Source organism: Xyrauchen texanus, chromosome 3, assembly GCF_025860055.1.
Source record: "Xyrauchen texanus isolate HMW12.3.18 chromosome 3, RBS_HiC_50CHRs, whole genome shotgun sequence".
In the NCBI taxonomy this organism is placed as follows: Eukaryota; Metazoa; Chordata; class Actinopteri; order Cypriniformes; family Catostomidae; genus Xyrauchen; species Xyrauchen texanus.
The window spans coordinates 31934478-32078656 of record NC_068278.1 but is presented as its reverse complement, the minus strand read 5'-3'; the positions used below and the strand labels follow the sequence as shown (position 1 = coordinate 32078656).

General features: G+C 40.1%; 1 protein-coding gene across 1 annotated transcript; it reads right to left on the bottom strand.

Moving 5' to 3' along the window:
- Positions 1-33125: 33125 nt before the first annotated feature.
- On the bottom strand, positions 33126-108778 carry efnb1 (ephrin-B1). The gene is made up of 5 exons (XM_052109425.1): positions 107686-108778; positions 76032-76309; positions 40610-40702; positions 39781-39936; positions 33126-37149 (listed from the first exon to the last, which is right to left on the bottom strand). Exons 1-5 carry the CDS (start codon positions 107802-107804, stop codon positions 36764-36766), a joined length of 1032 nt encoding a protein of 343 aa, XP_051965385.1. The 5' UTR covers positions 107805-108778; the 3' UTR covers positions 33126-36763.
- Between the last annotated feature and the right edge of the window lie 35401 nt (positions 108779-144179).

The window sequence follows — 144179 nt, the reverse complement described above, 5'->3', positions numbered from 1 at the left end:
GTTCTGGTAAAGTCATCACAACTGATATATGATATCACTTAATCTCAGCCATATGTGTGTGTGTGTGTGTGTGTGTGTGTGTGTGTTACCCTCCATAAACTCGAGTGTAATGTGTGTACGTGTGTGTGTATGTGTGTGTTTGAATGTACCACAGAGATTTATTAAAGTGTTCTTCCTTCTGTCTGGGCCTTAGATGCTCCTCTTTCTGCAGTTTTGGCTTTAGATTCCCCCGCAAAGAGGAACTATCTCTAATGAGGGTGCTTGTGCCAGAGGGAGGCAAATATGGGATGGATCTATGGAACACATACCCCACTAAGCAAGGTTGTGACTGTATGGAAATATTTTTTATATTCTGAACAGCAGAGAAAAAGCTTTGTGTGTGTGTGTGTGTGGGGGGGTCATGTTTATGGTGTTTACGGGGACAATTTAGGTTACAAACTGGTAATTACATGGGTAAATTACACAATGTTTTATTGAAAATGTAAAAATGCAGAAAGTTTTTTGTGAGGTTAGATTTAGGGGTTGTGTTAGGTTTAGGGGTCGTGTTAGGTTTAGTGGATTGAATATATAGTTTGTACAGTATAAAAATCATTATGTCTATGAAAGTCCTCATAATGATAGGTATACCAACGTGTGTGTGTGTGTGTGTGTGTGTGTGTGTGTGTGGGATTACACAGCTATACATAAACCACATCAATAAAATAATAAATAAATAAATAAAAAATAAAAAACCCATCTCTTGGTTGCTTTTTAATCCTTTCAGATCTCTGAGTTGTCGGCACCTCTGAAAAGCAAAGCCAATGATGATTCGGACTCTGTCGCTTTCCCTTTTTGCTTGTATAATCTGCTCTGTTCGGGGTTTCTTTGTTTTTTATATCCGGTGATTCCCCTGAGGTTTGCCATTTTGAATGATCCATGGTCAATTTTTCTCATCCGTTGTGACAACAAACTTTCAGGTTCACACTACTCCCACACCATACACACGCTACAGAAGCCGGAGCTTATTTTCTCTGTGTACGGATATGATGTGACATGCACGGGCGAATGACTTATGTGTGCAATTTTCAGTGAAATCCATGCTGACAGATCTAAAATATAAATCATTATTATAGTTTTATCAAAGTGTATTTGTGTAAAGTAAAGGCATGGTTTAGAAGATGTATTTTTTGTTGCACTCTCTCATTAATCAAATTTTGTTAGCATAGTGTAGCTTTAATGTTAGTTAATAAAAATACAATTGTTTATTGTTAGTTCGTTTTAGTTCATAATGCATATGAACATATAAATATACAACTTTTGATTTGAAAAATGTATTAGTATATGTTGAAATTAAGATGCTATAAATGTATTGTTCATTGTTAGTTCATGTTAACTTATGTTGTTAACAAATGGAACCTTATTGTACCTTATTATTTTTTTTACTGTTAGGGTGTGGGTTGTGGTTAGTTTAGTCATTATAATTAGCTTATTACTATATAAAACAAAAATAGTATCTCATAGATGGTCTAAATGTTCTTACATCTAGTGTCATGAATAGCGGTAGGACAACGAGGGAGACAAAGGTTGAGGATCCACAAGCAGTAACTTTATTAAATAAACAAACACAAAGGAAAACCCACAATGGGGAAATAAACATAAACAAGGAACTCGGGGAGTGAACACAGAGCAGGCTCTAAACAAACAACGATCGACAGTGACTGAACAAACAGGCAGGGTATAAATACAAGAAAGGACCAATGAACAAACAGAACTCAAAATAACATGATAAGGTGATGAACAGAAACCAATGGGAAACTTAACGAGGACAGGTGAAAACAATGAACAATGAACACGAGGGCTAACAAGACTGTGGAGTTACAGACGGGTCAAAAGTGAAGACTATGGAGTAACAAAAGTGACACAAATGGAAAACAAAAGGGGAAACAGTAAAACAAGACAAGGTCATATGTTACATCTAGATGGTGTAAATGTGTGAATATATTGTATTGTCCCTGTATTGTAGGGACGAAATATCCTTACAAAGATAATAGAAACTGAAATCATGTGCAATGGTCTCCACTAGAAAAAAACTGCTTTACACTAAATAAAGTATTTAAAAAATTTAAAAATGCTGAAAGGTTTGTGTGAGGGTTTGGTTTAGATAGGTTTTTTAGATTTGGTTAGATTTAGGTTTGGATAGGGGACATGCTCCGGTCTAAGGGGGCTAGTGAGGGCATTGCCCTCCTAGATGTTCCTTGTGTTCCTAGATGTTAAGTTGGTTCTAAACAAGGAGTTTGACCATAGTTATAAAACGATGAAGATGTGGAAGAAGAAATAAGAGGAAAAAATGAAATGGTTAAGCTATAAATCGAAGTGTGCATTTCACAGTCTCCCTTTGTCTCTCTGTGTGCCTTTCCATTCACAAACTTCTTAGTTCTCTAATAAAGCCTATGAAGTCTGGAGATCATCCATGCACCCATTCGCTCTTACTGCCTACACATGTTCCCTTTTGATTCTGATCTCTTGTGTGTGTGTGTGTGTGTGTGTGTGTGTGTGTGTGTGTGTGTGTGTGTGTGTGTGTGTGTGGGTGTGTGTGTGTGTGTGCGTGTGTGAGCGTATTTATCACTTTGTGGGGACCAAATGTCCCCATAAGTATAGTAAAACCTGAAATTTTTGACCTTGTGGGGACATTTTGTCGGTCCCCATGAGGAAAACAGCTTATAAATCATACTAAATTATGTTTTTTGAAAATGTAAAAATGCAGAATGTTTTCTGTGAGGGTTAGGTTTAGGGGTAGGGTTAGGTTTAGGGGATAGAATATAAAGTTTGTACAGTATAAAAACCATTATGTCTATGGAAAGTCCCCATAAAACATGGAAACACAACATGTGTGTGTGTGTGTGTGTGTGTGTGTGTGTGTGTGTGTGTGTGTGTGTGTGTGTGTGTGTGTGTGTGTGTGTGTGTGTGTGTGTGCATGTGTTTGTAATTCATAAGGTCAGAGGGTAACCCATAAATTCACAGTGTGACTTTGAAAGTGGATTAAGGCAGACTAGTTAAAACACTGTGAACTTAAAAACAGGATAACTGATTCATTTTAAAATTCCACACATTGAACTTCAGCAAATAAATTGTAATGTCATAATGACAGAAACATTGTACACATTGTAAACTGTTAAACGAATCCTTTCATGGCCTCCGCTTATACCATTTTTATTTTATTTGTATTATTATGGATGTTTATCATATTAACAAGGGTCCTTTCTCACCACTAAACCATATTGACATCAAATGACCGAAATGAGCCACAGGGATACTTTGGCTTAAAACCCCTAAATACATGTATACACAAAACTGTATATGTGTATACATGTATATATATTTTCCTTTTTTTGTAATGACTAAAATTACGTTTGCTGTAAAGTGACCTTGAGCAGGGGAAAGGAGCTATATAAATAAAACTACTTTATGTTTACTGGGAAAGTTTGGTGGAAGTTCTGAGGAAGTTTTAGTGAAAGTGAATAGAAGACAGATAAAAGTAAGGGGGGATTTTTTTGTATTATTACTAATCATGCCTTCAAAGGTTTAAGAATTTGACCAGCTTGTTCTGATTTGAAAATGTTTCCCTTTTGTATTTCTGTTGTTTGTAAATGTGTATAGCATCAGTACTCACACTTATTCAGTTTAGTAGCCAAGTTGACAAACTTCTTTACTTTAAAAAAGCCACATTTTTTAAATTACCTCTGAACATGAGTGTTGAGTGCTTGGTTTCATTGTGTTTCTTTGAATTTGATCTTTAAAATTGTGACTTCACACCATCAAAGAGCAGGTACATATGTTTTGCCCTCACTGTTAAACGTGGGGGGGGGGACAAGTTCCCATTCCATAAGTGTTCTGTATTCACCCTCATATCTCTGCATTATTTTCTCACCTGCGTGTTAACAACAGATTGCCTAAGGTTAGATAAGGGTAAAGTTTGTGATTTCTACACCACTACCATCACTAAACAGAACTGTTACTATAATAATCACTACTTTCAAACAAGTAGGTTCTCCGGCCCCAAAATCCGCCCAGTCGGGCCACTCATAGACTACAATTGAAATTCCATTTTTGTGCTGATTGTGGTGCAGAAATGACACAATTTAAATGTACACCTTTAAGGCAATTATTTGGTATGCCATAGAGATATGAACATGTTAAAGAACAGTTAGAGGAAGAGACCCATAAAGTTGTCATAAAGAGCTGGATGAAGTTCACAAGACACAGGTTGAGTACCAAGTATGTAGTAGGACTGTTGATTTAACGCATTAATTCAGTGTGATTACTCAGAGCACATTGAAAAATGTATGCAATTAATCATGTCCCCAGAGCGTAATAAGAAATATTTCTACCATCAGAGCAATTCAAGCTGGAAGTACCACCTCAAGGTGGTATATATACATATATATATATATACATGTGTATTTATTTAATTTAAACAACTTTTTATTATTAAATTAATTAAACAGCTTGCATGTAATTAATTACATTTTTTTTTAAATCAATTGACAGCCTTAATGTATATAATGTTGTATAGTATTAAAATTTTTGATAAATTCATGTTGCCATACATCTACACAAAAATACTTCAATTATTAAAATCAAACCAATTCATAACTGAGAGATAATGTCAAATCTCAGGAAGAGTATCTACATGCAACAGTTCTTAATCAGTTACAGAAAATAATTTTCTTTTGAGTTATACCGGCTTAGATGTTGCATGCAAAGGCAAAAAGATAAAATGTGTAGGCAAAACACACATGCAGCAGCGGTTTACTCTCCCATGGCGTTCGTGGACAGTATAATTAAAGATGTCATTGTGATAAAAGTCTCTGATGTCACATTTTCATGGCTGTTTGTCAACTAAATGTTTATGCCTCTCTGCTCTCAGCAGGACTGAAGTCCCTCAAAGGTTGTCTCTCCTTCAGACTAATTTTTATTTTTTTTTTAAATGTACCATCATTTCCAGATTATATTTTGTGAGTGAAATAAATAGAACTGAGTCAGACCAGTCAGACATTTATTTATATGAGATGTAGTTTAGAGTCAGTGATTTTAGAACATGTAAAAACCTTGACTGTCTCAGCGACACAGAAAATAAATCCTGCACTTTAGACAACAGATGCCCATAGGAAAGGACAGATGGAGGAAAAATAGAAGGTGTTTGTGATTGACGCAAAAGGATGAGACACAAGCGACCTTTGTCATAGCCATTCGTGTGTGTGTGTGTGTGTGGGGTGGGGGGGCGGGGGGGTGAGTAAGGGTTAATATAGATAAAAAATAGACATAGGTGCATAAATGACAAACCCTGGTATAAAGTCTCACCATTTTTTTCTCTGTCTTTTAACTCTCTGTCTGTTTTAGGGGCAATTTGTCCTTTGTTGAGGCTATTTGCTTCTCATCAACAGCTTTAGCAGTAGCAGAACTGACAACCCCAAATTTAACACCTTATACACAAGCAGATTGTATGTTTGTGTGTGAGTTTCTGCAACATATTAATTGGGACTCAACCTTACACGTGTATTTTTCTCAGACACTTTTCAAGTCTAAATAGCTGCACAATTTACATAATTTCAGTAGTACACACAAATGACAAAAGTCATATCATACTGTTCACTTGTTAAACTTGCTATAGTTTAATTCCATATTGTTTCTTCATCATATAGCAATGTTAAATGTAAATAAATTCAACCCCTGAAAAAACAGCACCACCTCAAGGTAAGAAATAGCATGTTTAATATTTATGTGCCCAATATATTGTTAATGTATGTGTATGGGATACAGATATTTCACCCTTGTTGCACAGAAAATCAGCATTATATATTATTATTGATTTGTATGAATATAGTACTCAATTATCCTGTAATAAAAAAATAAATAGAAACAATGTGATAATAAACATATATACTGTAAAAAAATAATCATAAAAAATATTAAATTTATGGAAGTGCAAAAAATAAAGACACATAAAGAACCCTGACACTATTAAATACCTAGGGTCTCTAATGATCCTATGCACTTTTGTTACTTAAATCATTCTAAAATAATGTTATATTATTAATATTTTTTAAAATTTGTTTTTTACACTATTTATAAGATATATTTTGAGGAGTGAGCACAACTCCAAAAATGATATGAGGTACAGAGGACGAATTGAGGCCCCGGGTCTTTAAAGACCAAAGGTATGCGTTTAGGGGTTAAAGAAAAGGAGGGGCAAATCAAAATACATTTTTGTGGTAATCAATATTATTCCACAAATGCTGTAGATTGGGCTTAACTTCTATTGAATATTAATAACAGAGTAGAAAACAAACCTGCTTTATCAGAGGAGAAGTTTTTCTGTGACCGTTAGTAGCCAACCGTGTAAAATCCCAAGGACAATATCTCCTATTTACATTATCAAAATAACAGAGTCTTCTCTCTGACAAACTCAAAGGGCGACACCTCAGTCCAAACATCATTATTAGGCCATAAAGACAGAAAAAGGCCTTATTATGAACCAGCATCAATTCAGCACCTGGAAACAGCCACAATCTTTCCATTTTTATTAAACCGAGAGAAAATGAATAACTATGCCCTGATTGTTATTATATTTTAATTATTATTATTATTATTATTATTATTATTTTATTTTAAGTTTTAGTTCTTGCATTAAAATTTGTAATTTACTTGGCTACAATAGTTTGGTTGGGGGGGGGGGATTACCCTTAATAGCATAATTCACCCCAAAATAAAAATGTTATCATCATTTATGACACCCTCATGTTGTTCTAAACTTGTGTGACGTTTTTCCTTCCATGGAACTTGGAAAAGAAAATGTAAGGCTGAATGATGCCATTTATTATAATTTAAATTGTGACTGAGACTAACTTTCTGTTTAACATCTCCTTTTGTTTTCCACTTGAGAAAGAATGTAATTTGGGTTTGGAAAAACATAATGGTGATTAAATAAAAACAGAATTTTCATTTTTGGATTGGAAATTTTAACGCTACATTGCTCAGCCCTTGTAGGAAGGGAAGGTAATATCAGGAGCTAGTACCCTCTTAAACAGTTTATTTCTGAAACGCAGATAATGCCACACCTTAAATCAAAACATATATGACTTACATGCTCTCTCTCTCTCTCTAGCTCTCTCACTCTCTCTCTCTCTCGCTCTCTCTCTCTCTCTCTCTCTCTCTCTCTCTCGAAGCACATCTTGCTGCCCAATATGTATCAGCATGCCACAACCTGAGGGACAGTGAAAGATCTAGACAAACACACACACACACACACACACACAATGTGATGTGGTCAAATAAATAATAATAATTATTATTATTTAAATTCCGGGAACCAGCACCTTATCGTGGTGGAGAGGTTTGTGTGCCCTTATGATCCTGAGGGCTGTGTTGTCTGGAGCCATGTGCTCCTGGTAGGGTCTCCCAAGGCAAAGTGGTCTCAGGTGAGGGGCCAGACTAAGAATGGTTCACAATGACTCTATGGAAAAAATGGAAAGAGGAGGAGTTACCCTGCCCGGAGGAAGCCCGGGGCCCCCGTCTGGAGCCAGGCCCAGATGGAGGGCTCATCGGCGAGCGCCTGGTGGCCGGGCTTGTCACGGAGCCCAGCCGGGCACAGCCCGAAGAAGCGACGTGAAACCCCCCTCTACATCCCTTGGGCCCACCACCCATTGGAGAAACCGCAGGAGTCGGGTGCGCTGCCATATGGGCAGCAGTGAAGGCCGTGGGCCTCGACGGACCAGACCTGGGCAGCAAAGGCTTGCTCTGGGGACGTGGAATATCACCTCACTGGGGGGGAAGGAGCCGGAACTGGTGAGGGAGGTGGAGCGTTACCAGTTGGATCTGGTGGGGCTTACATTGACGCACAGTTTTGGCTCTGGATCCGTACCTCTGGATAGGGGATGGACTCTATTCTTCTCTGGAGTTTCCCAGGGTGTGAGGCGACGGGCGGGTGTGGGGATACTCACGAGTCCCCGGCTGAGCGCCACTTCGTTGGAGTTTACCCCGGTGGACGAGAGGGTCGCCTCCCCATGCCTACGGGTTTTGGGGGGGGGAAACTCTGACTGTTGTTTGTGCATATGCACCGAACAGCAGTTCAGAGTATTCGGCCTTCTTGGAGACCCTGAATGGAGTCCTGAATAGGGCCCCAGTAGGGGACTCCATAGTGATGCTGGGTGACTTCAACGCACATGTGGGAAATGACAGGGACACCTGGAAAGGCGTGATTGGGAGGAACGGCCTCCCTGATCTGAACTCAAGTGGATGTTTGTTATTAGACTTCTGTGCTAGTTATGGATTATCTATAACAAACACCATGTTCGATTTTGTAATCGTGTCGTCGGATCTGAGGCCATATGTTTTGGACACTCAGGTGAAGAGGGGGGCAGAGCTGTCAACCGATCACCATCTGGTGGTGAGTTGGGTCAGGGAGTGGGGAAAGACTCTGGACAGACCTGGGAAGCCCAAGCGAGTAGTGCGGGTGAACTGGGAACATTTGGAGGAGGTCCCTGTCCGCGAGATCTTCAACTCACTCCTCCGGCGGAGCTTTTCACGCATCCCTGCGGGGGTTGGTGACATTGAACCGGAGTGGGCAATGTTCAAAGCTTCCATTGCCGAAGCCACGGTGGAGCGCTGCGGCCTCAAGGTTTTAGGTGCCGCAAGGGGTGGTAACCCTCGAACACCGTGGTGGACACTGGTGGTCAGGGAATCCGTCCGACTGAAGAAAGAGGCCTTCCGGGATTTGTTGTCCTGGAGGTCTCCGGAGGCAGTTGCAAGGTACCGACAGACCCGAAGGGCTGTGGCCTCAGCCGTGAGGGAGGCAAAGCAGTGGGTGTGGGAAAAAAAGGGGAACCATCCAAGCTGTATACAGCAAAGATGGGACGCTGTTGACCTCAACTGAGGAGGTTATTGGGCGGTGGAAGGAACACTTTGAAGAACTCCTAAATCCCAACACGCCCTCTATGGTAGAGGCAGAGCCGGAGGCTGATGGGGGATCAGATTCTATTTCCCTGGGGGAGGTCACTGAGGTAGTAAACAACTCCGCAGTGGCAAAGCCCCGGGGATAGATGAGATCCGACTATAAATGCTGAAAGCTTTGGATGTGGAGAGGGTGTCATGGATGACATGCCTCTTCAACATTGCATGGAAATCTGGGACAGTGCCTAAGGAGTGGCAGAACGGGGTGGTGGTTCCCCTCTTCAAAAAGGGGGATCGGAAAGTGTGTGCCAACTACAGGGGTATCACACTTCTCAGCCTCCCTGGTAAAGTTTACTCCAAGGTGCTGGAGAGGAGGGTTCGGCTGATTGTCGAACCTCGGATTGAAGAGGAACAATGCAGTTTTCGTCCTGGCCGTGGAACGACGGACCAGATCTTTACTCTCGCAAGGATCCTGGAGGAGGCCTGGGAGTATGCCCATCCGGTCTACATGTGTTTTGTGGATCTGGAGAAGGCGTATTACCGGGTCCCCCCGGGAGAGACTGTGGGAGGTGCTGCGGGAGTATGGTGTGGGGGGGTCCCTTCTTAGGGCGATCCAATTCCGTACGTCCAAAGCGAGAGCTGTGTCCGGGTCCTCGGCACGAAGTCGAGTTCATTCCATGTGTGGGTTGGTCTCCGCCAAGGCTGCGCTTTGTCACCAATCCTGTTTGTGATATTCATGGACAGGATATCGAGGTGTAGTCGGGTGGGGCAGGTGTGCGGTTCGGTGGGCTGGGGATCTCATCGCTGCTTTTTGCATATGATGTTGTCTTCATGTCATCATCGGTCCATGACCTTCAGCTCTCACTGGATCGCTTGGCAGTCGAGTGTGAAGCAGCTGGGATGAGGATTAGCACCTCTAAATCTGAGGCCATGGTTCTCAGCAGGAAACCGATGGAGTGCGTACTCCAGGTAGGGAATGAGGTTTTGCCCCAAGTGAAGGAGTTCAAGTACCTCGGGGTCTTGTTCACGAGTGAGGGGACAAGGGAGCGGGAGGTTGGCCGGAGAATCGGGGCAGCGGGGGCAGTATTGCATTCGCTCTATCGCACCATTGTCATGAAAAGAGAGCTGAGCCGAAGGCAAAGCTCTCGACCTACCGGTCAATTTTTGTTCCTACCCTCACCTATGGTCATGAAGGTTGGGTCATGACCGAAAGAACTAGGTCGCGAGTACAAGCGGCCGAAATGGGCTTCCTCAGAAGGGTGGCGGGCTTCTCCCTTAGAGATAGGGTGAGGAGCTCAGTCATCCGTGAGGAGCTTGGAGTAGAGCCGCTGCTCATTTGCGTCGAAAGGAGTCAGTTGAGGTGGTTTGGGCATCTGGTAAGGATGCCCCCTGGCCGCCTCCCTAGGGAGGTGTTTCAGGCACGTCCAGCTGGGAGGAGGCCTCGGGAAGACCCAGGACTAGGTGGAGAGATTACATCTCCACACTGGCCTGGGAATGCCTCGGGGTCCCCCAGTCAGAGCTGGTTAATGTGGCTCGGGATAGGGAAGTTTGGGGCCCCCTGCTGGAGCAGCTGCCCCCGCGACCCGACTTCGGATAAGCGGTTGAAGATGGATGGATGGATGGATGGATTATTATTTATATATTGCTAATATTTATATATTACTAATAATTATATTATATATATATATAAAAAAAAACATAAAACATTAAATATTCAAAACCAACTGACCCTCAAAAACCACACATAAGATATCTTTAAAACACCAAATATCACAAAAAACTCTTCATTTTTCACCAGTTTGTAGTACGCAAATTCAATCTTGATTCTTCCACCCACTAGTTTTCTAAACATAATTTCCACATCAGTAGTCCCAAGTTGTGTTCCTTTATTTTTTCTTGTTTTCCAGATTGCTAATTTTGCTGTTCCCAACAAATAATTTAATAAACATGTCATCCTTCTCATAGAATACCTGTACTTAACACCTCCAATAAATATTTGATCTGAAAATTCTTCATCAAAATCTTTAAACAAGTCTTTAAGAAAATTAAAAAGATCTTGTAATCTAAAATAAATGCTCTAAATCTTCTTGGTTTCCACAAAATCTACATTCCCCACCCACTCCTGGATTCAAGTGTGCCACATATCTTTCAGTAGCTATCGCCCCGTGAATAAGCCTCCACTGTAGATCCGCAGTACGCTTCTCTATAGGAGGCTTATACAGGGCTCTCCACCTGTCCCTCACGAGGAAGTCTGGTCCTAACAAACTTGGCCACTTTGAAGCTTTTATTCTATTGAGAAAAACTTGATGTGTGATTGCTTTCTTTGACGTAGATTTAAAACAGTCCAGCTGTGGTGTATCAAAAGACAAAATTGAGTCCATATTTACCTCCACTGTATCCTCAAGTATGGCTGGAGACACTCTGATTTTTGGAAATTCTTCTTCTATATCTCTTAAGTCCACTGAGCGTCCGCTTTCAATGTACTCTCTATGCCCACTTGGTAATACATTCCAAATCTCCTCTGTCAGTTTTGAGGCAAGACGTTCAGATTTCAATCCTGTCACTTCTTTAAGAATTCCAACCGGCTTCCACCCATCATCGTCCAAGAGGTGTCTGATTTTTACAACCCCATTACGCTTCAAAACTGCAGATACGCTTTCTGAAGACAACAGCCTTGTTTGGATCAATGGATTGAAAAATAATGGTTCTTCCAGAATCCAATGCCCTGTGTCATCACTACTCCGGTCCACTTTAAAAACTGTTTTCTAGGACTGAAACATTGACTTATAGAAGGGAGTAATCTCTGACAGACTCACCTTCCCCAAATCCATTATAAACAAATGTTTATCCAACCCAAGCCCACCTGCGTTCTTCAAAATTAATCTTGCAGTATGGGCCCAAGTCAAGTCCTTGTGATATAAAAGTCTTTGTACTGATTGTATCCTGTACGCACTCAACCGACTTCTCACATCCACGAGCCCTTGACCTCCTTCATGGACAGGTAAATAAAGTGCTGCAACATGGATCCAGTGTGCCCCACTCCAAAAAAAGTTCACAATTGTCCTTTGTATTTTTCTAACCAACTCCACTGGAGGCTCCATAACAGTCATTTTATGCCACAATGTCGAGGCCGCCAAGTTGTTAATGACCAAGACTTGCCCTCTGTACGACAATTGTGGTAATAGCCAGATCCACTTAGATAATTGGGCTATCACTTTCTCCAGTAATCCCTCCCAGTTTTTCATCTGAAAGTTTTCATTTCCTAAAAATATACCTAATGTTTTTATCCCCTCTCTACCCCAAATTAAACCACCTGGTAGTTTTGGAGGTCCTACTACCTCCCACTTACCAATAATAAATCCCTCACTTTTCAGACAAGGCTGTCCAGAAAGTGGACAGCCTTGTCTGATACCCCTGGACATCATGATAGGTGCACTCAATCCACCTCCAGCTTTAACCATAACAAATGCATTAGAATATAACAATTTTATATAAGATATAAAATTATCACCAAACCCAAATTCTTTTAATACATTAAAAAGATATTTATGATCAACTTGGTCAAAAGCTTTTTCTTGGTCAAGCGAAAGAATCCCCAAATTAAGACTATTACTTTGACTAAAATCAATCACATCACACAATAAAAATAAATTATCCATGATTGATCTATCTGGTATACAATAGGACTGGTCTCTATGAACTAAAACATATAAATATTTTTTAAGTCTGTTTGCTAGTACCTTTGAGGATATTTTGTAGTCTAAACATAGCAACGACACTGGTCTCCAGTTTTTTAAAGGGGTCATGACATGGGTTTTTTTATTGTATTATTATGTTCCCTTAGGTGCAATTATAGTATTAATATATTTTTTTTAAGAAAAACTTTTAAAATCTAGTGATTTATGACCTTTTCCCACCCTGTTTCTCATCCTCTGATTCAAACAGTCTGTTTTGGGGGCGTTTTCCATTTAAGACTTCAGTGTTAACGCCCACTGTTATGATTGGCTAACGTCAGTGCCTATGTATCAATTATTGACGCTCCCAGCCAGAACAATATGCAAGTAAACTAAGTAAAAACACTGTGATTATTCATAATGAATGAAATTGCGCTTTAAAAAGTAGTTTAAAGTTTAAAATAGATTACTTACAGTTTGCGTCGTCGTTGTTCCCAGAATAGTCGGCACGGACTTATCTTTGAGCAACAGTTTTCTGGCAAAGCCAGCATCATATTGAGATTTGTTCTCAAAACAGTCATCCTTAAAATGTACAGAACAAACGCTTAAGTTAACACTGCCGTGACTGGGACATCCGCAAAAAATAAACTGCATCCATTTTTCCCTGACGTCTGGATCTTTCGGCAGCTTATTCAGAGGTTTTGTTTGACCACAGCCAGGAACAGCACATCTGTGTGGCATCGTAATTTTCCTGTGCACAAGTAGTCTCTGTCAGAGCTCGCTGTCCATCGACTGAACACTTGTGAGGCGCATGGCGATACTGAAATGAGCGTAGTTGTCTTGCGCTTAAAGCGTAGTTATCTTGTGCTGGAGGCGGTCATATGCAAACGCTGGTACGTCACTTCTAACCGTCACGTCACTTCTAACCATGAATCCAGAACGAGCTGTATTTTGAGCTTGATTAAATAAATGATTCGTTTAGAATGGGGAGGACGTCTTAAAATATTAAACTTGCAGGACGTTTTAATGATACAAAGACCTCTTATATACCAAAAGATCAAGGCAAATTTGGTTTCTCATGTCATGACCCCTTTAATAGTCCCAAATCTCCTTTTTTAGGAATTAAAGATAGAACAGATCTTCAACAACTTGTGGGTAATGTCTTTCTTTCGATGCAATCTATCAGCAGTTCATTTAAATCTTGTCCAAGTAATGCCCAAAAAGCTTGATAGAACTGCACAGGTATACCGTCCACTCCTGGAGATCTTCCTGGAGATAATTGTCTCATTGCATCAGTGAGCTCTTGCAAAGTTATTTGTTCATCCAGTGATTTTCTTTGTTCATCTCTCAACTGAGGCAGATCACAGAGCAAATCATCCACACTTCCAGAGTCACAACTCTGAGCATTATATAATTTAGAATAAAAGTCTATTGTCATTTCTCTCATTTCCAGAGGGTCAGAAGTTATAGTTCCATTCGGACATCTTATATGACACAACTGTTTTTGTAAAAAACTTTTCTTTTCCAAATTAAAAAAATATGCACTAGGAGCATCCATATCTTTGATGGAGAAATTCTTGATCTTATAAGTGCTCCTTTTACCTTTTCTTGTAAAAAAGACCCAAGTTCTTCTTTTTTCTTATTAAACCTTTCATTATTAACAGTTCCCATATTATGTAACATGTCTTTTTCCAGAGATGCAATTTCTCTTTGTAAACTTTTCACTGTTGTTTCCATCACTGCAGTAGTATGTGAAGTATAGTTTTGGCAAAAAATTCTGATGTTAGCTTTACCTACAGAAACTAATATCCTGTAATAATTTGACATTAAAATGCCAAAAATAACAAGGTTTAACCACTTTCTTTAAATTAAAATCAAAAGTAATCATATGGTGATCTGAAAAACCATTAGGCAAGATGGATACATTCATTACCTTATTATTCCAAATCTTCCCCAAGTAAAATCTATCCGAGCACCACTAACTTGATTATTTGATGCCTTTAACCATGTATATTGTCTAACTCCTAAGTTCCTACTTCTCCACAAGTCTATTAAATCAAACTCATTTATTATTTTTAACAATTGAATGCTTGACTGATTATGTGGCTCTTCTCCATTCCTATCAATTATAAAATTAGTAGTGCAATTCCAATCACCCCCAATTATCATGCACACAGTATCATCAATTTTCTGAATAGCTGTTCTCAATTCCATAAAAAAACCCCACACCCAACATCCAACCCACATGTCCATTATTAGTGTTACGATGCAGGAGGAGGCAGACAAGGAGTTGGATCCAAATGCAGTAACTTTATTTAACAATGGTGAAAACTAACGGACAAAACACAAACAAAGGAAATACCCGCGATGGGGAAACAAAACGCAAACACGGAAAACATGAAAGGCAGAACCGGCAGGATGAACATGAGGAAGAGCACGAAGACAGGCGTCCACAAACATCAACGATAGACAAGGGAATGGAGAACAAACAGGGTATATATATATATACACTGGATACAAGATGATGACAAACTACAATCAGGTGAGCACAATGACACACGGCTGGCAGTGATGAATACTGGGGATCATGGGAAATGTAGTTTTAACACGAAGACAGTGAAACACGGGGCGGACAACAAGGAAAACGTGACATGGAATGTGAACAGAGACGGGAGAAACAGAAAACACAGGACAGACAACAAGGGATCATAACATAGGCCCCCCTCAAAAGGACCGGATTCCAGACGGTCCTAGAGGGGAAAAGACCCACAAGAAAAACAACAAGAAAAAATGACCAAGGAGTGAGGGGGTAGACCCAGGGGGAAAACAGACAGATGAAGGGGGGCACAAGGGACACAGAGACAGACCAAGGAGATACAAGGGACAATTAGACAGACCAAAGGGAGGCAAGACAGGCAATCCCAGGGGGCAACGTGGGGCAGATAGACAGTCCGGGGGGCAACGAGGGGCAGGCAGGAAGTCCAAGGGGGCACAGAGGGCAGGCAGGAAGTCCAGTGGGGTACAAAGGGCAGGTAGGAAGTCCAAGGGGGCACAGAGGGCAGGCAGGAGGTCCAGGGGGCCACAGAGGGCAGGCAGGAGGTCCTGAGGGGCACAAAGGGCAAGGACAGGTTCAGGTGATCTGGGAGCTGTCCACCGGGCAAGGACAGGTTTGGGGGCCTGGGAGGAGGCCACCGGACAGGGACTGGGTCAGGGGGCCTGGGAAGAGGCCACAGGACTGGGACTGGGTCAGGAGGTCTGGGGGGAGGCCACAGGGCGAGAACAGGGTCAGGAGGCCTGGGAGGAGGCCACAGGACAGGGACTGGGTCAGGGGGCCTGGGAGGAGGCCACAGGACTGGGACTGGGTCAGGAGGTCTGGGAAGAGGCCACAGGACAGGGACTGGGTCAGGAGGTCTGGGAAGAGGCCACAGGACGGGAACAGGGTCAAGAGGCCCGGGAGGAGGCCACAGGACAGGGACTGGGTCAGGAGGCCTGGGAGGAGGCCACAGGACAGGGACTAGGTCAGGGGTCCGGGGAGAAGGCCACACTAAGGGGACAGGTTTGGGTGGCCCGGGAGGCAGCCTCAGGACAGGGCCAGGTCCCGGAGGCAGAGCTGAGAGGGGCTCTGGAGGCGAAGCTGTGGGAGGTTCTGGAGGCCCAGGAGGCAGAGCCGAGGGAGGCTCTGGAGGCGGAGCTGAGGGAGGCTCAGGAGGCAGAGCTGAGGGAGGCTCTGGAGGCTCAGGAGGCGAAGCCGTAGGAGGCTCAGGAGATGGAGCTGAGGAAGGCCCAGGAGACGTAGCCGAGGATGGCTCAGGAGGTGGAGCTGAGGGCGGTGGCACCACAGGAGGCTCCAGAGGAGAAGCTCTGGGAGGGTCGGGGAGAAGAGCCGTAGGAGGCTCTGAAGGCAGATCCCTAGAAGGCTCTGGAGTCTCTGGGAGCAGAGCCGTAGGAGGCTCTGGAGGCGGAGCCGTAGGAGGCTCGGGAGGCGGAGCCATAGGAGGCTCGGGAGGCTCTGAGGGCAGAGCCGTCGAAGGCTTGGGTGGCTTGAGAGGCGGAGCAGCAGGAGGCCTGGGAGGCGGAGCCATAGGAGGCTCGGGAGGCTCTGAGGGCAGAGCCGTCGAAGGCTTGGGTGGCTGAGCCGTAGGAGGCTTGAGTGACTTGAGGGGCGGAGCCCTGGAAGACTCAGGAAGCTTGAGGGGCGGAGCCCTAGAAAGTTCTGGAGTCTCTGGGAGCAGAGCCATAGGAGGCTCTGGAGGCGGAGCCCTGGAAGACTCGAGAGGAGGAGCCCTGAGTGGCTCGAGAGGCGGAGCCCAGGAAGACTCAAGAGGTTTGAGGGGCGGAGCCCTGGAAGGCTCGAGAGGCTTGAGAGGCGGAGCCCTGGAAGACTCGAGTGACTTGAGGGGCAGAGCCCTGGAAGACTCGAGTGACTTGAGTGGCGGAGCCCTGGAAGACTCGAGTGACTTGAGTGGCGGAGCCCTGGAAGACTCGAGTGACTTGAGTGGCGGAGCCCTGGAAGACTCGAGTGACTTGAGTGGCGGAGCCCTGGAACGCTCGGGAGGCTCTGAAGGCGGAGCTCTGGAAAGCTCGGGAGGCTCGGAAGGCGGAGCTCTGGAAAGCTCGGGAGGCTCGGAAGGCGGAGCTCTGGAAAGCTCGGGAGGCTCGGAAGGCGGAGCTCTGGAAAGCTCGGGAGGCTCGGAAGGCGGAGCTCTAGACAGCTCGGGAGGCGGAGCTCTGGAAAGCTCGGGAGGCGGAGCTCTGAAAAGCTTGGGAAGTGTTGGGTCTTGGACGGTAGAAGCCACAGGCGCTGGCTCTGGGACGGTAGAGGCTACAGGCGCTGGCCCGCTGACCGTGGCAGGCGTGGGCTCTGGCTCACTGACCGTGGCAGGCGTGGGCTCTGGCTCGCTGACCGTGGCAGGCGTGGGCTCTGGCTCGCTGACCGTGGCAGGCGTGGGCTCTGGCTCGCTGACCGTGGCAGGCGTGGGTTGGGAGGCGGAAGCCCTCCTTCTCTTCCTCCTTCGGGCGGACGAAGTTGGCAGCGCTGGCACGTTGGTCCGGGTAGGTAGGGGCTCAGGTTCGACAGCCGGAATCACAAGGGGTGGTTCTTCGGGCGCGAATTTCCTCAGCACGAGACTCACGTACTCCCTCCACGGGTGGTCTCCGGGTTTCGGCGCCTCTCTCCGCCGGGATGACGGTAACCCGACCCAGTAGATGGTCCTCAGGGCGTCGTCGTCGAACCCGGTGTGGATGGCGACCGTGGAGAAGAGTCGTGAGTACTCGCGGAGGGGAAGATTTGCCTGGGCCAGTTCAAGGAAAACCGCTGCTAGATCCATAGGTGGTCTATCGTTCTGTTACGATGCAGGAGGAGGCAGACAAGGAGTTGGATCCAAATGCAGTGACTTTATTTAACAACGGTGAAAACTAACGGACAAAACACAAACAAAGTAAATACCCACGATGGGGAAACAAAACGCAAACACAGAAAACATGAAAGGCAGAACCGGCAGGATGAACATGAGGAAGAGCACGAAGACAGGCGTCCACAAACATCAACGATAGACAAGGGAATGGAGAACAAACAGGGTATATATACACTGGATACAAGATGATGACAAACTACAATCAGGTGAGCACAATGACACACGGCTGGCAATGATGAGTGCTGGGGATCATGGGAAATGTAGTTTTAACACGAAGACAGTGAAACACGGGGCGGACAACAAGGAAAACGTGACATGGAATGTGAACAGAGACGGGAGAAACAGAAAACACGGGACAGACAACAAGGGATCATAACAATTAGGGGCATATACATTAATTAAAACAAATATAGTTCCTTCATACTCTACTCTAGTTAAAAGTGCTCTTCCTTTTACAATTTCCTCTGTTGATAGAATATTTACATTTAGATTTTTGGAAAAAAGAATAGCTACCCCAGCACTTATGTTTGTTCCATGGCTAAGAGTATATTTCCCTTCCCACCACATACACCACTGAGTCTCATTATCATTACTTGTATGTGTTTCCTGCAAAAAGACTACATCAACTCCTTTAACAAACTCTGAAATCATGGCTAATTTACTCCGATCTCTACCCCCATTTATATTTAAGGAACCAAATTTAAAAAATTCCATAGAAAGATGAAAGTAGAGAAAAACAAATGTGAATAGATACAGAAAATAAAGTATGAAATTCACCCTGTGCATTTGAGCATTCTATTTTTGCAAAGCTCTTTTTTTCTTTCCGTAATTTAGCTAGAATCTTCTTCAGCCTAAACCTCTTCTTCTTGTATATAGCTTCATAACCAACAACTTTCAGCATTGTCACTACTGACCATATGAATTTATCTATATCCGGGAAAAAATCCTTCACCTCAACAGTTTTTCCAAACGTCAAGTCCAAAAAATCATTAATCTCCTGCACCGAATAAGTTCCATCTATATTCTGAATCCCAAACTCAGAAACATCCGATACCTCAGACAATGTATCATCCTCCCTCATTCCATAATCCTCACCTTTTTCAACATCATTTAAGCTTTCAGTATTTTCAATACTGATCACTTCACAACCAGCACTTTCACTTTCTCTACCCCTGTGTCTGTACTGTGTTCCAAGACCTCATGCTCTTGTGCCACATTCTCCACTTTTTCTCTTTCATTCTGAATTTTGTCTACACTTACGCTTGATTCATCATTCTGAGCGATACTCTCTTCAGGCTGGGGCTGCGTAACGTTAGTATTGTTTACATTAGCTGCAATTACGCCACTTGGCCCAGCGGCCTCCTCATTAGCCTGCGCACTACATAGTGGGCATGTCAACTTTTTGTGCCCAAGTTCACCACACTCAAAACACTTCAAGCTACCGGTATTGACATAAAGCATATACGATTTTCCTTCATGCACATCTCTGAAAGACACGTCTAACTCGACACATTCAAAAACATAAACACTTGCCTCCTAAAAGACATCACATGTTTTAATGCTTCATTTTTACATCCTAATGGGATCGTTTTAATCGCACTAGCACATTTACCGTACTGAACTAATGCACGCTCAATATCCTCATTACCAATAAACGGGGGGACATTCGAGATATAGACTTTTGTCATTGGTGTAACAAGCGGTGAAACAATAACAAAATCGCCACCTACCACAATACCGTTGGTTATCAGGCGGTTCACTAGTTTCTCCTCTTTAACAAAAACCACCACCGCTTTAGTCATCCTGGAGGCCGAAGAAATGTTGTCATATCCAATTTCCTCTCCGACCGCCAGCAACACATCCTCCACCGACACACCCTGCGCAGGTACACATCTGACTCCGTGCCGCCGCGAAGCAGGTGTTTCTCCGCCCGCCAGAAACGACGCCATACCGGCGCCTCAGCGAACACCACTAATTCGTGATTTTAATTGTCCAAATCCAGCTCTACAAAAATATTATGTCTCAAATCCCCTTTTTACATTTAATTTAAAGAGAAAAGAAAATATAAAAAACTTTCAAAAGCCTCTCCGTAAAACACCCACCACCACTCCAAACGCTCCCAGCACGCACCGAGAGAGAGAGAGAGAGAGAGAGAGAGAGAACTCTCTGTTTCTCTTTCACTCTTTTGCTTATGTTTTCTCCAAATGGCAGTCCAAACATCAGCTAAAGCTCTCTGTAGTACTTATATAAAGAACCATTGGAAAATGTTCTTTTAGGATTGAATTATGTAATATAAGTGTCTGTTGTGATTAAAATAATAATAAGTATGTTATGATAATATTAAGAAAATGATGATTTGTGTGTAATGAGTATTGTGAGCTGAGTTAAAATGCCATGTGCTGCCCATAGCATCACTGTAGGACTGAACAGAGCAGAACCACAGCATGAGTACTCTGTTCTGTTTGAGGGCATGGTAAAGATTAAATGTAAATGTTCAGATCAAAGTGGGAGAGCTGTGGTGGAGCATGTACAGAGTCTAAATGACATGAAACAAAAGGATAAAAGGATCAGTGGATGATTTCTAAAGAGATGCTTGTAACATGTGAGCAGCATTAAGAGGCTGACAGCATCCTCATCTTTCTCATAAGCAGTGCTTGTTTTAAATTCTAGCGGTTTGGAGCTCATGCATGAGAGATGTCATGTCTCCTCACAACAGAGGGGAGGCACAGTCAACAATTACAATCCCACTGTGAAAAAACTCACAATTTGAATAATGCAAAGCTGCCTTGGCAGACTGAATTCCCATTCCCACACATCCAAAACCTGTCTACAACATTGAATGAGTGAAGTGAAAGATTAAAACTAACTTAAAACATTTCTGAGTAGAGGAACTTTTACTTACAGTATGCATTTGATGTGATGGTACTTAAAATAATTTAGGAACATTTAAATGATAATTACAGTATATGTAAATGTTGAATAATTGTACATGATAGACTTTCCTTAAAGACACATTTTGAACAGCCCAATGATGTGGAGAGCTGAGTAGATGTTGTCTTATCTGTGAGCAGGGTATAAAATTAGCACCACACGTGCCAACTGCAGGTACTTTTTGTGCAGTGGTGGGTAATTTTGGTCATCTGCTCAGAAGGTGCTCTGAGTTTATTTAGCTTGGGGCAGCTGTGGCTCAGGTGGTTGAGCGGGTCGGCCACTAATCACAGGGTTGGCGGTTCAATTCCCGGCCCACATGACTCCACATGCCAAAGTGTCCTTGGGCAAGACACTGAACCCCAAGTTTCTCCCAATGTCAGGCCAGTACCTTGCATGACATCTCTGCTGTCATTGTTGTGTGTGAATGAGTCACAGTGTAAAGTGCAGACCATTTACCATTTTACCATAGCTTTATTTCTATGGAGCAGTTCGTATTTTACATGCATTGTGAGTGCTATTCACTCTGTTTTGACATTATAATTCCTACTATTTGGTGCTGTATATGTTACCGTACAAAGCAAAGGACATGCATTGGGACTTCAGGTGAAGTTTCATGTGTCGTCATAATAATTCAGTACAGCCTCAGAAATGGCAATTGAACAAGAAGTTTCTCTTCTGTGCACTTCTGCGTTTTAGCCTCTGTGTGTTTCAAATGTACCATTATGATAATATATACAGTATGCTCTACATAAGCTCATTTATACTATATATAGTAAATATAGTAGAAAAAACAATCTATACAGGATATGAAAAACAACTGCCACTGTGTCCGGTGGGCAACTGTGTCTCTGAGACAACGTAACCTCAGGAAGGTTTACGAAATCAAATACACAGGCCGAGAAGAGTCTGACTGTATTCCCTATTCGATCTGAACACTTGGAACACGAAACAGTCCAAAAAAACTTTTTAAAGACTTTACCAATCAAGATAAAAAACATGACAACAATAGCAACAGTGTATAAAACAGTGAAACTATAAATATTTCAACTATTAATACTATTTTGAACACCAGCATCGTAAAGCTAAGTACATTGGACTTAATTTTATACTTTATTGAAATTTACTTTCAAAGTTTTTCTAGATCCATATTTGAGGACTCATTGTAAATTGATATTTTCAATGGATTGATATTACTCAATCCTGAGTAATATTTACTGATAAGTAGAATTTAGAATTTGCTTATTTCGTATTAAATGTGGAAAATATATATTTTTTTCTACTGTTTTTTTAAAATGATCAGAATTCCCATCTTTTCACTAAAATATAACAAATATTTGACATATTATTAACATCTTGGAATGGAACAATGGAAGTAAAATAATAGTGTGATAACATGATATAAGAATATATTACAGTATTACGATAACAATAGTGGTATAAGTAAGCAAATAATAATAAAATAGCTAACCATTTCCTCTTACTCCATTGCTTCTAGAGCTATCATTTTATTGATTTATTGTTTCCTTGTCCTCAGGGACGAACAATATCTTCAGCTCAACCACCTTATTGATTGCCAGATTCAGACCCATGACCCAAAAGCTAATATTTTATTGTTTGGTACATTTTTTAGACATTCAAACAAGAACATTTAAATATAAAAATTGGATCATTGAACGTTTTGAGACTCTATGTGAAGGAATACATAGGGATGGGTGGTTCTACAAATTTGTGCCAAAAACTTGGACTTGGTGTAAATAGTCTTTCACTCATCATAGTTTACAGTGGAGCAACAGAATGTTGCTCTGTATTGCTCTGTACTGTATTTTAACAGCTGGCAATATGAGGAACACAACATGTAACTCCTCACTCAATGTGGCCTTTTGGCGATACCTAAAATGTAATGGCTAAAAAGCCTTTAGAGTTACTGTCCTCACACCTTGACTTCTTTTTACTGTTTTAAAGTTTATTAGCAGCCATTGCACTGCCACATCTTCTTAAAAGTTCCCATAACATTTATGGGTGTTCAGGATAGAGCTCCAACATCATCTGCAGGACAGATGATTTGTACCTGAATCAGACACAACAGCATTGGTTTTCAATTTGTTGTTATCACACCAACCCTTTTCAACTTTTGAAACACTCCCCATCATCCCCTCACAACCATATTCAGAACATTGACCAGTAATGATGCTGTAGTATTGATTTATGTTGATGCTTAATAATGTTTAAAAATGAAATAAAAAAACATTTCTTAAAAGCAACTTAAAAAAACATAAAGAAGCCAACCATTTTAGTTTTTTTATATTGCATTCCATTGTATTTCTTTCGGTTTGATGTAATTTTTTTCTGTTGAATAACCAAGCAGCTTTATAACACGGAGATGAAGCAAATGCTCAAAAACTCGTCAGTGCAACAGATGATTGCGAGGAAGTGCATGATAATTGAGATTGGAGAGGCATCCCACAATTTGAAAAATTCTTACCAGCTGCTAAACACCTTACCACCATTGGTCCACTTCATTGGCAGGTGTGACCTGAAGCTCCACATACATTGAAGCTGACACCTAATTTTGTTTACATTGTTCAGTCAGTCAAGATCAGTCAACATGAACACACCAGCATCCAGAGTTATTAGCAAGCTGGTACAAATGTACCTACATCTGTACGATCATACTCTTAGAGACATTTTCCTTACTCTTAGAGACATTTTTTCTTACATGTCATGCAATTTTTTTGTTTGTTTGTTTAATTAGTCTATAAATGAATCAAATCTACTCAAATACTCTCAAGTGCCCATTCACTCATGTGGCATCTGGAGCAAAAGCATTCACACATCTGCCCAAAGTAAGCCTATCATCATTGTTTTGTCTTTATTCTGCACATTAAAACATTTATACACTCATCTTTGCAATAGTATCAGTGTCATCATAAAAGCCTTTCTGGATATAAATATTTTCCTACATCTCGCACCACTTTTAAAAGATGAAGTCATGTTAAACTTTAAAAAAGATCCCCATTATGTTTCCTCCAGCTGTGCTGTCTTGCTGTTGTGCTGTTTTGAAGGCATCATGGACCGTTTTTTTGCACCCATCTGTACTATTTTTAAGTGTTGATCTTTTGTAATCATGGATGTCTGATCGTTTTGATGCATTTCCGACTATGTGCACCGAATTTTAAGAGCGGTACAAGCGCAATTATTAAAAGCACGTCTCATTCTGCTGCTGCCACCGACTGAGAGAAACACATGCAGTCCTGTGTGTAAACAAACACTAAAGATGTGAGACCAGTGCCTCTACTTTGGCCTGTTGAAACACCCGACATCACTGTGTATTGTATTACCGTTGGTATTCAGAACATTTTATCATGGATTCTTGCTTGTGAAACAGTCACAATATGATTCAAGCTTTGCAAAGGAACTGTTATTGAAAGATGGTGCAGAAAAAACAAAAAAAACATCAGTTACCAATTTCATTCATGAAAATTTCATGTCATGACTGTTTTATTGTTCATAGTGCTGCTTGTGTGAACAGTTGGATACATTCATATGAAATGTGTTGGAGTTATAGTTTTATAATGTTGTTTGAAGATTGCATTTCTTGTATGGCTGTATTGGAAGGGCTGCACGATGTTAGCCAATCACAACAGTGGTCATTTACATTGAAGTCTTAAAGGGCCAGACAGAGACAGGCGTTTCAGACAGAGGGACAGCGACAGGTTGGAAAATTATTATATATGATTAAATTATGACTGTTTGGTGCAAAAAAAAATAAAAATAAATAAAAATAAATAACTTTACTAATATTATAAGTGGACCTCAGTTAAGATAATAAAATTATATAAAAAAAAGTGTATGTCATGACCCTTTAAGGTTTTACATGTTGAGTCCTTGTATTAAGTGTACTTCTAAATGCCTCATACAGTGGTGTGGTGGAATGTTCGCGAACAGTATACCATTTCTCAGCTGTTTGAAACTTCTTTGAACCCCTGAATGAAGAATGAAAAAGAACTTCTACTTAAGTATATCGGGGCCTTTATATATATGCAAATTAACTGACAACATCTCTTACAAGTACAGATAGGGGAACAGTATGCTACAGATAATTCTAGAAACATGGTGTTCTGTTCAATTGCGTTAACGTATTCATTCCAAGATTATATTTTTTAGACACTAAATTGGTCTGGAAATATGGGTTAGAAATGAGTCATAGATTGACAGGGCTCTTTTCATTTTAGATACCCTCTGACTTAGTCAACTGACTCTCAGAACTCCAAACAATACCTGTGATGACATCATTAGACATACAAATCAGAGGGACATATTTCCTTTTATATTTTCTTAGTTACGTATGTTAAAAATGCATTTGTGTCTGTAAATGCATGTGGAACATTAGTGACCTAAAACTTAAACACAATAATAAATCTGTTGAATAATTTGACCAATAATCAATTAATTAATTACAACTGACAAGGGTCAGACCCTCAGTCACCTCTCAGAGGTAAAATACAAAAATGGCCTGTAACATCCATGATTATAACATAACCTGAAGAAATGCACGATTAGGAAGACGGTGATTACCTTTTGGTGATAACGATTGCTAGTGAATGTATTCAACTCATCAATAGACCGAAGAGACAGGGACAAACCCGCCCCTTTAGCCTTATCCTGTGACACAACTTTAATATGCTTGGCACATTCTAATGCCATTTATCTCCGCAGATAGGGCTAGAACACATGCACTATTCATCATCTTAATTATGATTAATATTAAAATATTCTGGAGTGCTAAATGAGCTCTTTGGTGCAGAGTTTCCTCTTTAAATAAATTTCACTAGTTTGCCAATTAATATAATGCACAGGAGGAGAATAGGGTTAGAGGAAATGAGTGTGGTTTATAGTCTGCAAGAAACTAAAGCCAGATCCTGGTTTTTTATTGCAAAGTGGGTGATTTTTGATATTAAGTGCCTGTGCTGTACATATCATGTACAGCAAACACTACCAAAGGCGAGAAGCTTTGGCAAAGGTATTCTATAATGCTTATTTAAGTACTTTTTTGTGTGTATAGCTTCAGGCATATAAACAGGTTTGTGATGGTTTAAACATGTTAGCAGGTGACGTGTTGTGTGCAAATGTGAGTGTGAACAATGTTCTCTTGTTCATGTATTGTATACAGGGAAAATCATATCAACAGTGGTTGTTTGGCAGGGTCTAAAACAAATTTAATTTCATGTATCATAATCATATGCATACATCATGGCAGATGCTTTTAAGAAAGGCTAAATGTTGTATTTTGATGATTTCATCAGACAGTAGAAACAGAAAAATTAAAAATTAAACCATGATAGGAACCAGATGATCTTTGTGCTAAGTGTCAGATTTTGCTTTGCTTTGTCAACTCAATTGTCTGTTGTTGACCAAGAAATCTGTTATTTCATCACTCGAGTGACTTGTGTGCCTACAGATGAACAGGAAAAGTTAGAGACTTTTATTTGCATTGTTTTTCAAAGAAAATCAATTATGGCTTAATCGATGTAATTTCATATTAGTATAGGCTAATTAGATGATTAAAGTAATATTTCGGGTTAATTATTTTGGTAAAAAAGAAATCTAGGTTACAGTGTGGCACTTTCAATGGAAGTGAATGAAGGCCAGTTCATAAACATTAAAATACTCACTGTTTTAAAAGTTGAGCTACAAGACATAAACATTATACATGTCATACATTATGAATGTTATGTAATAATAATTGCTTACTAATCTTTTCTGTGTAAATTTATTTCCAATATAACAGCTTATAACAATATAACAACTTGTCTTGTGGCTAAACTGTACTCTGTGTATTTTAAGGACCAGCCCTATTCACTTCCATTGTAGGTGTCTTGCTGTAACTGCAATCTTTGCTTTTTTTCATTTTAAATAAACGAGGGACGAGTCAAAATCATTTTTTGGTAATCAACAATATGCCGCAAATACTGTTGCTTGAGCTTACCTAGAGCATTAATTTAAGCCTAAGTGTCCTATACTTACCCTATGGTCAGAAGGGCTATTTTTTGATTTCACCTACAAAGGAATGGTGTAATTGATTATACATTTTTTATTTAAGCTACTGAATAAATATTCGTTTTATTAGGTTATGTGTTGTGTTATCATTGCCATGACAACACTTTGTTGTTTTCTGCTTCATGTTATCTATTGATGGGTGCCATGAGAGAGAGAGAGAGAGAGAGAGAGAGAGAGAGAGAGAGAGAGAGAGAGAGAGAGAGAGAGAGAGAATACAGCAGTTTAGTCACAGCAGATTTGTGTGACAGTTTTAAACTATTCCAGGAAAACCAAGAAATATGATCATGTACACACACACACACACATACTCAAATGCACAAAAATCAGGGAATGGCACATGACACATATTTTAAGAGTATAATATCAGGTTTTTATAAACATGATCATCCATTGTCCAAATAAAGTCCAAATAAAGTCCCCAGTCTGCTAAAACAGTGGTTCCACAGTGCTGTGTTCAATTTGACACGCCTGGTTTGGCAGTCTGTCTTGGTGTCCACAGAGAATGTGTGTGTGTGTGTGTGTGTGTGTGTGTGTGACACATGAACATAACTGTGGGTTGGTTTATACAGCCATATAAATGATCTTATCTAACTTCATACACACACCTCATCAAAACTCTAAACACACACAGTCTCCCAAGATGACCTTATAAGCTATACCATGATGAGCTTATAAGTCTGTCTGTCAGCAGTGCCGTCGGGTCTCCAGAAACCCTGGCTCCACAAGTGGTTTCAACGTAGCAGCATTAACATAAATTGGCTGATGATTGGTGAATTTCAGGGTGTGTTTTGCTAAGAATTTGGGCCTTTGTTGCAGCTTTGTCAAAAGGTTTTCCCAGAAAACAGGATGCTTTCACAGTTCATGAACTCATCTGTTTAAGGTCACTATTTCAGAAATGAAATAGAAATGACATCAGTTCATTGGCTTTTACAAATTTGAAGAAGTTCACTTTACAACATGGCAATCACAATAAAAATCTGACCCTTAAAGCACTTCTCTGGGAGAGAGAGAGTGAAGCAAAAAAATATTGATATGGGTCGAGATTCATTTGGAACAGGATTTGGTTGCATTTTACTTTCTGAAGGTTTGGCAGTTGCTCTGGTTTTCCCAATAAGTTGCACAAATCTTGTTGATTTATAAGAATTTTTCATTATTTCAAACCCATATGACTTTCTTTCTTATGTTTATTGTGTTGTTTTTAGAACTAAACCTTTTTTTGCGTAAACATGTGGGCCACTGTGAACAAATTTCTCTCAAAGCTTTCATGAACATTACAGTTTTTTTCTTGAAAAATGTATTACACTTTGGGGGATTTTGGCATCCTCCATCCTTTTGCATGCTTTCTAAAGACTTGGAATATGATGCATGAGTTGCATGGACTTCTTTTAGCTCCTTTTTTTTTTTTACTTTTAATGTGAGTCTTTAATGACAGAACAGAATATTTAATTAAAAAAAAAATATATATATATATATATTGTGTTTTCCACATAAAAAAGAAGGTCATGCAGGTTGGAACGACATGAGGGTAAGTAAATTATGACAGAATTGTAATTTTTGGATTGAACTGTTTCTTTAAGGCCTCCTACACCATCAGAGCAAACTTTTTTAACAGGTCAACAGTTGTGTCTTTGAGTAACTGAATCTTTAGTCCAAATAAGGGCCAAAATTATATTTTTAATGTGATGTAAAATCCTGATTTAGCGCATTTAGTGGGTCATTCCTGAATTACAGTTTCAGGTTTGTTTTCCGCCATTATAAAATGCAGTCAGCAGACCGTCAATGCCAAGGCCTTAGCCAGCCAGACTCCAAGTAAATTATAAGTCATGCCATTTCTGTCTTTTATTTTTGGATTAGAAATGACAATATTGATGTGTATGTGCATTTAAAGTTGATAGCAAGCATAAATACTCAGATTATCAGGCCAGAAAGAATCTGCAGGCACACCTTTTTTTTCAATTTCACGAAAAAACCTTTTGCAAGATACACAAGAAATGCAAATGATTAATGTATATAAACATTACAACTTCAACGCTATCAATTTGAGGAACCCCGCAACAAATAAATACACAAACAGACACAAACCCGCTCATCAGAGAGATGTACAGAATGTGTTTGCCGAGGGAAGAGCAGGCAATTCGTACACACTGTGGGACTGTGTGTGTGTGTGTGTGTGTGTGTGTGTGTGTGTGTGTGTGTGTGTGTGTGTGTGACTGTGTGAGCATGTGGTGTGGTATTTAGGTCACATTTCCAGCAAGCTGGTTTTCCAACGTCAGACAGAATTTAAGAGCATGGTTCTGCGAGTTCTAGATGAGCATTTCAGTCTTAAGCAGGTCTTTGCTATCACATCCACGTGGCTTCATCATAAATAAATAAACATTTAAAGGGCAGAAGAACTGGCAGAATAAATGGCTACAGCCCCACTTTTCTAAAACTCGTGAGAATATTGTTCACACAAACGTACACAGAGTCACAAAAATTAGAAAAATCGTTCTTACATTTTCAAAAAAACATAGTTTAGCATGTTTTTAAGCGATCTGAATTATGGTGACACTAGAAATGTCCTCATGAACCATATTTTTTAGCATAAAACCCTTGTAATTACAACACACAAACACACACACATTTGCAATTTGGGAATTCAATTTGGCAAGATATCAATAAAAAAATCTATGAGAGACACAGTTATGCACTTTTGTTTATGCGAGAAAGTGAGAGGACAATAAAAAAAAAAAAAAGATATTCTGTTATTCTTTAAGATAGGTTTTTTCTGTAGCTTTGTAATAAAGTGGAAAATATGCCACATTTTACATCACACATAAATGTTCCAAAATTCCACAACTCTTTTTTAGTTTTTCTAAATCATTCCTGCATCTGTAAACTTACACACAACATACAGAGCAAACCCTGTCAAAAAGAGTAACTGAATATTTTCTGCTCATTCTCATTTAATCTCATTTCAAGCTTATTTTCACACAAGTAAAATACTAACTTTATTCAAATTATAAATTATACCTAGAATACAGATTTGATCATGCAGTAGAGCTACAAGTGCCGTCCACAAAAAAGGTTAAAAGGTTTCAGGTAAAAAGGAAAAAAAAAAGAAATTTTATATATATATATATAGTGACAGCCAGTGAGAGATGCTGCTCTACTGACATAGACAAATGAGAGGACATGAATGAAGCCATCCAGAAACTCCCCCCTACATATCACAGGGAATTAGAGTGAGTTAAGGGGCAGAAAGAGCAGAGAGACGGAGAGAAAGAGAGTTCTCCAGCTGGGTTCAGTGTTGAAACTGTCCTACACAGAGAAAGAAGAGAGACTGAAGGAAACAGTGATTTAGAGGGGGAAAGAGTTGTTTCCACAGAACCAATTAAAATATAATTAACAATTAAACAGAAAAAAGAGCAAAAGCAAATAAAGGAAGAGAATGGAATAACTTGTGTAATCCGTGAACCTCCATCTTTGTCTCTCTCTCACTCTCTGTGCATCCGTCTCGCCTTCTTTCCTTTACAAGGTAGCAAATGTTATAGTTTCATATTTATGAAGTGTTATTCCCCAACTGCAGCACTCTTAGCTCTTACACTGACACATATGAACCTTTTTCTGGGTCCTGGATCTACACAAATTCACTGAGAGTCACCAACACCAGGCAGAAACTGATTTAACTGTGGGCAGCTGACGTGTAATGTGTCCATGGCCTTTTTTTTATTATTATTTTAGGTTCAATTTGATATGTAATGTATAAAGGAAAGTGATGATCACCATTTCTTTAAAGATTTTCAACCTTTTTAAAAACCATTTTGTATTCACTAGTTCATTAATAGTCATGAAGTGTGACAGATTAATCTTTAAAGGTTCAAATATGACATGTATCCTTATTAATATTTCATAAAAAGCTGCATGCCTAGTAAATAAAGAATTAGTCAAATTGTTTTTTACATTTGTAATTTGTATATCTATCTATCTATCTATCTATCTATCTATCTATCTATCTATCTATCTATCTATCTATCTATCTATCTATTACTATATTTACATATAAAGAATTAGTCAAATTGTGATTTTATCTCTTTTTTTTTTTTTTTTTTTTTGCTAATTCTTTATATGTAGATATAGTAAATATAAGCTAATATAAAGAATTAGCCAAATAGATTTTTTTACATTTGTGTGTGTGTGTATATATATATATATATATATATATATATATATATATATATATATATATATATACATATATATATATATATATATATATATATATATTGATTGATAATTTATTTTATCATTAAAAATTATTTAAATAGTTTTTTTTCTTTTGGAATTTTCCTAAACACTTCTTGACCCCACCCGTTGGTCAATAGCCATATGGACCATTTTGTATTGCAGTTATTAGCTCAGAGTAGCATAATTACATATTGCACATACCCGTCTGCGCATTTAAACTCTTTTTAAACATATTCAACCAACCAAAGAAACCTTTTTAGAAAAGTCGTTGAACATTTTAACCCTATACTGCATGTGTTGGTCACAAATGACCCAGCAACTTGTTTTTAGATGTAATTGTCACAAGACTTTTTACACATTTAGTTGAATATGTTTCTATATAATAAGAGAGTTTTTATCAGTACCTGTTTAATGTGTTTAATATGGTATTCAATGTATTTAACACTGGTAGTAGACTTAAAATGCATAGGTTGTAAATATATGTCACATACCATGTTCATATTTATGTATTGTATACAAGTATACAAAGTTGTTATTCAGACAATTCCTTTATCCAAAGTGCACAACATTATTCCTACTACACGGACAGTCCTCATGAAGCAACATGAGGTAAGATGTTTAGTTCATGGCAAGGGCAAAGTGGTTTTAGCACCTGGACCACTTAGAGTAAAAAAGCAATATAGAATAACCTTTATAGGTTTTTTTTATAAAATATCATGTTTTTTGTAAAAACAAAAATAATAATAATAATAATAAATAAACCTTAAACAAGGTTTAAACAAAAAAATATGTATCTAGCCATTAAAATATATAAAGTGCTTTTAAGGGTCTAGCCATTTATATAAAATATTATAAGTTAATTAAAGTCGTTTTATAAAGAATAAGCATCTAGATTTCACCTGGGTGTTTTTTGACCGAAATATACAGTCTAGGGTTAAAATGTGAAAATATAAGTATACAGAATTTTCCATTTGTGGAAATAGCGGGACACCATTTCTCGTGATATTAATCAAGTGTGATCTGATGGCAGCTGCTGGGAGCAGTTCAGTATTTGAGTCTGATTGGATTAGTGATGAGAGGAGATGAGGAGAGATTTCAGTGCCCTCAGTTGGATCTTTCCAACTAACACTGAATCATCAAATACACACTAACGTAAAATCAATCTTTCACACATTTGCGTATCTTCATTTTTCTTTCTTTCTCTGTTTTCAATGATTTCAACTTATCTCTAACTTTACCCGTTTAACTCCCTCCTCTGGTTCTCTCTGTAGATTCTCTTGGTCTCCCTCTGGGCTCTGTAATAGTAGCAGATAGAAGCTTGCAGAGCCCACGGCATTTACCCAGAATGCACTAGGGGTGAGTGGGCAGTAAATCTAATATCAGTCGTGTGCAGATTGATCACCCGTCACATGACTTGCTTAATACTCTCCAAGTCTGTCCTATTCTTTCTCTCTCTCACACACACACACACGTTTACGCATTCTTAAGTAATAGTGAATATAGTAAATTGTGTGTCATTCCTAAATACAATTATACCTCTGTTGTTGACCCAATTTGTCATAATCATCATTATATCTGTAAGACTTGAACACTACTCAACCGCACCCCAATAGTAAAAATATTTGTATGGAGCATTTGTATTGCTGTCATTAGTATATGGCTTACATTTTTAATTATATCATAAACTTAAAAATACATCGGACTGCTATTTTCCAATACATTACGGACTAAATAATAAAAATAAAACTCTAACAAATATTATTTTTATTTTGAATTTATCAGCTTGTAAATCTCAAGAATGCAAAAGAAACCGGCTTTACCAAAAAATGACCAACTCACACACTGATCCTTGCACAGCCTCTAAAATGTTTGAATCCCCCAGGAGAACATTTTTATTTTTTGGGTCAGCATACTATACACATCAGAAATATGGTTAAACATATTTTACACAGCATAATGCTGGTCACAACAAGATTGCAGTAAAAGAAGACATATCTTCCACATACTTCATAGAAGTATGGATTTTTTCTTCTCCGCATTCCAGCCACCGACTGCAGACTCACTAAAACTTTAATGTGCGGACATAAACAGTGTGTTTGTGTGTGAGTGTTGAATGGCCAGGGACAAATACCCTGCGGCATTATGAAATATTTTTGACAGAGAGAGTCACTTGCCGAGACAGCTTGTTGTGTTTGAAATGTGTGTGCTGTGTATTTGTGTGTATTATGACATCGGACAGAAACCAACTGCTGCAATCATCTGTCTACACACACACATCTTAAGTTCTCATTCTCTCACACAGACAGCAGGCAGGAATGAAAGAGAACGGAAGCTTCCATAGGAAAAACTTTATTTATCCTTTTAAAATGCTTTCTGAGGGCTGAGACTTGGCTTTAGTGTCATATATCAGGGAAATCTGAGGACACTAAATTCTACAAAAAAACACTGTTGCCAGGGGCGGCGGCATCAGTACTGCCAACACATACATCAAAAATGAACTCAATTATACTGAAATCAGCAACAGAATTTTAGTAAAAGAAAATTATAACAATAATAATGTAATTGCACTGAATAATGATAATAATTAAAAAACAAAAAAGCAACGGCAAGAGGAAACGATGTGCTGTAAAAGTTTTTTCTGTGAAAAAATTTGTGGAAGTTGCGGTTGCCCTTAGGCCTCCGCTCCACCGACCCCCTCTACGAACAAGTACATTTAGCAAAAGAGTGGATAAACTGTATGTGATGTGGATGGATCTAGGCCAGGGAAAGGTTTTCTCATTAGATTGGTCTCTCTCATAATATTGTGATAATCCTTAAAGGGTCAGAAGTCGCCACCAATCTGCCATTATGCCTGAGGGGGAGAGAATGAGTGTGTTTGTGTGAAAGCTTGAGTTTTAAATACATTCTCCTCAAATATGTCAACCTTAGTGAAGCTCACCAGGGAAAATGTAATTAACAGATGTCAAAAAGCTCCATTTCCTCAGTTCTGCTGTCAAATGGCTGCAAGAACTGTGCACACAACATCACAGGTGTTTAAACACAGAATTAGACTGGAATAGAGAGGACTTACTACCTCACAGCTGTTAAGTGTGCGACAAAGCACTGCTGCCTCCAACTTGAGTTAGTTCCGGAATAAGATCACACTACTGCAGCGCCGTGCCATAAAACTACAGGAACAGCAATTCACAGATGATGCTGTTAATTAGGTTGTAAAGAAAACTTCTGTTAATGTCAGAACTGGGGTAAACATTGTTGCTATATTGTAATTTGGTTACATAATACTCCAAACGGTACATCAACGGATGAGGGCTAATTTGTGAGGCCATTCCTGCTTTGCATTTCTATGGGTAAAAACAAAGGCATGAATTTCTGCTAAGTGCTCCTTCAATTTAATTCAATAAAGAGCTGATCTACTGTGAGAACCTGCTCAGGCGAACACACAACATGAAATATTCAGTTTAGATACACTAGCTGCTGCTGGTTTAGTTATGTTCATGTAGGCTGGTGCTTGTATTGTATATGATTATGTTTATTGTGTAGGTATGTTGTGTGGCTGCTCAGTCTGTGTGCGTGTGTGTGTGTGTGTTTGTTCAGGCATCTCTTGAGTAATAACTCTTCTCTTTACCTACTCCATGAACCATGGCATAAAATAGTTGACCTGGTTGACCTCAATTGCAGCATTTGTAAAAATAAATCAAAACAAAAAGACCAGAATCTCGTTGTGTAATTGTGAGGATAAAGTGTGTGTCTGTATGTGTGTGTATGTCAAGGGAGTTGAATACTCTTTTTGCTGCTTTAGGCTGACCTTTTGAAACCCGTTCTACAGGGACTTCTGTCTCCTTAATCAAAAACCAACGAAAGAGGGAAAAAGGGAGAAAAGCATGAAACAGGAAACATTTTACATACAAAATGTCTTTTTCCAAAAGACTCCTATTTACAAAAGTTTTTGCATTTTCAAAAATCCTAATTATATTTTCATAAACTGGGTCTCTAATAAAATGGAACTTTATATTCAAAAAAAATTCCCAACATACATTATATATACAGAATCTCGGGGCTTAGAAACTAAAATAAGAAAGGAAACAAAAACAACAGCACCAAACCCTAAACAAAAGAATATATTTTTTAAATCTGTTACACCAGAAAGAATCATTGGCTTTCTCTGAATGGCTGCGCTGGAGGCCAGATGCAAATGCTGCTAATTTTAGATTAGCAAAGGCGTAAACACACCTGCCACCACTGTTTACTGTTTCACGTGCCGTCCATATAAAAATAGATTTAGCACTAGATTTTCTATGACGATATGGTGGACTAGTTTTCACTAGCTGATTCATGGAATTATAATTTTTTACATAAGTGTGTTCATATGCTAATAGGGATAACGTATGTGCATATCTGAGAGCAACAGGAAGGAGAGGTGAAGGAATATGAGAATTGTTTGTATGTTTATGGCTTTTGTGTGGTACTCTACATACACACAATCATACAGTCCATGTCTACATGCTGACCGTGAGGCATGAATTATATAAAAAAAAAATATCCAAAAATGTTAGTGGACTAAAATATGCAAAGATATGCATTAAAATGTTTTGTGACTGAAAAGAGGTCATAGGCTTGTGGTGTAGAGGCAAATAAAAAATAAAAAAATGACATATACAAAACACTGGGAAATTGACAAAAAAAGGAAAAAATAATGACAAAATACAAATATCATTCCGTATTTCACACGCATCACTGATTATGGACAGCAAATATCTACTTGTATTCTGCTGCTAGAATTGCAACTGAAATAATTCTTAAATGAACAAAATCCATCTAGTAAAGCTGAACCTATGTCGGAAAGTCTCATGTATATTTGTCACTGTTTTAGGTTTTAAATTCTCCATTTCAATCACTCTTTTTTCCACTGAGAGGCTGCTCGTACTGACCCGTGAACACCGATGTGTGCGCGCGCGTATGTGTTTTGTTCAATTGCTTCTGCGGTTGTGTAAAATGGATGGGTATCTGGAGAGACTTAAGGAAACGAGATGAGAGGATATGTTGAGTGCGTGAAGAGAAGAGCGGAGGTTATAATAGTGTTTAAGACATAATTGTTTTGAGAGAGACACTGTGTGAAAGCTGCTAGGATTGGGTTGATACAGAAGAACACAGTGAACAAGAGACAAAAAATAAGCATTATTAGGTAGAAAACAACACACAAATGAGACAAATGAGAGCATCCTGCATTGTGATGTCAATCTAGCGTCCCTCTGTGATTGGTTAAAGGCTGTTCTTCTGCAGTGAAGTCCGTGCCTGAGTGCAACACACACTGTGGGGGGTTTTCTTTGCCATTTCACACAAACAGAGAGAGAGAGCAGCACAGACACATACACACAGTGTAGTGTTCGGAAAGGGACAGAGGGAAGGAAGTCTTTTTCCATTCAACTTTTCTTTCTCCATCCTTTTTCTAACATGGGGTTAGGTAGTGAAATAAAAGATTTAGGATACCTTACAAAAACATGTTCTTATTGCGGTTGCTTCTCTCTCTTTCTCTCAGACTTTGTAGTAGATATTGGCAGGGCTCTGGGGGGGCATTTCTTGCACTATATAGACGGGATGTCCGTAGTCTCCGCTCACTTTTTCATAGTGTGGACAGTAGTTATTCTCTGTTGTCCTCAGGGGGATGATGATGTCACTCGGTTCGGAACCAGCCTGGGAGGCTCCCTTGGGCGTGGCCAGAGTGCTGAGAGACAGGGCAGGCCCACCCCTGGGCTGGGAGTGCTTGCGGGTTCTTTTGCGAAGCTTGAGGAGTAAGACGATGAGGATGATAATGATGAGTAGGAAGATGACGCAGCCTGCTCCGATGGCAGCAAAGAGAGCAGGTTTAGAGCCAAAAATCCCTTCCACTGAACCTGCATTGTTCTCCTGGTTCCTCGTGTCTGTGAGAGAGAGAATGAAAAAAGGCATATTGTGAAAATCGTAATTCCAAATCCCATCCCTTGTCTCATATCAGAAAGAACAAAATGTTAGTGAAACACATATAGGAATAGTTCACCCAAAAATGAAAATTCTGTCGCCATTTGCTCTCTCTCATGTTGTTCTAAACCCGCATGACTTTCTTTTCCCCGTGTTAGACAAAAGGAGACATAACAGTCAACATTTACTTTCATTGTAAGGAAAAAAAGTAGAGAAAAAAATTTACTCATCTTCTGTTCCATGGGAGAAAGAAAGACATAGGCTTGGAACGACATGAGGGTGAATAAAAGATTATATAATATTATTAGTTAAGAGTCACTCTCTGTTGCTTGAGGCAAAGATAACTGACAATCGCCATCTGGATAGGAACAAACCTCTGTTTGTTACCATTGGCACTGAGCTACTTTTGAAGTAAATAAAACTGCTACTATTGGTAAAATAAGTTTATTGTTGCGCTGCCAGCTGAAATGGCTACTGAAGATTCTGTTTTAGTCCAGCAGTTAAATACACATTAAAAAATAGACAGGAACATTTGTCCTTGACAATAAAATCCATGTTGTCAAAGTATATTTAAAAGTATATTTAACAGTGGTATGATGCTAAACAACATACACCCACATTGGATTTATCCTGCCAAACTTTAGTCTGGCAATGAACGCTCCTTTATGGAGAACTTTAGCATGCTCTGCGCTACTGGCATTACACACTAGCCAAACGAGTAACCAACAGTAAAACACAAAAAACATGTTAGTTTAAAGGAATAGTTTACTCTAAATTAAAAGTTTTGTGATAATTTACTCAACCTTACTTGGGTACACAAAAAGTTTTTTAATGCTCCTCTTTTTCATAAAACAAAATTACATAGTGAAAACATCTGTCAATCTTAAAAAAAAGACAACAAAATGCGATAAAAGTAGTCCATGTGACTCGTGTGCTATATTCCAAGTCTTCTGAAGCCAAATGATAACTCTGTGAGGAACAAGTCATTATTCCCTGATAATCTTCCCCTCCAGTGATCTGTTCACTCAACTGAATCATTGAATCAGTGAGTTGAACTTGACATTTTTTTAGACTGTTCACCAAATCGAACTTAACAATTGGCTCACAAAACCGACTTCTCTCTCTTTTTTTTTTTTTTGCGCTTGAGAGACATGGTCACTATGAACTGTCATTTTAAGGAAAAGAGAAACGTTCTGATTCTTTAAAATACCTAATTTTGGGGCAGATTCCCTAAACAGTTGCGCCACTTTTGCACCTGGTATTATAGCACAAAAAAATTAATCTTATTCACCAACCATCTGCAATCTTTTTTGCAGCTGCAATCAGCACTGAAATTGTGCTTCGTCTTGAGTATTTAAATAAAGTCATTGTCATTTCACGTAAATTAGGCTCTCTGTAGATTGCGATTCATTCACAAACAACTTCTGTGCAATTTACATCGTGCAGTTACCTCCAAGTGATACCAGGCTGTAAAGCAAATTTCGTTTAAAAGAGATTTTTGTGTACATTTTCTATCGATCGTATAAGCAGTAATTAATCAAATAATGATCAAATGATGGAGAAGAACTTTATAATCTGTCATATATCCAGATGCACAATGTAGTCAAACATACTTTCTGCATGTTAAAGAGATGATTCAGGTGTTTGGATCAGTAGTACAAGTGTGTAATGCTGTACAGTCCCAGCAAGGTGTGTCAGATAACGGTGGTCTGTGGCATCCTTCACTAAATAGCACTTAGAATCGGTCTACAAGATCAAAATTGCACATGCAAATTGCGTTCAGCAGCGATTTTGTGGCCGCATTTGCTCCATTACCTGATCTGCATAATTCCTTACGCAATTCCTTGAGGTGAGCTATTCCTTCAATGGTAGTCAATGGCTGGGTCTATTGTTTCCTCTCAGAGCAGAACTATCTGACCTCCAGTACTAGAGTGATCATCGGCGAGACGCAGCGTGTCTCTGTTTTCCCTAATGATTGGCGAAAGCATCTCTTTTTTGGTTTCTCTCTCTTATTCTATTCCCTAATGAAGTTTAGACCTCCCGTAGGTTAATGGCTGCTAGGACGTGATAAAGATATGCTACATTAACTCCTGTCTCTCTTTCTCTTTCTTGCACACATGCAGCTGCCTGAGGGAGGCAGTAGCTCTGCATTGCTGTATTTTGTCTGATGAGTTTCTAGGTGAAATGCAGTAGTTTCATGCTGTGGTAAATCTTCTCTGATCCACTGCTGAACTTACTGGATCAGATTGTCCTCGGACCTCAATATAGATATAGTCTGCAAAGCATTATGTACCAGGGCCAAGTTTTAGCGTAGGGGGAAAACAAATCCTAATAACCATAGTTATCTCTTTATTTGTCTGGAGAAAATAAAGAGACATGTCATAAGTTAATTAAAATAAAGAGAAAAGGGATTTTTCCTTTTTTTAATGAAAAAAAAAAACACGCATGTATTGTTTTTTTGCACTTCAAATAAAGCAAAAAAACTCAAACTGATTTATTTTTTTGCCACCCTGCCACAGAATTTACTTTGCATTTTCCATGACATAAAATATAATTGAAGGAAAAATGTAATATAATAATTTTTGTTTCCTTACCTCTGCCAGGCATTATGGATCCGTTTCCCTCTGTGTCTCTGTCTCGCTCTCTGTCTCTGTCTCTTTTGCGGGAAGGGCTTGTCGTGGGGTTCTTGATCTCATTGTCCTGGTCCCGCTCTGGGAGGTCTGTTAAATCTGGATCTGGCGCATTTGGATCTGCAACATGCAAATTACTGGCACTCACAAATTAAGAACAAAAAACTTCTAGAAAATCAATTACAGTGATTTGTAAAAATGTGAAGAGAAACAGCACACGCTTGCTGTATTAATTGGGTTTTGGTGTTGGGATCTTTTTTCCTTTCGTGTCTTTTACAGATTACTCTTTCTACTCTTTCTTGACGAAAAGCTTTAGGGGCCATTCACACAGGACACAATCTTGCATTTCTAAACAGCTAGATGGAGCACAATGGAATGGAACAGAATGCAGGTATCTCAAGACACTTTTCAAAAAGTTTCACTGCAAGATGTTGAAAAAAAAAAAACTGTGAGATTTATTGTCAAAGACGTCTGCCTAGTGCATGTTTACTAAGAAAAACATTTAAAAATAGCATAGATGAAAACAAGAATGTGTCCTGTGTGAGTTAAACTCAAATAAGTGTGTGTGTATTCTTGAGTGTATACGCGTTCTGTGTATACATTGAAAAGAAAGAGAATGTACATTCAAGTGTGTAGGTGAGATGAGGTCAGGCTAACTTGGATAATGTTTAACTGCAATGTAATTTGCTGTTAATGAGTCAGCTGATTTAATCATCTACCAAATTGGGCTTAAATTACTTTACCTTTGGACATGCTGGAGATAAAGAATGGTTTGTGTGTGTGTGTGACTCACCTTGGCCCACTTTCATGATGATCTTCATGGATCTCGTGCTACAAACCCCACCTTCTCTGTTTTCCAAGCCTTCCAGTGTTCCATTTGAAGTCGCTGGAAAGAGAAAGAGAGAAAAAGAGAGAGGGGTTTGTGATTGTCAGGGTGAATTAGGTTTAGATTTATAGGACTTTTGATTGGAGTTCTTGCTTCAAAACCAAAGCAGGAAAAGGAAACCCTAATTTACTTCAATAAATCACACACAAAAGCACACAAACACACACAAAAACAAAAGCATATGCATGTACACACACAGTTGCTGGCTAAGGAAATGCTGATGTTGCCCCTAAATCAGATGTACTTATATTGCAACCTAATATTACCTTAGCAACATCCAAAAACAAACCTCTTTGCATTAGTGTGTCTCAGGATATGGACAAGATGAAAAAAGCTCCAGTGTATTCTCCTGTTACTAGTCCCTATGATAGTAATCTGATCCCATGGGAATGCACACACACACACACACACACACACACACACACACACACACACACACACACACACACACACACACACACACACACACACACACACCAATGCGGTAAGACAAGCTATGTGTATGCATTTTCTCTTCTACTTGTGTAGACCATGAATCCTGGACTTTTCCAACAGTATGACTTCCAGTGTGAGTTTGTGGTCTTGGGCCCAATGCAGGCCTAAAATACAGACTAAGAGCCGTGTCGTTTATCTGCTGCGTCTCTAAGAAAGAGATAAGTGTGAGAAAGTGAACTTGCTCTGAATAGGACACACACTCATACTACACACCTCTCCTATTATCTAGTTAAATAAACCGATATTGTCACAGCGGATGATCCACCTTCATTCAATTTAACCCCCAATTACACACACACAAGTTTCCTCTCTCTCTCTCTCTCTCTCTAACACACACTCACATTATAAGTTCCCTTCTGTTTTGTGCACATTAAGAGCTATGAGTGAGAAGTGCTGAGTGTGCACAAGTGTGTGTGTGTAATACACAACAAATTAGGTCTTCTTTATGAGTAGAGAAAAAGGTATTAGTGGTGCACCAATCGATCTGACCGATTTTCATCTTAAATCTGTGATCAGCAATCATGCCTAGAATCAGGGCCAATCTTTTTGCAGCACGTAGGGAATCACACATTCACTGCTCATCTAATGAATGAGCACTTTCTCAGCAATTGAAGCATGACAGAGTTGTTGGCAATTCTAAGCATTCACCATTTTAAACTTTCAGACATTATGTAATTCAAATTAATTTGTATTTTTTTTATTGATTTTATTTTATGTGTAAGAATTACACGTGTGTGAATATTAAGTTGCCCATTTTCTAAAATCATTACAGTAGTAATTCTGACTCGTTGCACAGTGAGCAAGAAGAGGATAAAAAGGCTGCAAAAGGGTATACAAATTAATAAAACAACAAATAAACATGCAAATACAAATCCAAGTACAATCGATGTAACGTGAGTCGTGACAATCAGACGTTGTGTGAAGCGATAGAAACTGTTTGTGCTGCTTCCTTCAACATGAGCGCTCTCCAGGTGCTCTTAATATCTCATCATCAGTCACTCATCCCAGCGCTATTCTTTGAGAATCCCAATTTAAATCTGATTAATGCTGGTCACAATGACACCAGTAACAGATGTAACGGTTTAACCTTCAATAATGGCACTGCGTCTTCACGCATTTGCTTAATAATTAGTGATTTGTGTTACAACAAGATGCCAAAAACAGTAAACATATAGATATTAATGATTTTGCACTGGAGCAGTTTTAGAGCTTGTAATGGACATATTTTTCTTATTTTTTAAAGTATCTCTGCTGTGTGTGATGCTCTCATGGTTTTTGGTTGCCAGTATGTCACAATGAGCTTTTGATATTGACAACAAAACTATTCATCCTGTTTTCAATACAAATAAATGTTAGCAATTCACAATTAATGTAATTTTGTTAACACTTTATAAAAAGGTTTAATTTCTTTAACAATAGTTAATGCATTAGTTATCATGAACAAACAATGAACAATCTATTTTTTCAGCATTTATTAATCATAATGTTAGTTAATAAAATTACAGTTGTTCATTGTTAGTTCATAGTGCATTAATGTTAACTAATACAACTTTTTATTTAAAAAATATATTAGTATATGTTGTGACTAACAAGTTCATTAGTTCATGTTAACAAAAGTAATGTTGTTAAATAATGTTAACTAATGGAACCTTTTTGTAAAGTGTTACCGTAATTGTATTGTGTGGGGCATAAACATATACCTGTACAATATAACTTGCAAAAGAGTGGCAAAGGGCACATTAAGGAAAAAACAATATCGGCCAATCTTAGTGTTAAGTGAACTTTGCCTCAAATTTCCTGATCGGTGCACCACTAAAAGGTATTGATAAGAAAATTTGATTATTCACAGCCATCACACAGCTTATGATGAGTCCTCTCTGAGTTTGACATTTCGGAGTGCAGACGCATTTATTTCTCTTAAAACAATAATACAAATAGTTTTAATAGGAAATGTTAACTGATCTCCTGAATAGACGTAAAAAAAAACAAGATAAAGTTAATGTCTTGTTAAAGGTTTATTCTATTCTGTTTATTTTAGCATGTTTTTCATTTATTGTATTTCATTATTTTGTGTTTTCCTAAGGATGTTTTTCAGCCTGCAACGCCAGACCCCGTATTGGAACCGCTTAAAACAGGGGTGTCAAACTAAATTTCAGTGATTGAGGTTGGGATGCAGATGAAAATTATGATATTAACAATGGTAACATCTAAATTTTATATGGCTAAATAGAAATATTCTGACAGTGTGACTAAGTTTGGTCTTCTTTACATATTCCTTTCATCGGGCTCCTACTGATTAAACTAATGTCATGCCTTGGAGTTTCTGAAAGCAAACAAAACAACTTAAATTTTCCTACAATCAGAGAGCATTACAAGAGTACAGATTTTACACAGATGGAAAACTGATAGCTTGATCCATTATTATGAAAATGCACCATAGTTCTTTCATAGTATCTTTTAACAATTATATTTGTAATAGTTCATTGTGACCATAGGTAAAACTATGCATGGCTTCTCACTACTATGGTTTCAATATAAGAACTATGAAATTTTTGTGAAAAAACAGCAGTCTAAATACATTTAGAATCTTTTTCTGCCACAACTACCATGGTTAGTACAGTACAGTTAGTGTTACTGCAGTAAATCCATGGTACATTTTTGTAAGTGTTGTGATATGAGAATTGAAAAGCTTTCTAATTTATTTACGTTTTCTTTATCAGTGTCATTTAGAATGTGGGGGATGTTTGTTTTAAACTAGTTTCTTCAACGAGTCATAAGAGTTTTGCAACAGGCAATTCTGTACCGTATTCAAATGGGTTGCGCATCTCATTGGTTCACAAATGCATTTAAGATGACAGTTTCTAAAAATCCCAAATGTAAACATAACATACTATGAGATAGTGTTCTATGCACATAGCAGTTATTGAGGTAACAGCCAGGTATAAAGTGACAATAACTAAAGAGCATCTCAGGACACGTGTGTGTGTCAGTCCAGTCTCTGAGTATTGAGGAGTCTGATGGCTTGGTGGAAGAAGCTTTTACACAGTCTGGCCGTGAGGGCCCGAATACATCGGTATCTTTTGCCAGACGGCAGGAGGGTGAAGAGTTTGTGTGAGGGGTGTGTGGGGTCGTCCACAATGCTGGTTGCTTTGCGGATGCAGTATTTTTTGTAAATGTCTTTTATGGAGGAATGAGAGACCCCGATGATCTTCTCAGCTGTCCTCACTATCCTCTACAGGGCTTTGTGGTCAGAAACGGTGCAAGTCCCAAACCAGGCAGTGATGCAGCTGCTCAGGATGCTCTCAATAGTCCCTCTATAGAATGTAGTGAGGATGGGGGGTGGGAGTTGTGCTTTCCTCAGCTTTTTTCAGGTAATAGTGCTGGTGTTGAGGGACACCAGGTGAACACCAAGGAATTTGGTGGTCTTGATGATCTCCACAGAGGAGCCGTCGATGTTCAGCTGAGAGCGGTCACTCTGTGCTCTCCTAAAGTCAACAACTATCTCTTTTGTTTTGTCCACATTGAGAGACAGGTTGTTGGTTCTACACCAGTCCGTTGCATCGCCTCTCTGTATGCGGACTCGTTGTTCTTGCTGATGAGACCCACCACGGTTGTGTCATAGGCGAACTTAATGATGTGGTTTGAGCTGTGCATTGCTGCACAGTCGTGAGTCAGCAGAGTGAACAGCAGTGGACTGAGCACACAGCCCTGGGGGCCCCAGTGCTCAGTGTGGTGGAGATGCTGTTTCCGATCCGGACTGACTGAGGTCTCCCAGTCAGGAAGTCTAGGATCCAGTTGCAGAGGGAGGTGTCCAGGCCCAGCAGGTTCAGCTTTCCAATCAGGTGCTGGGGAATTATTGTGTTGAATGCTGAGCTGAAGTCTATGAACAGCATTCGAACGTATGAGTCCTTTTTATCTAGGTGGGTGAGGGCCAGATGGAGGGTGGTGGGATGGAGTCGTCTGTTGAATGGTTTGGATGATACGCAAACTGCAGTGGGTCTAGTGAGGGGGGCAGCTGGGTCTTAATGTGCCTCATGACGAGCCTCTCGAAGCACTTAATGATGAAGGGTGTGAGTGTGACGGGACGGTAGTCGTTGAGGCAGGACACTGAAGACTTCTTTGGCATGGGGACGATGGTGGTGGCCTTGAAGCACGTTGGAACGATGGCGCTGCTCAGAGAGATGTTGAAGATGTCGGTAAGAGCTGGTCTGCACATGCTCACTCTGCCAGGAATGTTGTCTGGTCCAGCAGCCTTCCGTGGGTTGACTCTACATAGAGTTTTCCTCACATCAGCCCTGGTAAGACAGAGAACCTGGTCATTGTCAAGTAGTTGGTGATGGCCTGGATGCCCTGCCACATGCGCCGCGTGTCGCCGCTGACCTGGAAGTCACTGTGGATGCTCTGGGCATGTGCGCACTTTGCCTCTCTGATGGCCCGGGACAGTTTGGCCCTCGCTGTTCTTAGGGCAGCCTTGTCGCCTGCTCTGAAGGCGGAGTCTCGGGTCCTCCGCAGCGCACGCACCTCCACAGTCATCCACGGCTTCTGGTTGGAGAGTGTGGTAATGGTCTTGGAGAAGGTGACATCATCAATGCACTTGCTGATGTAGCTGGTCACTGATGCTGTGTATTCCTCCAATTTGGTAGAGTCGCCATATGTTGCAGCCTCCCTGAACATGTGCCAGTCAGTACACTCAAAATAGTCCTGAAGAGCAGAGATGGTTCCTGCTGGCCAGGTTTTCACCTGCTTCTGGATCGGTTTTGTGCATCTAACAAGCGGTCTGTATGCTGGAATTAGTATTACAGAGATGTGGTCTGAGTAGCCGAGGTGGGGGCGGGGCTCCGCCAGGTACGCGCCTGGGATGTTTGTGTAAACAAGATCAAGCGCGTTCGCCCCTCTCGTTGCAAAGTCCACATACTGATGGAGTTTAGGGAGCACTGTCTTGAGATTCGCATGGTTGAAATCTCCGGCGACAATAAACAGTCCATCAGGGTGAGCGTTCTGCAGTTCGCTCATAGCCCCATACAGTTCACAGAGCGCTTCCTTAGCGTTAGCGCTGGGAGGAATGTAAACTCAGGTTATGCAAACAGTGGTGAAATCCCATGGTAAATAAAAAGGTCTGCATCTAACAGTCACAAGCTCCACCAGCAATGAGCAGTAACTAGAAACTAGCATAGAGTTATTGCACCATTCCGTGTTGATGTAAACACACATGCCACCACCCCAAGTCTTACCACACAGAGCTGCATTTTCTGTCGGCACAAAACGAGGTGAGCTTGATCTCTAACCATGATTGTGCTGTGTTGATAATTGATCCGTGTAACACCGTTTCATTCCACTTTTGAAGCGAGCAAAATGCGCTTCAAAACATATAGATAACAGGGAAAGGCCCATTAATATTCACAAGGAAATCACTAACTGATTGTTCACTGAAACGTTGAGATCCCCTGCCATCCTACATTTCAGAAATGAGCTTGTGGGCCAATTGAGCTGAAGCGAGTTTGACGTGTGTTATGGGATCTTTTGCAGTGTAGAATGTGCACAGCTGACTGGGGCTGGCAAGCGTTATGTTGCATCAAGAATATTAAATTAACCTTGTGAAATGTAATTGCACTGCTGCAAAATGCATATAGGGGAAACACTGATTATTATTTTTTCACATGTGCAGTTAAAATCAAACTACTCTACAGTCTTCATCTGTGTCCAGGTATTCATGACTCAATGCATAATAAAATATTTAAGGGAAGAACAACAAATACGGCAGGTTAAATACACGTCATGCATCACCTCTGTCTTTTGGAGTACATGAGCACAAATCAACACAGAGGCCAACTGTGGTTCGGATTAATGTGTATACATGCTGGATGAAGCAGAACTACAAGAACATTATCTAGGTCTGTAAGTCTGACTCCGCAAATATTATAGCAAACATTTTTAGACAGACAAAAGTGCAGTTTACGTCACATTTTAAGAAGATGATAAACTGTTGTAGTCTAACTGAAATCAAACTTTCACAGTGCATGTAAACGTACTGAACTCTTTTATCATGTGTAAAGTACTGTACTTGAAGTTGACAAAAAAGTAAAAAAAAAAACAAGTAAAGTTTCTTTCCAAATGCAGAACTTTCAGCAAGAGGAAATTTCTTTGAATATTTAGATTTAAACTTTACCATCACTTAAAGAGTACAGTTTTTCCTTTCTCTCTTCTTGGTAATCATTGCTTTGCCTTTCAGCAGTATTGCTTTATCAAAGTTTAGAGGAAGTATGGATCTGTGTACGGTGGATCTCTCTCCGGTGAGAGAGAAATTCCGGAGCAGAGTGCTTGTGAATGTCCCTTTGTGGGCGTGTATGGGGGAGGGGTGATGTGCATGGTTGCTAGGAGCTACTATGATGTCATGCAGATTGAGATGTATGGCAGTAGGCATTGTGCCAGTCTCCTTACGCCAGCACCATGCCAACCTGTCACCGTGCCAACCACGGAATAGCATCACACAGTGCGGCTCTAAAGAGACACACACCCTCCGGACTCCTGTGCACAAGAAACAATATAAAATACAGCACTCACATTCCAAGCAAGCAGGGAACTGTAAGAAATGGGATGAATTTGCTAAAAAAGCATTTTTGGGGCCACATTCAGTTGTCGCTACATCATGGCTGGATTTTAACTGGTCAGAACATTTCAGTTTTAATAAAGTCTTGCTGCTGTAAACATACACTAAATGAAAAAAATTATCGATACTCTAAACCCACTGTATCACAAATGGAATCAGACTCTTTAATTTTTAGTCATACTCTTGTTGAACACAAATTCCAAGAAGAGCAAAAATCATTACTGTGAACAAAACAAATATTTCTAATGAGAATATCCAGTAAACACACACAAATCCCCTATGGTGCAGGGAGATATAGTTGATTTAGATTTAAAACAAGGTGTAAACACAAATGAAAAAAGGGGATTTGCCATCTGTGAAATTCTCTCTCTATGTGTGCGTGTGTGTGTGTGTGTGTGTGTGTATAATGGAGTGAAAGACAAAGAACCAAATATTCTATCATATCACAATGATAGTGTTGCCCCAGTTAGCATCTTTTATTGACAGACAAATAGAATGTGGGAGTGTCTTTTATTTGTGTGTGTTTGTGCCAGTGTTTGTTTGTAGCTGTAAACAATCATTTTTTTACCACCATAGATCCATTTCATGCTTTTTGACTGGCACATCTTTTATCAAACACACACACACACATACACACAATCACTGAAGTAGAAAAACACGCATAACAGCATTGCTACATTAAAGGTACAATATGTAAAATTTTTCATGGAATATTCGCCCTTTTTTGCCAATGTGTGAATGGCTTGTAACGCAACATAAATGAGTCATTCCCAGACTTCCTAGGTTGCCTGTTCTTTAACAGTAATAGTAGACTGATTTTCATGCAAAGGGATAATAAATCATTTATCTACTGAATTCTGTCTAGCTAAGTGGAAACGTGATCGTGGTCGAGCGAAAACTAGAGTGAACATCGGCAGGGCATTTGATTCCTGGAGGGACCTTCGTTCGGTTTTGGGGATCATAGCCGACCCTGAACTGGCGTTCTTCTTATTGGACAGGTAATCTCACATAACTACAAAGCATGTGAGATATAGTGCCATAAGGATTGATCTGTGTCATTTTAATCTATCTAAACTTGATCTTGCCTGCTAACTCTGACAAATTTCAAGCTACCTAGCTTCGCAAACTACAGTCTCGCATAGTCAGACCTATAGCCACAAAAGTCTTAAAGTTTCTAGTAAAACAATCATAACTGTGTAATTTTAATTATGCTACCTCATCTGTCAGCATGATGTCAGTAAATCACGTTCAGCCTCTTTGTACGTTACATCATTGTTTTGGTCGATGCTTGTGTCCCTTTGTGCGTGATCACGAGCAACAGGCAGCCGGCTGCAGTTCACTTAACGGCCACACAAGTCATTAATAACAAGGGTTTCTGAACCTTACATACTGCACCTTTAAGACATGATAAAGCCTGCAAAAAAACTAAATTTGGCCAACATTTCTGTAGTATTTTCAGCTAACAGTTTTGAATTGAGATTCAAGTTGCAAATCGTGATAGCAAATCTGTCAATCAATTACAATTTTTTTATCAAATGAATAACATGATTTGTTAATTAATTAATTGCAATAAAATGCATAAATCAATATTTGCTGAAAGAGGCCCTCAAATAAATATAATTTAATATGTAATAATCAAAATAATTATATATTTTATATATATAATAAATGTAATATTCAGATAAATAAAACACATTATTTTGGTAATCGAGTAAAGCATTGATTAGGCAATACAGAAATTAGCTTTAGAAGTTTATTGTTTATTATAGTTATATGTTTATTTCCATATCATTGGGCATAAGCTATCACTTTCCAACAGTCTTTGTCAATCCATGTTGTAATTGAGTTTGTCAATCTGAAGACTTAATCTATTCTTGCAGGATGTGTTCTTGCATTCCATCTGTACATGTGTCAGACGAGACTGAGATTGCATCACGTTTCACTGGTTTTCAGCATCTTTAGCCATAAACACAGCATTTAAAAAAGTTAAATGTAGTTTGAAACTTTAAAAAAATGCACCTTGAGACACCTGCACTCTGCTCTGTCCATTTTTCTTTGAACAGCTGTAAGTTACGCATTGCCTGTAAAGCTGGAATGAAGGCGATACTTCAAGCTAGAATTGCTCTGCTGGTAAGAAAATTCCTTATAAAGGAATTTATGTATGCTTAGAGGACAGGGTTTATAGAGTTTATTTTTTTAACATGTTATTTTTTTGCACTGAATTAGCATATTAAATCGACAGTCTTACAGTAAATATTGTGTAAACCCTTGTTCATTTTGGCAATTTTTTGTACATTGTATTTTTTGGCATCAGTCATTTTAAAAACCCATGCAGGTCAACCAATAGTTGCAACCACTATTTTTGAATTACGTTTCGTCTGCTATGGGAAATCATAGTCAAAATACAAAAACTCTTGAAAAATAACAAACATTTTACATGTGAAGACTGAATAATAGTTCAATTTTGAAAAAAGCAACACATAATACCTATGTCACCGAATTTAGTCAAGTCAAGTCAAGCACATTTAATAACAACAGAAACAGTGCTTTACAGATCAGACAAATAAATATACAATGACAAAGTTATATATATATTTTATTATAAAACATAATAAAAAAAATTATACCTTTAATACAGCATCATGTATTTACCTATTTCAACTATTTCTATTCAAGTGCCTACTCAAAAGCTACAGAATATAAGTATGTTATCAAATTATATTTAAAAATGGCTAATGAAGTTGCTGACCTCACATGGAAAAGGAGATTAGGACCTTAGCAGATTAGCACAGAAAAGTAATATAGCAACAATTAGGGTTGGGCGATGTCCCCTAAATTGGCAGTTGACGATGTTGACAGTAAAACATCGCGATGCACGATGATATCGTCGGTGGGGCGGGGCGGGGTTATAAAATTTCATATAATTTTCAAAAATTATATGACAAATTATAATTTCGTTATTTTACTAACCCAACTAATGACTCGTCGGCGCTTTATCAGTAGGTTGCACGACACGTGAAGCATTTTTTTTTAGCTTTCACTTAAGAAGAGTTGTGCACTTTTTATTTTAATATATCTCTTTACATAAATACTATTTTCCACTTAAAAACTATAATTTCCTTATTTTACTATCCCAACTGACTCATCCGCGCTTTCCAATAGGTTGCACGTAAGGGGGAAAATATTTCTTCCACTTAAGAAGAGTTGTGCACTTTTAAGCACTTTTTATTTTAATATATCTTTACATAGATATTTTTTTTTTCGGGTTTTTTAATATATTGCGCCTAAGAAAAAAAAGTCGTCTTTGGGCAGCCTTCTTGCGAAGAGAGCAGACACAGCCACGCTCACTGATGAGCAAAAGGTCGAGGCAGAAATGACCATGTACCTGCAGGAAATGGCCATTGATGGGGAAGAGGACCCGCTGACTTGGTGGAAAACGAACGACAAAAGTTTTCCGTTCATGGCAAGATTAGCACGGAAATATCTGTGCATATGTGCTACCAGTACTCCATCAGAGCGGGTCTTCAGCACAGCGGGTAGTGTAGTTACTCCAATCCGCAGCTTATTAAAACCAGATAAAGTGAATATGTTGGTATTTCTGTCCAGAAACATTGAAATTTAAACATGGTCTATGGTGAAAGATATTAGACTTCTTTACGCATTTTTCGCCATCCGTTGCGGAGCTATTCGATTTTGCATATTATTTTTTAAACGTTCATTTGTGTAGTTCATATGACCACTTTACAATATTTCAATAACATAATTTATTTTGTAGCCTGTGCTGAAGTTAATTGTGCTGCTAATTATAAGTGAAATGTTAATGCCGAGTTTCGGTCTGAGTGTTGTTCCCGTTTTCTTGTTCTTTATTTGTTGTTCTTCTATGTTTTAATAAATGTGTGTTATTCATATTCAACTTGTTTCTTTCATTTGATTTGACATTATGGATTTATGGCCAAGGAAATTTTTCTTTAAAAATATTAACCAGACAAAAGTTATTTGATGTTCGCTGGTCTGGGTTTATCTTAAACTGCTGCTTCAGTGTATACAAGAGCTATGTGACAATGAGCAAGATTTTCTGAGACACTACAACTACTAATAATTAATTAATAAAGGCTATTTTCTTGTAGCCTACAACATAAAATATTTTAATCTAAATGTACAGTGTAAGACATGTAAAAAAAAGACAAGAAGCTAACAATGTCAAGATCAATATTTGTGTAGCCTGCCTGACACGGTATTTTCACAGACTAACACGTCACGTCTCTGGCATATTCTACAGTATTAAAAATAGCATATGCATTAGTTATATTCTCAATTTAATTTACAGAGCAATCCCTGCAAAGTTTTTAGGTTAACTATAGAAGAGACTAGGATTAGTGTGTCACTAGCAAGACTCGCAAAAGGGGGCGTGGCATCACGATGGTGGCTCTACATCGTGATGTTGGTCAGCCATCACGATGGACGATGATATCGTCCATCGGCACAACACTAGCAACAATGAGGAACCCTCAAAAGAAGTTGATCTGAAGACCTGAGCACTCTGGTTGGGGAGGAGGTCACTGATATACTGTGGAACGAGACCAGATAATGCCTTGTAGACATAAAGCAGAATTTTAAAGCATAAATCCCTCTTTCTCGAGCCTGTTAAAAGCATAGCTGCCACGTTCTGGACGATCTGTATGCGGTATAACGCAGTTTGAGGGAAAACAATGCACAATGAGTTACAATAGTCTAACCTTGATGAAATAAGTGAGTGGATCACAATTTCCAGGTCTTTATTGGAAAGAAATTTTTTTTACTTTAGAGCTACCTTTGACAACAACACTGGTCTGCTTATTGAAAAGTAACGATGAGTCTAAATTCACTCCTTACATGAGGTTGTACATTCGACAACAGAGGACCTAACTGGGCAAACAGGCCAGGAAATGAGGACATGGAAGAACCTAAAATCAGAACTTAAGTTTTGCTTTCATTTAATTGTAAAACATTTTAAATATCTTTGAAGCAATTTAGGGCATTCTCAAATGATCACTTCTTGTCTACACACACTGGGAAATAAAACTGAGAATCGTCAGCATAACAGTGATAAGATATGTTGTACTTCTGGAAAATAGAGCTCAGAGGAATCATATACAGGGAAAATAGTAGGGATGCATCAATCCGATACCTGGATCGGTATTGGCTCCGATACTAAAGCATTTAGATGGATTGGGTATCGGTCCAATGAGCCTGATCCAAATCCGATACTATGTGTTAGTTACTGTTCGTTATATATATATATATATATATATATATATATATATATATATATATATGTAGTATAATGTTCAGTTACTGTCAAGCTCCAAAAATGACAAAAAAAAAACATTAAACAGTTCATTTGACTCGTGCATTTTATTCAAAGCCACTTCAAGACGTGCGATAGCTCTGTGAATCACAAAAGGCTATGTTTTATAAGTAAATATATAGCAGGCGCAGCACCAGAGCATTAGTGAATGGAGGTGCATTTTCCAGAATTTGAATAAGAAGATAATTAAACTACTCTGAACTTGCCTACAAACAAACATATACAGGACGTCCTGGACGGTTCAGAATGTCAAAATAAAAGCCAGAGGGTTTCAAAAGTGCAAGATTTAAACATATTACTGTTGTATTTACAATTAAAAGTCAATAATAATAATATTAATAACATTTAACAATAATTTATTATTGTTGTCATCATTAGTATTTGTTTACAATTTGTAACAATATTTAAGTTGAATGGGTTCTAAAAAATAACTGTGTGAATGAAAAGTGGACTGATGTCTTACAAATTTAATTTCAAAAAGAAATGTGAATCCTTTAAAGTCCAGATGCAAGTTGAAAACATTTTTGGGGGAAAGAAGAAGAAGAAGAAGAAGAAGAAGAAGAAAAACACTGGTTTCTTTTCAACTGATGACTTATATAGGAATTACTGTTAATTTTACTGCTACATAATCCAGTAAACTAGTTAATAATAAAGTGTTTCTTAATAAGCTATACATTTATATAGAAATAATGTGTAGTTAGAGGTTTGTGTTTCTTTACATATTAAAGAGTACTCTCAGTTAGTTCCACACAATAATGTGGAGATATTCTAAACTGATTATGCAAAAAACAATACTGGTATCGGCTTGGGAACGTATCGGCCAATGCTGAGATTTCCGATATCAGAATCGGAAGAGAAAAAGTGGTACCGGTGCATCCCTAGAAAATAGTAAGGGTCCTAAAATCGACCCTTGAGGGACACCACATGATAATTGAGCTGACGTAGAAGTAAAATTCCCTAAATTAACTGAAAATATAATATCTTTTAGATAAACCACTGAAGGACCATACCTGGATGCCAGCCATACACTTCAGATGATTGAGAAGAATATTATGGTCGATAATGTCAAACGTGGCACTGAGGTATAATAAAACTAATACAACAGGTGAACCTGAATCCATGAAAAGAAAGATATCATTAGTCATCATTCAGCAATGCAGAATCGGTGCTGTGCAAGGGTCTGAAGCCAAACAGAAATGTATCTAAAATGTTAAATATATTTAATAGAGCTGTGAATAAACAACTCAATCCAAAATCTTGGAAATAAAAGGCAGTTTGGATATTGGTCTATAATTGTTGTGTATTGCCAGATCCAAAAAGTGTTGTTGTTGTTTATTGTTTTTTTTGTTTTTTTTTACAAAGGATGTAGAATTTAAATAAGAATCAGTCTGAATATGGTAAAGCAACACAACAAACTCTGATGGGGCTAAAGTTCTCCCTACACGACAATCCAAACTTCAATGAAACAGACTTGGAATGTTCATGAGCACAATTGAGTCAGGCTTTCAAAACGCAAATTATTTTCATCTGTATGTAACATTTTACTTTACAGTCAGCAGACCCCAGTGCTGTTTCCTCTCAGGCTCTGACTGATGAGCTACTGAAACAAAGAGCAGAAGGAAAAGCAGCTCCACTGTGCGAGTTAGCCAAAGTAGTAAATAGGCCAGTTCAGAACCTCAGGAATAAGAGAACTGTACTGCAGAGAGATGTGAAAACAGCTTTGTGTTAGACAAAGGATGTATAATGTGCCTCCTGTAGCTGCTAAAGGTTTTCAGTCTTTTGGTGGGTGTGCATGTGTTTGTCTGTGAGATTTGGGTCAGTGTTCGTTCTAAATGCAGTCAACATAAGACAGAGCCACTGACAGGTCACTCCAGCGCGCACACACACACACACACACACACACACACACACACACACACACACACATACACACACACACATACACACACACACACACAACTCATCAGATCAGACACAGCTAGATTAGATCTTCTTTTGCTTCCAAAAGCTCATCCAATCAGATCACTGCACTGGTCCAGCAGTCACATAACGGCCGGCCTTTAAATCCGCAGGACTATGGGAGTGTGTGTATGTGTGTGTCAGTGTTGTGGAAGAAAATGAAAATGTAATAACAATCCAACCACACCAGCTTCCCATCTCTTTGACATCCATGTACAGACAGAAGAGCTCAACATGAATACATAATATTATATTTGTCATCTCTGCATCTCTGCCAACAGGTTCAGAGCAATAAGCTGTGGCTACATAATAATGGTGTGTGTGTGTGTGTGCGTTTGTGTGTGCGTGCGTGTTTTATGGGCCATTGTTTGTTATTTTAAACAAAGGTTATATTGTTCCTGTAGAAAATCCTTCAAAATGAACCAACACACACAAGAGGTTTTAAGAAGGGAGGAATGAATCAAGAGACTTTGCCTGCTATTTCACTCTCTTCCTATCTCTCTCTCTCTCTCCCTCTCTCTGCATGGATCACTGGACTGTTGGAATTCCACACTTCTATCATGTAACCACCACTCTTTGTTTCTTCTTCCTACCATTCTTTCTTCTTCCTTCCTTCCTTCCTTCCTTCCTACCATCCATCCATCCATACTTCCTATTTCTTACCATCCTTTCTTCCTTCCTTCTTACTTAATTTCTTTCTTCCTCCCTCCCTCCCTCCTACTGTATTTTCTTCTTCCTTCCTTCCTACCGACCTTCCTTACTTTTGATCTTTCTTTCTTCCTTTCTACTTCCTACTGTCCTTTCTTCCTTCTTAATTTCTTTCTTCCTTCCTTTCTTCTTTCTCCATCCCTCCCTCATTTCTTTCTTTCTCCCTCCCTCTCTTCTTCCTACATCCTTTCTTCTTTTTTTCTTCCTTCTTAATTTCTATCGTTTGGTTACGTATGTAACCTCCATTCCCCGAGGGAGGGAATGACACGTTGTGTCGGAGAAGCGACACTAGGGGGTCTCTCTTGAGCGCCGATATCCACCTCTGATCTATGAAAAAAGGCCAATGAGAGTTGGCAGCCAGTATTTGCATGTCCCGCCCCCGGACATACGGGTATTTAAGCGGCGCAAATACGGGAGTTCATTCAGGATTTTTCTGAGGAGCCGGAAATGGTCCGGCCACAACAGTGGCTCGGTTCAGCGACATGGCGGAGGAAAGACACAACGTGTCGTTCCCTCCCTCGGGGAATGGAGGTTACATACGTAACCAAACGTTCCCCTTCTGTCGCTCTCTCCACGTTGTGTCGGAGAAGCAACACTAGGGGACCCATTCCAATCTTGCCATGCGCTGAACCGTGTACGTGAACTGCCGATACAGAGGCGGGCAGGGATTTCATCGTCTGTACCTGGCTGCACGTACCCTTCCCCAATGCCCCATAAGAACATTGGGATCCTTCTAGTTACCCTGGGAGGGGAACAAGGCGATGTTTGCCAACATGGGAACGGGCCAGCCTGGCTGGGCCTCTTTTCTCTCTATGTTTCTCACATAGAGCAATCACGGCCGGAGCCCTTACACGCATATAGGGAAGGGGGTCTTACCCAGACCCTGCGGAGACCACAACTGCCCTTTTTCTTGGGGAGGAAAAGTGGTAGACACGTCACACAGCCGTCTTAGGGCTCGTGTGGAAAGTATGGCACGGTGGTAGATCCAGCCTCGAAAGGGGGGAGTTATTACAGCACGGCGACCGGGGCAGCTGTAACTGCCTAAGGGAGACACGGGGGTCCGCTCGTAAGGGGACAGAACCGTGGAATTACACACAGGGGGAGTCTGAATAGGAGGCCTTCTTATTTTACCTGTGGAGCCCCTATACCAGTACAGGGTGGCCACCAGGGTACCCGCAGTGGCTTGGGTCGGTGAGTTCCTCCGCTGAACCGCGGACCCGGAGGGCTGGGGAGGAATCGACCAGGGTCCCGACTCGGAGTGGGGCGCCCTGGGAAGAAGGCGCACTACTTTACCTTGACGTCAGGAAAAGGGTGCTGGGCGCAAGCGATCCACCCGGACGGTCGGTCTACGTGTTACCAAGTTCTACGGGCTCGGACCTGAGAAAACACGAGAGGCAACCGGCTCAACGCGGAGGTTGTAAAACCTCGCGAAGGTGTTGGGTGTTGCCCAACCCGCGGCTCTACAGATGCCTGCTAGGGAGGTGCCCTTGGCCAGTGCCCACGAGGACGCAACACCCCTTGTTGAGTGAGCTCGGACCCGCAAGGGTAGGGGCACGGCCTGGGTGTGATAAGCCAGTGTGATGGCATCGACAACCCAGTGGGCGAGCCTCTGTTTGGAGACGGCATTCCCTTTCTGCCGTCCCCCAAAGCAGACAAAGAGCTGCTCAGAGCGTCTGGTGCTCTGTGTGCGGTCCAGGTAAATGCGCAGGGCGCGCACTGGACACAGCAACGAAAGGGCTGGGTCTGCCTCCTCCCGGGGCAGCGCTTGCAGGTTCACTACCTGATCTCGGAAGGGTGTGGTAGGAACCTTGGGCACATAGCCTGGTCGCGGTCTTAGGATCACAGACGTATCCGCCGGACCGAACTCCAGGCAAGTGTCGCTGACAGAGAACGCTTGCAGGTCCCCGACCCTCTTGATAGAGGCGAGCGCGATCAGCAGGGCCGTCTTAAGAGAGAGGGCCCTGAGTCCAATTGATTCAAGCGGCTCGAAGGGAGGTCTCTGGAGTCCTGCCAAGACTACCGAGAGATCCCAGGAGGGAACTAGGCCTGGCCGGGAGGGATTCAACCTCCGGGCGCCTCTCAGGAACCTGAGGATCAGGTCGTGCTTACCCAAAGACTTGCCGTCTACAGGATCGTGGTGGGCGGCAATGGCGACAACATACACCTTGAGGGTGGACGGGGACAGCCTCCTGTCCAGCCTCTCCTGTAGGAACAGGAGCACTGACTTGATCGCGCATCTCTGCGGGTCTTCAGTTCGGGAAGAACACCAATCTGCGAACAAACGCCACTTTAGGGCATAAAGGTGCCTGGTAGAGGGGGCTCTGGCTTGGTTGATTGTATTCACAACGGTCGCCGGTAAGCTGGCTAGCTCTTCCGCATCCCGTCCAGGGACCAGACGTGGAGGTTCCAGAGGTCTGGGCGCGGGTGCGAATTCCCCTTTCTCAGGGGAATTCGCCAGGGAGGAGCTGTCGCGAGAAGCCTGAGTTCCGAGAACCAAGTCCGAGTGGGCCAGTAGGGGGCCACTAACGTGACTTGCTCCTCGTCCTCCCTGACCTTGCACAGCACCTCTGCAAGAAGGCTCACTGGGGGAAATGCGTACTTGCGCAGCCCCGAAGGCCAGCTGTGTGCCAGCGCGTCTGTCCCGAGGGGAGCCTCTGTTAGGGTGTACCAGAGCGGGAAGTGGGAGGTTTCCTGGGAGGCGAACAGGTCTACCTGGGCCTTGCCAAACCGTTCCCAAATCAGCTGGACCGACTGGGGGTGAAGCCTCCACTCCCCGCCGGGCAGGCATTGTCGTGATAGCGCGTCCGCTACGACGTTGAGCTTGCCAGGGATGTGAGTGGCACGCAGCGACTTGAGACGGCGGGAGACGGCGGGCGAGTTGTGACATGTGGCGGGAGCGTACGCCACCTTGGCGATTTATGTACGCCACCACCGTGGTGCTGTCCGATCTCACGAGGACGTGTTTGTCCCGAACTAACGGGAGGAACTTCCTGAGAGCAAGAAGGATGGTCAGCAACTCCAGGCAGTTGATGTGCCAACGCAGCGGGGCCCCTTTCCAACGGCCCGCTGCTGCATGCCCGCTGCACACGGCACCCCACCCGGACCGGGAGGCGTCGGTTGTGACCAGAACGCATCGGGACACCTGCTGCAGGGGCACTCCTGCCCGCAAAAAGCAGAGGTCTGTCCAGGGCCGGACTGTTTTGAGGCAGGCGGGGGTGATCCTTACCCGATGCGTGCCGTGGTGCCATGCTTGTCTCGGGACTAGAGTCTGGAGCCAGTGCTGGAGTGGTCTCATATGCATCAACCCCAGCGGCGCGACCGCCGCGGAGGACGCCATATGCCCCAGGAGCCTATGGAAAAGTTTTAGAGGGACCACTGTGCCTGGCTTGAAGCAAGCGAGGCAGTCCAGCACCGACTGAGCACGCTCGCTCGTGAGACGTGCTGTCATTGAGACTGAGTCTAACTCCAACCCGAGAAAAGAGATAATCTGAACCGGAGTGAGCTTGCTCTTTTCCCAGTTGACCTGAAGCCCCAAGCGGCTGAGGTGCCGGAGCACCTGGTCTCTGTGTGTGCATAGTAACTCTCGAGAGTGTGCTAGAATGAGCCAGTCGTCGAGGTAGTTGAGAATGCGGATGCCGGCTACTCGTAGCGGGGCAAGGGCCGCCTCTGCGACCTTCGTGAAGACGCGAGGGGACAGAGACAGGCCGAAAGGGAGGACTTTGTACTGAAAGGCCTGGCCGTCGAACGCGAACCGTAAGAAGGGTCGGTGTCGTGGCAGAATTGAGACGTGGAAGTACGCGTCCTTCAGGTCTACCGCTGCGAACCAATCTAGATGCTGAACGCCAGCCAGAATATTTCTCTGCGTGAGCATTTTGAACGGGAGTTTTAACAAGGCCCGATTGAAAACTCGCAGGTCCAGGATTGGTCATAAGCCACCGCCTTTCTTGGGTACAATGAAGTAAGGGCTGTAGAAACCCTTCCTCATTTCGGTTGGAGGGACGGGCTCTACCGCGCCCTTGGCTAAGAGGGTCGCGATTTCCGTGCGCAGGGAACTGGCATACTCGCCGTGTACTGCGGAAAAGCGGACGCCCCTGAAGGGGGGCGGGAGCCAGGCAAACTGAATCGCGTAACCGAGTCGAATGGTCCGGTGCAGCCAGCGTGACGCGTTGGGAAGCGAGAACCACGCTTCCCAGCTCTGCGCTAGGGGCACCAAAGGGACGAGTATTTTGGACTTACCCGGCGGGGCCTCGCAGCGGGGCAGAACAGGTAATGCAGCGTCGGGCGGCTTCGTTGCGGCCTGAGGCTGAGGTGCTGAGAATAGACTCAAAGCACTTACCTTGCTCCGCGCGCCCGGCAGGGGACGGGTTCGTGACTGAGGAGGAGGTCCGACATCGGCATCCTCTGGACTCGTCTGAACCGGCCAGCCGGGGGACAGTCGTGGGCAGGCGGAAGGCGGGATCGCTGCGTCCGGTGTACCGGGACTGTTGTAATCTGAAAGCACATTGCCGTGAGAACGGAATTTGCGGGCCAGGTGACCCAGAGGCAAAGGAAATAGCTCTTTTATTGAGAATGTGGGTACCACAGCCCCCGTCAGGGGGTGTGGCAAATGAAAAAACAAAGGATTCTCCACCCGGCCCTCCACCGGGGGACGGAGCGGTCTTACCACCTCCGGAGCTAACGTCTTCGGCTCTGGGTCGACTGTCTCAGAAACGCTTGGGAGCCTTCCGTGTCCTAGAGGGGGTTCGTGAGACAGGGGGCATACGCCGCCTGCGGGGTGCTCGACGCTGGGGCTGAGAGCTGGGCCCGGGTTGGGGCGGAGCAGGAGCTGGTTTCCTCGCCGCAGGGGGACGCCCTCGGCGAGCAGACGGGGCAGGGCCCATAGCGGCAGGTGTGCGGCGGGGCATGATGTGAGAGATGGCCTCCGTCTGCTTCTTCACCGCGGAGAACTGTTGGGCGAAGTCCTCGACGGTGTCGCCGAAAAGGCCAATCTGGGAGACAGGTGCGTCCAGGAAGCGGTTCTTGTCAGCCTCAGGCATCTCGACCAGATTGAGCCAGAGATGGCGTTCCTGGACCACTAGGGTGGCCATCGCCTGTCCAAGTGCCTGCGCTGTGGCCTTCATCGCTCTCAGGGCGAGGTCGGTCGCTGAGCGCAGTTCCTGCAGCACATCAGGATCAGGTCCACCCCCATGCATGCTTCTGAGTGCTTTGGCCTGGTGGACTTGCAGGAGGGCCATCGCATGCAGGGCGGAGGCAGCGCGTCCAGCCGCACTGTAGGCCTTCGCGTTGAGCGAGGATGTTGTCCTACAGGGCTTGGATGGGAGTACGGGGCGGCCACGCCAGGAGGTAGGGCTACCGGGGCATAGATGGTACGCAACTGCCCTATCGACCTGGGGAATCGCCCCGTATCCGTGGCGCTCTCCGCCGTCGAGGGTGGTGAGAGTGGAGCGGGTGGCACCTAGACGAGCGGAGAGCGGGGCTCTCCACGTAGATGTCAGCTCGTCATGCACCTCCGGGAAAAACAGGACCGGGGGGATGCATGGCCGCGAACGGCGCGCTGTCCCCAGGAACCAGTCATCCAACCGTGAAGGCTGTGGGGAGGATGGAGGGTTCCAATCCAACCCCACGCTCACAGCGGCCCGGGAAAGCATGTCACACATCTGAGCGTCTGCCTCAGCCTGGGCCTGCTGGCCCGAAGGCGGCAGTCCAGGGGAGTCCTCGGCATCAGACATCACACTCTCCGATGCGGCGGCGAGCTCATCTGCTTCGGGCTCGGGAGGATAGACAGCCAGGCCGTGAGGCGAGCCGCTATCGCCGCGAGCGTGGACGGGGACCAGCGAGCGTGTCGGGGAACGGGAGGTTCGCGGGGGGCTACCCAGCGAAACTGCACCCGCTGCCGCCCCCAAATCGCCCCCAGCGCCAACCGCATCATCCTCAATCCCGTGGGAAGAAGGAACAATGCGGGGTGCAGCTGGGGTGGCTTGCTTTCTGTTGAAAGCAAGCCGCGATCGCAACGTGGTCATGGTCATGTTCTCGCAGTGAGAACATGAACCATCCACAAACGCTGCCTCGGTGTGATCGCGGCCCAAACACACGAGACAGCGCCTGTGGCCGTCTGAAGCAGAGAGGCTTCTACCGCATCCAGGAACAACACAGGGGCGGAAGGGCATCTTGAAAAAGACGCGTCCTGAAAAGGACGTTCAACGCCGCTGTGTTTTGCTCTTTTAGAGAAATTCACTCTTTTAAGGGAAATAACTCTTTTAATACACAGTATGTGTGTGTGTCTGCGCTGTCGAAGCGCTCAGAGGCAACAATGCACGCCGTGCAAAGTAGGAGAAAGCCGCTGTTGTGCGCCGTCAAATCCAACAGCATGCAGATCGTCAGAGGAAATAGGAACGTAGTGGTGTGTAAACTCGCAGCAAACTGCAGACAGACCATCGGCTCCGAAGAAATTTTCTGAATGAACTCCCGTATTTGCGCCGCTTAAATACCCGTATGTCCGGGGGCGGGACATGCAAATACTGGCTGCCAACTCTCATTGGCCTTTTTTCATAGATCAGAAGTGGATATCGGCGCTCAAGAGAGACCCCCTAGTGTCGCTTCTCCGACACAACGTGGAGAGCGACAGAAGGGGAACTATATTTCTTTCTTTTTTCTTTCTTCATACTGTCCTTTCTTTCTTCCTCCCTTGTTTCTTTCATTCTCCCTCCCTCCCTCCCTCTCCTCATTGTTTCTTCTTGCTTTCTACATCCTACCGTTCTTTCTTCCTCCTACCACCCTTTCTTTCTTCCTTCTTAATTTCTTCTTTATTCCTCCCTCTCTCTCTTTTCTTTCTTTCTTTCTTTCTTTCTTTCTTTCTTTCTCCCTCCCTCTTTTCTTTCTTTCCTACTATCTCTATTCCTTTCTTCTTTTTTCTTCCTTCCTTTCTTTCTCCCTCCCTGCTTTCTTTCTCTTTCTTTCTCCCTTCCTCCCTCGTTTCTTTCTTTCTTCTTTTTTCTTCATTCTTTCTTTCATCTCTGCAGCATAAACACTGCCACTCATTCAGTCAAATTACCTGTACGTGCACAAAATGACCAGCACATACTGTTTGTATTTGCAGATGACTATCTGTATTTCTAGCAAATTGGAGCATTTTAAAAACAACAGCACGAACCATTATGTTTATTGCATGCAGAGCATATTAAAAGCATTTCTGGATAAAGTGTTCTGCGATTAATGAGGCAGAGTGGCGAGTTCAGATGGATTTGTTGAATGGATGGAGTCGGCAGCAGTGTGTGTGTTCTCAACAGCAGTAATCCAGATCGCCCAGAATTCAATGCTAACAGGAGCCCATTTCATTTGGATTCAACAGACACTGACCTTAAAGGCCTAGTTGACCTTGTCATATATTTGAATTTTTTTTGATGTTTAAATACAGTTTAATGTGTAAAGAAACACTGTGACTCTGTTGAATTATCAAACATTGCTCTGTTTGTTTGAGTGTCCCGACCGATTCTGTTTGGTGCCACTAATGGCTCAGAAATTACACACTTCACCTTTAACCTGTGAGTGTTATCATGGGAAACACAAAAAGAGAATGTGCACAATGGGAAGTAATTAAACTTCAATTAGTCTGTGTTCTGATGTAGCTTACAAATTCACTCCCTGTCTCTTACACATACAGACAAACACTCATTACGTGCATTAGCTCCATGGGTAGTGTGACCCATCATGCATCACTGACCTTCATCGCCTACTGGGACATCCGCATGGGCATCACTACAGCAACAATGACCATTACTAGAGCAACCGCATACACACCTATTGCAGAAATATTGCTTGGTTTGTTGCACCTGGTGCTCCATGTCCCAACAGGCAAAGAAAGATGAACTCTCCCGGTCTTATATTGCTTTATTCCTCTCTCTCTATCCTTTTTTCTCACACACAAATGCTTCTGCCTCAAAGAGCTTAAAAAGTAGTTTAGCTGACAGTGTCTTTTTAGGTGTAGTACTTGCCAAAGAGTTGAGATATATCAAAAACACAAAACCAAAAACACAGCCAAAGTTTGACTGCAGTTCTCAACAGATTTACAGTGTGTGTTTGTGTGATACATTTGTGTGCAGTATCCATATTTCTAATAGGTGAGTTCAATATTATAAATGTAAAAAGCAATTTATAATACACTTCACTAATTCTGTCATCAGTATATCCTGAAAACTTCAAATATGAATAATATTTTGCATACATTGTATACATTTGCAACGATAGTAAAGAGGAAGTAGCATAAATAATATGGGAACAATTTAAAATAAAGTTGTTAACATTAGAAAATGTGTTAGGTGTCATGGATTAACAATGAAAAATATTTTTACAGCATTTATTAATATGTTAATTTAAATCTATAAAAATAATATAGTTTATTGTTAGTTCATAATGCATTTACTAATGTTAACATATACAACATTTAGTGTTAAAAATGTATAATATATTGAAATGGACATTAAGGTTCCTGAACCTATCTGTCTCAACTGAACTAAACAATTTCAGCAAAACACTTGGTCATGGATAGTTTTGTGAACTTGTCTTAATTTAATGCAGGCTTTGAGAAAAAAAAAAAAACACACACACATTTAAAAATTTAACTAGCAGTTGAAACTATAAAAAAAACAAACAAAAAAAAAAAATGTGGCACACACACACATTTTTTGTTAATTTTCTTTTTTTTTTTACAAATATTATAAGTACATTTCAGAAAAAAAACATTATTAAAAAATAATAAAACATTTACAATATGACCTTTTAAAGAATTTGTAGTGAAATTGTGGTTATACAATTTGTTGATTCCAGAAAAAAATTAAATAAGTAAAAACGGCAAAGAACAATGCTAATAAACAATTTTATTACACTAAACATTGGTGTAAATGATTTTACACTGACTGCCACATGACAGTATCTAATAAAACTGGCCCTAGCTTAATTTTATATTTACAAAGGACATTATGACTTATTATCCCTTAATTGCAAGTATATATTTTGCAAGTACTATATATATTCTTGCAATAAAGGTGAAGGTCAAGCTAAATATGTCTAGATGGATATTGCATTGGTATTCAATGGCCTTTGGCAATCACAGCCAAATTCCTCTTGTGTTACAAAGCATCTAAATTCAACCGTTTGCTCTTAATTTTTTTGCGTGTCGAAGGATATGTTAAAATCAGGCATCTAAAACGCAAATACACACACAGCTCAATGTGATATTTGACCTCTCTCACCCCAGAGCGACCACAGTGAAATGAAGCCACTCATTTTCATACTTCAGCTGTGGCCTGAGAGACAGTTATGGTGAGAGGTTACACACACACACACACACACACACACACACACACACACACACACACGCACACAGACACACAAACACACACACACTTATCATTCTGGTGCAGTGGTTTGGTCAGAATTACTTCAAAGTTGGCCGGTCTGAAATCAGAATCATATGTTGCTGACACAGCCTTACACAAAAATACCCACAGAACCGAACACATCCTCAAAAACACACACTCAACACAGTCACACGGAAGACAAGCTGACCCTAAACAACCTCTAATTTAGTCATTTTTAACTCCCTTAATCCTGAAAACATCACATAAACCATTAGAGCCTTTCAAGCAGTCACACACTCCTCCTCATCTGGTCATTAGGTGCATTTCATGCAGCGATAATCACAAAATCTTCTGACTGCTCGCCATATTTTCACTTTCCATCCCTCGCCTTTTCTCTTTCCATCATTTTTAGCACTCCCTTGACTGTATGACGGTATTCTTTCCACTGTTATGCTTTTCAAATCAACTCCTCTCACACACGTACATACGTACACGTCTTTTCTGACAATTTGATATCTTTCAACAAAATTCTTTTGCAGAGGTAAACCTTGATGAATGAGTTAGTGGATGTCAAACATTATTAATCGTTTCATCCATGGTTTCTAAATCAGTGAAAAATAAAGAAAACTGGGCAGGGTAAGATTGATTTATAAAACGGATAGTTCTGACTCTAAATTCTGGATGAGCCAAGTTGTAATATGACTGTAAATGCACACCTGTGACCCTAAAGTCTATAATAATGCACAAGTTTCAACTGCAGAAGAATTGTTTATAGTATACCAATCAGGGCTTGACATTAACTTTTTGGCTCACTGGCCACTGTGGCTAGTGGTATTCTAAAGTCACCAGCCACTAGGGCTGGGTACCGAATTGCCTCTAAACAATCGAGTATCAAAAAATGTGTTGTCGTTCGGTACCAAATTTCGATGCCTAAAGGGTTAATCTCGTCAATGTCAGTGATTAGCATATTGCACGCTAGATGTGCCCAAATCTAAAAGTGCCGGTGATTGGCTGTGTTTAGGCATCAAGGAAAAACACTAGTTTACGGCGGTTACGACCAGAGATTTGGCTCACACGTGAGGCTGTATGCGTCCCAACCCCCATAGATGTAAAAGATGTGAAAAAGATCAAAAGTGTGGCTATATTTCACCAGGCTCGATGCCAAAAGCATGTGATGTAATATTTGCGACAGGATAATTGCTGCCAAGACTGGCAACAAGACAAATCTGATGAAGCACTTGACAGTACAAGGAATAAACTTAAGAGCAGAAAGTTGCTCCGTCTTCGACTGCAAGAAGACTGAGCCAGTGCAGTCATCCTCTCAGCGTCCTCCTGCAAAAGAGCTTCCTTCAACATGCCCACCACACGAGTCCTCCTCCAAAACTACTGATGAATGCAGCGGTGCTATGACTGGGACTCTGACAGGTAAGGTTAACGTTTAGCAACCAAACCAACAAACAGAATCGGCTAACTTGTAGTGGTACATGCTTGTGTACTTGTTAAATTAACATTTCTGTGCACGGTGACATAGTCCTATAAACTGGGACCTATAATGTTAGATATTGTTTGGATGTATGGCTATAGATAGCTAGCTAAATCAATGCTAAAAATGCTTTAAGATTGACTGTAACTGATCAAGTTTAACTCACATTAAACTAGTTATCTTGTTAAACCGTACTTATCCTTAGGGTTGGCTGAATTAACAGTTTAGCTTTCTTGTTTTGTTTTTTTTTTCTCTTCACATTAATGTTATAGCCTCTGCCCCTGCTAACCCTGGCATGAGGAGACCTGAAGGTTCAGGAGATGAGTCTTTGTGTCTGTAAAATATAAAGTCAACAAACTGAAAAAATAAAACCAAAGGTTTTATTAAGATAATGTTTGTAATCTTGTTAAAAGTAATTCATAAAATGGGTATCGAAAAAAGTATTGTTTAGAAACAGGTATCGAAGTGAAGATATAGTTAATGGTATCTAAATGTTTTGAACGATACCCAGCCCTACCAGCCACTCAGCATTTTTAATAGCCCAAATCCCCCGCCCTACAAAGAGTGATAAAAGTAACTGGAAACTTTAACTGCATGCATTTGTTTTGACATTTTATAACAAGATTTTATTAACAAGAATGACACAAGCTCGACAGGACCTAATGATTTAAGTCATCTTTAGAATATCTGAGGCAAACATGACCAGTTAGAAAAGGAGTTTGATAGAACAGGAGAAAAAAATATGTGTAAATAGTCTGTCCCTTTGTCCACTGAACTCTAAATTGTACTTGCCTTCATGAAAGTTTACTATTGTTCATTCATTGTTTAACATTGGCATTAATAATCAGGTTATAACCACAGGTCAGACAACAGATAGCACCACATTACTGTGATTAGGCTTATGTAGATAGTCTTTCTAAAAATTAAACGACAGTATTTTTTATGAAAAACAAAAACAAAAAATAATTAAAAATAATTTAATTTCGACTATAATTAAAAATCTTGTCGCCATTGGCGACAGTCAGGTTGTGTGTGTTCATATACGTTTTTGTCAGATATCATCATGTGAGTTATTGAATACATCTATAGAGCAAGCACCACCAGTGTGTCTCGCACTTCTTTTCACCCGTTCTGTTGTGATGACGAGCTCACTGCAATACACGCAACTACAAACCCATCATGAGAGAGTCGTGACCAAATTACTCTTTTGAACCGGAATCACCCGAAAAGAACTGAGGGAGTTAGGTTAGCATTTTGAATCAGATTCACTTTCTCAGCAAATCAGCCATCAGTGAGCTAACAACTGAGAGTGCTGACATTTCAAAATAAGAGTCCCATGTGTATTTCGGGCTTCTTTATTATTTATTTTTTTACCATTACCTGGTAATTATTGATTGGGATTGGAGTAGCACAATAAACTGCATCTGAGATTTCATTCAATTTGCACTCTTGTAGTATCTGTGTCTGGGCCATCCGGTAACAGTAAAGACTGAGGCAACAGACCTTATTCACACTAGCACCATCTTTTAAATTTAATGGGAATGACAACGAGGCTGTGAGGGCTAGACTTACAGTCTCTTCAATGGCACAAATGGTGTAAAGCTGTAAAAAGCTCCTAGAACACATCTGATTTTCTACAAATTTCCTACAGATGGTAAGTCTATCCCTCACATCCTCGTTGTCATTCCCATAAATAAAGATGGCACTAGAGTGAATAAGGTCTTGGTCTTCCAAACGAACTCTGGTACGGTTCGATTGATATATGAATGCAACAAGGACCAAAGACATCTAAACGGACCAAAAACAGGAAATAATTTGCATAATACTGACCTCAAGCATACCTGGTTCGTCTCATAATAGGAGCTATGTTTCCCATTTCAGTTTGGTACTGGCGTCGGAACCGCCTATCAGCTGTCCTTGCAGCATATCCTCTTTGTGTGTACAACGGAGGAATTCCTGGCATTGTTTTGACTACTTTACACATTTTATTAACTCTTTGTTTGTTCTCAGCTTGTAAAAATACCACCACATATACATATATACAACGAGCGCATTTCGCCAGCATTGTTTTGGATGTTCGGTAAATTCCATAAAAAAATATACGTCATAAAATCTGTGCAATCAGGTCGTGACTTTTCCCTGATGCCTTTAGTTTTGTATCGTTAGGTTCAGTGTTAAAAATGCCAGGAATAAATTTATTATTTTCATTTTTGGTCCGGACCAGGAGGACCAAGAGAACCGAACTGTGTGAACACACCCTAAAATTTATTTTTCCTATTGACACACTAAAGTTGAAGATATAAATAACCATCTTAAGACAAATGTTTTTGTGAAACATCCGGGTGGCGGAGGACAAGTCTCATTTGCCTCCGCTTCTGAGCCTGCCAATTCGCACATCTTATCACGTGGCTCGCTGTGCATGACACCGCGGAGACTCCGCACGTGGAGGCTCATGCTATTCTCCGCGATCCACAAACAACTTACCACGCGCCCCATTGTGAACGAGAACCAAGAATTGCGCCCACGAGAAGGTTACTCTACCCTCCCTAGCAACCGCACCAATTTGTTTGCTTAGGAGACATGGCTGCAGTCACTCAGCACACCCTGGATTCAAACTGCGACTCAAGGGGTGGTAGTCAACTGAGATGTGTCCTCTGCCACCCGGATTAAGGTGAGTCGCTACGCCACCATGAGGACTTAGAACGCATTGGGAATTGGGCATTGCAAACTGGGGAGAAAAGGGGAGAGAGAAAAAAAAGAAGGCTATTTTCAATGATGTGCCGACAGCATAAGTCCTAGGTACACTTCCAATTTGACATGAAAGCTCAGCGTCAATGTACAGTCAAATGCAAGCCTGTCAAAGTGTACTCCATATAACTCTGCGCGCATACACAGGCGGTTGGCGCATGCACGCTATATCTGCTATGAGACAGGTATCTCCAGACCTCCTCACACACTTGCACACATCCACTGTTGTTATTTTTACCTTCAGCGCCTTATGTTTAGTGGCAATTACATCTTCTTCTAGCACTTCATTGTGACAGCAACGGCTCAAAATGTAAGTGTTGCCACCTTGTGGACCCACTAATTAGTGCAAAAAACTCCAGTCGCAGGCACATTCTGCACGTTCAAATTAGAAAAATCAAGATTGTTCAGTGCCCGCGCACTCTGCTGATGACAAGATTTGCGTTACGCATCCTGTACATCTGACCGAAGTATGCTTTGGGCTTTAAGCTTAAACTATCTTTTATTCTATCTTTTATTTTGCATGTCATGTTTAGAACAAAACATAAGATATTTTGTACATTTCTCACAGACCTGTTATTAGGTAACATTTTCATAATCAAGCAGCTGTCATATTAGATTATTGGCTAATGCATGTGAAATAGGCTCAATATTTCAGCCCTTTTTTTCCCTCATAGATTCAGCTTACCTGTTAATTATTTTCAGCGATGTCCTGACTATATTAATATGTTAAGTAACTTTTGGGGAATCCCATTTTGAACATGCTATTAGGGTTGCTCTATTGGTCCTGCACAATTCATTCAATTGTTTTCAATTTATATGCCTGTATACACTAACCTTGGTTCAGTTCTACAATGTTCTACAATGATCATAATGCAAGGCAAACACGTTGCAGATAAATGCTCCTTTCCAGCTAAATTTAGTGTCAAATTTGGCTGTTGGAATAGATTAAGTATTTTAAATGGGCCGCATAAACACACAAGGTTTTTTTACTTTTTTTTTTCTTTTTAGGATTTCTTACTTTTAGACTAGTCGACTCTAAAATGTATGTTTAAATATCAGTGAAATTTGTTGTTCTGCACATCTAGTAAAATCACTGTAATGCGTGGCCTCTCATGGCTTTGAGCTTTAGTTTGTCATGGTAAATGTCTAGATCAGGTCTCTACATTTTAGAATGCTTCTGAAGTTAACATCACAAATTATTGTTCATTTTGAAGCTCTCAACAGCATGAGAGCTCAAATCACTCTCTGGTCTACAGGCTCTCCACCCTCAAACAACTAACAGGATCCATTTCAGACCAGTACCGCTTAATAAATTCACACAAAAGTGAAACAGATGATCAGACAAGGCCAGTGTCTTTCTGGAACACATACTGGTGGAATTAAACCAGGCCATAAAAAGAGAGGGAATTCTCAGAATCTCTCTTGAAAATTAGAAACAGAGACAGTATCTGACTAAGCCCAGACTTTGTGACCCCAGCCCAGCCAAAGAGTAATACTCCAACAATAAAAACAGCTCATACAGAGCTAAATGTGCGAATACCAGCAATGTAAATGTGAAAATAGAGGAGAAAAAAGAGGGAGAGAGTGTTCCAGACACAATGTAGTCTTGACTCGAACCGACAACATCCGTACCAACAAAGCAGCTCAATGTGTATGGAGCACTTGTGCTAAAACTGTGCCACGCCTTGACAGGATAATGTTAACGTATAATTTGGAAGCTGAAACTGATGGATGTGAGCATGGACAGTGGTTCAAGGAACCTCCGCAGACAGACTGGAGGCGATTTGACAAATCTTTACATGGATAAAGGATAAGAAAGGGGGGATTTCAGTAGCTGGGTTGGCCTCTTGAGCCAGTGCTCTGAACCTCTGTAGGGAAAAATCTACATATTGACATGTGCAGCCTTCTGGATAAACTGATAATTTGTATGAATTAGAGTTTGGAGTTTAGATTTCAATTATAACCTGTCCCGAGAGGTAGTGTAATTTTGAAGTTAATTGAAATTGCAGATGAAGTGAAGGGTAAAGCTGAATCTTGTGAACTAAAAGGAGAGAAATCAAAGAGATGGACAGATCTTCCTATGAAATGAGGAGTGGTGTTTGGGTATAAATATGGTGGCATAATGATTTGATGAGTTGTGAGCTCCGCAGGATATGGAAACATAAGGCCTGTTCCAAAACTTAGAGAGCCCATATAGGCAGCTGCCTTCTAAGACAGCATACTATCTGTTATGGAATCTCATAAGCGACTGATTTGGAACACACAACATAGACAGCAACTCTGTGTGCCACAAAATAGGCAACTCAACATGCAATTGATTTGAATCAAATTTGTCATTAACATGTTAAACTAACCGCATAATTCTCTGACAAGCATGGAAAGGCATAGCACATGCAAATATTGGGTATAAGAATAATGTTAACATGATTTTAGTGTGATAAAATCAGGGATATACCAACGTTATGGCATTAAGTGGTGTTGCTTTGTCATGATGAAAAGTTGGATGTTAACATTGGATATAACAACAAAAATTAGGTTAGTAAGCAGTTTTATCAAATTAAAATCATGTTAATACATATAATGTTTATGTAATATGTCTATACTTTTGCTATACTTTTTAACTGTATGTTTTGTAGTGTTTATGCACTGGCCCCATTCACTTCCATTATAAATCCTTTTCAGAAACAACACAGAATACAAACAATTTTTTGTGGTAATCAACATCATGCCACAAATGCTTTGATTGAGCTTAATTTGTATTAAACTGGGAATGCTCCTTTAATTAATAACAATTCTTAATATTAATAATGATACTAATAACTATTTTTATCATTACTTTTCAGTATTGAATAAAATATAACTTTTTAATAAAAACAAAGTATTTACTTTAAAATAAAATCTTGCACCATCTCCCATCTTAAATTCTCATCAAAAGATACACGTGATTCTGCCTTAGGACCATAATTAAGCCAACCTTTCTAATAGCATTCGTGTCAGAAGCTTTTTTGATGCCTCAAAATGCTACATTCACAGGCAGCTCACTAGGTTTTGGAACAGAGAAATAGTCAGTGTCACAGAAAGCAACACAGCCACATAACAGAGAACACAGAAAAGGCAAAGAAGTAGAGAGACACTCGACACCACACAGAAAGAGGCAAAAATAGTGACAGGAGGAACAGCAGATTCTCATGGATGGATAAAAAGCATCTGGAGGTGTAGCAGCTGAAAAAGCATTGTCAAGCCTGAAAGGCAGACTCAAGGTGGGTGGGCAGGTGACACATAATGATTTGTCAGGATTAGTGATGGCAGCAGCTCCATGTAACTGCTCTGAAATCAACAGAAACAATCAGAACAAGCTCATTGCTAACTGATCATAAACAAATGTATTGTCTATAAGGAGGTTAACCACACAATGGCCCTGATTTACTAAGATCTCAAATAACAGGCGCTAATTTGCTTGTGCAATCGATGAAATTGTGCGTGCGTGTCGTGGGCATTTTGAGGGTGATTTACTAAGAAAAGTCTTGCAAATAACTACACATGCAAATATTTTGGACACAGCCTCCAAAAGGAGGCTTTTGCGTATGGTACTTGCACCAAATGCAATTATAGTACAGCTCTCACTAAATACCATTGAATTTTTATTCAATATGACATTTATATGTTTATTTATAGAATTATATGATATCGTCAATTATACTATAGCTATTTAAGCTATAGTAAGAGTAGATGAAGAGAATGCACATGACACTTTATACTTGAATGGTTCATAATTCACAAAGAAAATACAATATTATGTAAATTGCACATAAAGATGTATCGGCATGCTTCAATAACTGGAAAGAACCACCATTTTAAAAATTCGGCAGTTAAAAACAATGTTTAAAACATTAAATTACGACATAAATTTGGCATAAATTGTTAGTAGGCTAATGATGTTATCAGTTATGATACTGAGTTTTTAAATAATTGAAAAAAACATTTTTTCATGAGTATTAATTTAATTACTTTAATTCAATTAAGGGTATTCTACATATTATCTGTTATCAAAGTCTCTTTTTTGTAACAATGGCAGTATGATGCACAGTGCAAATCAGATTAATACCCGCCTTTCATTCTTATTAATTTGCACTCGTAGTTTCTGATTCTGAAATGACATTCAGGCTTGATAAATCACTTTGTGGGTGTAATTTGATTCATTTGCATCTACACTCCCTTTATTATGCACATTTGGAGCTACGCCTCAAAATTGCATATTCATTTCAGGGAAACACGCAAACATTTTCAAGACGTTCTGTCTTGCACATCTGAAAGACGCAATCTTTAAAAGACTACGTTAGTTAATCAGCTCTGACCTTTTTTTTGCCTGCTATTAAGTTTGAATATTTTTATGCATGCAGACATTTAGTAAATCAGAGCCATTGACTCTTAACTGTAATGCTTACTAAAATATCATAAATGTTAGAATTAAAACATCATAAACTTATCCCACAAGAAATGCAAGCCTACCAAGAGAAAGACAGAAAAAACTAGAAATCTACTCAGAAAAATGTTGTTTTGCTTGTTTTTTTAATTTTGGGGATTTTTAGGGTAATTAGCTCAATATGCTATTGTTGAAACATCTGTGTGTTTGTGTAAGTGTATGTGTGCATTTTAAAAGGATTCTAGTTAGTGGTCAGTTTAGATGACTGCAGACAGCTTGCTTACATTTAACACGCACAAGGGGAGGTTTATATTAACTGCATCTAAACTGATGCCAAACTACAATCAGTTCAGGAACTCACTGCATGTAAACAATGTAAATGAGTAACAATGCGACATACCAAACATGCAGACTGACAGGGTTGTAAAAACATTGTTCGAGAGGATTTTGACAAGGAATGTATGGACGTGTGCGAAACTGTCACGCTTGAAAGTCTCTTGCTGAGTTATTAACTCAATGGATGACCAGTTGAAAAAAGATGACAAGACAGCAAAAATCATTGAACTTGAATCACACACACGTGCACACACTTCAGCAAAATGATTTTAACCAGACTCATCTTTTTCACCAGAGCAAGATAAAAGAACTATTAGTCTGGGAGTCTATGTGTGTGTGTTTGTGTTAATGGACCTAATAGCAGTCCCACTGGTTGCTGGGGGTGTAGTTGTTGTGATGGGTCACTAGAGGTGAAGTGGGTTATGGGACATGTCTGGGCGTCATAGCCAAGAGACCAAGAACTCAGTGAGGCAAGACAACCAATGAGACATGCCTGACTGAAAGAGTCCTCTTTCTCTCTCTCCCCCACTATCCTTGGGGAAAGAGTTAAAAAAAAGAGTGCTAGAGATAAAAGGAGGGTGCACACTGAGCATACGAAAAGAAAGAGTGTCTCATTTATCCTGCTCTCCACTGCTTTCTTCATCTCATATTCTGAGAGTTCTCATCATTTTGAGAAACGTTTAAGACTCTGGATTAATGATTAATCACTGGCGTCAGTAATACTTTATTATTCTTTCGATGTACTTAGGGGTGTGTGAGATAGACAAGACAAGAAGATTAAAGAACTTTGCGAAAGAGAGTTTGTCAGTAAAGTACATGTTTGTGTGCAAGTCTTCAGGTGTAAAATGTTACGTAGCAAAGAGAGAAGAAATCCGTTGAGAATCTATAATCAAATAAAGAATCCAACTGTTACTCTTTTTTGTGGCTGAAAACCTCACTCACTGAAAACCTCTTTTACAAAAAGAGGTGAGAGAAGATGTGATTTTTTTTACTTGACTCTGATGATAAGCCAGTTTTTTTGTGTCTACAGTGTGAAACATACAGCACAACTAGTATAGATCGATTCCCAAATGAATGATTCTGATTAGCCGGTTCTTTTAAATGTACAGCCTGAGACATGCAGTGCAACAAGTGAAGTCTGATTCCCGAATGAATGACTCAGATGATGAGCCAGTTATTTGGAATCTACAGTGTGAAATGTACAGCTCAACTAGTGTTGTCCGATTCCCAAATGAATGACTCTGATTAGCTGGTTCTTTTAAATTTACAACTCGAGACATGAGGTGCAACTAGTGTAGTCTGATTTTTTAATGAATGATTCTGATGATGAGCCAGTTCTTATAGTGCACAGCATAAGTCATGTACTGCAACAAGTGAAGTCTGATTTCTGAATTAATGACTCTGATGATGAGCCAGTTCTTTTAAATCTACAGCACGAAACATACAGCACAACTAGTGTAGTCTGATTCCCAAATGAATGACTCAAAACATACAGTGGGACCAGTGTAATACAGTTCCTGAACGAATAACCCTTAATTATAAAAATATTGAAAAAAATATTTATGAACCGGTTTTCCAATTGAGGATGTCCCTGAATTTATGTCAGATTTAGCTAACTTACGGGGGGACACATTTATCCCCAAACTAGAGCTAAGTAAACATACCCACATGCACATATTTTTTGTGAGCTAAATGGGGGCTTCCTACTGACTTCTATTATTCTTAAATGAAAGCCCATTATAATTACTATAGACTATCCTAACCTTACAATACAAGTTTTGGCATTTTCTGAAGTGATTATTTCATCTTATCTCTTCATGAACCATCTTGTTCCAAAAGTGCAGCCAAGTTATAAAGAGTTACTTACAAGTGATGTAATAGTTTGTGAAGCGTTTGAATTCAAGCCCCATGTAGTTTGGACTAAACTCCTGGAACTTGATGGTGAATTTGATGTCTTTCTCTGGTTTGTTGCAATTGACCAGTACATTAGGGTCCAGTATGGTGCTGCAGGACTCTGCCTGTTCTTTCTTTACCAAGTAGAGTTTATAAAACTCGTACGGCCGCCCCATGTCCCCTTTGGGGCAGATAATGTCCAGTTTGTCCCCGATCTCTGGGTAGATCACCAAGCCTTTCCCTGACACAAACCTGCAACAGAAAACACACACACTGTCAAAATAAAACACATTCATTTCTGAGACAGGCTCTCAGCAGAATCTCCATCACTTTGCACCCCACGACCATGAACGGAAAAACTTGGGTTCAAATACCCTCCTAGACTGCCAAAATCCTCCACAAACCAGTCCAGAGGAAGCATCGATGTTGCTTTTTTTCTCTTAATAACACATTTCAAAATAAAAACTATTCCAAATATTACAGAAAGAGAGAAAAGTAAGAGAAAAGACAGTAGTGAAATAGATCTGTTAACTATGATTTATTGGACAGGGAAAGAGAAGCATCTCACTTCATTTTTAACTGTTTATAATTTATTGTTCATGTGATGATCACGTGTGTGTGTGTGTGTGTGTGTGTGTGTGTGTGTGTGTGTGTGTGTGTGTGTGTGAGCGTGTATTTATCACTTTGTGGGGACCAAATGTCCCCATAAGGATAGTAAAACCCGAAATTTTTGACCTTGTGGGGACATTTTGTCGGTCCCCATGAGGAAAACCGCTTATAAATCATACTAAATTATGTTTTTTGAAAATGTAAAAATGCAGAAAGTTTTCTGTGAGGGTTAGGTTTAGGGGTAGGGTTAGGTTTAGGGGATAGAATATAAAGTTTGTACAGTATAAAAACCATTATGTCTATGGAAAGTCCCCATAAAACATGGAAACACAACATGTGTGTGTGTGTGTGTGTGTGCCAGTCTGTAAGGGGAGATAATCGCAACATAGTCCTTGCTTACCGCACACACACAAGAACAAATGCAAAAACACACAAACAGAGACATAGTCTTAAACTACAAACATACACAGCGACGAAAACAAAAACACACACACAATACACTAAAAGTACAAATAACATGTGCACAGACACAAAACAAACACCCTGCAATCAAAGACACATGCACACATACAGAATAATGGCAAGCAAACAGATACACAAATCCTTTAAATAAAAAACTAAACATAAACAGAGATTATTAAAGCTTGTGTTTTCCTGATATATTATGATGAAACCCAAATATTCAGTATAATGTAATTCTTGTGCTTATTTCTGCTGTGATGTTCATTCTCATCACCGCAGGCTGTTTACTGCTTTAACGCACACAATGCACAAAACACCATTTACAGTGGCAAGGACTTCCATCTGTATGTGTAGTCATACATCTGTGTGAGGTTTTTACGGTATTGAGAGCTCCAATAATGACTCAGTGATTATGACCATTTAGAAGCGCAATTATGTTCTCAATAAGAAGAACAAGAAAAACAATGAGAATTGATACACTCACTTTAACAGGACTTCCATCTGTATGTGTAGTCATACTTTTGTGTGAGGTTTTTACAGTATTGAGAGCTCCAATAATGACTCAGTGATTATAGCCATTGAGAAGCGCAATTATGTTCTCAATAAGAAGAACAAGAAAAACAATGTGAATGGATACACTCAATATAACAACACACAGACTGCAATTACGTATGACAAAACAAAACTACACACAGTCATTTATAAGATTTTGTAAGTAGGTAAAAAACTGTGTAATTTCTTTGCCACACGCGTGACCATAAGGAATTGCGAAATAGGGCTGTAATGTTGGGGTCATGACATGAGGAATAAAACGTTCCTAAATATTAGGCATATAAGAGGTCATTCTACTATACAAATATACTGTTAGTTTGATAACTCAAAATGTCCTCCTCAATAGAAAAAGAGCATTTATTTAAACCAAGCTGTTAAAACCGCTCGCTTGAAAATTGTGGTTCCCCTTCTGTCACTCACTCGACGTTGTGTCGATGTAGTGACACTAGGGGTCTCTCTTGAGAACCTCGGTTAACTCTAATCTTTGAGAAAAGGCCAATGAGAATTGGAGAACAGTTGCATGTCCCTCCCGCGGACATACGGGTGTAAAAGGAGGGAATCATGCATCTGTTCAGACAGATTTTTTCTTCGGAGCCGAGCGGTTGTGTTTCAGCGAGCTGAGTAAAACCCACTGCTGTTCCACTCACCTCTAAAGAGCATACGCTGTTGGAAATACGGTGCATTTCAGCGGCTTTTCTCTTCTTCTGCACACCAGTGCAGACTACGCTACTGAGCGCTTCGACAGCCCTATAAAAGAGTATATAATTCTCTAAAAGAGTAAACACACTGACGTTAAACGTCTATTTAAAGACACTTCTTTTTCAAGATACCCTTCCATCTTTGTGTCATTCCTGGATGCGGATATCTCTCTGCTTCTGACGGCCACAGGCGCTGCCTCACTCATCCGCTCTCACTACCCTTGGTGGTCCACCCGCCACGGCTCAAGATCCCGTATTCCGTCTGCTCGCCGAGGGCATCCCCCTGCGACGGTGAAACCCCAGGCAGCTCCGCCCCAGCCCGGGCCCAGCTCTCAGCCCTAACGTAGAGCTCCCCACAGGAAGCAGACGCCCCCCCCCCGTCTCTCGGACCACCTCCCGGACCCAGAAGGCTCCCAAGCTCTCCAGAGACGGGCAACCCAGGGAGAGAGATGTCTGCCATGGAGCTAGTGTCCAGACCACTCCATTCCCCGGTGAAGGGCTGGGTAGAGAATCTTTTGTTTCCTTTCCTTTGCTTGCCACACCCCCAACGGGCTGTGGTACCCATGTTGTCGCAAAGGAAGCAGTTTCCTCACTCCCTGGGTCACTAAGCCATTCTCATGGCGATCAGAAACCAAGAAATTGCAGTCGTGCCCCCATGAATGCAGACCCTCCGCATTCACGTGCCCAACTGTACCACACTAGTGCCTCATGCTGGCTGGTGGTGACGAGTCTAGAGGTTGTCACTACAGAACCTCCTCCTCAGTCGCCTACCCGCCCAAGGCAGGGTACGCGGAGCAAGGTAAGTGCTTCGAGCCTCTCCTCACCAAAACCACCTTAAGACAAAGCAAAGCTCCCTGATGTGACGTTGCATGCTCCCCCCTGCCGCGAGGACCCGCCTACAGGTACGTCACACGTGATCGTCCCACCATCAGACTCGGCTACGTGGTTCAGTTTGCCAGGTGCCAGCGTTACCTCGGTGCAGGGCGAAAACACCTCCACCCTGCATGCAGAGATCGCAACACTTCTGCGCAAGGCGGTGATAGAGCCTGTCCCTCCGTCCGGACGGAAACATTACAGTACTTTTAAGTGCAGCATTGGTAAAAATGAAAATGAAAATACATGCTTCAAAACATTTTTCAAGTGAAATGTCCAGGAGTGGGTGCCACAGCAAAATGAAGTAGTTATCAGAATCAGATGAGGTTGAATTTTAGATTCTAAAACTTTACCCTAAACTTAACCAATAGTGTCTAAAAAAATAATTGAGAGTTTAACAAAACAGACATCCTTACCTTAAATGATAGTGTTTTAAAATGCAGAAGGGAAATGAAAAGCAAATTTTCTGAAGCAGCCACTGTCAATTTGTGTCGCTTCAATGTCTCTGTCATGTCAAGTGTGTTAGCTTCAGTTCTTGGCTGGTTTTTAACCGCGGCCCTCCAAGTAAAAATACCAATGCTCAATGAGGTGAGATACTGTGCAAGCTAATCTAATTGGAGTAAGTGTATGCATACATTACTGTGCAAAATTCTAAGGTACATTAGATGTTTCACAAAAACATTTGTCTTAAGATGGTTATTTATATCTGCTACTTTAGTGTGACAATAGGAAATATACATTTTATACTCACAAACATTCCTTTTGAAAATAGAAAAGATTAGAATAGAAGAACAGGGAACCCTGCAACCCTGCCGACAACCAAGAAAAACTGTGTCTGGGTGTAAGTAAGAGAATTGGGGCTGTAATGAAGGCAAATGTTTTCACACCAAATATTGAATTAGCTCATTTCTGTTTACTGGACTGTGGCAGGGCGGAGGGCGGGGCCGGGTCGTGATTCTACACACCCGGTCCCTTATCAGGAGAATCAAGCCTCCGAGAGGGATAAAGGCCGACTGCGGAAGATGGTGCAGGAGAGAGAGATCGTTTACGGGCATATGCCTCATCGCATACGACCTTTCTAAAACTAAAAGTGTCTTACAAAAGTTAAATGACTAAATTGTTTTGTATGAATGAGTGATCAGGATGGTTTTCCAAATCATTTTCTTGTGGACAAATGTTTATTATGTGTTATATGGCCTTAAATCAATGACTTAAAAATTTAGTTTTTTCAAAAACCACACATAAACGTTATTTTCTCAAAAATACAAACATGTACACACATGTTGCTCATATATTATTGTAGCCCAGTTTGTGCTGAATACAGTGTTATATCAGACTTTAGCCATTAATATTAATAAACAACTGAAAAAAGCACAAATGTCAAGGCATGTCAAAAATTCTCCAGGGCCCAAAACACCCTCAGACCCCAGAGGGTTAAGCCATTTTGCCACAACTTTGGAGGTATCGGGGTCATTGTCCATTTGGAAGACCCATTTGCAAATGAGCTTTAACTTTCTGTCTGATGTCGAGATGTTGCTTCAATATTAACACATCATTTTCCTTCTTCATGATGCCATCTACAGGTGAAACTTGAAAAATTAGAATATCGTGCAAAAGTTCATTAATTTCAGTAATTCAACTTAAAAGGTGAAACTAATATATTATATAGACTCATTACAAGCAAAGTAAGATATTTCAAGCCTTTATTTGATATAATGTTTATGAATATGGCTTACAGCTTATGAAAACCCCAAATTCAGAATCTCAGAAAATTAGAATATTGTGAAAAGGTTCAGTATTGTAGGCTCAAAGTGTCACACTCTAATCAGCTAAACACCTGCAAAGGGTTCCTGAGCCTTTAAATGGTCTCTCAGTCTGGTTCAGTTGAATTCACAATCATGGGGAAGACTGCTGACCTGACAGTTGTGCAGAAAACCATCATTGACACCCTCCACAAGGAGGGAAAGCCTCAAAAGGTAATTGCAAAAGAAGTTGGATGTTCTCAAAGTGCTGTATCAAAGCACATTAATAGAAAGTTAAGTGGAAGGGAAAAGTGTGGAAGAAAAAGGTGCACAAGCAGCAGGGATGACCGTAGCCTGGAGAGGATTGTCAGGAAAAGGCCATTCAAATGTGTGGGGGAGCTTCACAAGGAGTGGACTGAGGCTTCAAATGTCGTATTCCTCTTGTCAAGCCGCTCCTGAACAACAAACAACGCCAGAAGCTGCCTAACCTGGGCTAAAGAAAAAAGAACTGGTCTGTTGCTCAGTGGTCCAAAGTCCTCTTTTCTGATGAGAGCAAATTTTGCATCTCATTTGGAAACCAAGGTCCCAGAGTCTGGAGGAAGAATGGAGAGGCACACAATCCAAGATGCTTGAAGTCCAGTGTGAAGTTTCCACAGTCCGTGTTGGTTTGGGGAGCCATGTCATCGGCTGGTGTAGGTCCACTGTGCTTTATTAAGTCCAGAGTCAACGCAGCCGTCTACCGGGACATTTTAGAGCACTTCATGCTTCCTTCAGCAGACAAGCTTTATGGAGATGCTGACTTCATTTTCCAGCAGGACTTGGCACCTGCCCACACTGCCAAAAGTACCAAAACCTGGTTCAATGACCATGGTATTACTGTGCTTGATTGGCCAGCAAACTCGCCTGACCTGAACCCCATAGAGAATCTATGGGGCATTGCCAAGAGAAAGATGAGAGACATGAGACCAAACAATGCAGAAGAGCTGAAGGACGCTATTGAAGCATCTTGGTCTTCCATAACACCTCAGCAGTGCCACAGGCTGATAGCATCCATGCCACGCCGCATTGAGGCAGTAATTAATGCAAAAGGGGCCCAAACCAAGTACTGAGTACATATGCATGATTATACTTTTCAGAGGGCCGACATTTCTGTATTTAAAATCCTTTTTTTTTATTGATTTCATGTAATATTCTAATTTTCTGAAATTCTGAATTTGGGGTTTTCATAAGCTGTAAGCCATAATCATCAAATTATATCAAATAAAGGCTTGAAATATCTTACTTTGCTTGTAATGAGTCTATATAATATATTAGTTTCACCTTTTAAGTTGAATTACTGAAATTAATGAACTTTTGCACGATATTCTAATTTTTCGAGTTTCACCTGTATTTTGTGAAGTGCACCAGTCCCTCCTGCAGCAAAGCATCCCCATAACATGATGCTGCCACCCCCATGCTTCACGATTGGGATGGTGTTCTTCGGCTTGAAAGCCTCACCCCTTTTCCTCCAAACATAACGATGGTCATTATGGCCAAAAAAGTAACATTTTTGTTTCATCAGAGCAGAGGAAATTTCTCCAAAAAGTTTATTTGCACCCATGTGCACTTGCCAGCTGTAGTCTGTCTTTTTTATGGTGGTTTTGGAGCAGTGGATTCTTCATTGCTGAACAGCCTTTTAGGTTATGTTGATATAGGACTTGTTTTACTGTGGATATAGACACTTGTCTACCTGTTTCTTCCAGCATCTTTACAAGGTCCATTGCTGTTGTTCTGGGATTGATTGGCACTTTTCACACCAAACAACGTTCATCTCTAGGAGACAAAATGAGTCTCCTTCCTGAGCGGTATGATGGCTACGTGGTCCCATGGTGTTTATATTTGCTAAATATTGTTTGTACAGATGAACATTGTAACTTCAGGTACCATTAGTCTTAGAAAACGTTTCAAATATAGTGCCTAACATCTACTTTTATGTTCTATGGGAAAAAAGCTTTTTCATACATTTTTAGAACAACATGGGGGTGCATAATTTATGACAGAATTTCCATTTTAGGTTAAACTATCCCTTTAAGCTGAGAAAGTGTTTTGACACCCCAAAAAAAAAAAATAATTAAGAATGAATGGTCCTCACTCGTCAGTGTCACAGACAGTGAGTAAATATCACAGCTCAACAACTTCTGTCAAATCTCCCAGCCTTTGATGAAAGCAAATTCACATGCAGCACCAGAGAATATGAATGTGCGTGTGAGAGAATGAGAGATTTGCATAACTGAAGAAGTTTTGCAGGGTTAAACTCTTTTGTGACATTTGCCTCCGTCTCTGGCCTCTTCTCTGTTCCTGTCTATTCCTCTCTTTCATCCCTCTGTTCCTAGATCTTTCTTCTCATCCCTCTCTTTTTATCCCCATCAATGAAGATGTCAAACTTGTGCCCTTCTTCTGACGGCTGGCTATGTCTGAACAAATCAAAAACAGAGAGAGAAAGCGAGCAAGGAGGAGGAAGAATCTGACCTCCTCAACTCAGAAGAAAAGACTTCATCACTTCCTGTCAAATCAGCAGCTGCTGCAAACTGAAAATTTCTGAAGCAGGACCTTAGAAGAATTGTTTGCCAATGTGTGTGTATGTGTGTGTGTGTGTGTGTGTGTGTGTGTGTGTGTGTGTGTGTGTGTGTGTGTGTGTGTGTGTGTAGGGTTGCTCAGATACCAACATTTTGGCTTTGGTATGATACCAGCCTTGGTACCTCGGTATACTAACTTGATTCTTAGGCAACACATTTAAAAAAAGAAGAAAAAAAAAGAAAAGATTTTTGATGAAATTACACAGAAAATTGACTTAAAGGTACAAATGATGCCTTTTCTTTTTTAATTTTTGTAACCACGCTATGTTAAATGTTTTAATTAAATGTTATGATCAAATTGTGTTTAATCAAATACATACATATAATTTTTTAAGAAAAAAAATGATGCACAACAGAGTATTACAGTTTTAAAGACAACATTAAATGAAAACAATCTGATTGGCAGGATTTACGTGCGATTTACATTTTTTTCATTAATGAGGCCCATTGTGTGTATATATGTGTGTCAGAAAGGCCAGAGAATCAGTGGTAAATGCTACGAAGGCTTTTTAATAGCTTTTGCAGTTAATTTGTTTGATTTTCTTTGGATAATAACTTTTTATTTAAAAGTTTTAATAACTTTTAAATAATTTACTTTATAATAACTTATCAATAAGTAATTAACAACTATAATATAATCAGCAATGCACACACATTTATGTATGAATATATATGAAAATATATTAATAAATGAAATTTCTTACTAGAATGATTTGAGCATAATACAATGTAATAATGCTTGTTAAAATAAAAAAAACATGAAAATTCTGAGATTTCCCGCTCAAAAACTAAATTAATTTAGTAGCTAATTAGAGTGTGGAAGAGATCTTAATTCAAAGTTTAAATGAAATTATTCATACGCAGACACCCACTTTTCAGTTTCTGTTAACTGTGCAAAAACACACACACACACACACTCTCAATAAGGGGCCTCCTCGTTTTTTTTTTAAACAAGTGAACACGGGATTAGACCAGGACTGAATGGTACCAATTAAATACAGAATACAGCAGCCATGCAAATCAGCCTCATTCAAAAGTGAGGGGGGAGAGAGAGAGAGAGAGAGAGAGAGAGAGAGATAGATAGACACAGACACCTCTTCACACATCAGCTACATTCTGAGAAGGGTCTGTAATCACATGTTTTGGCATTACGTCTACATCTACAATAGACCAACAACTGCAAATCTTATATACAACACAAACATGTGTCCAAAGCACACACATCTAATTTTAAATTTAAAGACTGGAAACTTCGTTTTATTTTTGGTTTGAAACAGGTCCTTCCGAAACCAAGTGGAAAACGCAGTCACCTACATCTCTTTAAACACACACACATTCTTAACCTGAAGACGCCGGGTGTATGTATAGAGTGTGTTGGTCATGTGATTGTCCACTCTCAAGACAGAGCTCAGACAAGTGGCTCTTTGTCTGAGAGAGAGAGAGAGAGAGAGAGAGAGAGAGAGAGAGAGAGAGCAACAGCTTACACATCTCCCACTCACAATAACAACTGCACACAAACTCACACACTCAAAAAGAGCCTTGGGCATCTTGTTGAGAATGAGAGAAATGAGTGAATGGACTCTAAGAGAGATGAGGTATCTCTATAGCAGAACCCCCACCATCACAAATTCTCTCTCATACACACAAATACACGTCGGCATTTATCTAGATACTCAAATGAGGACTTATTTGTAATGAAAAATTATTACAGACTAACCCAAGTTTACTAACCGGTACTTTAAATTAGAGTCCGACTGATATGGGGATTTTTGAGACCGCTAACGTTTTTAGAGGGGGAAACTTCACCGATTACGATATGGTGGCCGATATAGTTAATTTTTAATCTGGAATGAAAACAGACCTTTTCAATGTGGATTGTTCACCGATTTTGCACCGATATGACTATGCAAAGGTACTCAAAAGGTACCTTTCTAGCTTTCTTAAATATGTTTTATCAAAGAATATTTTACATTATTATTATACATTGTCAACAAATTCTAGGAATGAACACTGAGAAAATAAAGAATAAATAAAAATAATATAAATAGCTAAATAAACATCAGTACTGTTTAGTGTCAGTCAATTGTTTACCATTTAAATAAAGAATAAATAAAATAAATAGCTAAATAAACATCAGTAGTACTGTTTAGTATCAGTTAAATGAAGACTTATTTTAATACTGCCAGTCAATTAGGGGCATGTTGTAAAAAAATAAGCATTTAACAGACAAGAGATAAACAGCGGCAGCGGTGTTACACCGTATTCTGATATACAAATTCAGGGCAAACTTTCAATAGTGGAAAACCAGTCTTAAATATTACATTTTGTAAATGTAATTGTTCGGTTGAAGGGGTACCAAACTGTGAATCCTGAACAAAAAAGTTTGGTGAATACATGTTTACACATTAGCTTCCCCTCATGTGACAAGAAATGAAAGTAGCAAAGTGGTTAGCTAGTTAGCTATAAGCTCATTGTCAATGAGAGTAAAAGATGGATGTTGTTTATTTACTTTCCAGCATTGCATCTCACCAACTAGGTAGGACTCAATCCACCAATGCACCGCTGCGAAAAGATGCTCTGATGTTTACCTTTCAATCTGCTACGTTACTCATTGCACTGACAAACTATAGCTGGCTAACATAACAAACAGATGCGATAAACATGAGTGACATGGTTTTCAGGGACAGGGTTAACGTTATATTAATTATACTGAAAAAGGGAAATGATGGGGGGAACAAAGCGACGTGCCAAGCATGGGAGCAGGCCGCGCCTTTTCCCTCTCTACGCTTCTCGCATAGAGTTAAAGCAGCTGGGGCCATCTTAACGCTATCACACGTATCTGGGAAGGCATTCTTTTCCAACTCATATTCTTTTAGGTGGAAAAGACCCCGCAGAAACCACCACCTGCCCAAGCTGGGGGGAGGTAAAGAGTGGCGAAATACGTCACATGGGTTTTCAGGCCCCATGTGGGAATGACGTGGTGGTAGATCCTAACTGCTGCGAGGGAGGAGTTTCTACAAACACGGCAACCGGTGGTCAGCGGGGACTGCACAAGGGAGACACGGGTACGCCCATAGGCGGACCGTACCGTGGAAAATACATACAGAGGGATTACTCCACAAGGGTACCTGTAGTGGGTCTGGTCAGGGAATACCTCCGCTGAATTTGTGGACCAAAAGGCTTGAGAGGAAAAACGTCCAGGGAGCACGAATCTATAGGACTCTTCTGGGGGGAAAGAGCAAACGTGATCACCTCAGTGGTCTATGTACAAGCGGAACACCCGGTCAGAAGTTTGGCATTCCCGAGTTCTACATGCTCGGACCTGAGAGAACACGGGACGAGACAGACTCAACCCTGAGATTGTAAAATCTCTTAAAGGTATTGGGTTTTTCCAGGCTGCTCTGCATATGTCTGCTAGGGAGGAGCCGTTGGCCAGTGCCCACGAGGATGCCACACTTCTCATCGAATGTGCTCGAACTCGCAAGGGGGCGGGCACGGCCTGGGTGTGATATGCCAATGCGATGGCATAAACGACCCAGTGGTAAAGCCTCTGTTTGGAGACAGTGTTCACTTTCAGAACATTTAAAGCTCTACGTGCGGTCCACATAGGTATGCAAAGCACGCACCGGACACAGAAACAAAAAGTCTGGGTCTGCCTCCTCCCGGGGCAGCGCTTGCAGGTTCACTACCTAGTCCATGAAGGGGGTCGTAGGAAACTTGGGCACGTAGCACGGTTGCGGTCTTAGGAGGACATGGGTGTCTGCCGGACTCCATGCAAGTGTCGCTGACAGAGAACGCTTGCAGGTCCCCAACCCTCTTGATGGAAGTGAGCGCAAACAGGAGGGGCGTCTTCAAGAAGAGGACTTTGAGCTCGACTGATTCTAGTGGATCGAAGGGGGGTCTCTGAAGGCCTGAAAGGACCACGGAGAGATCCCATGAGGGGAACAGGCATGGACTGGGAGGGTTCAGCCTCCGGGCGCCTCTAAGGAACCTTATAATCAGATTGTGCTTCCCTAGGGACCTACCATCCACTGGCTACAAAAACCTTCAAGGTGGAGGGGGACAGCCTCCCCTCCATCCTCTCTTGCAGTAACTAGAACACTGACCCGACTGCGCAACTCTGCGGGTCTTCAGATTGGGAAGAACACCAATTTGCGAACAAGCACCAATTTAGTGCTTTAGATCAACAAGGCCACTTAGATCTTCCACATCTCGTCCAGAAGCCAGAGTGTGCCCCATCCCTGTGGGCCAGTAGGGGGCCAACAAAGTGACTTGTACCGCCTTGGCGATTTATGAACGCTATTGTAGCGGTGCTTTCTGAATCAGATCAAGATGTGATTGCCCGTATTAGCATATTAGCAAGTATTACATCCAGCAACTCTAGGCAGTTTGGAGGCAGTGAACGCATTGGGACACCTGCTGTATGGGTACTCCTGTACGAAGAAAACAGGTCTGTCCAGGGGTTGAAAGTCTGGCAGCAGGCAGGGGTGATGAACACACGGTACGTGTCACGGTGCCATGCCCATCTCGGGATTAGAGTCTGAAGCCAGTGCTGAAGTGGTCTCATATGCATCAACCCCAGTGGCGCGACCGCCACGGAGGATGCAATATACCCCAGGAGCCTCTGAAATAGTTTTAGAGGGACCGCTGTGCCTGGCTTGAATAAGGTGAGGCATTTCAGCACCAACTCCATGCCGAGAAAAGAGATGCTCTAAACCGGGGTGAGTTTACTCTTTTCCCAGTTGACCTGAAGCCCTAGACGGCTGAGGTGCCTGAGCACCTGGTCCCTGTGGGCGCACAGTGACTCTCAAAAGTAATTGAGTATGTGAATGCCCACTTCCCTTAGCGGGGCAAGGGCTGCCTCTGCGACCTTTGTGAAGACGTGAGTGGACAGGGACATGCCAAAGGGGAGGACCTTATACTGATATGCCTGGCCATCGAACGCAAACCGCAGGAAGGGTCAGTGTCGAGGCAAGACAGAGACCTTGAAGTATGCGTCCTTCAGGTCTACCGCTGTGAACCAATATTGATGCTGGACACAAGTTAGAATGTGTCTTTGCGTGAGCATTTTGAACGGGAGTCTGTGTAAGGCTCGGTTGAAAACTCTCAAGTCCAAGCCGGCATCTTTTTTGAGTACGATGAAGTAAGGGCTGTAGAAACCCTTCTTCATCTCGGCTGGAGGGACAGGCTCTATTGCGTCTTTGAGTATAAGGGTCGCGATCTTGGCACGCAGGGTGTTGACATCTTCGCCGTGCACCGAGGTAAAGCGGTAGCCACCAAAAGGGGGCGGGGGCCTGGTGAACTGAATCATGTAGCCGAGTCAGATGGTCCTGGCCAACCAGCGATGGGTTGAGAAGCGAGAGCCACGCGTCCAAGATCCGTGCAAGGGGCACTAAGGGGGCGCTAATTTTTTATGTACCTGGCGAGGCTTCGCAGCGGGGTGGACTGGAAGCACTTACCTTGCTCCGCACACCCGGCAGGGAGCGGGTTAGTGACTGAGGAGGAGGTCCCTTGTAGGCGTCCTCTGGACTCATCAGAACCAGCGGCCAGGGGGCAGCAGTCGTGGGTCCAGAGGCGAGAGGTCCGCTGGAGTAAGGCACCGGGTTGCTGTGAGAATGACATTTGCGGGCCAGGTGACCCAGGGAAAGAGAAAATTGCTCTATTATTGAGAATGTGGGTACCGCAGCCCGAAGGGGTGTGGCAAAGAAAATAACTTTAACAGAGGATTCTCCTCCCGGCCTTCCACTGGGGGAAGGAGTGGTCTGCTAACCAGCTCTGGAGCAAATTTTTGTTTCCTGGGTTGTCTGTCTCAGGAACGCTTGGAAACCTTCCGGGTCCTCGAGGACGTTCGGGGGACGGGGGTGTGCGCTTCCTTCGGGTCGCTCGACAAGGGGCTGAGAGCTGGGCCCAGGTTGAGGTGGAGCTGCCTGACGTTTGGAAGCCACAGGAGGACGCCCTCGGCGACCAGACAGAGCACGGCCCATGCTGGTATGGCGGCAGGGCATGATGTGGGAAATAGCCTCCGTCTGTTTATTCACCGCTGAGAACTGCTGGGCGAAGTCGTCAATGGTGTTGCCAAATAAACCGAGCTTGGAGACGGGGGTGTTGAGAAAGCGTGCTTTGTCTACATCCCGCATCTTGACCAGGTTCAGCCATAGATGACGCTCCTGAACCACGAGGGTGGCCATCGCCTGCCCGAGTGTCTGCGCTGTGACCTTCATGGCCCTGAGGGCGAGGTCAGTCAGAGAGCGCAGTTCCTGCAACACATCGGGGTCAGGACTGCCGAAGTGCAGATTTTTGAGTGCCTTGGCCTGGAGGGCCATGGCATTCAGGGCGGAGGCGGCCTGTCCAGTGGCACTGTAGGCTTTGGCAGTCAGTGATGACATCATCCTACAGGCCTTGGAGGGGAGCACCGGGTGATCCCACCAGGTGGCGGCGTTCTCGGGACACAGGTAGATCACAACCGCTCTTTCCTCCGAGTACCGTGGGCCGCCCTGACGTTGAGGGTAGTGAGAGCGGATCAGCAAGGAGGTTGGTTGCGGGCAGTGAAAGGTGCCCTCAACGACCTCGTCAGGTCATTATGCACCTCCGGGAAGACTGTGAGCGGTGTCCAAACCCGAGGAACCAATAGTCTAGCCGTGAAGGCTGTGGGGAGGGTTCCAGTCCAGACCCATGCTGACGGTGGCCCGGGCAAGCTTGTCGGTCATCTGGGCGTCAGCCCACAAAGCTGCACTGCCGTGCAGAGAAGGAGAAAGCCGCTGATATGCTGAAACTCTGCAGAGGTGAGTGGAACAGTAAGTAATCTCAGCTCGCTGATCGCACAACCGCTCGGCTCCAAAGAAGATATCTGAATGGACAAACGCATGATTCCTTCCTTTTTTACTCGTATGTCCGGGGGAGGGACATGCAAGTTCTGCTAATTTCTCATTGGCCTTTTCTCAAGTTAAGAGGTAACCAAGGCCTTAAAGGAAGTCTCCTAGTGTTGCTTTACTCAACACAACGTCGAAGTGAGCGACAGACGGGCAACATATATTCTGATACTGATGATCCTGTGAAAGGATACTATCGGCTGACTGATAAATCGGTCGGGCACTACTTTAAATTAACCAGTTTTTCCTTTAGGAATGCACCCTGAACAAGGTTGTGAAGGTTGACTTAAAACCTACAATAATTAAATGCTTATAATTTAGTTTTTTAGACAAATATAAATTGTACCTGCATATGAATTGCTTTACAAATTGGATGAGTTGAACCAGTTAGTGAGGAAAAGCAGCCAGCAAGTGCCCAGCATACATTGGAACTTGAGTGCTGTTTAGAAAGCATCCTAGGTGAACACCTCATGAAGCCAAGAGTGTGCTAAACTGATATCTAGGCAAAGGGTGACTACACTGAAGAAGCTAAAATATAAGCAATGTTTTTTTCATACTTTTGATGACTTTATTCTGATTCTAAAAAATATCAAATGAGCAGGTGTGTACAAACTTTTGACTAGTAATGTATATCTCCATCCTGTCCATATTTTTAAATAATTTTTTGTTGACAAAAGCAATACACATATAATATTGTGATTGTTTTTTCTTTTTTAAGCTCCTCCAGGATACCACTGTTAAACACACGCACGTGCACACACACACACACACACGGCATAATTTCATGTGCATGTGTGTGTTAGTCAAGGGTCACAGTGATGCAGAATCAGTTTCTGTGTGTATGCTGCAGTGTGTTTTCTTCCTTACAGAATCTCCCATTACATAGCAATTAAAGCAAATGCAAACACACACACATACATCCACACACAAACAGGTTATACTTGGCTGACAACTCAGTATGAAATGCCTGGGAGCAAAGAAACAGCAGAAGAAATCAAACACATACTTTGAAAGACAGAGAGGGAAGAAAAAGTATTGCCATTAACAGCAACTTCAAGACATATCCAGTTATCTATAACTGCATCACTGATTGAGGATTACACCAACAAGAAATATAATACGAGACAAGAGAAGGGGAAATAAAGTCAAAAAGAGTTAATAGAAACTCTTGGGAATCAAAACAAACAAGAGAACAATGACAAATTGACATCAGACAACTCTATCATCACACTTGCATGTGTGTTTGTGTATGTCTGTCATGGTTGTGAACTTGGATGAGTGTACATACAGTACATCTTACATATAAGAAAACATAAACACACACACACACACACACACACACACACACACAAACAGTGGTTTTGGGACTTTCCATTTACATTGAAAAAAGTCACCATTTAGATTTAAATAAGCAGATACTTTAGAGCCTATAATTGGATCATTATTGCAGTGATTAATATGTTTCAGCTGGCAACAATTATTTTAACCCTAACTGATGCAGTGTGTAGTTTCTCATTTCTTAAACAACTATGTCGGAAGATGTATACTGTGGTCGTGGAAAATATGTTACTGTGTTTCAGAAGGGGAAAATTATTGGCCTGCATCAAGCAAAGAAAACAAATAAGGAGATTGCTGAAATCACTGGAATTGGGTTAAGAACTGTCCAGTGCATTATTAAAACCTGGAAGGATAATGGTGAACCGTCAGCTTCGCAGAAGAAATGTGGTCGAACAAAATCTTGAACGATCGTGATCGGAGAACACTAAAACACTTGGTAAAGTCACATTGTAAGAAATTAACAGTAAAATGACAGTAAAACTCAGGGCTGTTTAATAGTGAAAGTAAGAGCATTTCAACATGCACAATGCGACAAGAGCTTACATGATTGGGACTAAACAGCTGTGTGGCCACAAGAAAGCTACTTGTTAGTGAGGCTAATAGGGAAAAACAACTTAAATTTGCTAGGGAGCAGAAAGTTTGGACTGTGGAGCAATGGAAAAAGGTAATGTGGTCTGATGGATCCAGATTTACCCTATTCCAGCGATGGGCGCGTCAGGGTAAGAAAGGAAGCACATGAAGCGATGCACCCGTCATGCCTAGTGCACACTGTACAAGCATCTGGAGGCAGTGTTATGATCTGGGGTTGCTTCAATTGGTCAGGTCTAGACTCAGTAACATTATGCAGCAATAAAATAATGTCAGCTGACTACCAATATAATGATTGACCAAGTTATCCCATCAATGGGATTTATTTCTTCCCTGATGGCACAGGCATATTCCAGGACAACAATGCCAAGATTCATCAGGCTCAAATTGTGAAAGAGTGGTTCAGGGAGCATGAGGAATCATTTTCACACATGAATTGGCCACCACTGAGTCCTGACCTAACCCCTTTGAAAGTCTTTGGGATGTGCTGGAGAAGACTTCACAGAGTGGTTTGACTCTCCCATCATCATTACAAGATCTCGGACAAAAATGTAAACAACTCTGGACAGAAATAAATTTTGTGACATTGCATAAATTTGTCGAAACAATGCTACGACGAATGGGTGATCCAACAAAATATTAGTGCCACTTTTTTTGGCCAGGCAGTGTATATAGTTTTTATACTGAGCTAATGATATTATCTGTACCTTAAACCTAACACTCACGGAGATCTTTTAGCATTTTTACAAGAGATGTGCCAGGGTGTTCGACTAATGGATTACTTGTTCAATAATTGACTTTTCGATAAGTGAGGTCCACTACTAACAATAATATTATTAGTAGTAACAATTATAATAACAATAATATTATTAGTAGTGGTGGTTTTAATGAGAAACGCATTTCTGTAATTAATTAAGAGACGCAACTTCTCGGAGAGCATTTTTGCGTAATGATAACTTGCTGTGCTCAACAGTAAATAACAGTCAGCAAAGAAAAACCCTCTGCTTGAAGTTTTGTCTCTTTATTTGTCTCTCTATATAGGTTTAGTCATTTTATGAACTGTTGTTACAGCAATCAAAGTGCCAAATAAACAATATATTTCAAGAAGCTCACTGTAAGATGTTAAATATAATGTAAACATAAAGAAGCCTAATTTTACATTATCCTTAATTTATTAAAAAAGACAGACAGACTAGTCGATTATGAAAATTGGAAGTTTTGCAAATCCCAAATTTTTACATTTTCATAATTTAGGCAAGTATGTTTATTAAGCCTTTTCCTTGGTTAAACCCCACAATGTATGTGGTGCCAAGTTTTACAATCCTTGCAGGGTGATTTGGTCCCCACAAAGCCTTACCCCCACACACCCATATACACAGTCTCTATGTGTAGACGTACAGTAAAAATCAGCAACACAAAAATACACCCACACAAACTCCCTCTCAAACACTCACTCTACCATGTTTTGTGAACCGTTTATGTGTTAGTATTTAAGTGTATTTTCAGCATTATTTTATAATTAGATTTTCCATTTGTTCTGTCCAGCTGTATAATGGCTCTAAACTATTTCTTCCCTCCATTTTAAATAATAATTAGAGTTTAAAATGGCTGATGCAGACCTCAGAATCCTCACCAGCAGCTTTCCACAGCTCTCAGATCAGCAAACAGCTTTCTCCTTATCTATCTGTGGGCATCCTTAGCCTGATATTGTGGTGTTTTCAAGCAAACCTAAGATCAGTAAAGAGGGCTTGATCCCCCAGTGTGTGTTCAGGAGAAAGTCTTCTAATGGCAGGTACCCTAAGCAGCTTAAAACCGCTGCATGATAGATCAGTTCTCAGGCCAGCTGGAGTGAATAAAGGTTACTGTGAATTGGCACTACATGCAGAGAGGACTGAGCTGAGATCAGCTGAAGTTGAAAGCAGACTGGAGACTTCAGCTTCTCTGATGCTTTATGGCAGCATTAAGCTTACTGAAAGCGTGATCATTTCTCCGGACACACATGCATACACATACGAGGGCAAGGAATGATGGGTTTAGTGAGTGTGATGGTCTGAGCTGTCGACTGGAAATTGGATAAAAACGATGGAGCAGCTTTGAACTCTTAAAAGGGTGTGACTGATGGCCCGCTGTGTGTGTGTGTGTGGGGGGGGGGTTGGCTATACTTTTGAGGGCCATATTTTCACAAATCTAGTAAAACCTGTGCATTGACATTGGTTTTACTATTTTAAAGGCATAGAAATCATGTTTTGCTTTAAAACTACTTGCATCAACAGGTTTCTGTGAGGGTTGGGGGCTTATCAAATACCATAACTTCCATAAAAACTGCATTTAATTGAAGCCCTTACTAATTAAGTGAAACTAACTTGTATATATTAAACTGAGCAGTACTGTTTCACAGTTAAAAGAGTGCGCAAACATGAGTGCTAGTGTGCACAGAGCCATGTGAAGAGAAGAACAGATCGCAAACCACTCCTTACAGCGAGCACTAACAGATTCCTGCCTCAACCCCCTCCATTAGTTACTTTATCAATAAAGAAAATAATGTGTTTTAAACTCTAAAAATGTTTAAAGTTTTTTTGGGTTTGGGTTAATCTACAGTAGGGTTGTGCAGTTTACTGGTACTAATGAAGTATCGTGATAACAAAAAAAATGTTATGGGATGTAACGAATTTGAAATTAAATCTATGACAATTTGGAAACAAAAACCTCTGGATATGGCCAAGTGTGATCATTAAACAGCAGAATGATATAATTTAATTAAATAGTATACCTTCACATGCACTGCACACTACAGAATGAACAAGAGGTGCCCCTCTGCTCTGTCATCTGCTTCACACACGTGTGCACATATACGCACACAAATGCAACACACACTACCTGTGCTTTATTTTCATTCAGTGTGTTTAGAGTATAAATGGCTCTTACCCTTAAATGAACACCTCGGGTGCAGTTTTGAGATTTCAGCTCGGGAGTCGCGACAGGATTATCCCAGCATTAATGGGAAGGTTGATATAACTAACCCATCAAAAACAGGAAGAACTCAAAGGTCTGTCAAAATAAAAGTCAATCTAAACCAAAACCTATATTCAACTGGATGCACAGAATTGAAGACAGAAAAATATAACTAATGTATAAAAATCTAATATTCAAAAATGAATAACACTAATAATAACAATGATATAATATTAAATGGTAGTATTCTAATAATAACAATTATTATTACTAATACTATCTGTAAGCAATATCACAAATGCAAATGTTTTATCAGCATGTTGTGATTCAGCCAAAACAGCGTTGTACAACAGGTAATCAGATTTTTTTTTTAATAAATGTTTTCATTAATACTGTGAAGCTCCATTGTGCAGAATTGTATTTTGCCAAAAATAAAATTGAATTTTTTTGTTAGAAAATAGTATATTATAGTATTGTAAAGTAGTCAATGGAAAGGAGGAGGCCAGAACCGCCTTGACAATATAATTAATAGTTTTAATGATAAACTTAAAAGACAAACACACACATGACTGACATGTCTCTTGTCCATCTCTCTCTTGTCGCACCACCGTCTGTCATCAGCCTTTATCCCTCTCGGAGGCTTAATTAGCCTGATACGGGACAGGGTGTGTATAATCACAACCCGGCCCCGCCCTCCGCCCTGCCACATTCCTCCCTCGATCTCTCAGGCTGGGGAGCCCCCGACCGATATTCATCTTAAATCCGTGATCGACCAATCATGCCTAGAATCAGGGCCAATCTTTTTGCAGCACGCAGGGAATCACACATTCACTGCTCCTCTAATGAATAAGCACTTTCTCAGCCATTGAAGCATGACAGAGTTGTTGGCAATTCTAAGCATTCACCATTTTACCATTTTAAACTTTCAGACATTATGTAATTCACATGAATTTGTATTTTTATTTATTTATTTATTTTTATGTGTAAGAATTGCACGTGTGTGAATATTAAGTTGCCAGTTTTCTAAATGAGTGATTCATGGTAGACATGATCACTCAGGCTAGGGCTCCCTCTACGAAGCGCCTGTATGCCTTGAAGTGGTATCTTTTCGCTAAGTTGTGTTCTTCCCGATGAGAAGACACCCAGAGATGTGCAGTTGGATCAGTGCTTTCCTTCCTGCAGGAGAGATTGGAGGGACGGCTGTCCCCCTACTCCTTGAAGGTGTATGTAGCTGCTACAGCAGCACACCACGACACAGTGGACGGTAAGACCTTAGTGAAGCATGACCTGATCATCAGGTTCCTGAGAGGTGCCAGGAGGTTGAATCCCTCCAGACCGTGCCTCATTCCCTCATGGGACCTCTCTGTAGTCCTTCAGAGCCCTCTTCGTGCCTGAAGTTCAGTCTGGGCTACTCTCGCGTGATCCTGAGACCCCGACTGGGCTTTGTGCCCAAGGTTCCCACGACCCCATTCAGGGATCAGGTGGTGAGCCTGCAAGCACTGCCCCAGGAGGTGCCAGACTCAGCCTTGACGTTGCTGTGTCCGGTGCACACTTCATGAATCTATTTGGATCGCACACAGAGCTTTAGAGTCAGGTGGACAGCGGAAGGGAAGCGCAGTCTCCAAGCAGAGGATCGGCCACTGGATCATTGACGCCATAGCTATGGCATACCACGCCCAGCATGTGCCACCCCCGCAGGGCTACGAGCCCATTCTACCAGGAGTGTGGCGGCCTCCTGAGCCCTGACCAGTGGCGCCTCTCTAACAGATATTTGCAGAGAAGCGGGCTGGGCTACACCCAAGACCTTTGCATGGTTCTATAATATCTGGGTTCAGCCGGGTTCGTCCTGTGTCTTAGCAGGAACAAACAGGTAAGTCCGGGACAGTTGGCCGGGTGTATTGCTTGCGCTAGCGCCTTTCACCTCCACTGAGCTGAAGACGTGCGCTGTTGAATCCCAGTTGTGTTCACAAGATGTGTTCCCTGGATGACTTCTTCCTAGCCCTGTGGCAGACGAGTTTGCAGAGAAACTCGCTGGCGGCTCAGTACACGTGCTAAATAAGCCCTGTACTGGGGTAGGTGCTCCGCATGTGCTGGTTCCCCGTAGGTAACCCCATGCGACTTATATCTTCTGCTAAATCGTTTCCCTGTTGGTAAACTGCATCTTCCTAGGCCAGAGGGCCCTCTGCCCCAGTCACCATGTTTGTAGAAACTCCTCCCCCGTTGGGTAGGTAGTACCATGGGACTTCTCCACATGACTCACTTCTGACGAAAAAGAGTCAGCATGACCATATAACATATTTCCACTCAAAATACCACCCCGGGTGGGGTGTGGTCTGGTCTCCATGGTGTCCCCTTGGGGAAACTTTTACAACGCCCCAGCCCACCTTGGAGGCGTCGGACTTAACCATGACGCGCCTGGAGACCTTTTCTACGGGAACACCTGCCCATAGAAAAGAGGTCGGTCCAAGTGCTGAAGAGGTGCCGACAGACCGGCAATATAGCCACGCGGCTCCCAAGAGTGACCCCTAGTGTCACTTCATCGACACAACATCGAGTGAGTGACAGATAGGGAAACATTTTAATCCAAGTAGGTTATACCCTTTAATTCAGTTAATGTCATTTAGAGGTATTTTCAAACAATAATTTTGTCCTCTTTATTGTTAGTAAGCACGTTTAAAACAACCTTTTAAGTCGGGCACAAGCTGAATAGTCAGTTAAGAGCTAATGATTAATCGTTGCAATTATCGCCCGAATAGTTTAAAAATCATGCTAATAATCATTAGATTAGTCGATTATAAAAATAATTGTTAGTTGCAGCCCTAGCTGACACCCCCATGCTTCACAGTTGGGATGGTGTTCTTCAGCTTGCAAGCCTCACCCTTTTTCCTCCAAGCATAACGATGGTCATTAAGGCCAAAAAGTTCAATTTTTGTTTCATTAGACCAGAGGACATTTCTCCAAAATGTTTCTTTGTCCCCATATCCACTTGCAAACTGTGGTCTGGCTTTTTATGGTGGTTTTGGAGCAGTGGTTATGTCGATATAGGACTCGTTTTACTGTGGATATCTAGATACTTGTCTACCTGTTTCCTCTAGCATCTTCACAAGGTCATTTGCTGTTGTTCTGGGATTGATTTTAACTTTTAGCTCTAAGCTATGTTCATCTCTAGGAGACATAATGAGTCTCTTTCCTGAGCAGTATGATAGCTACGTGGTCCCGTGGTGTTTATAGTTGCGTACTTTTGTTTATACAGATGAATGTGGTACATTTAGGCATTTGGAAATTGCTCCCAAGAATACTTCTATATACTTCTGCTTCTCAGCAATTGGTCGGCAACTTGACGAGAGGAAAGAAGGTTGAATTCTGTCTGGAGTTTTAAACGTTCTTTGTAAAGTTCGGGTGAGGGCGAATTAGCATATTGTCTGTCTATGTTCAGAATATGATCAGCAATTTCAGTTTGTTTCTGTTTTAAACACTTATTTTTGTGTGCTGCAAATGATATAATTTCACCCCTCAAATAAGCTTTCAGGGCTTCCCAAATCGTTGCATTGGACACATCCGGTGTTTTATTTATAATCAAAAAAATGTTTTTATGTGTGGAGATATGTGTAAGAAAACTCATGGATCCAATCTCCACTGTCTTCTTGTACACTCGGCATCAGAGAAAGCCAATTGAAGGAGCAGAGGAGCATGATCTGAGATCACAATACTTTCATAACTGCATGACTTAAGGTCTGACATTAATGAATTATCAACAAAAAAATAATCTATTCAGGTGTAAGTGTGGTGAACATGAGAAAAGAATGAGTATTCTCTTCCTGTGGGGTATAAAAACCTATACGGATCAGAGAGGCTATAATCAGCAAGAAATGATTTGATATGGTCAGCAGATCTGCTAAGAGTGGCAGGGTTAGGGGAAGAATGGTCTAATACTGGGTCTAAATAACAATTAAAATCCCCACCAAGAATAAGAGAGTGAGAATTGAGATCAGGTAGTTGAGAATAAAATCTCTTAAAGAATTGTACATCATCAATGTTAGGTGCGTAGACGTTGGCCAAGATGACTGACTTATTGTAAAGTTTGCCTGAAACAATAATAAAACGTCCATTATTATCCGATATAATGTTTGAGGGCTCAAAAGGAATGTTACTATCAATAAGGATAGCTGTGCCCCTAGCCTTACCCCTGAAATTAGAATGGAAAAGTTGTCCACGCCAGCATTTACCTAAACGCCATTGGTCAGAGTCATGCAAGTGGGTTTCTTGAAGAAAAACTATCCCAGCCCTGAGCCGCTTTAGGTGGGTGAAGACTTTACCTCTTTTCACTTGGTGATTTAGCCCCTTGACATTCCAACTAATTAAATTCAGATTGCCCTTCATCTAACTCCGTTATAGTAAGCTGAGAATCAGAAGAGTTGCCACGATGAGAAAAAGAAAGCCACATGAACAGAGTAACAAAATAACGAGGAAAAGAAAAACAAAAAAAAAGAACCTAAAATAACTGAAAATAAAGCAGGTGGTAGCTTATCAGCCACGAACACAGTTAACTCCAACCCACCCCACCCCGAACCCACCCCATATGTTGCTCTGAACAGCAAACCCCAAAAGATCCTTACTAGTCTCACAACAAACATTCCAGGCTTTACTTAAACTTGTAGTGTAATGTATTTTAAATAAAATACTAGCTCCCACATAGATCTTGTACAATGCACACTATAGCAGCCTAGTAACATAATGAACAATCATATATATATATATATATATATATATATATATATATATATATATATATATATATATACACACCCAGCAAACAATCAAAATGACGACAAATCTAACAGAAATAGTCATCCAGCATTTTCAGATACCAACAGAAGAAGCCGTGAATTAGTCAAGCTGTCAAAATGATAAACAAAACAAACAAAAATTGTCACGCTCATCCAGCCGATTTCAAATACTAATAACCAATAAAAGCGTGAATTAGGCAGACAGTCAAAATGACAATAATAATAATAATTAAATTATCACACTCATCCAGCTAATTTGAAAAAAAGATAGAAATAAATAAACAGGCGTGGATTAGACAATGCAAGCTACAAAAACAAAGAAAAGAAAAAGTGTCGTCACCCAGCTGATTTTCTCATTTTAAAGGGCGAGGAGAGAGAGGGAAAAAAGCGTGAGGTAACATCAGTCTGAGAAATTGGCTGGGGCTAAGAATAGAACATTTGTCCACAGTTGTATACTCACAACCAAACGCATTTACTATGTACTCCCATCCAAAGTAGAGATGAAGCTGGATGCTTCAGAAACAGACCGCAACCACCTCCTCTCCCCGCTCTGGAGAGTGATGCGCAGCTTCGTAGGGAAGAGGAGGGAGGGTCGGAGACCGCGCTGATAGAGCTCAGCCATAACCCCCTTGAATTCAGCCCGCTGCTTCAAAACTTCTGCGCTGTAGTCCTCATAAAACCGAAGCTTGTGGCCATGGTATTCCAGCTCGCCTTGTTTACGTGCCTCTCTCATTATCAAGTCTTTAATCTGGTAACGGTGAAAGCGAATGATGACGGGACGCGGTCTCTCGCGCGGGCCAGGTTTGGGTGCCAAAGTGCGATGAGCTCTGTCCAGCTCCGGGGGAGAAGGGAGAACTTGATAACCAAAAACCTCGACGAGAAGCTGAGAGAAAAAGGCAGTGGCGCGCGCGCCCTCAACTGACCCTGGTAAGCCCACAATACGAACGTTCTGTCTCCGACTTCTCCCCTCCAAATCCGATAGTTTAGACTTCAGCGACTTGTTATCTTCCTGCAGTAAGGAGCACGTAGCTTCAAGTTTCTCCAGGCGTCCGCAGACAACTTCCACGTTCGACTCAAGATCGGTTATACGTTGTCCCTGTCCTGAGACCACAGCTTGGATCTTGTCTAGCTTAGTGTCCATGATTGCGAACGATGACTTGAACTCGGCGGCTATGGCTGCTCTGTGCTGCTCAAGCAAAGTCAAAATGGATGTAGCCGATAGGCTAACATTAGCGTCACTGCTAACGCTGTCCGAGGACGTCTCTGACTCTGCCAAGTCACTTTTTGCGTTTTTCATGGGTCTGGGCATTATTCCGAACGTAGTATTGGTGATATCAGCAATATATGTACAGCTAATTGATGAAAGTAGGGTTTAAACAGGAAAGACAGAAAAAAGTTAGTGGGAGCTAGAAAACGAACACTCCTACTCCATGCTGGGTAACCCGGAAGTCGTGGATTATTATTTTTAAATAACTTACCCAACACTGCTCCGGAGTAACTGAAATTCTACCACTAAAAGACAACTTTACTTTTAGAATCATTTTGACCTTTGAGGATTTTCCCAGATGTCCCCAAAGGAAGGTTTTGTCAGATTGTCACAGTTTTGTCCCCAAAGAACAGCTAAGTACCCCCCCCCACCACCACCACCACACACACACACACAGCAGCTGCCATTGCTCCTCTTCCGTCGTGTGCTCCGACAGACCCTACAACTACAAACATTATAGTCCTTAAAACAACACAAGCACTGGCCTCTGAGCATGTCTGTGTGTGTGTGAGTGTCATTTAAGGAGGATGTGAGAGTCCAGCGGTCATGCTTCGTCAGGGACAGACAATGTGCATTTGTTACTTAAGCACTGTTGTTAATGAAGCACTCCCCGTGCACACACACACAGATGTACAATAAAAATTAGGTTTCATACCAACACTTTTCACATTCTCTGTTATAGTGTGTGATTTTGTGAGCATGTGCTTGACTTTTGTGTAATGTTTGTGGAGATAAGGTTTTAAGTTGCAAATTAAATCCCTGTTAAAGTTTACATATTTTATATCCATCTTAACATTTGCGCTGAAATTGGACATATAACAGCATATAACATAAACAGCAGAACCAACACACACACACATGCACACTGACAAACACCCACAACACCGTGAAATGCTATCAATGACAGAACAAAAGCCACTTCACACACACTTCAGAAAGGAACAGGTCTGTTGTGGAAATACCGGCTGAGACAGAGGGTGATGTGTGTGTGTGTGTGTGTGTGTGTGTGTGTGTGTGTGTCTGCATGAGTCCTCTCTTGCTGTTCAACATATTGAAACTCTGACAGAGTTAATCTCCTCACTGTCAACTCCTATTATAACACCACTGATCATGACATACACACAATGCATAACTCAAACACACAAACACAGTACACACTCATAAATGCAGACAGTCAAAGGAATGAAAAATAACACAACTCAAAGAATAATTAATATTGCTTTGGATAACTAAACATGCACATGAGCACATTCTCAATGCCCTCAAACTCAGTAACAGTCACACAAGCATCAGTAACGAAAATATGCAACTTTGATCACCAATTGAGACAGACATGATCTCTTAACAGGTCAAAGGTCATGTTTTTATTTCAGTATCATCGCAACAGTTGCATTCCTGTTTGAAGACCTAAACAACTGCTAGACATCTACGGGTGTAGCAACAACTAAAACACTTTTGAAAATATCTGCAATTGTTAAGAGTCGTGCCTCAGTGGTTTGTGCATGCTGGAGCTGTGATGCTCACGGGTAGGATTGGGGAGTAAGGGAATTCATGTAATGGGATTACTTATTTAAAATACATTACACTACAAGTTTAAGTTGTTGCTAATCAGAATACAGTTACACTTCAAATGTATTTGGATTACTGAAGGAATTACTTAGCATTTGATAGTCCTTTGTTCCATTTAATATTTAGTCTATTAAGTTGGAAAACATTTATCCATATATATGATGTGTTCCAAAGAACATTTAAACAGCGGTGAAACACTTTCTTAAGATGTGTTACATTCATACGAGCAGACGGAGAAGTATGTTTGGAGCAGCAGAAATAGAAATAAACCTTGTGTTAATTGTCTTGAGAACATTTAGCTTTATTATAAGCTAAAATGTCATTTCTAGCCATATTACCTGCACCTGATACGAGGCATGATCATATTTTTTTCTTTCAAGAAAATCCACGTTAGATCATAATTTTTCTGTAATTAGACCTTTGCCAAAAAACAATCCAAAAACTCTCATCAAGAATACTATTTTTCCCTAATATGTAGACATATCTAAAAATCTTTAAAACACGATACATTTTTAATATGTTTATTTTGTCTTACTGTACTGGCAATTTTTTTCATTTGTTATTAAATTGTTATTTATAGTCAAAACGAGTCAAAAAATCAATCAGTGCTGAAGTAATCCAAAATATTTAGATTATGTCACTGACCTTGAGTAATATATGTTACTCAAGACATACATGAGTAATATATATGTAATGTTATGACGTTAATATAATTTAAAAAAATATTAAATTTTACAGCATTTATTTTGTAATCTGTAGTGAAATACATTTAAAAAGTAACCCTCACAATCATGTTCACAGGGATGTTGGTTCGATCATGGCTTGTGTCCCAATCTTACTCCCCTTCTCTCCACTTTCCTGTCATTCTCTATGATCTTGTTTAACAAACAAATTGTCCATAATATTAAATAAAAGATTTTTTCAGGAGGTACATTAATTATTCTCAGACTTCTCAAAAACCCAAGCCTCACACCCCATAAAGAACAAGTTTCAACTCACAAACCCACTACAGAAGTAGTAGAACTATTTAGAAGCTAGAAAATTACATTGTATTTATGAGGGTTCTAAACCAGCAGTTTGCTTTGGATTTTTACATTATAAAGAGCATTCATGAGCTGCCCAGAATGTTTAACTGCTGCTTGCAGACAGTTATGTGTGCAAAGAAGTTGCTGATTAAGACTAATTGTACACCACAGAGTGTTGGGTAAATGAACAAACATATACACACACACACACACACACATACATAAGCAAGGTACTTCAGTAGCATATTTGAGCTAATGAGAGACAGATTTCCCATTAACCCCTCATCTCTTCACGAAGCACTGGAATATGGCCAAAACACACACACACACACATACATACATGCATACACACACATACATACATCATGGACTCCCTCCCTCTCACTTTGTTCTTAAAGAATCCAAAAGCCAAAATAAATGTACATAATTTGCACTCATTCATCACAAAATATTTTCTAAATAACTATATTGTATGCTTAATAAGCAGGCTTCTGCAAATAACTTAAATATAAATGTAGAATAATTATACCTGACTAAATCATTTGAAAAGACAAATTTGATGACATAACTGGAAAGTGAAGTGAGTCCTAATTTGTTTTGTTTATGTGTGTGTTTCAGTTTCATTGGGTGTTTAGTTTGACACATGAAGGGAGTGAGATATAACCTGAAATCTCTGCTTCAATGTGATAATTGCCCCAGTGATTAGCTACTTTATTCTTCTCTCTGTCTGTCTTATGTAGTTGCTCTCTCTCTCTCTCTCTCTGTTCCCAGCAGACTACACTTCTCTTTTCTTCCCTCAAGGCAGAGGAAGGGAGGGGAGGGGTGTCACTTTTACATTTTTCTCAGTTTAAATTATAGCTGTGAACCATGCAGATTTATACATCCAAAAGCAGCCGTAAGTCTGTGCTTGAGCGAGTATGTAAAGTTGTGTCTGGAGGTATTTACATTTACATAATTATGTCAACAAAATAAATCAGTAAAGCTCCTGTTCTAACAAATGCTCTTTCCAAAAGAAAACGCAACAGTAGCTTCAGCATTCAGTAAACTTTGCATTTCGCTGATATAAATATCAGAGTGCTGATGGGTGGAGAACACAGACAGAGTTTTTCTCATTTTACAGACCTTCAATTATATTTTGCATTCAGTCTGAGAAATGTCCATCCATAAACACAAATGGCACATTATTACGGGTAGGAAAGCAGTGTGTTTTTGTGAGTGTGTTTGTGATGGCCTTACTGCTGAGAGTCTGGTAAGAGGTTTAAAGGGTGACTTAGTGGCAGATGCTCCCATATGTCCGTTGCAGAGACAGAGTACAAAGTGTGTGTTTGCCCGAGGCCCATATGTCTTAGGTACTTACGATAAGCTTTACGTTCACGTTCATTGACCAATTCAGCCTCAAAACGAAGTATTCAGTTAGTATGTGTTTTAACGAGATGAAGTGCAATGAGATCAAGCGTGAGAGATATGAGTCTGTGTCTCTCTAAAACACATTCACACACAATTCTGACACTTTTTTCTCTACTTCACACACTCTTTCAAACTCTCATTCTCACAGTGAACTGTGAGGGTCTCTGAGAACTGAGAACCACACACACATGCTTGTGCACAGGTGAATACACATACTCTGCAAGATAAGCAAATAAACATTACATACTTTAAAAAAAATTTAAAAACATGCCGCAACTTGGTAAAGCAGACCAGGCCAGTTTGTGCATTTGCTGCGCCGTGGAGTTTAGATCTACTTGAATGAGTACAATGATCCAAACGCAACTTGACAATTCAGAACGGCTCCAGTTTCAGATCTCAAATTTGTATCTAAAGAAAGCTAAAGTCCCACAAAATCTCTCACAGGACTCTAAGCTCAAATGCAGATGATTTTTTAAGTTCTCTGAATGGGTTCAGCTGCAATAGGCAATACATTTCACACACACAAACTCACACACAATAAATTCTACAGAAATCTGTAATGTATTTAATGTTTCTATACTGTGTCCCTTGAAGGTCAAATTACTGTGCATGAATCAAAATGTTTCTAGAGTTATAAAATGCCTATAACAAATAATATAATAATAAAATAATATGCACTATATAATTTAATAACACTTAATATTAATTTTAAAAAGTAATTAAAACATAATTATTAACAGATATAAATAAACTTGGAAATACAGTACAGTAATTCAAGCTTCATGACCTTTTGGCATTTTGAATGTACATGCAATCTGTTAAGGATTTATGCAAAAATATTGTTTCATTTTTCAAATTAAAGTAATTATATAATGTTATCTAATTTATAAACATGTAATTATGTTTACAATATTTCTTTGTTTTTAATGTCTCTTATCTTACTAATGTTTTTAGTTTGCGCTTGTAAAAATATTTCGATTCTACTTTACGTTGCGATTATAATTTCTAAATGTCCCATTTTTGTTTTCACATGCTAAAGTTTGAGAGTTTTTTTTTACTCCTCTTTTAGGAGCCCAACTGAGAGACTCCTTAATTAAAATATTTCCTCCGACTTTAACCAAGATAAAAAACACATGTGCACTATTCCTGTCCCTCTGATTACCCTCATCATAACTCAGTGGATGTAAATCTCTGGAGCTGCCAACCTAGACAATGTTGTTGTTGCATGAATCCATGATGGGAAGTCTAGTTGTCAAAAAGCTGCTAAGGTAAGTTTTGAGACACAGCCAATTATCTGGCACTACACACACTCAAAAAGGCCAAAAACTGTGCCAAATAAGGCAAACCATAATGTTTGTCAAATTACATATTAAAACTAAAATAAGATGCAACATATTGATTTAAATGTCTGTTCAAGTTAAAGGCCAGTATCAAAACTTTTTTAAAGCAAAACAACAAACTTGACTTATTGTTCTGTTGAGCCTAGCTCCAGTGGCGTCTTGAGCCATTATTTAGGTTAAGTAAACATGCTGGACGCTCCCATGAACGTTTTATGAGCAGCAATCAGGAAGAAACCCCTGCTTAAAAACCTATCAACTCTCTCTCTCTCTCTCTCTCTCTCTCTCTCTCTCTCTACTGACGCGCTACGATGCAACTCTGATTTGATCAATCTGACAGACGTAAATAGACACAAGGCCGCCGGGATTTGCAGGCCAGTAGCGGGAAGTCAGCTCGCCTCTCCTGGGAGAAGTAGAAAGGACGTGCACGCCGCAGAGGGCGAGTTGCGTGCAAACATTAAGAAAAACACGAGGAGAATCATATCTCTGACTATTTTTAAGTTTGAAAGTCTGTTTCGGAGGAATAAAGCCCAGTGTGAATTAAACTATTTATCCGAACTAGTTAAGAAAGGCAAGCAGTTCTTAAATTACGCAATTACGTATGAACATTTAACGAAGTTGTGCTAGCGTGAAATTGTTCGACTAACAGCACACCATCGGATTTTGTGTTAATATCTCCCGCTTTTTCGGCTCGAGTTCAAGCCCAGTATGGACACGAGCATCGTTCGGTAGCGCGAGATCAGCGCGAGGTTCATGTCATCATACACCGGAGCCGTGACACGAGTAAAGGAGATTGTCAGCCCTGTTACACTACGCTTGTGTTTTCAAAACTACAAGTTTGTTGTTTTATTAACAAGATAACCTGAGCTAGCAATATTAATATTCTGCAACTGTCCATTTCGTGGGGATATTTGGGAAATTTCCACACGAGCACTTACTTGGAATTTTGTGAATTCCACACGACAGACTCCAGTGATTTGGCTGCGGGTAACGTGTATCTGCACATGACTGTCAGAATCCAGAGGTAATATTTCCACGAGCCGTCGCTTCCAGCCATCTTCTATGGTACTCGGGGAGACCCAAACCTACTAACCCGCGAGAAAATAAGATCCGTTCGGTCGACTGTACTCCTGGTTTCCGTTCCACATTCAATATAGTGGCGTGTAGGTAAGGTGTCCTAGCGGAGGGGCTCCATGGCTCATCGTAAAATTCTATCTCCAATTTTTCTAGCGTTGCCTGGAGGAAAAATGTGTCGCGCAATGTTGCACAGACGGCTTCTGGGCCAACGTGTGTCTGTGTTACCAAAATAGTTGCTACCTTTCACTTAGGTAGGCTACACTGTAGCGCGAGCCTGTTTTATTGTATTCATCTATTGGTAAAGTTTCTAATTCTGACCTTACAAAAGGTCAAATCACGCCTGATAGAGGCTGAGTGACACACACACAGGTATAACGAGTGTCTGTCTGTTCGCGTTTAAGGCCGTCGATCCCGCTTTGGGGTTCGGGCTGGTTAACAAACCCGGTCGTGATCATGTGTCAAATTTAAAATTAAGACTCCACACAGTTCACAGAGACGTGCTTGAATCCAGATATTTTTGTGGTGACCTAACAGTTTTTGTCCGAAATTTACCGACCTATATCCATTTTCACAAGTGTCCAGGAACAACGCTGAACTTTCAGTCGTGGGACAGCCCGAAATATACGTCCAATGCCATTTGCGTGTCTTCCCGAAAAGATAAATAAAGAGTTAACTCCGAGATGTGAAGCTCCTTTAGATTGTTTGAGTTGGCTGGAGTGATTTGCTCAGTCGTTCCAGTGCATGCTTCGGAGGCGGGTGATCAGCTACTGTCCGCTCCTGATTCTCGTGCCAAAAGGTGCAAACACTTTCATCCCAAATATATAAACAGATGGGAAACTCCAGCAGTTCGGCGCTTATTCAGGGAGTAAATGAAGTGTCTTCCAGACTTGATGTAATCTGAAGTTGATCGGCGCTCGACTGTGGATCCGGTAATACCACAGTCAGTCCCTCACACCGTTCACGGCGCAATGACTCCCGATCCATCACCTCCACTCCCACCGAGCTGCTAAACCCCGCCCTGTTTCGAAACAGACCAATCACGGTGCGCATTTAGAGTGACGTATCAACATGGCGTACATCTTTGTACAGACACGGCAAGTTTCGGAGAAGTCAGAGAGTCCTGACACTAATAAACTTACACAAAAAATGTTGCCTATAGCGAGTTTATTATTCTCCTAAACATAAAACATTTGAGCTTGTTTTGCAGACAAATTATGAGTATTTTTAAGGACAACGTCTATCGAACCTGCCTATTGCTACGTTCGTGTATTTTTATTTTCTCGTATTCACTTTGTACATTTTCAAATGAAATTACTTTATAAATAAATTATTTTGACAGAGAACTTCATCGGAAAACCATAATTGTAAAAGCTTATTTTTAATGAGTTTGAATTCATAACGGATAACGGCAGAAAACACTGGTTCTCACAGTATAAACGTTTAATAACAGATTTAGGATAATTATCCCAAAGGCATCAAATAGTGTGCCACTAATGATATTTGATGGTCAAACAAAGATAAAGACGCTTTGGCAATATTGTATGTACTACAGTCATGCCAACACAGCTCACGGAATTTAATTGATAACGGTAGGCTAATCCTTTCAGTAGTCAACGCCGCCCCCTATTGGCTATTCAATTCAGTCTGAAAAAGAGTCATTCTTTATTTTATTAGAACGCTACATTTCAAATAAACTGCTGGACAAATGGTGACACACGTTAGAATATACTCACAAATATATTTCGAGTCAGTATAACGCTGAGTTTGTTTATTGATTATTTGTGTGTGTGTGTGTGGGGGGGGGTTCTTCAAAGGGCCACATGTCTTCAGGAGGGTTCCTCCACCATGTTTTGATGACATGTGTATGGTTCAAGCTTTTACTCTTGAGGTCTTGTGTGTGAAATGCCAGCTTGTTCATTACCCACATTTAAAGGAATATTCCGGGTTAATACAAGTTAAGCTCAGTAGACAGCATTTGTGGCATATCCTATCCACATCCTTTTCTTTAAAAAAAATTTAATAAATCGAGGTACAGTGAACCACTTACAATGGAAGTGAATAGGGCCAATTTTTTTTTAAAGTTTTAAGGCAGAAATGTGAAGCTAATCATTTTATTAAAGCACTTACATTCTTTCTTTTGTTAGAAATTGTGTGTCATTTGAGCTATAAAGTTTTTTAAATTGACATTTTTACAGTCATTTTAGGGTTTTTTGAGATTACATCATCATACAACTAAATTGTAAAATTGACTATAACTTTACATAGAAAAGTTTAGTAAGTGATTTTATCTCACTAAAATCATCAACACTCAAATTGTTTATGTCTTGTGGATATACTTTTGAAACAGTGAGTATTTTAATGTTTAAAGATTGGCCCCCATTCACTTCCATTGAAAGTGCCTCACTGGAACCCAGATTTAGTCTGGATGGCCAACCACACATTTAGAAATTATATATGGAGACATTTGATCTGTTTAAGATGAATATCGTCGGCTCTGGCAGAAAGAGCAGTGTCTGTTGTGAAACAGATGAAGTTATGGTGGTCTTGTTAGTGTGTAAAGTGTGCTATCAGAGGCACGGTTTTGTATCTGTTTGTTTTAAGGTCCCCTTGCATGAACAAATACCTGACCTTTTCATATTACACCAGTACTCATTGCTAAATATAGTCTTTTACCTCAAATTAAGTATTACTGAGACCTTTCAGCCAGTTTTGTTTTTATTTCTACTTGGTAAAATTTTAAAGCAATCTTAAGTTTAGTAGGGTTAGACTGAAATGAAAGGATTTGTTGCAACAAGCACAGAGAGACCAAAACCACATGCACACATCCCCAAGTTGTAATTACGAGTGCATTTGTCAACAGTTATTCACTAATATGTCCACACTGAGGCTTACACACAGCTACTAATAAACCCCCAAAGCACACACAGACACACATGTTCACACATATGCACTCAACTGTGTGCATTTTGAACTTGTGTACCAATGGTAGAGAGTAGAATGGTATGGAATATGTTTTAATATTTGTTTATTTTTCAATGTATTGAATATTCAATGTTTTTGAGATTGAGATGTGTGGCAGGGCGGAGGGCGGGGCCGGGTCGTGATCCTACACATCCGGTCCCGTATTAGGCTAATGAAGCCTCTGAGAGGGATAAGGGTCGACTGCAGAGGATCGTGCAGGAGAGAGAGATCGTTTACGGACATGTCCGTCATATGTGTGTGTTTGTCTTTTGTTTGAGTTTTATATTAAACCATTATTTATATTGACAAGCCGGTTCTCGCCTCCTCCTTTCCATTGACTGCTTTAAAGTCAGTTTTTTTTTTGTAGTCAAATAACTTTGTCTTTAAAAGTATTAATTTTCATTGTCATTTACAGTTGAAGCAATCTTCTGAAGCGATCCAATCGGTTTTGGGTGAGAACAGACCAAAATGTAACTCAATTTTCACTATAAATCTTGACATCAGCAGTCTCCTTGGTGATCATGATTTCAAGCTCAATTACACTCTGCACATGTGTCAGTCACAAGGAAGTGAAATCGAGCTTGATATCATGATCTCATCCAGAGATTGCAATGGCAAGATGTAAAGTCAATAAGGAGTTACATTTTGGTCTGTTCTCACTCAAATTCGATTAGATTGCTTCAGAAGACATGGATTAAACCACTGGAGTCTTATGGATTACTCTTATGCTGCCTTTATTGGCTTTTTGTAGCTTCAGAGCTTTGGTCACATTCACTTGCATTTTATGGACCTACAGAGCTGAGATTTCCTTCTAAAAAAAACTTTGTGTTCTGCAGAATAAAGAAAGTCATACACATCTGGGATGGCATTAGGGTGAATAAATGATGAGAGAATTTAAATTTTTTGGGTGAACTATGCCTTTAAATTAAGTTGGCGTGTATATATCTGTTTGTGCTTGAAAGTGCATGTGTTGGTGCATGTGTAAGTGGGCGAGGGCCGTATATTATGTAATGTTGAATTTGGATTTGGTCCAAAATACAGTAGATAAAATAAGCAATATTCTGGAATAGAGTCACTAGAGTAGGTGAATGTGTATGTGTCATGGGGAGGTGGAATGAAATTAATGGAGGAACTCAGGAGGGTGTCGATGGAATATTCAAGCAGATAATAGACCAATTTCACACACACCCCCACCACAGCAAACTTATTTCTCTCTCTTATTCTCTCTCTCTCTCTCTCCCACACACAGTCAGTAGGGAATCATGAATGACAATCCAACACTGCCCTGCCCAGAAAGCCCCCGAAAGGCCCAGCTCGACACACACTCGGCAGAGTTACAAAATCAGAATCGGAATCACTGTTTTTTGCCACTGCAGGGGTGCAGCAGAATTTGCTTGGGTTATCAGCACAGAGCAATGCAACAATACAGTGCAAACAGCAGGAACAGTACAGTCCGACAAAAACAGTAAGAACTGGAAATGTTATAAATAAAATGTAAAGTAAAAAGAAAACTATATTTTATATATGTATATATATATATATATATATATATATATATATATATATATATATATATATATATATATATATATATATATATTAACTACAAATATATACTGTATTTTGTAAAGATTATAATGTTAAATCTATAATTATTAATAGTCATAAAATATATCTTTATAGTTTACGTGTGTATGTGTATAGTGTGTATATATATATATATATATATGTATATATATATATATATATATATATATATATATATATATATAAAATATGTATTATGTACTGTAATTATATACAATATCATAAACATAAAATATAGTTTCTTTTGTTTATTTCTCCAAATATATGAACATAAATATGTAAAAATGAAAACACAGATAAAACAAAATTGCTTTTGGCATAAATAGATACACACCTACACTCTTGCATATGCACAGTACGTTTAAAAAGCACTTTTAAACAGTGTTCAAAAACCGACACACCTACACACACTTCGACCAGTCACTTCATGAGTATGCGTATCTGGGAACACCACCATAGGCAGATGATCTGGTTGTCACGGTGAGCAATGGACTCTGAAAACTTGTGTGTGTCTCAGTGTGTATGAATAAGTGTGTGTGTGAGTATGTGCCTGCGTGTCTGAACCGGTAAACTCGGCATGAAATTGTGGTGGCGACTGTGACGGATCTTCATTTCCACTCTGACAGTGGTGCTCACACACACACACATTACTGCCTTTGTTCTTATCCAGGTTGGAGAGAGAGAGAGAATATGTGTGTGTGTGTGTGTGTGTGTGTGTGTCTGTCTGTCTGTCTGTCTGTCTGTCTGCTTTTATGTAACAAATACTAAATAAAATACATGTTAAGTGTCCTTAATGATTATTTAAGCAACCCCTTATGTTAGGCAAATGGATCTAGTAATGATTTAATGTCATTGTACAAGTGCCCATGTCTCCTTCCTGACTCTTAAATAATGTATTTCTAATGGACTCCACTTACATACTCTACTTAACATGACAGGATTATGATCAATCACTGATCAATAAACTTTAACCTCTTGCGTGTAGGTTACTCTTAACCACAGATCTGCATACAGTTTAGACTCAGAGCTGGCTTCTGGTGAGATGTTTTTCATCTGAACAGGAAGATATTTGGTGAATTGTGTCATGGCTAAACTCACACGCAGGTCTTCCAGTCATTTTCTCCAGTCTCTATTTTCTCTAGAATAATTAGCTTTATTTATGATTTCCTTTTAAATGTTCTCAGTAAAGAAACCTCTCAAGAAAAAACATCAGGTTTTGGTGCACTGTAAACCAATACAAGTTATAGAACTCAAACAAATTGAGGCAGTCGGTTACATCAAATTCATAATGTTAATAAACTCACAATTTAAAGATTTTATACAGTTTAATTTAACATTCATTCCCCATTTTTCATTAAAAGTGTGAAATACCCATTAAATACATTTATTCACACAAAATTTACATGTTCCCTGTTATTTAACTGATAATAAGTGTTACTGACAAAAAGGCATTCTCCTTCAAATTAAGTTAAACATCATGTTTTTATATATGAAAATATTTTACTTATAAAGTTCTTTATTTGTCGCTGCATTTGCAATACAAGATATTAAGTTAATGCTGGATTCATAATAATTAAGAAACTCAATAAATAATTTAAAGTGTGAAAATGAAGCTGTAAACTTAAAAGTAAAAAACATTTTTGCTGCTTGTTCAGTTTACTTCATTAAAATGAAAGCATACAATATTTCACTTAGTGAAAAATATTTACTGTAGAAATGTAGTATACTAGTTTACTTATTTAGGAAAAAGAATGCAAAAATGCTACTTTAAAATTGTTTAAATTGGTCAACAGGTAAGTAACCTTAAAATGTTCAGTAAGAAATTATAATATATTTAATAAGACAATACATGCCATTTTACAGTAAAATATATATATATAAAAAAAAGTTATGCAAATGTAAATGTAAAAGTACTAATGGTAAAAATGTATGTTATGTCTAACAAGACATTACATTTTTAGACATTACAGTTTTAAATGCTGATCTTCTGTAAAGCTGCTTTGAAACGATGTGTGTTGTGAAAGGCGCTATACTGATGAAATTGAATTGACTTGACTTAACAAGAGAATATGTGTACTTTTACGGTATACTTTGTTAAAATCACGGTGAAAAACAATAATTGGGCATTTACAGAATTTTAGCGTCACATGTGTTACCAGGATGGTGTTTTGTGTTTGAGTCAGTAACACTGTGCACTGTCTATGCATGCGTACTAATTTAATTATTGTTCCTGGAATGGTCACTCATGAAGAAATGTAAGTCATCATGTGGCCTTTAGTAGTTACAGTGTTTAACATTATAGACAAAAAATAAATAAATAAAAAAGCAGATAAAGTGAAAAACAGATATATGTAGTTCCAGAAGGCTCATATTTGAAGTTTTTAACATTTAATAATATAAACGGTAGTGAACTGTGAATTTACAGTATTTTACAGTGGACTTTTTTACCAGCATGCTTTGCATGAGACTTGATGGGGAGAGTAAATGTTCAAATTAAGAGCAATTTTATTTGTTTTGGTGCAAGATGAATAAAGGGGTAGATTTGCAAGTATTTAATATTCTGTTATGTTGAGATTTAAAAGAGTTTCTGTAATGTTGGAGTTTTGGGGGTTACCACTGTGGTGTAGAGTCGAGCTTGATCTTAAAACGTCCTGAAATGAAAAGTTTATAAGTTTAAGTCTAAATGAGTTTGAAATGCATGGTGGAGTAAACATACCTAAACTCTTAGGGTTAAAAAAAATGAAATAAATGTGTTGGCGAGGTACAATTATTACAGTGAAAATATGTTGATGTTGTTTTTTAATCGGTGGTCTAACAATGTTATTTCTATTTATTTTATGACTATTTCAAAACGTGTTTTTTTAATTAATAGTCTGCAAATTGTTTAGACAAACAGTCAAAACAAATAATTTAATTTTATACTTGAAACATGTTCTTTTATATTATATTATATTTGTCTTTTCAACATAGTGTTAACACGCTATTTGAAATTACTATTAAAAACATGTTACTTTAGTTTATGGTTGAAAAACCTATTTCATTTTGCAGTCTAAACATTTTAATTCACTTCACAGTCTAAAACTGTTATTTTAGTTTATGGTAAGCGTTTGGCAGCCATTGCTGCCATGCATTTACTGTTAATTTACATTGCAGCTATAGTCTGTGATAATTTTTCTGTGTAGTAATACTTTCTAGATTTTAATTACAAATAACATGCATGTTAATTACTCAACTGTATATATTGAGTAAGCTAACTCATACATTTTGATTTACTTAAATGTAACTATTTGGCTGACACACAAAGACACATTATATAACACTTAATTTTAACATTCACTCTCCCTGTCGAGTACCATGAAAAGCATTCTGGGAAATAAAAATCCTCACCCAGTTTCAGTTAAATTTAAGTTCCTGTAAATGTAAGTTCATTAAATTCAAAACATTAATTAATTCAGGTTACTTAAAATGTGTCAGTTTTGTGAACTCAATAGAAAGAGAAAGTTCTAAATACTCATCAAGGTTAATTTATTTGAACTAATTTGTATGATTACATTTGTCCCTAATTTATTATTTTATGCATTAGGGTTTACAGTGTGAATGAGAGGATATTTTACGTTATATTAATGCAACAAAAAAGGTATCAGAGAGGAAAATTAACATAAGTTAAATAAGAGAAATTATTAAACAGATTAAATCAGAAGGTTTTAACAACTGTTACATTTAACATTCAACAAATTCTGTTTAATTTCAGTAGCAATTACATAAAAACGGTGTCAATTTAGTATGTTAAAGTTAGAAAATGAACTACAAAATTACTCATGGGCAGCTCTTAATTCCAACATGGTTTCATGACAAACTCGTACAAACCAGAAGAAATAAATATATATTAAAAATATTGCACAAGTTAGCTTGTACAAAATCTTTTACTCACATGGAGACAAAACAATACAGGTATCACATTTTAGATTGCTTCCTATCAAAGAGTTGACAGTGAACAAATTTGATTAATCACTCAATATTGTTTTATTCAATACAAAAGTCAGATAGAAGTCAATAACCTGAAGGTAATACAGTTCCCTCGTGTCATTCCAGACCTGTTTTTACTTTCTTTCGCTTAAGTCATTTTGGTATTACTATAATAAACTATGCAAATTTCATATACCATGTATGGCGATCCCTATATTTCAAGTCAACCACATGCCATAGCTTTAAAAAAAAAAAGAAAAAGGAAAAGCCAAATTTTGAATGATATTGCAAAACCAGAGCTTTTCAATCTCCCACATTCAAATTGATATTGGCCATACAGACAAGAAGCAATGAAGTTTGAGTGAGTGTACAAGTGTGGAGGTGCAGGTTTGAATATATCAGATTTGAAAGCTATCCAATGCCAACAACATTACAGAGCATGAATCGTATGGATTACTTTTATGGTACATTATGCGAGCATGACAGCCCCAGTTCTTATAGGCAGAAATGCAGTGGCCTCTTCTTGACAGATTCCAAATTAAAATCTTTGTTAGGTTTAGGGTTGGGGTACGGATATAGGCTTAGGAATTTAATGATTTGAAATTATGTTTTTGACATGTTGTGTTTTCTCTATGGAAATAAAAGTTGTGCATTTTTGTACAAGCCAACTCTTTTTTCATCTGGTGAAATTCAGCAGGTTGCTTAATTTTCTTGCTTAAATATAATTTTTTAAATATTAAATATTTTTACAAAAATGTAATATTAAAACTGACAGCTTCATAAAGTTCTCTAAACTCAAATTCAAATCTTTGTCTTGCGTTTGTTTTAATACTGAAAGTATTATATATAAATACATAAACTGTTCATACTTGAGTGTAATGTCTAAAGTCAACCAGGTTTAGTATAGAGCTAAAAAGTTTTATGGAGCTGATGAGTTCCAGATGAATTTTTGGAAGTAGCCGATCAAGAAAAAGAATGCATATCTTGAAAGACATTAGTGTGTTGAGAAAGAAACAGGAGATTACAATTGATTAAAATGGATGTTTGTCGTGCAGATTCTGTAGATCTACTGTACTTAAGCTTGATCCTCTGATATCTGTTGTCCTGTTTAGGGACAAAAAATAATAAGAATGAACATGGAAGTTTCACACTTAATGAGAGTGCATGATGAAATGGTCTTCATTGATCATTATAGATCAGTCATTACACACACACACACACACACACACACACACACACACGAACACACACGAACACACACAACAGAGAATGGAACTGCTCTCAACACACACTTATCAAGAACTGCTTTGTTATTTGATCTATTGCTATCTTTCTCTCTCTCTCTCTCTCTCTCTCTCTCTCTCTCTCTCTCTCTCTCTTTCTCTCTCTCTCTCTCTCTCTCTCTCTCTCTCTCCTATCTACCCATTTCTAAGGAGAAAGAAATTGTCAAACAATGTATCAAGTAAAATGCCCGTTTGTAAGATGGTCACAGAATTGTCTCCTCTCTTTCTCTCTGTGTCTGTCTCTGTTTCTTATGTTTCTGTGGTGTTGCCTGCAGCTATAGTCTGTGATAGATAAGATATTATCATGAAAGAATTTTATGTTATTGTAAATGGGTGTGTGTGTATCTGAGGAGTTCTGCAAGAGCCATGTGAATTAAATCATCCCGTCTTTTCACATTATAGATAAATGTGATGGTTTATGTGTGCTTTGCAATGGTTTCAAGCTCACTACATGAGGGTATTTAACAGTGTAAAGGAATATTTTCAATGTGTATGTGCGTGTTTGTGTATAATTTTTAATGAGTATGTCTTTGAGTGCACGTATGATCTTTGCGCATGTGTGTCTGTACAAAAGAATATGTGTGTGAATGTGCGTGTGTCTTTTCTGTAACTTGAGCAGTAACGACTGTCCTGTTTCTTTAGCACCTGTCATTCACTGCTGACCTCACCATACCGGCCATGAACTCTTCAAATGGTTTTTTGTGTATGTGTGTGTATGTGCACATTCTGGTGAAACAAGATGACAGCAAACAAAATTCCCATATCCATAAAAAAGACATAACATCACTCAATCAGCATTTACACGCAACACACATACAATCATGTTTGGAAAGTTCACCACTCAGCGAAAGATTTGGTAAAGTAAAAAAAAACAAACCTGCATCTCTCTTTCAGCAAAACTATGTTTTCAAAAGTCTTTAAAAATATTGAGAATTTCAACATTTGAGTACAAAAATAGTTTATACAATATTTAGTATTGTCTGGGAGACATAGATTCCATAAATTATGAAAGCAGTCTAGTACACAATTGAATCCCATTAAATGTAATTTATGTAAAATATTACTGATGAACATAAGCTTGTAGGTAATCACAGCAGTGCTAATGTAGGGCCATATAGCACGATTGCGAGTATGATTTTGCTTCTAAACAACAGTTCAATGAACAAGTACATTTAAAAAAAAAAAAATAGGAAAAACTGAGTATGGTCATAAAAACGCATTTGTGCATGGAACTACTTTATTACGTGACCAATCAGAATCTGCTGTTGCTGGTTCAAAACAAATGATGCGTCCAAGCCTCCATTGGTAATTCGAAATGTTCACTTCAGAAATAGTATCACGGCTTGTGCTGTTTCTAACAAGTTATTGGATAAACAAGGATAGACAGCTGGATGTGTGTGTGTGTGTGTGTGTGTGTGTGTGTGTGTGTGTGTGTGTGTGTGTGTGTGTGTGTGTGTGAGCGTGTATTTATCACTTTGTGGGGACCAAATGTCCCCATAAGGATAGTAAAACCGAAATTTTTGACCTTGTGGGGACATTTTGTCAGGTCCCCATGAGGAAAACAGCTTATAAATCATACTAAATTATGTTTTTTGAAAATGTAAAAATGCAGAAAGTTTTCTGTGAGGTTTAGGTTTAGGGGTAGGGTTAGGTTTAGGGGATAGAATATAAAGTTTGTACAGTATAAAAAACATTATGTCTATGGGAAGTCCCCATAAAACATGGAAACACAACTGTGTGTGTGTGTGTGTGTGTGTGTGTGAGAGAGAGAGAGCGAGAGAGAGAGCGAGAGAGAGAGAGAGAGAGAGAGAGAGATGGAGCGTGTGCAATCACCTGTTGCCACACCCAATCAGAGATGCTGTCAGCTTTCTGTGGAAAATAGACATCCAAGCGAGGTTATTCCTCGCTATTCCTTCACTGTAGCCGGTCCGCAAGAGTCGTTCACTGTAGAAACAGAGATGTCCTCCGCCATTTTAAACAGAATGTATCCAATGTGGAAACTCCTATAAAAGGTAAGCACTTGAGTTCTGTGATAAATCAGTCTGTTGTGTCTCTCAGCATGAGCCTTAATCCTGAAGTTGTCCGTTTAAAGCTATTTCCTAGTTTTGGTAATGTAATAGTAATAAGAGCGATCACGGAGCGCAGTTCTATGTAAACAATGACTAACGGATTCACTTTACGTCACCAACTGGCTCATATTACACAAAAAAATTATCTTTTGCCACCACCTGCTGGCTAACATATGTAATTTCAAAAATAAAGTCATTAACTCCTAACAGATACACTTTAGTTTAGAACAGCATGAAAGCGGAGTGATACACACACAGTGAAGCATCCGAGTGCTGATGCTGTCACACCATCAGTACTCATGGAACGTCTCTCGTCCAATCAGATTCGAGGACCGGAAATAACTGTGGTGTATGTATATATATATATATATATATATATATATATATATATATATATATATATATATATTAATGCTCTAAAATGGTAATATGGTAACAGGACTGAAATACAATACAAGCCAATTATGTTCACAAGCTTAAAGGTGCCGAGCAAGCAATGGACCCTGTCATTCATTAACCCCACTCTGTTCATAATGTGTGAGTTGTGTGTGTGTGTGTGTGTGTGTGTATGTTTGAGTGTGTGTGTGTGTGTGTGTGTGTGTGTGAGCGTGTATTTATCACTTTGTGGGGACCAAATGTCCCCATAAGGATAGTAAAACCCAAAATTATTGACCTTGTGGGGACATTTTGTCGGTCCCCATGAGGAAAACAGCTTATAAATCATACTAAATTATGTTTTTTGAAAATGTAAAAATGCAGAAAGTTTTCTGTGAGGGTTAGGTTTAGGGGTAGGGTTAGGTTTAGGGGATAGAATATAAAGTTTGTACAGTATAAAAACCATTATGTCTATGGAAAGTCCCCATAAAACATGGAAACACTATGTGCATGTGTGTGTGTGTGTGTGTGTGTGTGTGTGTGTGTGTGTGTGTGTGTGTGTGTGTGTGTGTGTGTGTGCGTGTATTTATCACTTTGTGGGGACCAAATGTCCCCATAAGGATAGTAAAACCCGAAATTTTTGACCTTGTGGGGACATTTTGTCGGTCCCCATGAGGAAAACAGCTTATAAAACATACTAAATTATGTTTTTTGAAAAGGTAAAAATGCAGAAAGTTTTCTGTGAGGGTTAGGTTTAGGGGTAGAGTTAGGTTTAGGGGATAGAATATAAAGTTTGTACAGTATAAAAACCATTATGCCTATGGAAAGTCCCCATAAAACATGGAAACACAACACGTGTGTGTGTGTGTGTGTGTGTGTGTGTGTGTGTGTGTGTGTGTGTGTGTGTGTGTGTGTGTGCAGTTAAGCGTGTCTAAGTGGCACAGTGAGAAAGTAAATGGAGTTGAACAGCCTCTCAACTGTGTATTTAGACGTGTGCGTGTGCGTGTGTGTGTGTGTGAGAGAGAGGGAGAGCGAGAGAGAGAGAGTATATGTTTTTTGAGCAAGGGTGTAGTTCGCCTTTATCTGCCATTATCAGAGTGTGTTGCTTTGCCGTTGTAATTTTTGCTATGAGATATGATGTACCTGGCAAAGAAGTGTGGCTGTACAAGCCCTATATATTATGCACATTTTTACTAGAAGCTACAACAGATTTTCTTTGGAGAGGATGCAGAAAATAAAAACAGAAAAATAAAAAGGGTTTTTAGAAGTGAGGGGACAGATGTCACTGATTGAGGCTGCCCCCCTCCCATTGCCCCGCCTCTTCCCCTCCCTATCAAAGGCCTGGGAGTGCCAGAATACACATCAATCATTCTGAGTGACAGGAAGGAGTGTGTGTGACATTGTGGGAACATGTATAGTGTGTGTTAGTGTGTGTTCAAACACAAGAATTCCTCTGTCCAGATAAAGACACTTTATCTACTGCTGTCTGCCTGGTCAGACATTATTTACTACTGCCCATCCCCACACACACTCCTTCTACTTTAAGAGGACAAAATTGCCCCTCTTGCTTTCTCATTTTTTTTTTTTAAGAACTGTCCATTTTTCTTTTCTTCTCTCTGGTGTGTCTTGCTTTTTTTCCCCCCTCTGGAGTCTACATTCAGATTTATGTTAATTTGCTTGTCAAATGCTGTCTTATCATAGCACCATGAATGCATGTATATTACTTTTTTATTACTTCATCAATACGTCCTCAAGTAGTGTAGCACAGTAAAGTTAATCACACACAGACTCATATTTGTAATTTTATAACCACACACTAAATATTTTAAAAGTGGCAACTCCTAATTGTTAGTTTAAAGATCTATTTCTACTTAGCCTAACCCTTATAAATTACTTTTGCCATAACCTAATGTATTCAGGTTGATACAGCCAAATTAAATACTATTTCAGACTATAATAAAACAAGTTATTTTAAATGTAAAAAACTTTTTTTTAATGCAGTACAAATATCTACACTAGGAAAATGTTAACCTAAAAAAAAAATGGTTTATGGTAACAACAAAAAATGTACTGGCTTGATTCAAGTAAAACATTATATGTTATAGATTATTATAAAATATGTCTCAAGCAACCTGATTACATTAGGTTACACCAACAAAACAAATTTAAAGGGATGCGTCAGCTATAAATAGCTCCTTAAGGTAACAATTGCAGGATTCACTTTTTTACACATACTTTCGTGTGAAAGCTAAAGCTAAATTTGTCATACCACTTGCATAACTAAATAAATGAAGCAATTTTAACAATGTTGCGATCTTGTTAGTGTGTACAGATTATACAGATTAAGTAAATGCATTGCAGGTAATTACATAGTTATTGACACAAAGAGGTTTTTCTTTTGCCTGAAAATATGTTAATGTTTTCCTATTGGACAAAATCTTTCTGACTTTGTTCACACAGGGTATCAATATTGAATCAATATTGAATTTGTGTGTGTGTTCTTTTTTTTATTTTATTCTCTCACTTTGTTACACTTGTGGGCTTCCCGGTTAAAAATGACCAGTCTATTAAAAATAGCTTATAAATCTCTCATTATGCTATATTATTACTAAATATTGGATTTGATCTTTTTGTCAACTTGTCTTCTTTAAATTAGCACAGGTTATGTATTTCTATTTGGAACTTTCTAATCATTGACCTCATTGACCTGATCTCATGCACCTAATGTTTGAGTGAATAAACCATTATTTGTGGATAATTTTGGCAATATTAAATAAAATATGACACACTAGTGTGCTTCAGTGTTTAACCAGGTAGTTTGTTTTAAAATACTTTATTTTGTACAAAATGGCACAAAGTCACTCTTGTGGTGTTCCCGGTCAAAAATGACCGCCTACTGAAAATGAATAGGGTAGATCAAAATAAGAGAAAAATTGAGCTTCAGGAGCATATTCATCCATTAAATGAGCACATTTGTTCATGTGTGCTTGCAAACATAAAGGCCTTGGACCTGTGCGCACAAACATACTGTACACTCACACATACACAAACACACACATGCACATGTACATAAACAAACTCTTAGTATTACATGCTTTCTTTTCCACAGAGATGAAGATTATCCTACCCTGAACTGTGTCCAACATCCATCCAACATTATCATACACACACAGACAAACACACCCACACTTCAGTAGTACATGCTTTCTTTTTAGGATTTTTATGTGACCCTGAACTTTATCCAACATACATTTATCCATCCAATATTATCACAGACACATAGACACAGACACAGCACACACACACACACACACACACCTGAACTTTCTTTGCCCCATAGTGAACCCTCTCCAACAAAATCTTTCTTTCATGATCTTACTTTAATCAGACAAACTATTATAACAATGCATTTTGAAATGTTCCTGCTCTCACAAAGAAGCAGATCAATTGCTCCTTTTCCACTATCAGGCCAGTGCGAGCCAGGGCTATCAACTGGCCATCCGGGGCCAATAGCTGGTGCCAACATCACACACCTCGCCCATGGGGGAGCTCAAGCTGAGGTATCATGTTACGCTATCTAGTTATCTAGAATATAGATTTTATATAGAATGTAAACATTAGTTAGCAAGATAAATTAGCGATAACAACTCATCAACTGTAACTGCTATGATGTCCCGAGTGGTCTCTCCACTAACAGTGGGATTATGTCTCAGCACACAGTCTATGAAAGTTCAACGAACCATGGAAAGTAATTTCTTTGGGCACCGCTTTGTCCATTGAGCCTTTCAACATATTTGTACTGTACCCACATTTTATAATTTATTTTTCCCCAAACCTGTACTGTACAGCGTGCTGTTCGCGTAACTCCGCCTTTGACATTGTACCCGTCTCAACCCCTGTTTGGCACAAGGGTAATTGGACGGCCAAAGGTCATTGGCCTATGATCATTAAATTCAAAAAGAAATACAAAACCTGTGCTAATGGAAAAAAAAAAACAAGTTGACAAAAAGATCTAATCTAATTTTTGGTGATAATATAGCATAACGAGAGATTTATATGCAATTTATAATAGAGCAGTCATTTCTGACCAGGAAGACCAAATTAAGCACAAGGGTTAACAAACTTGTTACTTGTAAAGCTTGGGTGTCACTGGATAGAAGAGGAGACGCAGGAGTAGGAACTTTACATCCTTTAATCATAAAGCTGGAGTGGTACAAACACTGGAGTAGAGCAAACACTAACACATCAAACATAACATTCCAAACATCATAATTCAGACATTGCAATTCAAGGACTGACCCAGACTGACAAAACTAAAGAGTATATATACACTTAGGATTAAACGAGGGAATGACACACAGGTTGGGATAATGAAGGAGTAATCAGGGCAGTGACTTATGGGAAATGTAGTGAGGGAGAGAACTTCAAAATAAGAGTCCTTGAGTAAGGTGCAGACAGACTGTGACATTACTAGGCAAAGTTGCATGTTAACATTCAACTTAAAGGGAATATTCTGGGTGAAGCTAAATCAACAGCATTTGTGGCATAATTTCCACAAAAATTATTTTTGACTTTCCCCTCCTTTTCTTTAAAAATAATAATCTGGGTTAAAACGAGGCACTGACAATGGAAGTGAATGGGGCAAATCCGTAATTGTTAAAATACTCACTGTTTAAAAAGTATAGCCACAAGACGTCAATCGTTTAATAATCTTTTCTGTGTCAAGTTATAGTCAATTTTACAACTTTGTTTCCATGACAATACAATATCAACAAACCCTCAAACCCTCAAATGACTGTAAAAGGATGATTTAAAGAACTTTACAGCTCAAATAATACATTATATTATGAGTTAAAACATAAGAATGAATGTAAGTGCTTTTATAAAATTATAAGCTTCACATTTCTGCCTTTAACCCTCCAAAAATTGTAACCCATTCACTTCCATTGTAAGTGAATTGTAACTTTTTATTTTTTTTAAAGAAAAGGACAGATGTCTTTTTTTTTTTTTGTGGTATCAACATTATGCCACAAATGCTGTCGACTGAGCATAACTTGTATTGAACCTGGAATGTTTCTTTAAGAAATATCAGCTAACGAAGTGATAGTATGAAAATGTAATTTCTTATTGATGACTTAGAATGCTTTGTTGTCAATTTTTCAGACTTCTAGCTTTCATCTCCTCACTTATAATATATTGTATTCTACTGTATTGACCCACACATGGCGAATCTAAGGTCATAAGGTGGGTATTTATATCCATCCAATCAATGGTAGCGGAAGGTAAATGGAAAGCAGCAATCTGATTGGTTTCCTTCCCATGAAAGAGCAATCATAAGCCAAATTTCTTTTAGAAGGAGTAATTATTATGTTGTCAGCTCAGAATGAAGAGTTACAAGTGTGATATGCAGGTTCAGATGTGATAACTTAGTTTATTATTTCATTTGAATTATAAAAGACAGTCTTTTAATAAAGTAGACATATTTGTTGCTCAGGGGTTTGTTATGAAGTTATATTTTGCATATAGTTGTATCTGAAGTGTAACGTTACTATGGATTTTTAATGTAGAGTCATGATGTTGCTTAAATGGTTTAAGTAGACTGAATTTTATAATAATATAGAGTAGTCAGCTGTCTGGACAGCTGAGTTTCATTCTCTTCCTCCCTTTTAAGTACAGCGAGTTTATCATCATTTTCTCTTTGATTTTGTAATGTAATTATTAAATCAGAATAATGAATGTCGGGCGGTGCATGTAAGAGGATGGATTGAAGTTTGAACTATTAAACTTGGAATATACTTCCGTTGAGGTCAAACACACAGTGTCACGCCTCACCAATCACCATGGACAAAGACGGAGGGAGGGAGGAGGATGTGGAAAGGTGGATCGCTGAAAGAGGAGGAGGACATCAGAGTAAAGGGAGTGAAGGGGTTTGGAATGGACCCAGTCATGACCTGTTATATCTCACTGAACATCACTATGACAACTACAGTTTAATTAATCACGATCTTTCTCTTACTGTCTGGACAGATGAATTCCTGATGTGGACAGTAATTCATATTAAAGGCAATTGCTTTTGGCCATCAGCAATGCAAAAGTGTTAGTTACCTTAAGAACCAATTTCTACCTCATCTTACCCTTAAAATATACATTTTGTCAGTGAAATTTTATTTAGCCAGGTTGATTCAGTTATATTAAATCATATTTTTAACTTCAATAAAACCAGTTAATTTAGATGTTACCACATGAAGCACATTTTTAGGTTACCTGACAATTATGATTATTATTTTATTTATTTTTTACACTTCAGACACTTTGGTTTTGATACTCTTAAATGTGTTTTAAGCAATTTTAGCCATTCTGGAACTTCCACACAATTAGTCGCTGAATTTGCCCCTCTTGCCAAAACCCCGCAATCTTAAGACACGCACAGACTTGGGGACCATTGTATCAGAGATGGAGCAGATTTAGAGGGAAATGATTGACAGGATCTGACCCCGGCTCGCAGATATTTATTTCCCCGCCATTTACCAAGCTTAGGACTGTTACAAAGAAAGGTGTGATATTGCATGGCACCTTTTTCAGTGATATCAGACAGGACATGTTCTGCATGTCATATAATTACAAAATTACTTACAGTACCTTTAAGGTTGAGATGTGGATACAGTAAATGTTGACTGATTCCCAGTTTGAGCACTATCCTATACAGTACTAAGTAAGATTAGGATAAGTGTGTCCCAGGTCACACTGAAAATGTTTGTTTTTTTGTCAAGTAGCCAAAAAAACAACAACTGCATAATCTGTGAACATCGAAATTAACTGGTTTTATTCAAGCCAAAATTTATATTTAATCTATCTAGATCAACCTGTAAAAAAATAGGTTAAAAACATTAAAGTGTTTTTTTATGGGTTAGAAGTAGCAATATATCCTTTAAGTAACAACTGCAGGTTACCACTTGTGCATGAATCTATATGTTCATGCTTTTAAGCCTAATATTGCCCCAAACCGTTTGTGTTACAGAAGAAGAGTTTGTAACAGTTCTTTTTTTGCATTTCTGGCGAGGAATAAGAGAAAGCTTTTAAATGCATGAACCTAAATAACAACTTTTAAGTAATGGATTTAGCTACTTACTTACATGCGACCGCAAACAGCATGCGACAAAGAGGTCTGTGCTATCAAGACACAAATTTATAATGTGGTGGAATGTCACAACACTGGCCTTCTGTTTTACAATTTACTCGAAATTGAGGTATGTCCTCTTAGTGTAAATTAGAAGTATGTAAAATGGAATTTAGCTGCTGACTGACTCCTCTATACTGTAGTGTGGAGTGAAGTGAATGGAGATAGTTAGCTTAATGATGTCGCAGTACTAAGCTGTTTTTCTCATTACTCTGACTGGCGTTTGAATGCTAATCCTGAAATTGCTGGTAAACTATCTAAGTGTTTTAGTGATGACTTCATCAAAACTTCACTCCATCTGTGTGTGCCTGACAGAGATATTTAGAAAAGCATTGTTGGCTTTTCTTAATTGCGGAAGCATCTGTTTTTCTTGCTGTCGTCAGTGGGGTTGGTGTTTTTTCATCTTATTTTAAAAAGTATTTCTTTTCTTTTAAAATTTCAAATCATAGTTGTTTAAATATAGACTTGGAAAATATGAGAAATCTGGAGATAATGTGTGTTTTTGTGAAAATGGACAACATGCTAAAACAAAAGTGTAGTATAGCTAATGTCAAGCAGCCAAAACATAGGAAATAATAAAACATCATGAGTTCAGTATCCTGCCTCCTTAAGTTGTGTGTGTGTGTGTGTGTGTGTGTGTGTGTGTGTGTGTGTACAGGTTTAACCTCCATTTTGGGTACCAAAAGTCCCCAAAAGGATTGTAAAACCTGAGATAAACTACATTGTGGGGACCAGCCAGCAGTCCCCACGAGGGAAATGCCTTAGTAAACATACCAAACGATGTTTTTTGGAAAATGTAAAAATGCAAAAAGGTTACTGTGAGGATTAGTTTTAGGGGTAGGGTTAGGGGATAGACATTATACTTAGATCTGTATAAACTCCATAGAAATGTATGGAAAGTCCCCACAATGATATGAAACAAAACGTGTGTGTGTGTGTGAGAGCGTGTATTTATCACTTTATGGGGACCAAATGTCCCCATAAGGATAGTAAAACCCGAAATTTTTGACCTTGTGGGGACATGTTGTCAGTCCCCATGAGGAAAACAGCTTATAAATCATACTAAATTATGTTTTTTGAAAATGTAAAAATGCAGAATGTTTTCTGTGAGGGTTATGTTTAGGGGTAGGGTTAGGTTTAGGGGATAGAATATAAAGTTTGTACAGTATAAAAACCATTATGTCTATGGAAAGTCCCCATAAAACATGGAAACCAAACATGTGTGTGTGTGTGTGTGTGTGTGTGTGTGTGTGTGTGTGTGTGTGTGTGTGTGTGTGTGTGTGTGTGTGTTTTATAATAGTGTCTGCATAGGTGTGTGTGTGTGTATGTACAAGGGCCATTAGGGTTTGTGTTATAAACGGAAGGACAATTTCCAGAAAGTCAAATATAGCCTTGAAGGTCAGGGAAAAGGTTAGCATGCCTGAAAAACAAACCAAAAATGATTGTGTGTGGTGGGGTGGGGATGGGGGTGAGTTGCAGGTGTGGATATTTGTGTGTGTGTTTGTTCATGTGTGGGCATGTATGTGAGGATGAGTGTGGATTTGAGGAGAGTTACAGTATCATTTTAATCATTTACAGTTTAATCATTTTCACACAAGTGTTTACCACAAATTGATTGCAGCAGGTTCCGGCTTGTCAGTGTCTCTGCTGTGCTGAGTTGTCACTGGCTGTTCAGTTGAACCCTTTTACGCCATTACATCATTATATAATTATAAACATTAGAAAATCAGAGTATCAGAATATCTTGTAACTTCAAGGCTGGTCTGGAGTGTGTATTTGCCGGTGTTGTAAGGGATGTGGGAATAATTAAGTTAATACCAAACTTCTGAAAATATATCTAAACTCAACATGTTATTTTAATTTTCTTTCTTGTGTAATATACACAGTTAACTACAAACATTCCAGATTGTGTGTGTGTGTGTGTGTGTGTGTGTGTGTGTGTGTGTGTGTGTGTGTGTGTGTGTGTGTGTGTGTGTGTGTGTGTGTGTGTGTTCGGGTTTGGGTGGTTTACGAGGACTTTTTTTTAGGTTACAAACTGGTAATTACAAGGGTATTATGTTATTAATGTGGTTTAGGATGACAATTAAGCGATAATTCAAATAGCTTAAAAAAACATACAAAATTATGTTTTATTGAAAATGTAAAAATGCTGAAAGTTTTTGTGTGGGTTATGTTTAGGGGTAGGGTTAGTGGATAGAATCTATAATTTGTACTGTATAAAAATCATTATGTCTATGGAGAGTCCTCACAAGGATAGCCACACCAACGTGTGTGTGTGTGTGTGTGTGTGTGTGTGTGTGTGTGTGTGTTTTATTTATTTACAGCTATTTTTATCAAAATACATTCCTCTTTTTCACACACACATACACACACACACACACATACACCCGTACAGTGTCAAAGACAACAGCTCTGTACAAACTGCACCTGTTTGACTCATCTTATTTAGAGTAGGGTCTCACCTGTCCATGACCTGACAACTAAATCACAAATGCATCCACACACATTCAGTGCACTAATTCAACACAGTTTCTTAAAAAATTCAGACATTATACATGTATAGCATCATGTATACGCAAAACCAAAGTGAATCTGACCCGTATTGTTAATGTAAACACTTCTAACCTTCTCATCTCACATCCACATATTAGCTGGCACGCACACACAGCACTTATGGACAGGTGTCCATAAACAATTACTATTTTTGACTTTGTAGCATGACAGACATGTCTCTTCCCTGCTCTCAGGAAGTTTTGCCTTGCCATTGTCACCTGTCACTAGGGATGTAGGTATCTGTGAGCACATATTAGCCTATTGCTGTTGTTAAAATTGCCAAACAAATAAATCAGAATTGACCTGAAGCAGTCAACAATCATTTGATTGACACAATAATTTTTCTATGCTTTATTCTCCGAAGCAGTTTATAGCGCGAAGTTGCTTCCACAAACTGGCTGCTTAGGCACTGTATACATGTGAAACAGCTCCCAACAACTGCTCATATGTTCTAAATTTCCCACCCGGAGCGGCCGTCTGCATGAAGCTGATTCCACAAACTACCACTGCTCATGTGATCTCTTCTCTAAACTCATGCCACTCGAGTTCCACTACAGCTTTATTCAAATGTGAGGGGAAAAAAAGATTAACTTTTTAATTCAATCATCATTCCAATGCTCCCCAGCATTTCAATCTGGTTCTCCCACACAGGTGATTCCTGTCAGCCTCATTACATTGCCGCGCAGCTCATTTAGGGCGTGATCCATTCAGCAATTCTGTTCATCATCTTTTAACATGAATATCACGATTGTTTTTCATTCAAAGTGCTTTTTGGAGTGTGATTTATTCCATTTGGAACACGGAGGCAATTATGCAACAGCGAACTCCTTCCAATCAACCAATACTCTAATTTCAACTTCTTTTCAAACCAACACAGATATTTTAGCACAAGCTTGCTGCCGTGCAGCACTTGCTTGGACCATTATACAGCACACTGTGCACACAGCACTCCGCAAGAGGCAGATCACGTGCACTGTCCCAACTCAATCAAAATTATTCTGCAAACTCATCTCGCCTCTCAACATTCGAGCTAGACTCACTGTGCAGCTCCGATAACAGGAAGCAAGCGCTGCTACAAACTTCCACTCATCTCTACACTATAACATCACTTTCCCTTCTCCATCAGGACAAATGCATTTTTACAGACAGTCATCTCTACTTTTGCCCAATTCATTGGATTACAAACTTTTCATTTACAAGCTTGAACATACAACTTATTTGCTGCATGATTTTTGAAAGCAATCTGTCATAATTTTAAGCTCCACCCAAGTTTAAAGTAACCAGTTTAAATCGACACCAAACAATTCAGCTTGGCATCTTCCTTTATACTCCAATATTTCAGTTTTTTTATTTATCAAAATCAAATCATCATTTATTTCACCATACTATTCACAAACGGTGCTCTTATACCATCTATTAAATCCAACTCTCAGGCACAAACTCCTACGATTTCATACGTCCTCATTAAAAAGAGACAAGTCCCCCTGTGACAAATATATAGAGTTATGAAATTACACGCTTTATGTCGGAAACAATCTACAAGCTCCAAATCATATGCTTAAGTTAACAAACATCAGACTACGGTACTCATCCATGCACTCAGGTGCCTTCAAATTTCATGACAAATGTCTAGGTTACGGATGTAACCTCCATTCCCTGATGGAGGGAACGAGATGTTGTGTCGAAGAAGCGACACTAGGGGTCTATCTTGAGAGCATCTCTGATCTATGAGAAAAGGCCAATGAGAAATTGGCAGACAGAATTTGCATGTCCTGCTCCCGGACATACGGGTATAAAGGGAGGGAAATGCGTCTGTTTCATTCAGGATTTGTCTGAGGAGCCGACAATGAGGTTCGGCCGCAACAGTGGCTCGGTTCAGCGACGTGGCCGGGAGGACACAACGTCTCGTTCCCTCCATCAGGGAACGGAGGTTACATCCGTAACCTAGATGTTCCCCGTCTGTCGCTCACTTCGACGTTGTGTCGAAGAAGCGACACTAGGGGTCCAATTTAAATCACGCCATGCATTGAGCCGTGTACGTGTACTGCTGACATAGGAGTGGGCAGGTATTTTACGTGCCAAAGGGACCAGCTGTGCCAGGCTGCACGTACCCTTCCCCAACGCCCCATAAAATAGTCAAAGCCTTCTGGTTCTTTATCCAAGCATGGGAGCAGGCCACGCCAGCCGCGCCTTTTCTCTCTCTACGTTTCTCGCATACAGTTAAAGCGGCATCTTAACGCTATCATACGCATCAGGGAAGGCTACGCGATCCTTCCCAATTTTCCTATTCTTTCAGGGGGGAAAGACCCTGCGGAGACCACACCCGCACAGACTGGGGGAGGTAAAGAGTGGTGAAATACATCACATGGGCTTTTAGGTCACATGTGGGAACTACCTCATTGGGAGGGAGGAGTTGCTACAAACACAGCGACTGGGGTCCGTGAGGACTGCCCAAAGTAGACACGGGTCTGCTCGCAAGGGGACCGTACCGTGGAAAATACACACAGGGGGAAAAGTACACATGGGAGCCCATCCTGTGGAGCACCTATTCCAGTACAGGGTAAATTGAGTACCCGCATTGGTCTTGGTCGGCGAATTCCTATGCTGAATTCGCGGACCAGAGGGCTAAGGAGGAGTCATCCAGGGAGCCGAGTTTGTGGGATCCCCAGGGGTAAAAGTGCATGGTATTGCGTCAGCGGAGGGAAAGGGCACTATATGCAAGTGGCCCACCCAGTCAGTTTGTCAGCGTGTACCGAGTTCTACCGGCTCGGACCTGAGAAAACACGGGACGAAACTGACTCAACTCTGAGATTGTAAAATCTTGCAAAGGTATTGGGTGTTGCCCAACCCACTGCTCTGCATATGTCTGCTATGGAGGTGCCCCTGGTCAGTGCCCATGAGGATACAACACTTCTTGTTGAGTGTGCTCGGACCTGCAAGGGGGATTGGGTGTGATAGGCCAACGTAATGGCATCCACTTCCCAGTGGGAAAGCCTCTGTTTGGAGACAGCGTTCCCTTTCCGCTGTCCACCGAAGCAGACAAAGAGCTGCTCAGAACCTCTAAAGCTCTGCGTGCGGTCCAAGTAGATATGCAAAGCACGTATCAGACAGAGCAACGAAGGGGAAACAACTGATTATAGCGGCTCGAAAGGGGGGTCTCTGAAGGCCAGAGGGGACCACTGAGAGAACAGGCTCGGCCGGGGGGGATTTAACCTCCGGGCGCCTATTAGGAACCGGATAATTAAGTCTTGCTTACCCAAAGACCTGCCGTCTACTGTGTCATGGTGGGCCGCGATAGCAGCTACATACACCTTCAAGGTGAAGGGGGACAGCCTCCCCTCCAACATCTCATGCAGGAATGAAAGCACTGACCTAACTGCGCACATCTGTGGGTCTTCAGCCCGGGAAGAACACCAATTTGCGAACAAGCGTCACTTCAGGGTGTAAAGTTGCCTGGTAGAGGGGGCTCTGGCTTGGTTGATCGTGTCTATGACAGCAGGTGGCAGATCAGCTAGATCTTCCACTTCCCATCCAAGGGCCAGATGTGGAGATTCCAGAGGTCTGGGTGTGGATGCCATAGCGTGTCCCATCCCTGAGAAAGAAGGTCCTTCCTCAGGGGGATTTGCCAGGGAGGGGCTGTCGCGAGGAGTACGAGATCCGAGAACCAAGTCCGAGTGGGCCAATAGAGAGCCACTAGAATTATTTGTTCAACGTCCTCCCTGATCTTGCACAGCACCTGTGCAAGAAGGCCTACTGGGGGAAATGCGTACTTGCCAACCCCATGGGCCAGCTGTATGCCAGCACCTCTGTCCAGGGTTTGAAAGTTTGGCCGCAGGCGGGGGTGATGAACACATGGTGCCTGCCGTGGCGCCATGCTCGTCTCGGGACTCAAGTCTGGAGCCAGTGCTGAAGCGTTCTCATATGCATCAACCCCATATGCCCAAGGAGCCTCTGAAAACCTTTTAAGGGGACCGTCATGCCCGGCCTGAACGCGTTGAGGTATTTCAGCACTGACTAACATTGAGACTGAGGAAGGAAAGCCGAGACCGCAACGTTGCCATGGTCATGTTCTCACAGTGAGAACATGAGCCATCCACAAACGCTGCCTCGGTGTGATCGCTGCCTTACCTTACACACTCACGTCGAATGCTGTGCTCAACCCATTAGTAAGTGAGTTCTTGCATATTTGCAGTGTAAACTTTTCACATAAAAACATGGACTCTTCCTTTAAAACATAGGCTCTTCAGCGCTCGAGAGTTCATCCCGTTCATCCTACCATCGAATGCCGCGCAGGCCCACGCCTGCAAATCCAGCCGCTTGCAACTTCGAGTGAACTCAGGGGGTAGTTGAGCATAACCTTTGTCTTCTCTGTGGTCTACTTTAATGAGGAGAGTGGAATCACTGTGCGAGCGAGCTGAACTGGGGGGGAACCCAATATTTTGTCAGTTCGTCATAAAATTCTGGGAAAAATGGGGCAGATCTGCGGAACATGGATGCTTGACAAAGTCCGGACTCCTAGAATCACTCATCAAGGCAAGATTTTACCAGTTCCTCTGCAGGCCACTCGAGACCAAGCTCTTTGACTCCCTTGAAAGGATGCTAAGCATCTCCTTGTCAGTGGTATGCGCATGTGACGATCACAAAAGTGTTGTAATTGTGCTTTTAAGTATATTCAGAATTATTGGTTTTTATCTTGAACATGTTATTGTATTTCTTCTTGGAAAAAGAAGCATACTAAGAGTTTTATTTTAATGTGACTTTCCTCCTTCAAAAAGAGAAGTGTGTAATGTTACTCCCGGCCGTTAGGGGCAGAGTCGAGCGATGGGTGTTAAGCTGTGCGAGTCGTGAGTTTCTCATTACTGCAGAGAGCTCGAACTTGACACACTGTCTCCTCATTTCTCTCCTGTGTTACTGGTGGGTAAATGTACAAAAATACCTTAAAGCTAAATTTAACCATGCTGAAATGTGTTTGGAATATAAGTGAATTGTTTTAAGAGAAGTAATGTTCGTTAGAGGCTGTTTTTGACTTTGTTTAAAGCGAGAGAGTAAAGTTTGACAGATTAGCGGCCTAACGAAAACGCACTTGTAGCGTTGGTGAGCGAGTCAGTTCGAAATATACATTTTTCCTTATATAAATGCACATGAAGGTATTTTTTGAGCTTGAAATGTTAACGAGTATTGTTTAAGGTACTGTATGTATGTCTCCAACATAGGTTGAGAATGTTTTTGCTAAATGGGTTTATATAATAATGGTTAATGTGTTAAATGAGGTTTAAAGATATACTTGAAGTATATTACTAGTTCTGAGCGTGATTTGCAACATTGTATTAATGTGATACTGATAAAATACTGTGAATAGAAGATTCTAATCATTTAAGAGAAATAATTGGTGTATATTACCATGGTTTTTGCATTTCTTTTTGATAGTGTAAAATACAAACATACAGAGTAAGTGAACATGTATGTGAAATTGATAGATTTATTTTATTAAAGATTGTGTATTATGGAATGATTTTCCGGACATTATTCAAAAGGAATTGCAAATTGTATTTGCAATTGCGTTTTCAATTTGTGGACGCATAAAATGTGACATAATCCAAACGCAATTGCAAATCGCGCATTACCGTTTGCATTTTCGTTTAAACGAACGCACAGTGACTGCCAGATTTCAAATGGAAAAGCAAAGTCCGTTTGCAACTGTGTTTCCCATATCTTACGAGTTTTGGCCCTGTCATATTTAAATAGCAATTTCAATGACCATGTCTGCTTTTTCACTTTCTCAGCGTCGCGTATGTAGCCAGCCAAAACTCAAATGGAATACTAATTCCCTTAGTATTTCCATTGATGCCTTACATGGAAACCTGTCAATCAGGGTCAAGGGTGGGATTATGCTATGGGGCGTGTTTGTCTTGGGAAGAGACGTCACTCACAGTCGACGGTCAAGATCAAATAAACCGGCGTCTGTTCAGGGCATCACCTCTTTATTTATTTTGTATTTATTTTAATGTTTATTTGACAGGAACAAATGCATAGAACATTGCTTTATAAAGAATAGGCCTACAAAGTAGATGCCACGCATACATGTTTCTAGCCATGACTAATTTGTAACCCCTGTCCCTGGTTAGGCTTATAAATTTAAAACAAAAATTACAGAGTATTGAGTTTAAGATTTATAATTAATAAAATACATACAACAAATACATCCCATATATGAAATAAGATATGGGCTTAAGTAGATGTGGAAGACACTATAAATCAAAGTCTAGACACATTTAACAATACAAGAACACAAAAGGGTGCATATGTCTGTGCGTGCTCACATATGCAACATTATGTTTGTATGCATTGTGTTATGTCCTGTACAGTCAGTGTTCACAAAGTTGTTTCAGTTTCAGCCATTGCTTTAAATGTGTATTAAAAACCTTGAAGTCTGTCAATGTTTTAATTTCAGATGCATTCCACAAATGTATGCCTCTTACTGAAAATGATGTCTGACCAAATGTTGTTCTACGTTTTGCGGCTATAGTTTCCACTTATTGTGCCTCTAGTTCTTATTCCGCTCTTTTGTTTATGTACTAGTTGACAGAATATTTCTGGTGCAACGTTGTTCACACACTTAAAAATTAGTTTTAAAAAAGAAAAATTTACAAAACTGTCAAAAGATATTATGCTTCCTTAGAATGATGCAGTGATGCCAACTTACAGATTTCTGGTCCATTACTTTTAATACTTGTTTATATAATGACTCTTGACCGTCGACTGTGAGTGACGTCACTTCCCAAGACAAACACGCCCCATAGCATAATCCCACCCTTGACCCTGATTGACAGGTTTCCGTGTAAGGTGTCAATGGAAATACTAAGGGAATTAGTATTCCACTTGAGTTTTGGCTGGCTACATACGTGACGCTGAGAAAGTGAAAAAGCAGACATGGTAATTGAAATTGCTATTTAAATATGACAGGGCCAAAACTCGTAAGATATGGGAAACACAGTTGCAAACGGACTTTGCTTTTCCATTTGAAATCTGGCAGTCACTGTGCGTTCAGCTTAAGCGAAAATGCAAAGCGGTAATGCGCGATTTGCAATTGCGTTTGGATTATGTCACATTTTATGCGTCCACAAATTGAAAACGCAATTGCAAATACAATTTGCAATTCCTTTTGAATAATGTCCGGAAAATCATTCCATAGTGTATTGACATGAACACTGAAATTCATTATAATGTTAAAAAGACATTGAAAATGTGATATGTGAAGCATAAAGTGACTCTGAACAATAGAGATGTGTTTACAGAAAAAGATTGTTGAATAAATTACTGCAGAGAGCTCGAACTTGACACACTGTCTCCTCGTTTCTCTCCTGTGTTACAGGAGTAAATCTGTGCACCACGGTGCCGTCGCTACGGTATCCGTTACACGCACACTCCTCACCCTCGCTGGGGGAAGGAGTGGCGACGTCTTCCATTGACCACCCGCCAGATGCAGCGAGAGACATAACATCATCCCCAGCATCAGAACTGCTGAATGTGGCAAGGTTGTGTGCTCTTGCTGAGGGGCAAATCTCGTCACGCACATACTGTCTCAGCATAGTACGCAGTACATGGAGATTGAGGGGCTCGCAGGGCATGTGCCAGCACGAGGCCCACCTCAAATTCATCCTGATTGACCTTGCAGCCCCACTGTGCCTCCTCATGTGATAGAATAATGTACAGATTTTACTCTTATGGAAAGAAATGTGTACTTTTATTCACCAAAGTGGCATTCAACGGATCACAATGTATAGTCAGGACATTAATAATGTGAAAAATTAGTATTACAAGTTGTAAAAACAAATGTCAGAACTTCTTAAACTACTTCAAAGAGTTCTCATCACAAAATCCTCCATGTGCAGCAATGACAGCTTTGCAGATCCTTGGCATTCTAGCAGGCAGTTTGACATTTCACTCTATGCTTCCTGTAGCACTTGCCATGGATGTGGCTGTCTTTTCAGGCACTTTTCACGCACCTTATAGTCTAGCTGATCCCAAAAAAGCTCAATGGGGTTAAGATCAATAACACTCTTTTCCAATTATCTGTTGTCCAATGTCTGTGTTTCTTTGCCCACTCTAACCTTTTCTTTTTGTTTTTCTGTTTCAAAAGTGGCTTTTTCTTTGCAATTCTTCCCATAAGGCCTGCACCCCTGAGTCTCCTCTTGACATTTGTACATGAAACTGGTGTTAAGCAGGAAGAATTCAATGAAGCTGTCAGCTGAGGACATGCGAGTCATCTATTTCTCAAACTAGAGACTCTGATGTACTTATCCTCTTGTTTAGTTGTGCATCTGGGCCTTCCACATCTCTTTCTGTCCTTGTTAGAGTCAGTTGTCCTTTGTCATTGAAGACTGTTGTGTACACCTTTGTATGAAATCTTCAGTTCTTTTGGCAATTTCAAGCATTGTATAGCCTTCATTCCTCAAAACAATGATTGACTGATCATGTCACGTCAATCTATTGCATACTGTGGCAACTCAAATATAAACACAAAGACAATGTTAAGCTTCATTTAACAAATCGTATAGCTTTCAACTGTGTTTGATATAATGGCAAGTGATTTTCTAGTACCAAATTAGCAATTTAACATAATCAAGGATAAGGTGTTGGAATGATTGCTGCTGGAAATGGGGAATGTCTAGAGTTGTTAAAAAATTACTTTTTTCAAAAAGTGATGGTGCTGTTTTTGATCAGTTGAATGTCAGTTTGGTGAATTAAAGTGTCAGGAATGGTGTTTGCATGCCTGCTTTTATACCGAACAGCTTCGTGCCTAAAAGGGTGGGGCTTAAACATCATAACCAATTAGAATTGCCGTTATTGTAGAAGGGGTTCAACTAGGTCATGTAGAAGGACACTCCCGTCAGTTTGTGACATAATGTCAAGTGAACTGAATCTTAAGGGAAATCTGTGTTTTATATTTTATGAGAGGTTTTAGATTCAGCGTAAAAAGTTTAATCCCAGTGGGCCCACTCATGCCGTCTTCAGTTTATTAAGACGTTATGGAGGCAGTGACAGTGATTAGAATTTGTGTTCTAGACAGCGACTCTATAATAGGGCAGTTTTCATAACCCCCACACTGAAAAGAGACAGTTTCCTGCACCAGGCAGTTCTCAAGTCCAATGTCAGCTGTCATTTGGAAGTGGAACTTACATATGTATTTGCATCAGCAGTCTGTCATGAGACATTCTACTCCATCATAGCAATGTCAGATTAATTATATGATTTATACAGACTTTATTTCATTATGCTTTAAAAGTTCCTCTCTTGAAACTGTAATGATCTTATCTCAGTCTTGTTTCTCTGGAGAGTTAATTTAATGTTGCAAAGCCACAAGTGACTACACACACATTTACACACACACACACACACACACAAAACACACACAGACTCTCTTCCAAAAATCTGAATAGCAGGATTATAACAAAAACCTGGCGGGAGAAGAGAGAAGAACCTGGCTCTCTCTGTGTGCGTGCATGCGTGTGCGTGCGTGTGTGTGTGTGTGTGTGTGAAAGAATGTTGAGTTTTTAAGACATGATTAAAGACAAGAAGGATTTGGCAGTAAATGTGATCTTTTAGCACGTCTTACACAATATAAGGTATATTATGACTGGAATCTCAGTTAGCTATACAGTATGTCACATTGGATTCTCCTCAATACTTCTTAGTGCACTTAAATCTGCACTTATGTGAAATACAATTGAGTACAAAAGAATTACCAAAAATTACCAGGCTCCAAGTTTACCAGAGGCAACAATAACCACCCTCCTGGTGACTTCCCACAAATCATCCAGCTACAACAAAACAACGACAATAGTCATAAGAATTAAAACTATATACAATTTTGAAATAACAATTATTAATTTTTATAATAATAACATTTCAGAGTTCCCTTGTTTTGACCAAACATACATAATTTATTCAAGCGCAAGGGCTTGAACACTCTTGAGCTGATGCAAAAATGTCTGATTGGAGATGGCACTTGTCAGTGAGTTGGCATAATGTGGCCGATCATAGGATACTGGAACTTTTGGAAACAAAATACCGACTTCCAGTGTGATCATGTTTGAATAACAGTATGCTGGCTTTGTCAAGCCATAATAATCACACTCACAAAAAATCTTAACATTTACATTGTAATTCTAACAACTTACAGAGGCCAGAGATCGCTTGATTTCTGCTTGATTAATGCATAAAGAAGTTCTACATAACCAACAACATGTGTATTGTAATGCAGTGTAATGTAATTTCATATACGCTGTTACATTTATTTAAACTGTTATCAGTTCAAATGATCTTTGATTTATAACTGACCATAAGAGAGAGCGATAAAGAGAAGAAGATAAAAAGATCACTTTTACTGCCAAATCCTTCTTGTCTTTAATCATGTCTTAAAAAAATAAATTCTTTCTCATACAGACATAGTTACATTTGTGTTTGGACGAGTTCATGATGTAAAACAACAGTAAATACCACAAGTTTTGCTGCTCTCTCTCTCACAAACACACACACACACACACACACACACACACACTCACACACACACACACTTTCTGGCTCTGTGTTGTTTAAGTTGGACGTTTTGTGCATTTTAGAACCCCTGATGTAATGTAAGTACTTATTACAGTGTGATGGCTAAGATCTGATGTAGAGAGAGAAAGAGAGAGAGGTAGATTTACTGTGTTACTGTTCCCTCTGTGAAAGGTGCAAAATAGATAAAGGTAGATCCCGAGGGCGGAACTAACCTCACGTACACATCTAAACAAATGACTACAATACACAAACACGCACATGCACAAACCTGCCTCACATTGCATTGCTCTGTTTCTGTCAGCTGTTATTCCTCTGTGATCTGGGGTGATGAGAGCATTTTATCTCTAAGATCAAAATAAATAAACATCTTAAAGCAAGCAGTGAAATAAACATCTCAGGACAGCAATACAAAACTTGTAAACTGGAATAAACTACCTGTCTTTTCCAAAAGCCTGGGACAAATCTGTGCTCTTCAACCTTTCCATGACATGACTTTCATCAGAAAATCTGAGCAAAATGTGTGTTTGTGAAAATTCTTTAGTTTTTCCACTTTCAGTGTATTTCCATTACAATTTAATTTTGTGTGTATAACAGCACAGGTTTTGTTCAGAGCCAAGATGTGGTAGCGCACTTACTCACAGCACGTGGTGCTCTCGTGAGGACACAAGTTCGAGTCTGGTCTGTGTCATTCCCTAATCCCAATTTCCCCTCTCTTTCCCACTTCTTTCTTGTATCTCCTGTTCTGTCCATTAAAGGCATCAAAAGGTTGTAAATATAAAGCACAAGTTTAGTTAGAGCACAGCAGCTGTACATCCCATCATGCATCAGTGATGTACCCCTGGGCGGACAGTAGAAGTAGTAGAGCACAGCTGGTGGATTTAGGGTTTGATCTGTTTATGTCCAGTACATTTCTCACCCTCTACTGTAAAAAGTGGAAACCTACAATTGTTACCTTAAGGAGCCATTTCTATCATGATCCAACACACAAAATGAGTTTTGTTGATGTAACCAAATGTATGCAGGTTGACACTGTGACCTTAAATAATAGTTTTGACTTGAATTTGAATTGAATATAGCCAGTTCATTTAGATGTCACCACATGAAACACATTTTAAGGTCAACATACCTTTGTGTATACACTGTAAAAATAACATATTTGTCAGGTAACCTTAAAAATTTGCTTAATGTGGTGACATCTAAATTAACTGGCTGCATTATACTATCTAATTGTATTAAAGTCTAAATTTTATTTAATCTGACTAAAGTTACCTGACAAATTAGATTACACCAAAGAAATAAATTGTTTGGGTTACATGAAATAGATCCTTCTGGTCACAATTGCAGGTTCCTCTTTTTTCAGTCAGTGAGTTCTTGATCAGTTCTGCCTAAAAACTGAAGGGATAAAGGGACTAAATGGATAGTTCATCCAAAAATGAAAATTCTCTAATAATTTACTCACCCTCATGTCATCCCAGATGTGTATGACTGTCTTTCATCTGCTGATCACAAACAAAGATCTCAGTTCTGTTGGTCCATATGTGATATAGTGGATTTTATGTTTATTCAATTTTATTCAAGGGCATTATAGAATTGGTAAATGTTATTTTTCTAATGTTGCTAATATTGTTTAAATGGTTATTGGTGCTTTGTTAAAACAGAGTGTTATGTGCATTTATTAAATTAATTATTTTCTTTTGGCATACCTGCGTGATGACGTCATTGCATGCTTTAGCAGGTGGTGCAGCCGTGATTTTCTTCATTCTGAGTAAATACGACGACAAGAAAGCCATCACTGCAGCGCTCATTTTATTTCTTCTTTAATCTTTTTATACTTCTTTTCAGGGGTATTACAATTTTTGGAGGCACCGCTGGGATTGATGTTCGGTGGAGTGACTTCCTGACCGGTAGAGCCCATTTAGCAACATTGTCCCCTTCTTAGTGACCCAGATGAGCAGCAGTGTTAGACATATAGGATGAGGGGTGGAAAAGACTGATTGAGCAGTGTGTGCACTTGGAGTTGCCACCAGTAGTCGCAAGGTCAAGTCAGTAAGGTAAACACCACCCTCAACAGCCTGTCTACACGGCAGCTGAAAATGGATGAGCTTAAATGTCTTCAGGATGAAATTGGTGAGAAATTATGCACACTCATGTGAAAAGCTGAAAAAACTCTGAAGAGTGTCTCTCTTCACCTAACACGAGAGGATGTGACAAATGTGACTCGTTTATCCCTGTTGAGCTGCCTTAGTAACTATCTTCTGAGAACTGAGCTAGATGAGTTAGAAGATGGCGGCATGGCTGAACTTTTGACAATCAATGACAAACTGAGTCAGCTCATGGGAATCACAGTTAATGCTTCGGAGCCAGGGACCCAGAGAGAGGAAAATAAACCTGGAGACATGCACATTAGTCCCACCGCACTACAGAATGCAGGAAACTGACTGACATATGCAGACCATGCCCCAGTTTATTCTCCACACACATTACATAGACAAGTTAACTCGGCATGGCAGAAATGTCAAAATTTCTGGTCTAATAGGAGACCCAGGACAGAAGGATCGTCTCTCATTTTCCAGTCTGGCATGGCAGATAGAAAGTGGACTCAATAAGGGCTATCCAGAACAGGAAATAATAGATTCTGTCATCAGAGCTATCACACCAGGGCTGCAGCTGTGGAGTTATCTTGAGGGAAAGCCAGGGCTGACAATACCAATGCTGAGACGGATACTTTGGTCTCACTATCAGGAACAAAGCTTCCTAATACGAGCCCTTGATCTTAGACAGAATATTCTGTTTGCTTCTCAGGAGGATGACTCAGGCTTAAAATATGATCCTGCCTTAGTCCAGAATAAGTTTTTGCACACAGTCTTGACCGGGTTGCAAAATGATCGCATCCAAAGTGACCTTCAACCATGCTTGTCAGATCCCACTGTTCTAGATGAAGTGTTGGTGGAAAAACTCAATGTCGCTTGTTCCAATGAATCTGAAAGACAAAACAAGCGAAAATCAGACAAGAGTGGTACTGTTCACGCTGTGCAGCTAAGCGAGCCTGTCCCTGAACAAAAATTCCAGCCCAAACCGTCTAAGCTCGATTTAATGTCACAACTGAAAAGCCTGAGTGATGATATCATGCAGATTAAAGAAACAATGCAACAACCCTTATCTGTTCCTCAACAGTGTTTTGCAGTCTCTAACAAAGTACTAGAAGCAACAGTGTCCCCACAGCATCAGATCTCGTCTCAGGGTTCCCGACAGACATCAGGATGGACCCCAGTCCAAGAGCATCAGACCTGGAAACCAGATACAGCTACATGTTCACAGCAGACAGATCCATACATGCCTCCCCACCATTTCTCACAAAGTCAAAAACAAGTGAGGGAACAGAACATACCACTTACACCTGCAAATCCAGCTCAGTGTTCCCCTGTCCCACACAAACATAATCTTCAGCCGAAGTCAGCATTATACAGTACCAGAGGCTCACCATGGACAGCCATATGTGTATCCTTCTCCTCAGCAGCATCCCATGTCCATCAATTATGAAACTCATCCTTCAAATCTTGCAGCATCACAGTATTATCCCCAGCAGTTTATGGCGCCACCACAACAGCACCCTTACCAGTTCCGTCAGCCCCGTCCCTCACGAGCCAGACAATGTTTCCATTGCCAGCAGCGTAGAACAGAGGAACCTTGTACCCATTGTTACCACTGTGGCAACAGCGAGCACTTCTCAGCTGGCTGTAGGAGTAAAGGCACCAGGCCTCAGTCAGGAGCTCCGTTAAACAGGAGCGGATTGCCCCCAAGAGACAGCGTGTGATCCGAGCAGT

Excerpts from the sequence above, each read along its gene's own strand:
- efnb1 (XM_052109425.1), bottom strand. The coding sequence starts at position 107,804 with ATGGCTGGAAGCGACGGCTCGTGGAAATATTACCTCTGGATTCTGACA. Across the intron at positions 40,703-76,031 it reads CACAAACTATTACATCACTT|CGACTTCAAATGGAACACTG; the intron begins GTAAGTAACTCT and ends TTCTCTTTCCAG. Across the intron at positions 37,150-39,780 it reads ATCCATAATGCCTGGCAGAG|ACACGAGGAACCAGGAGAAC; the intron begins GTAAGGAAACAA and ends TCTCTCTCACAG.